The 144,179-nt window shown below is 42.1% G+C and overlaps 2 protein-coding genes, 2 long non-coding RNA genes and 1 pseudogene across 7 annotated transcripts in view; 2 read left to right on the plus strand and 3 right to left on the minus strand.

Moving 5' to 3' along the window:
• Window positions 1–2,539: 2,539 nt before the first annotated feature.
• LOC115289882 lies at window positions 2,540–8,034 on the minus strand. 2 transcript variants are annotated; one of them, XR_003907853.1, is made up of 4 exons: window positions 7,888–8,034; window positions 3,809–3,912; window positions 3,243–3,312; window positions 2,540–2,693 (listed from the first exon to the last, which is right to left on the minus strand). It is a non-coding gene; the product is annotated as an uncharacterized LOC115289882 (long non-coding RNA). The 2 variants fall into 2 exon arrangements; XR_003907854.1 differs by lacking the exon at window positions 7,888–8,034 and adding an exon at window positions 6,685–6,874.
• Window positions 8,035–41,333: 33,299 nt separating this feature from the next.
• On the minus strand, window positions 41,334–43,456 carry LOC115289884. Its single transcript, XR_003907855.1, has 2 exons — window positions 43,273–43,456; window positions 41,334–42,494 (listed from the first exon to the last, which is right to left on the minus strand). It is a non-coding gene; the product is annotated as an uncharacterized LOC115289884 (long non-coding RNA).
• Window positions 42,769–107,126, plus strand: AFTPH (aftiphilin). 3 transcript variants are annotated; one of them, XM_029937473.1, is made up of 10 exons: window positions 42,770–42,991; window positions 66,877–68,837; window positions 80,990–81,141; window positions 83,527–83,653; window positions 84,064–84,120; window positions 87,565–87,687; window positions 93,886–93,946; window positions 95,472–95,555; window positions 99,411–99,534; window positions 105,990–107,126. In XM_029937473.1, exons 2-10 carry the CDS (start codon window positions 66,909–66,911, stop codon window positions 106,132–106,134), a joined length of 2,802 nt encoding a protein of 933 aa, XP_029793333.1. In that variant the 5' UTR covers window positions 42,770–42,991; window positions 66,877–66,908; the 3' UTR covers window positions 106,135–107,126. The 3 variants fall into 3 exon arrangements, with proteins under 3 accessions (XP_029793335.1, XP_029793333.1, XP_029793334.1); XM_029937474.1 differs by lacking the exon at window positions 95,472–95,555 and having other exon boundaries at window positions 42,771–42,991; XM_029937475.1 differs by lacking the exons at window positions 93,886–93,946; window positions 95,472–95,555; window positions 105,990–107,126 and having other exon boundaries at window positions 42,769–42,991; window positions 99,411–99,528.
• LOC115291010 lies at window positions 72,741–72,855 on the plus strand (annotated as a pseudogene).
• Window positions 107,127–139,749: 32,623 nt separating the features above from the next.
• Window positions 139,750–144,179, minus strand: part of SERTAD2 (SERTA domain containing 2) — a 114,281-nt gene continuing 109,851 nt past the window's right edge. The window contains exon 3 of the mRNA XM_029938514.1: window positions 139,750–144,179. This exon is cut by the window's right edge and continues 195 nt beyond it. Coding sequence (XP_029794374.1) covers window positions 144,050–144,179 — 130 coding nt within the window. The 3' untranslated portion in view covers window positions 139,750–144,049.

Here is a 144,179-nt window from a genome sequence, read left to right on the forward strand (position 1 = left end):
TGAGACTGTGTCTAATCCCTCAGAACAAGCTTTTAATATTGTTTCATTGAAGTCTATTTTATTTAAAATCTATCCAAAGTTAGCTGTGTATTAGGCAATATTTAAGATGATGTTTGTAATATATAATGAGAGCTTTTTTATGCTGAATTATTACATTTGTTCCAATATTAGAAGCATGGGTTTCTCCTAATGCAGTGAAAATAATCTTTAGTTCAACATAAAATGATTTTTCATGTTACATTAAAAAGTGAATAAAAAAGACATGAACAAAAAGATAAAGAACTATGAAAACAGTTCTTTTAATGAGAATCTTCATGAAGTAGTGTGGTCTGTTTGTTACTCTAAGATGCTAATTCACCATTCATTTATCCTACGTTGTTTTTTTGACTTGAGAGAGAGAGCACACACACAAGTATGGGGGGCAGAATGGGGGAGTGAGAGAGAGAGAGAGAGAGAGAGAGAGAGAGAGAGAGAGAGAGAGAATTCCAAGCAGGCTCCACACTCAGCCTGGAGCCCCACATGGGGCTCAATCCCATGACCCTGGGATCATGACTGGAGCTGAAATCAAGAGTCAGACGCTCAACCAACTGAGCCACCCAGGCTCCCCTACCCTACATTTTTTAAATCTTTAAATAAACAAAAAACTCACACAGTATGGAGAAGTCCAATGTTTTTATTTGAGGAAGTTAGAAAGAGACCTGTTCCCATAAGACCCTGATTAAAATCAAATATTGAGGTTACCTCACAGTTTGGGGGTTAAGGCAGCTAACATTCATTCTCTTTGCTTTTCTAAGCAATGTAAATTCTTGACTTGGGACTCCCCTGGCAATCCTCAACAACTTTGAAATGACGTAAGTGCTTTTTGAAAATTCAGCTTGCTAAGTTGAAAGGACAAATGCTTTTATACAGTTTGTGCTCTTAAAGCATGTCTGTATAGTTATTCATGCCCATAGTTCCTCTCTTTTGTAAGAGAATCCCTCATAACTGGATGCTAATGAAGTGAAGCTGAGATTAAATGGAGCACTTTTATATGAAGGCTCCATGTTGGACACTGGGGGTTACAGAGAGAAAGGACAGACGTCATCTACCCTTGAAGAGCTTATGATCTAACTGGAAAGATGGTCATGTACATGTAAAATGTATGTAAAGAGAAATGTCAGCAAATAGAGCCAGTCTGAGTGGGCACACATTACATGTTCCAGGGGGCAGGGCTTGCCAGGGTGACCCAGGAGGGCGTCTGGTTCCAGAGGACTTCAACTGGGCTTCCAAGGGCCCGAATGCCCTTCACACCTCTGTGCTACACACACACACACACACACACACACACACACACACACACACACCCCGCCCCCGTACATCCCACCCGTGGGTGTGAGCTGAGGGCCAGTGTTATGTTTTCCAAAGTTCAGTGGTATAGTTGAACTTCTGGTCTCCCAAGGCAAGTTCAAGGAGAGTGAGTCTGGGTGAGTCAGTTGACGACACGTCCGACTTTGGCTTAAATCATGATCTCACAGTTCGTGGGTTCAAACCCACATCTGGCTCTGTGCTGTCAGCTCAGAGCCTGGAGTCTGCTTCAGATTATGTGTCTCCCTCTCTCTCTGCCCCATCCCCTCTCACTCTATCTCTGTCTCTCAGAAATGAATAAACGTTAAAAATTTTTTTCTTCCAAAGCAAGTTCAAGGAGGAATTTGGTATTTTTTAATTACAAAACACATGGGTCTCTGGTAGAGAGACGATCCTTCCATTCTATGAAGCCTCTAGCAAAGAAAGGGCTCCTTCATAGAGTATCTATGGAGAAATCATATAGATGTGTTTCATGTACTCGACTTCAGCCCCACATATTTGGACCAAAATACAAAACAAAGCAAAAATAAAGACACCTTGTATAGAAAAGAACCGTTAAATTCTATGGGCAACTCCACCTGTCATCCCACTGGAAGAGCAAAGAGCCTGAGAGTAGGGATGTGACCCAGAGGTGCCTTCTGTGATTGTGCTTCCTGGGACTCAGCAGAGCCCGCTAAGGTCCCTACAATGTTGGGCCCACGTCTAAAGATACCATTGATTTTTCCTGCCCATTGTTCCTAACTACAAACCAGATTCTCCTTCTGGTAATCCACCAAAGGACCAAAGATCTTCTCCAACACTGAACAAAGAACTGCAGTGTTGCATTTACCGAGAACTAGCCTCCAAAGTGACCCCTTCCTAAGGGATTTTTTCCAAGGGAAATTTTGTTGTTAAGCTTCCATCGCTGACACTCCATGTGTGACAGACTTCACCATTTAGCCCGACTAAACAGGTTTCTTGTATATGCATGATAGCCAGCTTCTTGATAGCAGAATCCATTTTATGAGCTCTGGCTCTAGCCAGGGCTGTCCAGTAAAACTTCCGGGGCATTGGAAAGAGTCTATAATCTGTATTGTCCAATATAATAGCCACTAGCCACGTGTGGCTGTTAAGCACTTAAAATGTGGCTAGTGGCAACAAGGAATTGAGTTTTTATTTTAATTAACTTTAAATAGCCACAAATGTGGTTAGTGTCTACCGTATTGGCCAGCGCAAGTCTAGAACATCAGACCGTGCTGGGCTTCTGTGTCATCTAGACGCTCAGGGAATGTTGCAGGTGGCAGAATTTCCTGTTGGAACCTCAGGCGCGTTCATCCTCAAATCCAGGGAAGGCTGGGCTTTCTGAAGGCCTATTCATGGAAGAGAGCAGAGTGTCCCCGCGGAAGAACACCCAGCAGGGGTGAGTGAATGAGTCCACAGGCAGTCTGTTCTAGGAAGGCAGGCAAGCTTCAGGAGAGGGTGATACCTTTCAGTCACTTCCGTGTTGTCACTCACACTGTCCCAGGCCCATCTCAGCGGAGCTATATCTGAACCCTAAAACAAGGGGCTGCAATAAACACCCCGCTTCTCTGTGAACCCCACACCGCAGAGCGCTGAGGAGGAAGGTAGCGGCAGCATAGGCAGCATGCCCGGGTGTATCCACTGGCATTTGCCACGAGCCTCGTTGTCCCAGGCATGGTGCTCAATGCTGGCAGCCGTGTGGGCAACCTGCCTGGGCCCTAGTCTTCAGCAGCCTCTGCCCAGCTGTCAACAGTCCCCCAGATGCCACAAAACAGTGTCAGGAGCATGGCTGTCCCTCTCAGAATTGCAGTGGTGGTCAGAAGCCTTTATTTTTATGACTAACACCATTGTGTTTATGTATTCATCTAACCCATAAGTGGCTGTCTCCCGTGACTGACCTGATGCCAATATTGAGGGAGTACCCAACACTTTCTCAGATCCTCAAAAAGCCAGCCTCTTCCAGAAAGCCTTAGGGAACCAGATAATTTATTGGTCATTGCGTGAAAAGAAGAGCCTTTTATCACACACGACTCAGAAAACAAAGGAATAAAAATGCTTCGCAGACTTTTTTTTCTCCCTCAGTCCTCTTTAACTTCTAGCCCTCTCCAGCCCTCTCTAGGTAGTTTCTGCATCTCCCCAATTCCCTTCCTTCCGCAGAGCTATTTGGTCTGTACCAGCTCTCCAAAGGGGCTTTTAAAAGGCAACTTTCCCAATAGGGGAGACTCAGGCTCCAAGAAAATTAAGAACTCTCTATCGTTTCCTGTGCTACTTTCTTTAACACTTTGCCTCATTTCCAAAGCAACTCAAGGCAGCAAAGAGTGAGGACATCAAAACCGGGAGGGCGGGGGAATCCCAGAATCTCCTGGTTCTCTGCTCTCTGTCCTCAAGACTCGGGTTTAATGTCTCTTCTTCAACTTCCCCAACAACTTAATTTGAAAGACGTTGCCCCCTTCTCAATGCTCACTTATCTGTTTGCCTGCTTAACATCCATCTTTCCTGCTAGATGATCATTTCCATCAGGGAAGGTGCCATGCTAATCTTGTTCACTGCTGCATTTCAAGCATTTAGCTGGAGAAATTAATAACAAAGAAATGTCTGTTGGATGAATCCATGGTAGCCAAGAGGTTGTATAAGTTTTCTATTGCTTTGCAACAAATTATCCCAAAATTTAGAGGCTTGAAACATCAGTAAACATGTATTGTCTCACACAGTTCCTATTGTTCAGGAATTTAGCAACAGCTTAACTGGGTAGTTCTGACTCAGGGTCTCTGGTGATGTTCCAATTAGGCCATCAGCCAGGGCTGCAGTCATCTGAAGTCTTGTCTGGGGCTCTGTAACTGAGGTGCCTGCCTTGTATTTGAAAAAATCTTGGAGAGAAATCACTTCCTCTCTACTCAGAAATCTTGTGCAAAGGACATCAATCAATGGAATAGTATAGAAAGCCCAGGAATAAACGCACATTTACATGATAAATCAATCTTTGATAAAGGAGGAAATAACATGCAATGGGGAAAAAGATAGGCTCTTCAACAAATAGTGCTGGGAGAACTGGATAGCTACATGCAAAAGAATGAAATTGGACCACTTTCTTACACCATACACAAAAATAAACTCCAAATGGATTCAGGACTTAAATGTGAGACCTAAAACTATACAAACCCTAGAAGAGAATATTGGCAGTAATTTATTTGACATTGGCCATAGCAACTGTTTTCTAGATATGTCTCCTGAGGCAAAGGAAACAAAAGCAAAAATAAACTATCAGGACTCCATTAAAATTAGTCTTCAGCACAGTGAAGGAAACAGTCAACAGAGCTAAAAGATAGCCAACTGGATTGGAGAAGATATTTGCAAAGGACACGTCTAACAAAAAATTAGTATCCAAAATATATAAAGAATTTACATAAATCAATACCCAAAAACAAATAATCCAATTTAAAAATGGGCAGAAGACATGAACAGACATTTCTCCAAAAGATATATAAAGATGGACACAAGAAAAGATGCTCAACATCACTCATCATCAGGGAAATGCAAATCAAAACTACAATGAGATATCACTTCACACAAGTCAGAATGGCTAAAAACAACACAAGAAACAGCAAGTGTTGGTGAGGATGTGGAGAAATAGGAATCCTTGTGCACTGTTGGTGGGAGTGCAAACTGGTGCAGCCACTGTGGAAAACAGTATGGAGTTGCCTCAAAAAGTTAAAAATGGGGGCACTTGCATGGCTCAGTCAGTTAAGCCTTCAACTTCAGCTCAGGTCACGATCTTGTGGTTTGCGAGTTCGAGCCCCACATCAGGCTCTGTGCTGACAGCTCAGAGCCTGGAGCCTGCTTCGGATTCTGTGTCTTCCGCTCTCTGTCCCTCCCCCACTCATGCTCTGTCTCTCTCTCAAAAATAAACAAATATTTTTTAAAAAGTTAAAAATGGAACTACCCTACCACTGCTGGGTATTTACTCCCAAAATACAAAAACACTAATTCAAAGGTATACATGTGTTCCTATGTTTATTACAGCATTATTTACAATAAGTCAAATTATGGATGCAGCCTAAGTGTCCATCAACACACACATACAAAAAACACACAATGAAATATAATTCAGCCATTAGAAAAAATGAAATTCTGCCATTTGCAACAACATGGATAGAGCTAGAGAGTATAATGCTCAGTGAAATGAACCAGTCAGAGAAAGACAAATAACCATATGATTTTATTCATATATAGAATTTAAGAAACAAAATGAATGCGCAAAGGAATGAGAAAGACAGAGAGAGAGAGGGAGGGAGAGGGAGGGAGAGAGAGAGAGAGAGAGAGAGAGAGAGAGAGAGAGGGAGAAACCAAGAAACAGACTCTTAACTATAGAGAACAAATAGTTGCTTACCAAAGGGGAGCTGGGTGGGGGATGGGGGAAACAGGTGAAGCAGATTAAGAGTACGCTTATGATGAGAACTGAGAAACATATAGAATCATTGAATCACTACATTGTACACCTGAAAATATTATAACACTGTATGTTAACTAAACTGGAATTGTTTTAAGTTAATAAAAAATTAAAAGAAGGGCACCTAAGTGGCTCAGTCAGTTGAGTACCTGACTCTTGGTTTTTACTCAAGTCATGATCTCACTGTTCGTGAGTTAGAGACCCACATCAGGCTCTGCCCTGACAGTGTGGAGCCTGCTTGGGATTCTCTGTCTCCTTCTCTCTTTGCGCCTCTCCTGCTCATGCTCTCTAAACAAACAAACAAACAAACTTTAAAAAAGAAAGATATACTGTGCAAAGGAAAAGGGCATTAGGACAAAGAGATTGGGGTTCTGTAATATAGGACTGCAAAAATCTTTGCAAGATTATTGTAAGGATTAAGCAAAAGACTGTCCATATGGCACTTAGCATTAGGGCCTGGAATGTAATGAGAGGTCAACAAACAGTCGTGTTCGAACTCTGTCAAAGGGTTGTGGGAGGGGGACGGGCTGAATGGCTAAGAGGCATCAAGGAATCTACTCTTGAAATCATTGTTGCACTATATGCTAACGGACTTGGATGGAAATTAAAAAACAAAAAAAAAAAGAAGAACTACATCAGACAGGCCCCTGGGTGGCTCAGTCAGTTAAGCATCTGGCTTCGGCTCAGGTCGTGATCTTGTGGTCTGTAAGTTCAAGCCCTATATTGGGCTCTATGCTGACAGCTCAGAGCCTGGATCCTGCTTCAGATTCTGTGTCTCCCTCTCTCTCTCTCTCTCTCTCTCCTTCTCTCTGCCCCTCCTCCACTCTGTGTCTCTCAAAAATAAACAAACATTAAAAAAAAGAAAGAACTACCCAGAAATCAGACTCCCTCACCTGATACTGTATAGTCTGGACCTCACTTTAGCAGTTCTGCGGCTACCTCAATAGCAGAGCTTGCTAGGTTCTCATTTGGCAGAGGAGAAAAACAAGTCCAGAGAGCTTAAGTGACTTGTCCATGGTGTGACTTTGTGCCTCACTGCTTTCTGGGATTCTGGGCAGGGCTTTCTGTGAAGTCACAGTGAAAACCAGCTGAGGAAAGGTGATGAGTGGCCTGAGACAGAATGGCTCTCTGGGGCCATTCTGAGGTGAGCTGGGGTCCCAGTCGCTGCCTTGGTGATTCTTCAGGGGAGGCTTATGCGCCTGACCCACCTCCCAGCGACAGTTTGAAGGGATTAATTAGTGTCTGGTAAAACAGCAGTGACAGGGCACCCTTACTCCAGGTAAGCCGCCCGAGCACATCCGGCCGCCACAGCCAGATGGAAAACAACCACTTAGGCCTTAATGAGCTTGCTCAGCTGTAATTCTGGGGAGTCCTAAGAGCCTTACTCATTATCCCATCTTTTTGTTGTTGTTTGGGGGTTTTGGGTCTTGTTTTGTTTTTTGTTATGGGGTTTTTTGGTTTTTGTTTAAAGTTTCCTCACTGGGAAGGCTCCTGCTTGGGATTAGTCATCTTTCTGGGCAAACTTTTAGTCATTTGCAATTGTGAGATCATGACACCGTGTTTGCATTTGCCTGGTCTCAAGCTCTCTTCTGGTCACCCGAATGGCTTCCATTTTCACTCCCCCAAAGAGCACACACTTTTTAAAAATCCATTCTAGAAAGCTACCACAATCTACACAGGGCTCCAGAAGAGAAAAGGATCAGATTTTCTCTTTTCCACAAAACGTAAATCCCTGGTTAAGCAATGAACACAGCACCCAGCCCTTTTTAGGTCAGGAGAGCAGGAGGTCACGTCCTGCACAGGCTTTTATTTAAAACAAAAAACAAAAAAACAAAAAAAACCCCTCTGTCTGTGAAGCACCACCATGAAAGTGAACCGTGAAGTCGATCTGTGTTCACAAAGCAATAGGTTAAAGGGAACACCCTCCCCCGCCCACAGCCTATGTGAGAGAAAACTCCTACTTATGCACAAAGTTTGCTGCAAGCGAAGTGTCTGGGCACAGCCAGGAGTGCCACTTAGACAGGCAAGTTCCGCACGGCTGACTGTTTGCAATGGGTAGTAGAAACCACAGAGTCATGCTTCAGAATTCCACTCACCCCCTGATGCAGGTGTGGCGTTTCCACCAGCAGGGTCACACTCCATGAGTGAGGCCCTGCCTCTAGAAGGTTCCTGGGAAGAGTTCAGAGAAAGTGCCTGGAAGGACAGATACTGGCCCTGCAGAACTGAGACTGGGAAGGCTAGGTCTAAACTGAGAGAGGGGAACATCTGGGGGGCTCAGCTGGTTAAGTTTCTGACCTCAGCTCAGGCCATGATCTCACAGTTGGTGAGTTCGAGCCCCATGTCAGGCTCTCTGATGTCAATGCAGAGCCTGGTTCAGATCCTCTGTCCCCATCCCTCTCTGTGTCTCCCCTGCTCATGCATTTTCTCTCTCTCTCTCTCAAAAATAAACATTAAATACATACATACATAATAAAGCGAGAGAGGGAACTGACAGAAGGCATAGAACTCATTCTTGAGATGATCCACTATTGCCATTTTACAGATGAGAAAACTTAGGTCTAGGGAGATGAAGTCAAATGCTTAAAATTACAGTTTGCCAAAGGTAGATGTGGAGGGGCGCCTAGGTGGCTCAGTTGATTAAACGTCTGATTTATAATCTCATGGTTCATGGGTTCAAGCACCTCATCAGGCGCTGTGCTAACAGCTCAGAGCCTAAACCCTGCTTTGGATTCTGTGTCTCCCTATCTCTCTGCTCTTCCACTGCTCACACTCTGTCTCTCTCTGTCTCTCAAAAATGAATAAACGTTAAAATTTTTTTCAAAGATAGATGTGGAGATGAAACGCAGATACCCTTCTGGCTAGGAGTCTTTGTAGGAGCAAAGTCAGGAGCAGGAAGAGGCAGTGTGACAAGCAGAGGAGAGGCAGTTCAAGGCTGCTGGAGGGGCTGTTGGGTACTCCAAATACTTCCCGTGCTTTCTGAGGATTATGCCGGCTTCGAGAGTAATGAAGGTGGCCCTCCAAGAAAATGAATTTTGCTCCAAGGGTAAGGAAAGCAGATACAGAAAGAGAGAAGGGCCTAGTCAGTTTAGTCAGATGCCCTACAAACGAGAAGCGTTGAGATGAAGCACTGCTCAGTGAACGTGGAAAGCTGTATGCAAATACAGCAGTCTCCTGGAGACATTGTAGATGGTTCAGCTCTATAGATGCTTCCAGCACAAAGTCTGTTGTAAGAGAACAGAGATAAATTTATCATCTGTGGTGCCTTAAAATAACATAGTTATCCAAAGACAGGTGGCAAGGGCCACCTTTGCCAGGCATGCCCACTGCCCACGCTCTTAACAGGCATTGGTTTATAGAGATGGCTCACTCATGGGTCCTGGGATTCTGTATCTTAGGGAGGACTACTCATCCCCATGAAGAGGGAGGACAAGGGTTCCTGAGAAGCCTTTCAACTGGGTCAGAAAGTGGGGGTATGAATGCTGAGAGGACATAAGGTTGGGACAATAGGAAGGATGGGTAGACCTTAGTAAGTGTATTGAGGCCCCCACTCATACCCTGAAACAGAGTCCTGAGTAGTCCATGTGGGTAAGGGACGGTGCATGGCCCCCTGGTGGTCAGGAGGCCAAATTGCAGAACCCACTGCCTGTGTCACTGAAGCTGAGACCAGAGAGGGCACTGAATTCTGTAGTTTCACACACCTTCCACTGGGCTGTCTGTGATTCTGGGAGGTGGATGTTTGTCCTCACAGCCAGACCCTCCAGTTTCTGGGCTTCTCCTCACTACCCATACTCTGCAAAAGATGAGCTTTTCACTTATCCTCCCAATAACTAACCCATAACTTAATGCGGAGTTGCAGGTGGTAGTAGACACCGAGGCCAAGTGTAAGGTGGGTCTTGAGAGAGAAGGTGCAAAGAATGGCTGGCTTGGCTGCTGGGTAACTTTCTCTCCCTCACACTCCACCAGCCTCCCCACCCCCTTTCCCTTTAGGGAGTGTGCTGCAGTCATAAACAGTCCTTGAATTTTAGTGACTGAAAACAACAAAGGTTTATTTCTTGCTTGGTGCTACATATCTATCTCAGGTCAGTGGATGGCTTTGGTTTCACTCTAGAGTTTTCGCTTTAGAGTCTGTTTTACCCCTCAGGATGGCTCTGTTGAAAATGATATAATCCAGGATGCACAGAATAAGAATATTCACCACAGGAGAGTGGAAAGGCCAAACCGTATGTGTGGGGGAAACTTCTTCTCAATTTTAAAACTGCCAGGTACTAGCTGTGTGACCTAGAGCAATCCGTATGTATTATGAAGAGTTTCTGCTGCCTTGATTTTGGTCACTGTGGTGAGTAAATTACCCTCATGTGAGCACGTTTTAAGATGTAGGTTTTACTGTCGCGGAGAATACATTTTGGTTCTCAAGTCACTGATGGTTCTCAGGTCATTGATAATGAACCTAGTCATCTAGAGCTTCAGTGCAAGCAGGACTCAGGCCCATGTCCATTACCAGATGCGAAGGAGCCAGGAGTAGCCTTGTGTGGTCCTCAGACTCACGCTGCACTTAGTAGATGTCACGTTCCTGCAGCCAACCTTTCCTGTGGCCCCTTGTCTCCAAAGGGCTCAGTTTCTGGTGAAAGCATTGTAAAGAGAAGTCTCTTTCCTTGTCATACAACACTGTCTTAGCTTCAGAGTGTGTGAACACTGAGACACCTTTTTCTGCTCCTTTTTTGAACTGCAAAGAGCAGCTTCTGGGTCAAGAGGCTGCTCCAGACCAAATCGCCGCTGCTGACAGCATCCCAGGTACATGCCGGCACACCCCCTCCCAAAAGTGCCCAAGCCAATTTTTCCCATCAGGTGACCCACATGGACAGGAAAAACCAACAGAAGGTCCAAAAACATTTGATGAAGCAAAAAAGGGAACATTTTGTAAAGATCAGACCTTTGAAAGTAGACATTCTGAAACCCACAAGGAGGTAGCCTTGTTGGCAGGCCACGCAGCAAAAACCACCCAAAGTGTATGTGCCCTTGGAGCCAGGAATTCCACATCTCGGAACCTACGCCAAGGAAACAGTCTAAGATATGCCTGAAGACTGAGATGCCAGGGGATTCGTTACAGCCTGTTTCATGTAGGGGGAAATCTGAAAACAACCTAAAGGGGAGAGCGTCTTCAATAAATAAATGTGATCCTAGGATGAAATCCTACACCGCCACTACAAACGATATCCCGAAATACTGTAACATGACAGGAAGAGAAAGGAAGGGAGGGAGGAAAAAGATAACAAGGTATGTAGAATAAAATCCTATTTTTATAAAAATGTATGAAGGGCAATTTCAAGAGGCAGTGGTGGGTTTCTTCCTTATGCTGCTCAGTACTTCCCAGTGTTTCTGCAGGAAACAAGTTCGTTCAGTCTTTCAGAAATATTTATTGAGCAACTAAGTATCAAGGGCAGTGATCTGTGAGTGAAACTCACATATAAGATTCCTGTGCACCAGAATTTTTTGGTTTAATGTTACTTGTGCAATTTGTAAAATAATAATTATTATTATTATCATTATCATTATTTTAGCGAGAAAAAGCACAAGCAGGGAGGGAGAGAGAATCTTAAGCAGGCTCGACGCTCAGCATGGGGCCCAATGTGGGGCCCGACACAGGGCTGGATCCCACGATCCTGGGATCATGATCTGAGCCGAAGTCAAGAGAAAGATGCTCAACCAACTGAGCCACCCAGGCGCCCCTTAAATTATTTGTTAATCAGACTATTCAGTACTACAGTACTAATGGTAGTAATCATACTATTTTGCTATTTTTCAGGCTAGAGTCTAGAAGGCTAGTTACGTCAGAGGCTCTCAAATAGTTCTAGTCTTCAGACTGGCTTCAGAGTGCAAAAAACCCACAGCCCTCTCCGCTCTTTGTTTCACACCCCACTTGCTTGCCATGGCAGAATCAGGCAAAATCTTCAGAAGGGTGGTAGAGAAAACCAGACCTGCTTTTAGAGAAGGCTCTCCTTTTGTTAAATATCCAAAGACAATTACTGACGAATGTGGGAAAGAGCCGGATGTCTGTGGTGGTAAGGAGCAGAGCAGCTGGCAGGAGAGCTAGGCTGGCCGGGTAGACGCCCTGCTCAGGCGTGGCTTTCAGAAATTCATTAACATCTCCGTGCCACACTTTCTTAGTGGGGAAAATGGGCACAGTAACGTCTGCCCGGCCTGTGTTGCCCCCTGCATGAAATGAGGGGGGAAACATCTGTGGGGAGTCAGCTCACACTGACGGTCTTAGGAGCTAACCTCACCCCAGGATGGGCCTCAGAAGGGTGTCTGGACCCTGTGGCCACGGCCGACTGGACCATGAGTGGCCACCAGCCTCACGCAGTGCCGATCAGTCTTCCCTTCCTGGGATCTTAGAATGGGTACCAGGAGCCTCAGGTTCATTCTGGGCTGATTTTTGTGAGAGGGAGAAATAAAAACCTCAGCTTCTGAGTTTGGCCATCTTGGATCAAGGAAGCTGGGTTACAGAACATGCAGGTTGCTGGGACGCAGAGCTGAGACATGGTCCTCATGGACTTCCAGTTCCGGAACCCTGACCCAACCCAAGGCTGGCCTGAGGCTGGTCTTCAAATCTGTGGAAGTACCCCTATAGTTTTACCATAAATTCCCCCAATGTTGCTTAACTTAGCTTAAATGGTCTCTGTTTCTAGTAACTCATGGGTTCTAACAAATACCTTGCTCACAAAGCTTCTGTGAGAATCAAATAGACTCATTTTATATGAAAGATTTGAAAACTCCTTTAGAGGGGCGCCTGAGTGGCTCAGTCCAGTAAGCATCCAACTTCGTTTGGCTCAAGTCATGATCTCACAGTTTGTGAGTTTCAGCCCGGCATCTGGCTCTGTGCTGACAGCGCAGAGCCTAGAACCTGCTTCAGATTCTGTGTCTCCCTCTCTCTCTGCCCCTCTCCTGCTTGCACTCTGTGTGTGTGTGTCTCTCAAAAATAAATAAACATTAAAAAATGTAAAAAGAAAAGAAAAGAAAAACAGAAAAAGGAAGAGAAAAGAAAAGGAAAGAAAACTCCTTTACAAAGGCCATCCCCTGACTTTGCAAAATTAAGGTGGGATCTCAGCATCTGACTGGTGTTTTAATCTGAAAGTTCGAACAACTATGCTGATTCCACCCCGACTCCCACCCCACATTCAAAAGTATATGTTGTATCCAATTCCTGGGCTCTGGGAGAGCAGGGCAGGGTCTGTGGCACAGAGTAACATGACCCTTAGTTTCTGTACTGGTTACAATAAGTAACCTGGCTGCTGTAACAGACAAACCCCCAGTTCTCAGCCAGTTAGCAAAACAAAAAGTTACTGGCTACTTCATGTCAAAGTCTGATGGCCTGATGGCGTTGGCAGGAAAGCTGTGCCCCTCCCCACTATCTGGGAACCCAACAAGTTCCTTCAGCCACCGGCCTGCAGTTTCCAGGGCCTCAGAGTCCTCCACCGGCTCCTGCAGCACCAGCCAGCAGATAGAGGAAGAGCCAGTAAGAACACAGATGCCAGGCCGGAAAGGGGCATAACTTATTTCTACCCATATTTTGCTATTCAGCGCTCAGTCCCACAGTCCCACCTGACTCTCAGGGGGGGCTGGAAAAACATAAGCTAACCCATGAGTGTACAAAAATGGGGCTTAATGACTGCATACCTGTCCTTGATTCCATTTTCCCGCCCTATTTCCCCCTCTTTTGTTTCTGGCTGTCTCTGGCCTGTCGTCATTTAACTAATAACGCAAGGACTGGCAAACAATGAATGTCCTGTGGACCGTATCCAATCCATGACTGTTTTTGTAAATAAAATGTTGTTGGAACACAGCCATACCTGTCTCTGGCTGCTTTCATGCTATAATGGCAGAGTTGTATCGTTCTGACACAGAACCATGTAGCCCACAAAGCCTACACTATTTGCTATCTGGACCTTTACAGAAATAAAATTTGATAACATGTGCAAAAATGCATCAGCTTTCCAAATTTCAAAAGTGTGTTGATCTCTCTGGACTGTGTCTTTTCTTCTGTTTCTTTCCCCTTGGGGACCAGCACAGCCCAGCAGGCAAACCACAGGAGAAGACCACCTCTAGGGAAGCGTTCCAATGTGCTGGAGAAGGACCTGGGACGCTAGTTTGCTTTCAGGCGCACCGGGGGGTTGTGGTCGTCTTGTAACACGGGTGATGTTTTTCGTGGTTTTTAGACTTAACGAAATTCTTCCTGAATTTAATTCCTTTTTCGTATGCACCCTCCAAAAGAAGTTCTCCTATCACCTGGAAGTTTTGTATATATTCTCAACTAATGGAACAGAAAGTAAACAATCTGAGTATGATCAACTAAAGGACAAAAAATGGGTTACAGGAAGGGGCGCCTGAGTGGCTCAGTCGGTTGAGTGTTGCCCCCTGTGAATTCAAGCCTCACATCAGGCACAGCTCAGAGCCTGGAGCCTGCTTCGGATTCTGTGTGTCCCTCTCTTTCTCTGCCCCTCCCCATTTCTGCTCTCTCTTCCCCCTCCCCTCCAAAATTAACATTAAAAAAATTTTTTAATAAAAAAAATAAAATATGTTACAGGAAAAGCAAAAAGTGGGAAGAGATCACAGACTGCAACGCTGGTCTCTAATACCTTCTAATTGTTGTTCCTTAAAAAGACCAAATGTAGAATACGATGCATTGTGTAAGTTGTGCTGTCTTTGTAAACTCAGAGATTATATGACGCTGCAGTCATTTTTAGTTAACACTGACTATACGTTGCTTCATTGTCCATTTTTATATATATAACGTTATTAAACTTGCTATATGATCAAGGCTTCCTGGATCCTTTATTTAATAAAGATTTGGAGACTTCAAAGGAAGCTGCATCCTGCTCCGATGGCCTCTTCTCGCCCGGGGTTCCTGTGATTCACAGCAGCACCATCCTACTCCCAGGGGCTCTGCCAAGCCCTTCTGTGGTGTTTCTAAGGACATAGGTTTGATTTCAAAAAGCACCGACACCTCCCTGCCTCTCCCAGCACTCAGAAAATAAGTTTCCAACCTCCTGGTTTGCTGGCTTTGGCCAGAGCCCACGCCCCATTCCCCTGTTTGCAGGAGTGCCAGAAGGAGCTGGGCCCTCTGGTGGAGGCACTGTCCTCTCATCCCCCAGAGGTTCTGGTGGGGAGGCAGTGTGGACGCTGCCCTCCCAAGGTGGGTGGGGTTGGAGCTGGAAGATTTAAAGGCCCTCTCTCTGGACCCCACCTGAAAGAGCTGCTACAGTCAATAAAGTATCTAAGGACCTTTGGCTTTCTGCTTTCTGGGGCTTTTTCACTAATCTCCCCGTTTGTAGATCATCAAGGCCAGCTCAATGGCCTGAAATCTGACCCACCTCCTGCTGAAATCTTCCCTTCCCTTGCCCCCTAAAGGGTCTTGCTAGAATGTAAACTCCATGAACACAGGACCCTTCATGGATGGATCCTAGAACAGCCCAGTACGTAATAGGTGTTCAATAAATATTTGTTGAATGAATGGCACTTCGATAGATGTTTACCTATATGTCACTTGGGAATGACTCTGCGTCTACTTACTGGTGTTCCTGTAGACCTGTGCCTTTTTATTTCTTATACAAAAAAGATTTTATTTAGGTCCACTTTACACAGTGAAATGTCAGGTCTTTGGTGCACAATTTGGTGAGGTTTGAAAATTATATTCCTATGCTACCAAAACCCCTGAAAAGAAATAATGTCCTTTTTTAGTCAACTTGGGGGGCCTTTTTCACTTTACCTATTCCCCTTTAGGGTTCTTATTTCACTCTACCCTTTCTATAGGGACTCCTGTCTGCCTTCACCTACCAAAGTACAAGCTCAGTGAGACAGGGGATATCATGACCTCTCCAGAGCCAGGCAAATGAATAAACGTGTTGAAGTGCCCTCCGGGTAATCAGAAGATGCAACCTACATCAGCGATGCACTGGAGTGTGCACGACCTGCTTCTGGGTGCAGTGCTGGGCGCAGATCCTGGCGGAGAAGGAGGAGAAACTTCCTAAGTTGAAGAAAGAACAGAACAGGGTACAGGAAGTGCCAGCCAATGGGACACAGAAACCTCACAATTTTGCCTAATGTTAGATCTGCTATTCTTATAAGCAAAAGGATTTTCTTCCCAGTCATTCAATGAAAGATGAGCATGGTTCATCTCCACACCGCAGGTTTGTGACTTAGTAGTGCTTTGCACCCAATACGTGATTTTTGAATAGAATTTATTGAACACCTGTCTTAGTCTCATGATATAGCTGCACCTGGTCTGCGGATAACTAGGACCCAAAGACTCAAAGGAAATGGGCTAAGATCTGGAACCAGCCAATAATGGCGTCATGGTGACGAACACAAGCTCTGGAGCCACGGTCACGGAGTTCAAATTCCGGGACTGCTACTAGGGTTGGGATTCTGTGCATGTTTTTCAGCCTCTCTGTCCATCAGCATCCTCATTTGTAAAGCAGGGGACAAGGAGAACAAGCTTCTTGTGAGGATTAATGAGAACAACACGCATAAAGAGCTTAGCACAAGCCTTGCATAAGTGCTCAGGAAGGGTGCTCCTTATTAACAATTCTCAGAGACATTGGAGCCTTCCAGAACAACCCAGCTGCAGGAACTAGTAAAAAAGTAGCTAATCAATTCCAGGGGGGCAGCTACGGTAAGGGGAGGATGTGAACTCAGCAGGTCAGAGTCTCAACAGAGAGAGAGAGAGCCTTGGAGAATCTGGTAGGAGGGAGCAGAATAGCCCAAGGAGCAAGAAGAAAAAAAGAAAAGCATGAATTCAGGGGCCATGGGGAGTGAGGACTAGGCAGAGAGAAATCCTTATGGGGAGATGGAAGTTAAAAATGAGTGAGTTGTCCCAGACAGAAGCGGAAAGTCAGCTCACCCTTCAAACCTCATGCATCCAATTCCTTCCCCCATTTTTAAAAAATTTGGCTACGAGTACACACCAGGTATGTGTTTAATATTGACATGTGCACAAATACACCACAGGTTCATTGAAAATACAAGTGGAGGAAAAAGAATTTGTGATGCATTTCTGCAGTAGCAGCCTCTACTCAACAGTGATTCCCAGCTCTGTGAACCGGATATGCAACACAATTGCAAGTCTGTGAGTGAGAGTACAGTCTGGAAACCCCAGCCTAGAGCTTCGCTGCATCCCTGGATCAGAGGGATGCAGGGAGGTGGGCGGCACAGCTCAGAGGAGGAGCTGATTTCACGTAATTTTTTCCTTTCCAGGCAACTCTCCCAACATTGCAATTATTAATTATCCGTCTCTGTGGTCCCTATTAGGAGCACCCCCTCCAGGGAAAAAGCAGTTGACCTTTAAAAAAATGTAGTTCTTTAAAGGTTTAGAACTATGACTGTCCCCTTCTGTGATGTTCTAAAAATGCTTCCCTCGGCAGTTCAGCCATGACTCATACAGCATAGAAAAGCATTGCAGGGAAATAATTTTCCTCAGTCTCTGAAACCAGGCTTATGGGCTAGTAGTTGCTGTTGTCAGTTTCTCTTGCTCAGTTCTGGGGGCGTCATGGTGCCGTCCGGTGATGGCATCAGTGTCTGCCAACAGGACCACTCCACTCTCTCACCTGTCTCCACAGGGTGTAGAAGGAGAAGGAAGGCTGAGGTGTCCCAGTTCGTGGTGTGGAGACCTGAGACATTCTCTCTGGGTCCTGACATTCCTGGTTCACCTTTCCTGCCTCAGTGGGCCACTGTCCTCAGTAAACAAGGGCTGTCGGAGGCACCCGTGGGAGCAGGTGGCACTGCACCCTCCCTGGCATGCGCAGTGTTTGATGTAATGCAGAAACAATTGGACTTGGAGAGGGACGAAGGGATTCCCTCCTGGGGGATGTGCTCATCTGGCAGCAAGGTTGGTTAGAAATGAAACTGTTGGCACAGACAGAAAAGGACAGGGTAGTTCTGTGGAAGGTGTCCAATCAGACTGGTCAGCCCTCTCAGAGTGAAGGCCAGACATCGGAATCAGCACTGTGCCCCATCAGCAGGAACAAGTGGACCCATTACTGGCTAGAACAATTACCTGCATACCAGGAGGCAGCAAGCCACAGTGGGGCGGACATGCTTTGCTTGCGTCCCAGCACACTCACATCCCTGACAAGTGATCTGGAGTAGGTCCTGTAGGGTCTCCAGTCTTCAAGTTTCTCGTCTTTAGAAGAGAATAAAAATAATAGGGTTTGGAGGGAAGGACTAAATTAGATCAATCATGGAATATGGCCTGCAAAGTGCTTGACACCCCTTGACCCTCATTACTGTTAATGTCTTTACATATTTCTCTTCTCTGTTCCTCTCTCTTTCCTGCTGGCTCTTATAAAAGCACGGAGAATGGGAAAATAGATAAATAAGAAGTCTGAAGAAAAAAATGGATAGTCCAGGCAGGGAGGAAGACAGACCTGGAAGGAAAAGTCTCAGTAGGCAAGCTTAGGACATTCAGAAGCTGAACAATGATGGTATTTTGTAGGTTCGCTTCCCTGTTAACTCTTGGTAAATAATACCTTAGCTATGGCTGGGTTCCTGAAGCCTAGATCAATGCCAAACACACAGTAGGAGCTCAACAAATCCAAATGGACTGCTAGACACAATAAGCCTCTGAAGAAGAGGAACAGACAGGCAGATTGGTACATGGCCACACCTTCTGGGTTCAGCGCCTCATCGGGCATGAAGGGTTTTTGTCAGGCGAAACTCTGATGCGTGTTTGTAAAAGTGCTTCTCAAATGAAACCACCAATTGCTCAAGTTAAAAGTAACAATTCCTTACAACTAAGAGGCCAGCCCATCAGTAACCAGTGTGGAGCCCAGTGTTAACGGGTGCGGTGCTGCTGGTTTGGAAGCTGACCAAAGAGACAGTGAGTAAACAGGACGGTTGCCTGGGTACATAAACACAGAACCAGCGTCTCATGGCCTCAGCCCTGAGACACTCCAGTCACCTCATCGGTGACACTCACAAGTAGTTACTTGTCGGCTCCTGTCAAGTGCAGCGGCAAAGGCTAACTACCCCCAAAATGCAGATATTAAGGCCAAACACAGAGTAATCATAGTTTTTCTCAAAAGTTAAATACTAAATAAGTCAGAGAAAGACAGATACCATATGTTTTCACTCATATGTGGATCTTGAGAAACTTAATAGAAGGCCATGGGGGAAGGGAAGGGGAAAAAACAAGTTACAAACAGAGAGAGAGGGAGGCAAACCATAAATGACTCTTAAATACTGAGAAAAACCTAAGGTTGATGGGGGTTGGGAGGGAGGGGAAAATGGGTGATGGGCATGGAGGAGGGCACTTGCTGGGATGAGTACTGGGTGTTGTATGGAAACCAATTTGACAATAATGTTTTTAAAGAAAGCTAAATACTGGGTGTGTACGTGTTCAGGAAAAGATACTTTTCTAAGGTGAGTATTAGACAAGGATCTGTGTTAGAAAAGGAAAGATTTCTCTATTTTTTTTAGAGTTTATTTATTTTCAGAGAGAGAGAGAGAAAGAGCGCACATGCATTCTTGCGCACATGGGAAAGGAGCAGAGAGATCGGGGAAACAGAGAATTCCAATAAGGCTCCACACTCAGTGCAGAGCCCAACACTGGGTTCCATCCCAGGAACCCAGGAGATCACGATCTGAGCCAGAATCAAGAGTCAGGCGCTCAGCTGACAGAGCCACGCAGGCACCCCCATTTCCCTGCTTATGAGACCACAGTCTTTCCTCCAACTAGAGGCTGGATAGGGCTAGGAGGGAAATTTTATTGGAAGCACCCACCCAACTGCATACAGAAAGGCCCTCTGGACGACAGTCTGCTATGCTACACGGGTTTGACCAGGTGGCACTTTATTTCTTATTAGTGCAGATCTTAGGCAAATAGTACAAAGTTCTTTCGGAATCTGTAAGGAGAGTAGGGGAGGAAATGAGAAGCATGTGTGGCTGGGGTGCCATAAATAATGGAGTAAAATATGTTTATTATAACTTTTATTCCTCTCTATTGACTGGAACTCAAATTTAGGGTGTGGTAGGGCTTACGGGATTGCAGCAGGTGGCTGGTCACCTGTGCCACGACAGGAGTACAGTACAAGTCTCTTACCCCCAATTCCTCTTCCCCATCTGTTTCTATTCATTCACTCATTCCTTTGTTCCTGCCCTGCTTGGTTCCTGAAAACGATGCCACCTCATCTTCTGTAGGCACTGGGGAGCAAGCAATGGCTTTGAAACAAGGGAATTCCATCATCAAATAGGACTTTTAGATCATCTGGAATCTGTATTAAGAATGGAGTTAGAGAAGACAGAGTAGCCATCTACATGAGCCACTTATTGGTGGCTGTAGAGGGAGAGGACAGAGATTATTTAAGAGATAGAATAATCCGGATTTCTTTGCTGGCTCAATGTGGATGGCAGAGAGAGAAAGAGTGAAAACTAATCAGAGTTTCTTGTTTAGATGACTTTGTGAATGATGACAGCATCAAAGCAGCTTGACCACACTGGCGGAGGACCAGCTTCAGGGAAGGGGTGATATAAAGCTCAAGGAACTGCTTTAGTGAAGAGTGCCACAAAATGATGTGCCTATTACCGGTGTAGAGGACAGATAATGTTGACGAGGGTCAGGCATTGCTCCAGTGGTCTGTGGTCCGGCTGTCTCACTTGGAGCTACTCTGTCCTACGTCCACAGGCTTGTCTTACATGCTGATCTTTCCCATGGTGTGATCACCATGGTCACTAGAGGAGCTCTGAGGGTGTGTGGGAATAAAACAGTCGTACAAGACTAGGGGCTGCCCTCACAGACCCAACCAGAAACCTCTCCTGAGAGTGGGCCACACGTGGGACCACCTTCGCAGGTAAATATCTGGAGACCAGACAGAAATCTGCCTGTAGTGCAAGAATGAGTACAAGAGGGTAGATAATATGACTGTTGTGGTTTTTCTCAGGCACTCCCTTGAGTCTGCACCCAAATCTGACCTCCTAGCCTGAGGGATGGCCATAGAGAAAAGTCCTTTCAAATTAGCCTAGTTTTCTCTCTTTTGCCGAAAGCACCTTCTTACCACCTCAGAACCTTGGCTGCTCCTTCCATGCCCCCAGAGCGCCTTCTGTTTCCACACTGGGCAAGTCTACTGGCCAGCAATTCCTGACTGGGAGGATTGTTATCTGCTGGAGCAGTCTACCTCTGGTTTTGTTAGGCTTGTCTGTTTCTGTTTGCGGTACAAATAGAATACTGTCATTCAGCTTGGGAATTTTTTGTGTATTGTTTGTTTATCCCACCTTCTTTTAAATAAAGGTTTGAAGTATCCTGCAGTATAATAGATTTTGTTTTTCCCAAGTAACAGAAGGAATGGGGTGGGGGGTGGGGGTGGGGGTGCCTTGCTTGGAGCTAAGAGCCTAGGGAGCAAATGTAGAGACTCCCCCTGCTGGCTGGTTTTGCTCAGGCAGCCTTCTGCCTGAACGCATTAGCCTTGAAGTCCAGTGTCCCTTCATAGGGGAGAAGGAATCACCCAGCAACACTTTCACAAACAGCAGTTGGTGTCCCTGGTAGACTCGCTTTCACAAACAGCAGTTGGTGTCCCTGGTAGACTGAGCATGTTTAAAACTCATTCCATTCCTTTCTGCCTTTCTCTTTCACTGGTTCTTGCACAAATATTCAGGGTCTTAATTTGCTGGTTTGTGAAACATTTATTAAGCCCTGACGCTGAGTCAGCACTTTGCTAGAGTCAGGAACACTACTAAAGCAGAGGAGACCCACTCATTCCCTCCCTCCCTGCCTTTGGGAGTCCCTCCTCCACCCCGCTTAGCAAAGCAGCCTTCTTTCTGTAGTAAAGCCCTAGCCTGCCCACTTTGAGAACACTGACTGAAGGGGCTCCCCAGGCAAAGGCTTGGGTAGATAGCATCTGTCTGGCACTTTTAGGAAATAGAAGTATTTTATCAGCGGTTAACTTGGAGGTTATCTGGGTCCTTCCTGTAGGCTGAGGCAGAACCAGGCTGCCCCCTACAGGTGGGAGGGAAAGGTAAGCGTCCTGAAGGCTGCAACCCTGGGAGAAGGGAGCAGCAGCGGTGAGTTGATCATCTCAGAGGGCTTCCTCTCCCTCACGCGGGAGGGGAGGGACATCTAGAGCAGTGCTTCTCAACTTGTGATCCCCAGCCTAGTGCCAGCAGCAGCACCTGGGAACTTGTTACAAATGTGAGTTCTGGTGGCTCAGTCTACTGAGCGGCCAGCTTTGGCTCAGGTCATGATCTCACAGTGTCTGAGTTTGAGCCCGGCTTCGGGCTCTGTGCTGGCAGATCAGAACCTGGAGCCTACTTTGGATTCTGTGTCTCCCTCTCTCTGCCCCTCCGCTGCTCATGCTCTGTCTCTCAAAAATAAATAAATGTAAAAAGAAAAAAGAAAAGAAAAGAAATGTAAGTTCTGAGGCCCCACTCCAGTCCTACTGAAGGCAACTCAGGGGCTGGAGGCAGCAGTTCCTCCAAGGGATTCTGATGAACTCTCAAGTTCAAGAAGAGGCATGTAGCTTGGCTTCAGGAGACTTGGCCTTTCCTGCCTCATATCAGCCTCAGAACCACATTTCAGGCATACTGACTACTATCCTTCCCTTAACAAATCGGAATAGTGAGGTTGCAAGGACATGTTGTTTGCCTGAGCCCATCCTGTCAGGGAATCTTCCCCCATGCCTCCCAAATTACAGGAGGGGAAAAGGGAGGCCAGTAAAAGTGACCATCTGGGGCTCCCCAGACCTCACCGCTCTGGTTTTCAGGGCTGCGCACAAGGCACAGCCTCTCACGGTGGTCTACCTCTCCCAGGCCTTGCAGGGTATCTGGGAGCTCTAGGCCCAGGCACAGGCTACGTGGCACCCCACTTTATCCACCCCTCCTGACCTCTGGGGTCATGTTGCAGCCAGATTTCTCCTCTCTGATCACACTGGTCCTAGCTGCCACTTGCTCCAAGATGAACACAGGAGCTCAGCTGCAGAAACAACGCGACAGGACTCGGTCTTGTTTTTATCAATCTCCAGCAGCTGAAACTACTTGTCAGTCATCATAGGAAGTTGCTAGAAAGACAGTGTGGGGAGATTGGTGGTGCTTGCATAGATGGGTTAGATAAAAGCTTCGGGCAGAACGTTGCGGCCACGGGGCGAAAGCACCTGAGGATTGGTAGGGAGATATGATTGTTTTCTCCAAGTTCACAGGTGTAAGATCTTGTTTTCTTCACGTTCACCACGTGGGTAATAGCTGGCGAACTCCATAAATACGGAGACGAAAGCGCCACTCAGGTCCCTTGTCTCCTCTCATACGTTAGTCTCTCTCATCTTAGCTTCTTCCTCTGCTCTCTTGCTGGCTAAGTGTAAAGCACCAGACTCCTAGTCTGCTACTAAGGCAGGAAATGTTTACTGGAAAAGTAGCCCCCCGCCCCCACCCTAGCCTGCTCCTATGGTAGAGATGTTTTTTCAGTTAAGTGCTAGGGTCTTTTTAGCAGTCTGACATGAAGAGAATGCTCTGGCCCTCTCTCCCAAAGATTCAAAAATGTTTTTCTAGAAGGGGGATGGGGGGAGGAAAAGAGGGGGGAAGAATAGCATCTTTACCTTAATGTTAGTATATTTGCTAGTATCCTCAGAATCATGGGTCACAGCATGTGCTTGTAAGATCCCGCTTTCTCTCGGGGTGGCTGGCTGAGTCCGCTGAGCATCTGACATCGGCTCAGGTCTTGATCTCAGGGTTTATTTGAGCCCTGCATGGGAGCCTGCTTCAGAGTCTATGTCTCCCTCTCTCTTCCCCTCCCGTGCTCATGCTCTGTCTCTCTCAAAATATTTTGTTTTTTTAAAAAGCTTTCTCTCAAAGCACAAAAAATGAGCCCCCCTTCTCTAAGCACTGCATGCTTGGTGCTACACTCGGCCACAAACGGCTTTTCTGTCCCTTTCCACCTGGTAGGGCCTTTGCAACAGGTCCAGCGTTCCTCTGTTGCAAAACACCACAGACTCACTGCTATCTCTTGCCCGGTGGGCAAGGTGGGGAGCGGACGGAACCTTATCCAAAGGAAAGGCTATTTTTCAGTAAGTGTGGAGGAGCCCTTTTCACAGGAGGCTCTAATCAAATGCTGTTAGCCTGACGTCTTGAGGAAGCGCTGGGGAACTCCATAGTGGGACAGTCCTTTTTCACACTTGTGGGAGCTCCACTCCCTCCAGCATCTGGGGAGGTGGGCTTTGCACAAAACTGTTCCATTCAGAGGGGTTTCAACAGGTATTAGTAGCCTGGCTGGACTTTGGGACTAGGAGAGGAAATTGTAGTTCATGTGGGAAGGGGAGCTCAGGATATAAAAGCCTTGCTCATCTCCTCTTTCATGCATGCATAGTTACAGCTGTTTTTTCTGGATATCCCACCTCATTTCAAGAAAGTGGCCAATCCTTCTGTTTTTAACCTCAGGAGCACTTGCTAAGTGGAAAGTTAATATTTCCAGAAAAATGATTCCTTCCCTGTCCTAAATGAAGGTTTAATGTCATTAAGGATACTATATTCTGGAAGTGGGCAGTGTTTGGGCGATGGATGGAGGTTTAGCTCTAGTAGGGGTTCATTAAGGATTGCAATCTGCTCTGTGCTGTGTCCCTCAGATAAGGCAGGGAAGCTAAAAGGTCTGGGGACTACCCAGTTCAGAGATAATTAGTGGCTAAAAGAAATCAGGTGGCCTGTATTTGAACCCAACCAGCCTCTCCACTTGCAGGTTATGTGACTTAGGATAGCTACTTTCCTTTGTGTATCTCCATCTTCTCACCTGTAAAACGAAAAATATGTATTCCATAAGCACTTACTGAACTGCATGCTAGGTGCTGTTCCAGGGGTTTGAGAGAAGTAAAATAAAGATGCTACCTTGTGGAGCTTACATTCTAGTAGGGGAGGCAGACAGCACTACTAGCATGGAAGTCACAAAGCACAGTATCTTAGAAGAAGGTTCTTTGGGAACAAAAGTACTGCAAGAAAAGGGTTGGGTAGTTGTGGGGGGTCAGGCACAGGTGCAGGTAGTCAGATTGAATCTCATTGGGAAGGAAATAATTGGGCAAAGACTTGAAAGAGGTACGGGAGAACTGAGTTGAGGAAAAGTACATCCTAGCCCTCTTCTGAAATCATTTATGTAAATCCCTGGCACTTTAGGAACATTCTATAAATGTTATTTTCGTGCCCAAGTGTAGCCCAGGAGCTACCAGACATAAGGGTACCATGGTGGGTGGGGAGAATAAGCATATCTGTGGTGACCTGCATGCCCTGAACTGGGGAACCCTTCCAAACGTTTTGCCCTAAGATTTCCAGGACCTTTGCCCAACTTCGGGCTGAGGGGAGGAATCTTTAATAATGACTAAGCCTGAATGGGGTGCCTGGGTGGCTCAGTCAGTTAAGTGGCTGGCTTTGGCTCAGGTCATGATCTCACAGTTGTGGGTTCGAGCCCCGCGTCAGGCTCTGTGCTGACAACTAGCTCAGAGCCTGGACTCTGCTTTGGATTCTGGGCCTCCCTCTCTCTCTGACTCTCCTCTGCTTACACTGTCATTCTGTCTCTCAAAAATAAAATTTTTTTAAATAACGGCTAAGCCTCAATTCCCCACCAGCCCTGCCCAAATGAGAACTTAGGGGGCAGACTTCATGATGACTGAAAGAAAATAAAGTAATAGCTTTCTAACCTGAGTTGATAAAGTAAGATTCCTGCCCCTCCTGAAGAAAAATGGAAGGAGGCAGGAAGGGAAGAGTCCTCTAGGTACACAATAGGATCCCGGGATGAAAGACCTGAAATTTAATTGTACTTGGAGTTTAGCAAATGAGTAGGACTTTAAGGAGGCATGGGACAAGAGTAAGAGGGAGGCAAGAGTGGGGTCGGAAGGAAGATGTGCCAACAAGGATTGTGTTGAAGGACCTATCTGGTGACGCCAGAAGTGGCGTACAAGTGACTCAGACAGCAGGGCGAGTCGATAGCCTACGTCAGAAGCAGCTGGCATGATAGGGCGGAGTGATGACGTGTGGCTCCCTGGAAGCCAGTTCACCCACAGTCAAAAACTGGGCTCTATAGATTGAGGGCCTTAGTCGTGTTGGAATGCTGAAATGCTGAAATCCTAGAAAAGGCTGTAGTGCTTATCTAACGTGATCCACTCCTTTTTATAAGAGAACCAAGACTCAAACACCAATTTGCCCCAAGTCACATTCAACTTGTTAGGACTTTGATTCACAGTGACAAACCCAACTCACACAAATAAGCAAAGGGGCATGGACTGACTTCATAGAACTGTGAAGACCAGGACTGGTCCAAACGCCAAGTTCTAGCCAGAAATTTAGGAATGAACAAACCCAGGATTTACAGCAGAGACGAGATGAAAAGTAGATTGCGGTTACAGTATTCTGTGAAGACAAAGCAGGCATGGGGCTCCCTGGAATTTACAGGACTTTTCTCCAGACTCCTTGTGGTCCATTTCCTGGAACAAATTCATTACTATTCTGAAGGAAGCAGAAAACTGTTAGCAACTTGAAATGGCACTTTTGTCCAGGACTGCTCAATGGGGCCCTAAAACCAAATCAAATCTCCAGGTGTGCTAGGTGTGACTCACACAGTGGGGTGTTTTTTAAAATCCTTTCCTTAAAAAATAAATGTTGAACACTGTTAGGCACTGTTCCAGGCACTTGGCTTACGAAATCTAACAATTTTTGCCCTCCTATACTTTGATTATCATGGTAGGAAAGGGGCAGGCCGATTAGGTTTTTAAAATTATTTAGACGGTGATAAATAGCATGGAGGAGGGGAAAAACCTGGAGGGGGGAGAGAGCACAGGTGGGAGGGCATTGTAACTTTAAAGAGGGTAGTCAAGAAAGGCTTCTCAGAGAGGACCAGGTATTGCAGGTGTCCAAGAGCATTCCAGAAGAATCAACAAGTGCAGATCTCTTGAGGCAGAGGCATACTTATGATGTTAGGAAAGAGCAAGGATGTCTGGTTTTTGGCTTTGACTTTGGTGTTTATTGTTTTTTTAATCCATATGAGCTGCCAACATTAAAAATTTGGAGATTTCACATTAACATCTAGATCTCCAGTTTTTCTTGGGCGATGGGGGAGGAACCTTAGTTAAGACCCAATAATGCTGTCCCCAAATTACTTCATAAGAGAACGAGCTTGAGCTGAGCCCTGCTTTTCTCCTCTAATGGGACAGAGTGCCTCTAATCCAACGTAGGTCTTCTCCCACTCCTAGTTCATTGATAGCTACTTTATTCATTTCAATTGCCTGATAGTCAAGCCCTTGTAGTCTGCATATTAGACCAGGCTAGGCTATAGTCCTAAGGAACCCCCGACAGCTCAGTGGTTTAATTTAACAGATTTATTTCTTGTTCACACAAATAGTGGGGTAATTCTTGGAGGCCTCTGTCCTTTATGCAGTGACTCCAGGATCCAGCTTTTTTCCATCTTATGGCTCCACCATTTCAACTTGTTGGCTTCAGTCACCATGGACAGGAAACGTGGAAAGACAAACTTGCCCTTAAATACTTCACATGGGAAATGATGCACCTCACTCCTCACATTTTATTGGCTAGAACTAATCATGTGGCATTGCCTAACTGAAGGAAAGCTGGGAAGTGTAATCTTTGAATCTAGGGAATGAGAAATAACTGGATAGAGATTTAAAAAAAAAAAAAAAGTATTGGTCTCTTCCCTACTCCTGTTTGAAACTGTGTTTAAAACTGCAGATAGTCTCAGCCAGAGCCACCTGGTTATGTCTGCATGATGTGAGGTCATTGAGAATTTTCTAGAGAGCTGAGCTAGTCAACCAGATGGCTTATTTAAGCATTTTCTAGTAAGTTATACACAACACCGAGGTTGAAGGGCATGAGCTCTGAAGTCACACAGCCTCTGTAAATTATGGCTTGATCATTTCTAACAGCATGACTTAGGTTGAGAGAGGTTAAAAACTTGGCCTATTTCTCATCTTTAAAACTTGCAAATAGTAAGAGTACCTGCCACATATGGTTAATGTGAAGATTAAAAGATACTATGCATATAACAATCTTGAAGGTGCTTTAAAGAATAGAAAGTATCCATCAGGTCTTCAATAAATGCTACTTATCAGATTTTTTAACTTTATATTAAGTAATTCAAGGCTGATATGCTGCAAAAGTAGTACAAAAAATTTCCACATACTTCTCTCAAGTCCCCCAAATGTTATCACATTTTATTTTTCAGTCTCCCTCTATACACATGCATTTTTTCCCTGAAATATCTGAGGGTAAATTACAAATATCCTGCTTTTACCTCTAAATATCTCTTTGTGTATTTTCTAAACAAGGATATTTTCTTACATAAACATAGTATAATTGCCAAAATCAAGAAATTGGCATTGAAACAATGTGTGATCTACACACCTTATTCAGTTGTCAATTGTCCCACTAATGTCCTTTTTCTGGCCCAGGATTAGATTCCAAACTGTATGTAGGGTTTCCTTGTCATGTTTCTTTAATCCTTTTTAATGTGAAACAGTTCTTTCATGACCTTGACATATGTTTAAAATACAGGCTATTAACTTTTGCACAATATTCCTCGGTTTGGGTTTGTCTTCTGTTTTTTCATGATTAGATTGAGGCTATGAGTTTTTGTCAGGAATATTGTGGAAGCCCCATAGTAGCTTCAGTGTTAAGCACATGATGTCTTTCCCGCTAATGATGGTGTCCCCTTTGATAACTTGGATAAAGTGGTATCTATCTGCCAGGTTTTTTCATTGTATAATTTACCTTTTCAGTAAGTATCTTATGGGGAGATACTTTGAAATTCTATAATCCTGTTTCTCATCCTCCTTTTTGCCCACTAATTTTAGCTTTTCTTGATGAATCTTGCCTGAAGCAATTATTACTCTGGTGGTTGCTAAATGGTAATTTTCTAATGCCATCATTCGTTCTACATTTCCTCATTAGTCATCATTACATATCCATGCATCTTGAGCCTCTCAAAGGAATGGGCCCTCTTGTATGAGACTAGGAGACCTGCCATTTAATTAAAGATGAATGATGAAAGAACGTGCAACATGGGACTTGTGGAATGAGTACTATTGCTTCTATAGGAACCATCACTACCCACAGTCTTCCAAACTGGTGAATCAGGGTGGGGGTGACCTGGTGCATGTTTACACATCTTTCAAATTCTCTAAAATAAACTGTGCTTCCTAGGTCCTAATACATACTCTTGGTCACATCAAGGCAGGAGGGAGTTTCACCAGGCTTTAAGAGCATGGGAATGAAAGAAATCAAGGTGGATATATGGAAAGAAGAAGAATCAGCCTGAAGGGGAACCTTGGGGTGTTTTGACTTTGACAGCTCATGCAACAAATGAGCCAGTGAGAAAGACCGGAGAGGGAGGAATAACGTGGTGTTATGGAAATCATGGTAAGAATCTGAAAAGAAAGCAAGCAAGGATATCTTCCACTCCTGAGTATACTCTTAGATTTGGAGTAACTTGGGTGCTTTAGATTAGAAAAACTTGGGCTGAACATTTTCAATATGCCTGGCTCCATAAATAAAGGGGGGAAAATGCCCTGTGGACCCCAGGGTATGTGTCCAACTCCTTTCTCGAAAACCAAAGTCACACAGCCATTCCTCTGCCAAGCACTGCGCTCAAGAACACAAGGCTGTCCTGGCTCTGAACAGAGCCGGGAGGCTGCTCTGCCTCTTCCAGCCTCCACAAGAAGGAAGCAAGCCCGAGGCCCTGATGGTTTGACTCGGCTTTACCTCCTTAACGGCTGCTTGCAAAAACTGCACCTCCCTTCTGGAATCTCATGTACCTCCTCCTTACTCTCCAACCTCCACTGCCCCCTTTTCTTAAGCCTAGCCCACAGTCAGGAGTATGCAGGCTTACAGAAAGCAGCATGAGGTCATTAGATATGGTATTTAAGCAGTGCATTGATAAGAGGCCAGTATTAATAAAAACTGATAGTTCCAGATAAATGGCCTATAGCCTACATTTTCCAGATAGACAGGGAAGCACAGTTGTAGTGTAGGTTTTTGCACTCAAAACATCAGAGCATGCTTTTGAGAAGCTAGAGGAGAACAAGAACTTGAAGATACCAGAAAGGAGATAATGAACAATGAGGATGGATAATGGAGGGTCATTGGTAAAAGAAGCCAAGGAAATGATGAGATATGGCTTCTCTAGAAATAGAAAAAATGAAGGGGGAAAAGCAAAGGATGGATGATGATGCAGACAAAATTGAGAATAGAAGAGCTAAGGCCTTGACCTTCTCAGTAAATCAGCTTTAGAGGTCCTCTGTGGGAATAGGGGGACCTCCAAAGTTCTTTAAGAAGAGTGAAATGAATTTGGAACAGCTGCCTTGAATTCAATAGAAGGTTAAGAGGAATGAAAAGGCTGCTCTGACAACAAAATGACTTCTGAATCTGAAAAATAAACATGCCTGGATATGGCATTGTGTACAGATTGATTTTTCTCCAGAAAAGTCTTTACAGGTCTCTGCTGATTGTAGTGCTTGTTGGATCATCTATCTGAATGTCTAAGTCTGATAGGAATCTTTGGCAGACTAACTAATGGCTGGAGTAACTATTAGCATGCATTTCTCAATACTTAGAGAAATGAAATTTTCCACTCACAGTAAGCTGTTAAAATCCTAATTATCCCCTTGGAGCCTGGCCCTCTCACTTTCAGAAACTAGCTTTTTACAAAAGAAGGAAATCAGATGCACACACAAGTAGCCATTCATACTCACCATGAATAAAATCGATCTTCATTTCCTCACCCAGTAAGATACTCTAAGTCACTCCTGACACATTGGCTTTCTGGTAATCTCCTCATTGATCATTTCAAACAGTAAGCTTTCTACTCACTCCAGTGACTGCAGCAGCTGGTTTTTGTTGGAAGATGCATTTATGTCAACTATGGAGAACACTGACTCCTACTACTCCCTGCACCCCATACCACACAGTGGCCAATTATGAACGAAAGGCTAGTTTCTTTCCTCCTGCGCTTTTATGGAGAGACTGAGAAAATCATTTCCTGGGGAAATGAAGGCTGAAAGCCCCAGCAGGGAAAGGAGACACTTCTCCAGAGAGGGGTAGGAAAAGGTTGGCAGAACGATGTTAAGGGACGAATGCCAGAAACAAGGTACCAAGTGTTGACAGCCCTTTCCTCCAAACTCTAAAGGGGTTCTTTGTGGGCTCTAGCTGTGAGCAAAAGGCAGCTTGCACCAAGCAGTGAGGAGATTTGTCCTCATTTGGTCCTGAGAAGAAAAAACTGAGTGATGCAGCCTTGGAAGCCCCAGATCAAACAGAAGCAGGTTGCTCAAGGCAGAGCCCAAGAACAGTGTGGAGGTCAGAGAAGGTTTAGGAAGTAGAGCCATGCTTCAACCAGAAGGTGATGAACAATAGAAGGAAAGAGTAAGAGTCTCCTGTGAAGTTATGCCTACATAGAAAAATTAAGACTTAAAAAAAATAAGTAGCATTAAAACTCAAATATAGTCACAAAACTGAAAATTGGCAGCATTTTGTTTGGGGGGCTTGTGTGAGATTGCAGCTAGATATGCAGTTGAGCATATACAGATCATATTACATAATAGCATATACAGATATCCTATTACATATTGCTATAATTATTAGTTACCTTGATTTTTTGCTAAATATGCCTTATAGGCAATGACCATCTCCCTAAATAAGGGATGACTGATAAACGTGGTTCAGGGGGTGGAGGGTGCAGGGGAGGGACTGTACAGTCAAATGCTTTCGAAAAATCAGGCTTTGGGGCCAAGTTATAATTTACCTCTAGAAGTTATGCTAGAAAATGCTGCAAATGTGCATTATAAATCTACCAGTAGTCAAAAAGAAAAGCAACCAACAGGGCTATAAGAATGGGGGACACCATGGGAACATAGTTATGGACAGTAAAAGTACACATAATATGAAGTTAGATGGATAGAATGGGGCTACCCCTATAGATAAACGTAAACAACTGAGCTGAAACACAACCAGACAGTTAATATTTTGTGTTCTTTCCCAAAGTTGGCTGTTCTTTAATTGTGCTATTATCTCCTAAGAACGCTTGAGTGGTTGCAAGGCAAACTTCTGAGTTAAGATCTGAAGTTTCAACTCAAGCACAATCCCTTAACAGCTTCCAATTGCTGTAACTAACTCCTTGGTGCAAAATTTAAAACCCTCCACAAATTGTTCTCAGCCCTCTTTCCCAAACTAAGGCATAGAACAGCCAGTCAGTAGAGCATTAGGTTGAGGAAAGATGAGTTAACATTGGGCTAATGTTGGTAATTGATGGGATTCACTGATCACCTAAAAAGGAATGGGATGCTGAGAAGAACATGACCTGGCCATCGGTCCAGGCATTGATCCCTCTCCTCTGCTACCCTTTCTACTTCCTCCTTCCTTCACACCACCCCCCTCCTATTTCCAAGGCATCCAGTTGCATTCTGGAGGTGACTTTGGACTTGCTGTAGTTACTATCATACCCAAAACCAGTTTTGCAGCCCTTTGACATGCTCCAAACTTACTACTCCCTTTTCCTTCCACTTGGTACCCCACTCCCCCAGATTAAGAAATCATGTCATTATTTGTCACTGCAAAACATAGTAGAGAATTAGGTTTTGGGGGAATTAGTTTTTGCTTTTAATATATATTTGGCCACATTATGGAGTACCATGCAGCTATAAAGTGCTGTATGAAATAATGGGGAAATGTCCATAATGTTGAGTTAAGTAATTGGCCTCAAATGACATCTAGAATCAGATAATTCCATCTTTGTAAAATAAATGAAACAAAACTACATAGATGTCTTGAGATCCCAAGGGTTATGATTGAGAAAGAACCGGTGATTTGCTTGGCTAAGGCCTGTGACTCCTGCCTTGCTGGGTTGGGTTGAATGTACACACCCTGAGTACATCTAGAGGTGAAGGTGGTAGAGAACCAGAGCCAGGTCTGGTGCGAGGAGGCAGGTTTGGGAGAAGGATGGGCAGAAGAAAAGGGCAAGAGAGATCCCACGGACAGAAGAACTACTTTGGGGATATTCTGCCTGATACGACTCTATATAAGTCATGTGGGGTTGGGGTGTGATAGCCACTTTCCGGAGCCAATTGCTCAGATCCGAACATTTTTTAAAGCACACTACGGAAGAAACAAAACTCCTCGCATTTTGGGTTTATAAATTTTCAGGAGAACTTTTATTTTTAAACCACTGCAGAGGGAAGATAATGGAACTGGTATTTGCTGCCCCAAACACCAGCAATCCCACTGTATGTTCTTAAAGAAGTGATTAGTGATCATTTTGAAAGTATAATGAAATAGTGGTGCCTGGGTGGCTAAGTCGGTTAAGCGTCTGACTTCGGCTCAGGTCATGATCTCACAGTTCATAGGTTCAAGCCCCATGTCAGGTTCTGTGCTGACAACTCAGAGCCTGGATATTCCTTCAGATATTTTCTCCCCTTTGCCCCTCCCCTGCTCTCACTCTTTCATTCTCTCTCTTCCCCCCCCCCCAGAAGTAAATATTTAAAAACCTAGTTTTCAATGTAAACATGTTGTCTATAGGGAGTCTTGAGAAATACCCCTCCAGAAAGTTGCCCTACATGCCGAAAGATTTAGAATCTGTGTAACTGCAGATCTAGATTGTTGATCTGTGATGAAGCTGGTGAGAGTGAATATTTCCTCGTGCTGGGTGTTACAAAAGATGGATAACTTCTATCAGCAGGGGCAGCTCGGTGCTCCAGTATTCAGGATGGGCACATTTATGTAGAAGGTAACACAAACTTAACATGCTGATGCATTCAAGACCTATGTGCTCATTCAGTAAACATTTGAGCATCATATGTGCATAATACTGATGGAAGGGTAAGAGATCATAAAAGCTCCCAGGGCTTGGGAACCACCAACACCGTTTCCTTAGTGTATGTTACTTTACAGCTTCTCTCTTATGCCTCAGTACAACCCAAGATTGAACCCTGTTTCATCCCAGTCCAGGAATCGCGTTGAGAACAAGGAAGGAAGGGTCTTGGGACACCCGGAACACTGCTCCACTTGAATCTGTGCTCAGGAGTCCATCTTAAACTTCATATAGCTGATACAGTAGGAAGAGATCAGTTCTATCTCCCAGTCAATAGGGATACAATACTCAGGAAATAACCACATCAGTGGCAACTAACATTTGCTGGAATTTATTATGTCCCAAGCCCTGTGCTCAGTACCTTATTTTTAGTATCTTATTTAGACCTCCTACGGGTCCATAAGATAGAAACTATTATATTTAACAATTGTTCTTTTCAAGTATAAAGCACAAGTATAAAGTGCACAAAACATGTAAATTCTTTGCATGTACCAGATACCAGGTTGCAAACTCCTGAGGAACAAGGAGTGTCTTGTTCATGTTTATGTCTTCACAAAACCTGGGATGGAGCATTAACATACTAGTTAATATCGTTATGATGTTAAATTATAAGCCAATAGCCAAAAGTAAATAAATGCTTCCCTGTCTTAATCATTCTCAACTTCAGGTGAATGTCACTGTCTGAACTTTCTTTTTTTATTTTTTTTAATGTGTTTTTTTTTTTTTTAATTTTTGAGAGACAGAGACAGCACAAGCAGGGGAGGGTCAGAGAGGGAGACACAGAATCTGAAGCAGGCTCCAGGCTCTGAGCTAGCCGTCAGCACAGAGCCTGATGTGGGGCTCGAACCCATGAACTGTGAGATCATGACCTGAGCCGAAGCTGGACGCTTAACCGACTGAGCCACCCAGGCACCCCCGTCTGAACTTTCAAGGGCACAGGTGCCCATGCCCCAAGCCTTGTGATCTTGATGCAGTGAGAAAATCCTGATTCTGTATCTGGATTCTGGGCCATACAAATATTTTCATTAACGTCTAACCCTATGCTGTTCTCAAATGAGAACTTTGTCATGACTTTCCTAAATCATTTGGCTAGAAGTTTCATGATGTGTACCTGTCATTTCTTCTAAGATTTTTTTTTTTTTTACACAGGTCTTCCCTCAAATGCTTAAGGTACTCTAGGGAATATCACTAAAAGGATTTTTTAAACTACTCTCTCAACATTTTTATATCAAAAATGAATAAAAGTAATCATTGGAATAACAACGGAAATATCTCTGGCAGTGCACAAAAGGGAAATAGTTACTAGGTTAAGAAGGAATCCATTAATATTATGGATATCAGTAGTATTCAAAGAACTTACAGTGGTATTTTATAAAAGCAATACTCTAAAATTTGCTCTATTTGTCTTGTCAGGAGAACCTTATCAATGTTCTATTATGACAAGAATGTAAATCCTAAAAAAAAACTTAGAAATAACTATTGATGTACAGAGTTATAAACATACTAAACTTCAAACCATCAATTTCATTCAATTACTAATTCATCCAACAAATGTTAAACACCATATTAGGCACTAGAGATAGGTTTTTTTTTCCTTTATAGTTACAAATTTAGTGAGGGAGATTGTTTAGGAAATTGGAAGTTTCAGGGTACCTGGGTGCCTCTGTTGGTTGGCTCGGATCACAATCTCATGGTTCCTGGGTTTGAGCCCTACCTCGTTGGCTTCTGTGCTGACAGCTGAGAGCCTGAAGCCTGCTTCTGATTCTGCGTCTCCCAGGCTCTCTGCCCCTCCCCCACTCACATGGTCTCTGAAAAACAAACATTTAAAACAATAAAGGAATTTGCAGTTACCACGGATGTGATAAGAGCAATATTACAGATACACACAAGCCACTGCAGGGACTTAGAAAAAACAAATTCGATGAGGGCAGGGAGTATAGAGAAGATAGTATCAGGGAAGGTTTCCAGAAGGAGTAATTTTTATGGTTTGAATTTCATCTTAAGGAACAAATAGGGGCACCTGGGTGGCTCAGTTGGTTGGGGAGCTGACTTCGGCTCAGGTCATGATCTCAGAGCTCATGAGTTTGAGCCCCACATCAGGCTTTGTGCTGACAGCACGGAGCCTGGAGCCTGCTTTGGATTCTGTCTCCTCTCTCTGCCCCTCCCCTGCTCACACTCTGTCTCAAAAATAAACATTTAAAAAATTAAAAACAAATAGAAGCCAAATAGTTTAAGGGAGTATCAGAGTTCTCAGGCACCAACAACAGAAATCAATATTGGCTGATGAAGTGAAATTTTATTAAGATGTTAGGTAGCTCACAGAATTTTCTCTATGACTCAAGAATCAGGCTTAGAGTCCAGTCAGAAGCATCTCCCAAAATCATGCCAGAGATGCGGTCCAGTGAGGATGCTGCTGAAACTGGTATTGCCAGTGCCACTGGCCCTGGACATGAAACAACCAGCCCCTGCAGAGCTCAGTCTTGCTGAGACATCACCATCAGAAAAAGTTCTCTGGGGTTTTTTGCTTCTATTAATTACCTCCTCATTCAAAGTCTGGGAAGTGGACTCTGTTCAGAAAAGCCTGGGTCACATGTTGTACCGAGCAGCAAAGGACCTGCCCGTTTTCATTGCCCACTCCAGAACCCAGTGGCTTAACCATCAATGACTGTTATCATACCTCAAGATTCTGCGGAATGACTGGGATTGGTTGGTTGGTTCTTCTGCTCTAAGTGGTGCCTTCTGGGCCTAAAAATCATGTGCAGGCTCTTCTGTCTGGAATGTCCAAGATGGCTCACAGCTATGGCTGGCTGTTGGCTGAGAGCACAGTCAGAGCCAGTCCCTTCTCTCTCCATGTAGGCTGGGCTTCCCTCTGCATGCCTCACCCAGGAAAGTTGTACATTTTCATGGTGTCTCTCTTCCAGGACGAGCACACCAAGAAGCAAAGTCAGAAAAGCTTCAAAGCTTCAGATCTCTTAATGCTCGGCCTGAAAAGTTCCACAGCACCACTTCCACCCATGCTGATGCTGTTGGTCAACTTAAGCCACAGGATAGCAGACACTCAAGAAGAGAGAGAAACTCTATCTCAAAACTGCAGCATGGCAAAAATCTGCAGCTGTCTTTAATTCCCTACACTAGCCCTTTCAGCCTTTATACTAAAAGCGTTTGTCTCCCACCTAGACTCGTAAGTTAGTGATTTTCCCCAAACATAGGAAAGGGTTCTGATAGTGAGCTCTTTAAAAGAACAAAAAACAAGGCAAACAAAAAAAAAAGCAATTATCTGCTGTAAGAAGCCGCAGAGAAGCAGGGAGCAGGGCATTTCAAGCAGAAGGAACAGTATTAGAAAGTCACAGAGGGCTTCAGCTACTACGGCCACTTAAATAGTGCACTACTCTTGATAATATAATTCTTGTTGTTCTCTTGCTAACACTGTATTAGAGCTGCTTCTTGCTGAGCAGAGCTGTAATTCTACTGAATTTGTACATATTAGAGGATTTAAACTAATTACAATTGATTTGGAAGTTGCAGTCTTTGGTTGTTTTTTTTTTTTTCCTCCTTTCCACATCTTTAAAACCCTTTGTAAGATCACTGTTTGTGAGATCTCTAGAATCAGAACTGTGTATTTGACAATGATTGCCTAGAGAATGCAGTAATTTAAAAAGGAAAATAAAAGTAAGGAAAATCCAGATCTCCTCTGTATACTTGGGTGTTTTGGGTTTTTTTTAAAGTTAATTTTGAGAGAGCACGTGGGCACACAGGAGACAGGTAGAGATGAATCCCAAGCAGGCTCAGAGCTGTCAGTACAGAGCCTGATGTAGGGCTCAAACTCCTGAACTGTGAGATCATTACCTGAGCTGAAATCAAGAGTTGGACAGTTAATTGAGCCACTCTGGTGCCCTGCCTAGCATATTTTAATAGCCCTTTCTTTTGCTTCTCATTATGAAATAATAGCAGAAAAGTTAAAAAAAAAAAAAACCACACACACACACACACACACACACACACACACACAAAACTGAAACATCCATCTAGTTTCAACTTAATAATTTCTAGCATTTCGTCATACTTTTACTATGTATGTGGGGTTTTTTTTCTGAACCATTTTTTAAAAAAATTATATCATTACAGTTTAGGCATCTCCAAAAAGTAAGGATGTTCTCATATCCATAATTGCATTGCTACATCTAAAAAACACTAACAGTAGTACCTCAAGAACACTTAATGCCAAGACAGATTTGTTTCAAGTATCCCCAGAATGTCTTTTATAAATGGGTTATTCAAATAATGATTCTATTGAGAACCACAAAGTGCATTTGGTTGTTCTCTTATGTCCCTTTTAACCTAGATTATCCCTTTTGAAAAGAATAAGTTATTTGTTTGTAGAATAATACACATAAAGGATTGGTGCAATTGTTTCTTTGTAGCCCTGCTTAACTCGTTGCTCCGGTATTTCCTGTAAACTGGAAGGTAGTTTTAAAGGCTTAATAAGATTCAGATTAAATATATTTGGCAGGAATTCTGTGTACTTCTGCCATCTCCATACTTCTGTGATCTGTGTATTTCACACTGCGTCATATGAGGGGGCTCATTGTGTTCAACTGCCTTTGTCTTTCAGTTTGGGGAGGGAGGAACAAAAATAATGTACACAGTTTGGTGAGACAAAGCCAGTCCCCTGGGGATGCTGTCTGCTTCTTAGCCCTTAGCTTTGGGCTGACTCAGTTACCTGCGAGGAGAGATGCTCATCCTGATGGCACTAATGAAGGGCAGCAAACTTCCTGGGTGGAGTCCGAGAAGCCCTCCTCTACCTCAGAGAAGGGCAAGGTCCTAGCATAGCCCCTGCTCAAGTCTCTCTTGTTCTGTTCTAGGAGATGCCTGGCCTGATTTGCTCTCAGCAAAAACACCACAGCATTTACTTTATGTGGTCTACAGAGCTATAGGAATATAGGATCCAGGGGCACCGGGGTGGCTCTGTTAAGTGTCTGACTCTGGATTTCTGCTCAGGTCATGATCTCATGGTTTGTGGGTTCAAGCCCCATGTTAGGCTCTGAGCTGACCACCCCAAGCCTACTTGGGATTCTCTTTCTCTCTCTGCCCCTTTCCCATGCATGCACATGAGCCTGTGCTTTGTCTCTCTTGCACGTGTGGGCGCTCAAAATAAATGAATAAAACTTTAAAAAGTAGGATCTGGTGTACTTAATATAGACCCAGAGGCTAGTACACTTGATTTATTGTTCCCGTCAGCTCTGACATACCAGTAGAGGCCCAAAATGCCAGTAGAAAGCTCTCCAGAAAACCAGTGTGGCTCCTGGAGTGATTTTAAGTTTGGGGGGAACAGTGGCTGACAACTGAGGGACCCTATAGGCTCTACAAGGACTGTGTGAGAATCAGGAGCAATAACCTACTTAAAAATATTCTGGAAAGTTGTACAAATCTAAAACATTAGGATTAGCACAATATGTCATGGAACTCTCCTTAGGATGCTGTTCACAATTCATGGTTTTAAACTAACTGGTTCTGGAAAAGCTGCTTTTTAACCATGAGAAAATGAATACAAAACATGTCAGAATTATATAACAAATACCCATATACCCTCTATTTAGAACTAAATGTAAATGGATTGATCTAAATATCTAATTGTACATCCTAAATAAACATAATTTTTGTCATTTATATATAAACAAAGCTGGAAAAAATGTAAATGGTTTGTCACATTTGCTTCAGATTTTCTTAAAGATATAAAGCATTGCAATTAAGATAAGTCCTATTTTCTGACCCATTCCATACTAGCCTCTAATAGAAATTTGCATATGTCATCCCAGGCCATATATTTTTGTTTTTTTTTAATTTATTTTTGATACAGAGAGAGACAGAGTATGAGAGGGGGAGGGTCAGAGAGAGAGAGAGAGGGAGACACAGAACCGGAAGCAGGCTCCAGGCTCTGAGCTAGCTGTCAGCCCAGAGCCTGACGCGGGGCTCGAACCCACGAACGTGAGATCTGACCTGAGCCGAGGTCGGACACTCAACCGACTGAGCCCCCCAGGCGCCCCCCAGGCCATATTTTTATGCTTTATAATAAATTTATATCCCAAGGTATTGGTTTATCTTAACTCATAAAATTCATATCATTTTTCCCATTCTTAAACTTCATTCACTTTTGTTTTTATAATCTAATTCTATTGATACCTATAGCTCTAGTTTAAGTGCTGAAAAGTAATCCATATGTGAACATCACTATTTGTCCACTAAAAAGTATTACTTAGCCATAAAGTGTTTAGTGAGTTATAAAATGAAATCCTAGGAAAACATGTGGATAAAAAGGACCCAGGGTTTCGTAAACTGAGGTTCATAGACCCTTTTCCATGAATGAGCTCTAGGAAGTTTAAGAAATTTGAAATGAAATTTGTGATGAGCAGTTTCTGCAGAAAGCCCCAAAGCTTTGACCATATTCTCAAAAAGATACATGTGCTACTTACTTGTCCTAAGAGTTGAGAACCTATAGTCTAGTTTCACTTTCTCATTTGACATATAAGAAGACTGAAGTCCATGGAGATTAAGTAATTTATATAAAATCATAATAGACCCTGTTCATAGACCGAGGTCTATGTTATTGCTTTTCCAGAAGGCTTTTCACATTTGGGGTTTTGTTTGTTGATTTCTTATACAATATTAAGGTCATTCAACTTTTAACCTACAAACTATAATTAAATCTTTTTTTCTAATTATCTGCTGTTGGCAAGGAGGTGGCAAAATTGATATATTTCTATATTACTGGTGGCATTGTGAATTGGTAAAGTCTTTTGGAAAATGAGATGACAAAGTGCCAAAAAACATTAATAGCCTTTTGGCCCATTTTACATTGAGAAAAAATATCCTAAAATTGCATACAATGTTCATCAGATTATTATTTGTAATGGTGGAAAATAAGTACTAATAGAATGGATAATTCAGCATATCCACTCCATTGAATACTATGCAGGCAATTAAAATTTAGGTTTTATAAAATGTTAAGCGATAGAAGGAAATCCTTACAACATAATTGGAAAAGGGGATATAAAATTGACTTATGATGACAACTTTGTAAAAAAAAAAAAAAAATCACAGGAAGAAAAACTAGAAGTAAAGACAATACATGATAGATGGTCATTTACTTTTTCTTGATGCAGAGTCTTAGGTAATGAAGTTATGGTCATAGTATTTGTCCACTTTTTAAAAATTATCACTAGATCTAAATGCACTGAATTTTCTTCCAAATGCAATGAATTTTAATAATGGTTTCCTACAGATTCATCAACTTAAAAAATATTCAAAATAAGGCTGTACTTTTGTACATTCTCATAGACCTTGGAATGCTGTCTTCAGAATCCTGTGTGAGACTACCAATTACAAGTTGGTTGATTACAAGTCAGCTGACCAAGGAGCTACTCAATTTCCATATTCAAAGTTGGACACTGATTTCTAAATTTTGTACTTACATGAACAGAATTTGCTTCTGCATTTACCTGACAAAAATCACCACTTTGTAGTCATATGTATGGATCAGGGAGATATTTTTCCAAAAGCAGGGTTTTCTTTTTAACGTTTTGATATTTAAATTTATCATTCCAACTTAAACATTCTGTTGGTGTAGGGTCTGCTTTAGGATTTTATCATATGCTCTTCTTATTCCAATATTTAGTAGAACTATCAAACTAAAACATGTTCATATAAAATCAATTTCCAGTCTCTACACACATGCCCACAAATATTTTTCTTTTTCTTGGCCAATAAACATTTATGGGGACGTACATAAATTGTTTTCAAGCTTGCACGCGAACTACACCAGCAGGGGGCGAAATACAATAGGAATTTGACAAGCCATAAAGATTTTTTTTTTCAGTGAGTGAGCAATAACAAAAAATCCAGTACCACCACAAAGCAATTGGTACTCCAACCTAAAGTGATGCGGTCTCCGTATTTCTTACAGCTACTGAGTTGTAAAAAGACAAATGCAGGTCTATTTAGCGCTCCAAGTTAATTTGTCTAGAATATTGCAGAGGCAGGATAAACCGTGATGGACTGCTTTTGTCCTTCTCTTCCCCCCGATTTGTATAATTCCTCCACTCAAGGGGGTGGACATTTCTCTGTGGCTGAGGGGGTGTTTTCCATCCTGTTTCTTTGCGGAGCTGCTGAGCTTAGCTGTTTTGGAACTATTTTAAATTACTCGTTACCGTTGCAGGTTTGGCAAAAGTGAGTAGAATGGGCACTCAGCAGGGCTCATGATTTGCAGGGTAGGTACTCCAGGCTCACCATCCCGGACGATAACAATAATCCTTGTAAGCCACTGCTATTTACAGTGGCCGGTGTTCTAACATTTATGAGAGGGAAAGGTTATAAAAACGCAAATAATCAACTGCTCAACACTAATGACAGAAAAAGAATCCATTATGATCCCTGCTAGAGAAATGCGTTAAGTTGATTTGATTTCTTTAGCTTCGCAGCAGGTATGAAAAATCACCATCATCTCCATCTGTGAGCAAAATTCCCAATTTTTTGTTGGTGGTCTTAAAGCCGCTCTGTCAGTCTTCACCGGGTGCTTTCCCTCTTTGTTGATTTATAACCATCTCTTCTTTGTTACTACCAGCTTCCTCTTCTGTCAGTTTAAATTAAAAAGAGGAAGGGACTTGGACGGGATGAAAAAGTCGTTTTCCGGGGCGAAAAGGGCAAGCTGATAAGGGGTCTCCAAGTAGGTTTTTGGTAAAGATATGGTTCTATATTGCAGTTTTACTTAGCAAGAGACTTAGTCCTGATTGAACGTTATCGTTAACCGGCTGAGGAGCACCTGTCTCTCGCCGGAGCGCTGCTTCAGAGGAAGGCTGCAGTAAGACGTCTTTCCCTGCAACATCTCGATGACTGCAAGGAAGTTAAAGGAAAGGGCAGCTTGCCCGCACCCAAAATGGCGGCCGGCGCTTTGCGCGGCCGCGCCTGCGCAGGGGTAAGCGTTCTGTGACACTAATTTCCCTGGAGTGTCCTCCCCCACCCGCCAACCTCCCTGCACCCACCAAGCGCCCGGCCCCGACCTAGCCACCTGCGCCCGGAAGTGACGTGTCGGCGGCAGCGGTTCCCCCGCTGCATGATGGGAGAGTGTGTGGAGTGGGCGGGGGGTCTCGGCGGAGGAGGAGGTGGAGGCGGCGGCGGCGGAAGAGGGCGGAGGGTAATGGGATGGGGGTCCCGCGACAGCGCTGAAACTCCGGGTGGGCGTCCATGGCGATACTTCGCTGACAGGGCTGTGAGCAGTCTGTCTTCCGCTCTCACCAGCTCCGCGTCGGACTAGCCGGTCCTTCCCCGGGGAGCCAGTTCCTCCCCGGGCCCCTGAGCCATGCCCATCGCGGCCGCCCCGAACGAGCCAGGTAAGCGCCACCGCTCCGCTCCTCCAGCGGTGCAGCGGGTACAAGGTGCGGGGACCCAGCCTAGCCCACCGGCCCGACCCTTGCCCGGGTTGGGAGCACCTGCCTGCCTCGGGGCCGGGGACTGCGGGTACGGGGACAGTGCCGGCTCTGCGGGCCTGCGGGCTCCGGACTTGGGCTCTGCCCTCTTCCGCGGCGGGTGCGGGGACGCCGGCGGCGCCCAAAGCTCACAGATCCCTCCCCGCTAACCCGGGCACCGTCTGGGGAAGTGTGAGCTTTCCCACCTCTCCGGCCACTGTCGGATCGCTCCGCGCCTCCGCTTCCACCTGCCCATAGCTCCGGCCGGCCGCTCCCTCTCTGGAGCTGTAGAGAAGTTTGGGGCTTTGCTCGGGCTTCCTCTTTTTCCCTCCCCCTTCCTCGTGACAGGTGTAAACACTGCCTGCTTCTCCCAGGCCCGAGGCCGGCTGCGACCGGAGTGTGGCTGCTCCCGAAGGTCTCTGAAGCAAGCGGATTTTGAATCCTCCAACTGGCAGAGGAGAGCCCCAAAGCCCATGCATACCTTCCTGAAAGGATCTCTTTTTGCTCCTCTCTTGTATTCCTCAAGAAATAATCTGCGTCTCCTCCCCAGGTTGCGTTCGCAAAGTTAAACCATTATTCTTTAAACTCCCAGTTTGGCAGGTGCAATGTCTTGCTTAGGCAGAGGGCAAGACTATAGGGTGAACGGTGGCAGGGTCTTTTCTCAGTACTTTTCAGGAAAGTAGTGAGAATGGCTAGATTTTTCTTACTGGTTAATGCAAGGTATAGCTTTGTTTCTCACTGAATCTTGTTTTGGGGTTGAAGAAAGGACTAACTCATACTTGTAAATATTTTAGTGAGGACATGGGAAGGGAGGGCAAATGAAACAAAAGCAGTGGCTCCGTTTCAAAGTTCTCACTTTAGGAGAAAAGTAAAACTTACATTTGAACTTTAATCTTTCCTCTTCACTGGCTTTCACGGAGTTCTCCAAGTTGGGGTTTTTTATTCGGGGTTTTTTTTTTCTTGGGGATTAGAGGGGGAGACAGTTTCATCATTGATGTTTACATTTGTTACACCTAGTAAACCTTTGAACACCGAAATATATGCCAAACTAGGGGAAACAAATGTCAACACTATTCATTCCGTTGATATAATTTGCACAGTTTATCTACATTTTATATGCTTTGCCAGCGTAATTGTTGGCTTTTGTAGTAGTCATTTTTAACTTCGCAGAAGTGTGTGTGTGTTCATGCAGGGTATTTATGGTAGTCCTGTAAATTTTGTTGAAGATGTTGCACGTGGATTAAAAGATCTTGTGTAAAATCTTTAGCCCAGTAAATAATACCTAGTAAATGCTCATTAGATCGAATTCTGCTATATACTAATTAGATATATTGATCTTCACGTGTTAGATATATTTCAGAACCTTTAGAAAATTCTTGTAAGAAATTAACTAGAATTCACATAAGATGCAGGGCATTTGTTTTCTGATTTTCCTGATTTTTGACCTAGAGATTATTATAAAAACCTATATCGAATGTGTCCATAATTGGATACTGTGTCCTTAATCATAGTGATAAAGACAACTGGATTCTGCAAATTTTATGAAAATTTTGTAATCTAGATGACTCCTACCATAAAGCATCATTTAAAATTTTAATTCATAATACTTAGAATTAGTTAAAAATTCAGAAAACAAGTGAAATTTGAGTATCAAATGTTTTATTTTCATGTGAAATCTAAAGTGCTTCCCTTAAGAGTCTAAAGTCTTGGAGTAGTGTTTCATTGAGGAATTACCCCTTCTCTCCTAACCCTATCCCCCCAAACTTCTAATAGGCCGTTGAGTATTTAGATATTTTTAAACTCATAAATTATTTTAATCAAATGTTTAGCCTGTTATTTAATGTTATCTACAATTTGTAAGTTAAATAAGGACTTTTTTTTAAGCATTTTCAGTTCCTCTTACTTAGGCTACTGAACCATTTCCAGCCTGAGCTTCATAAGTATTGATAGTTTTTACACAATTTGAAAAAATATCTGGCATTATGTGAGTTATATGTATATAAATTCAATAATTATTTTCACAGTGTATAATACATTCACAGGTCATTTTGCAACTTATGATAATTACTAACTCATATACACTATTTGCTATGAGTGAGATACTTTATGTATTTTATATAGAGTGTATTAACTCATTTGATCCTCATAACCCTGTAAACTCATAGGTGGCATTATCCCCGTTTTTTCAGAGAAGAAACAAGCACAAATGTTAAGCAGGTTACCTAAGTTCAAACAGCTGGTAACAGAGCCAAGATATTGATAGTTTTGCTTATCATGCTTATAAAGCTTTAATATAGTGTTTAAAATATGCAAAAGTATACAATATATTTTTGGGGAATCATGGGCTATATCACAAAAGCATAAAAACATTCATTGAAATGATAATTACCAAATGAGAATAAAAGTTACTGCTGAAGAACTGACTAGGGATAAAGGGTCTAGGAAGGGCCTATGGTTTTTCAACCGTAGCTTTACTGTCTTTAAATCTGAAGCCGATTTGATAAAAGTTAAGATTTAACACAGCTAGGTAGTGGGTACTTGATCATTCATTATATTTTTTCCTAAATTTTCTTGTGTGCTTGAAATCATAATAAAAGGTCAGGTTTTCATTTTAAAAGTTACTCTTTCAGCATTGTATATTTAAAAAGAGGGTAAGGCATTAAGTGTTATTTTGCTTTGACTTCCTTTTAAAATATAAGGAAGGTTCTAACTTGAAAATGTGTAAGTCAAGAAATCATTCCCCTCCCCAGTGTCTCTGAAGTAACCTCTCTTGCCTGAGCTCTCCTCTTATTGCTGCCATTCAGCTGCACAGCCCTGTGTCACACTCCTGGTTTTTTTGCCAGCCTTACCCTGGCTGGGGTAGGGGCTCATTGGTCTGGATTAAACCTCTTCCTTAGGAAAAGGAGAAAGTCAAACTGTACACTGGGGAGGAAGCAGAGAGGTGGGGAGTCCTTGCTCATTAGTTTGGGAGAAATGAAAAAAGGAAAATAGGTTTAATACTCTCTCCTTTCTTCCTCAACCACCACCATCCCTTTTTAGATAACTTAAGTAAACCTTGCAGAAATAAATTGCTAATGAATTAAAAGTTGTCTGTATGCTCAACTTAGAAGTACTGTTTTGGTGAATAGTTCCCAGAGGAAAATAAACTGGTAAAATAGAATAAATTTAGTGTAGTTTCTATTTATGTAAATACTTAAAATATGCCATAAACCATTTCAACTAAATAACACCATGGTATTTTCTTCATTTCATTCTTGAAGAATGAAGCCCTATTGTAAGTGCTAAGGACACCAAAATGAACAACTAAGAAAAACAGCCCTCACTGAACTTCATTTTCTTTGTGTGCACGTGTATGCACACATTTGTGTAGATGCATAGGAGTAAAAAAAAACAAACAAAAAAAAAGATGGCAGGTGATAAATATCATAGAGAAAAACATCTATTTGGAGGGATATGGGAGTTCAGACTTCTTGATGAAGAGCCAGGAGGGGCAGGTTTTTGGAGCTTGCTGTTTTATATAGGATGGGGTCAGAGAAAGCTGGAAGACCTGAAGGAGGTGAAGGGAATAAGGGGAAGAGTGGTAGAAGCAGAAGTATGCCTGGAATATTCAAAGAATTGCAAGGGGAAGAGCAGTATATGTGATCAGAGTTAGAGGGTGAGAGAGCTGTGTTGCAGGGCTTTGTAGAAATTCTAATGACTTTGGCTTTTACCGTGTGAGATGGGAAGCCATTGCTGGGCTTTTGAGTAGAGATGTGACATAATCTATGGTTTAAAAGGGTCAAGCTGGAGGGAAAAAAGGATCTGGCTGGCGGCTATACAGAAAATAAACTATAGGAGTTCAGGAGTGGAAGCGGGATCCCATTAGGAGGGGGTTATAGTAATACAGTCTTTGGAATCAGAACCTGTAGTAACTTGACCATTGCTAAATTCAAAAATAGTTTTTCCTCCCTCCTGAAAATTCAAGGCCCTCACAGCCTACTTTTCCAGCATACTGCCTACTTCCTTCACATATCCTACATTCTAACCAAACTCTATTATGTGACTTCCTGCTCTTTGATATTTGCCCCATACTGTATTTTTAGTGCCCACTGTTACCTCAATCAGTTAAAATCCTTCTCAGATTCTGTCTCCGTGAAGCTTTTTCTGGCTTTCACCGTTCTTCCTCTTCCCAGTCAGGTAAGATCTTTTCTCAGAATCCTTGTAACTACATGTTACTTTGTTTGCTGTTCATATTCTGGCTTGCATTAATTTTATTTGTCTTCTGTTGTTCCCTCTAATTAACCGTAATTTTCTTTAAGCTTGTGACTTTTTTTTTTTTTTTACTCATTTCTACCCCTTAAAGAACCCAACACAGTTTTGTATGTTGTAGATGTTCATAAATCCCAACTGTTAACAATTTAATGCAAATTTTTCCACACATTTTTACATATATAAATGTGCACTTTATACCAAAATGGAGTCTTACTGCACAGACTGTTTTGTAACTTGTTTTGCGTTAGTCAATTAAACTTCCCTTACCATTTCAGAAGATTTTCGTCAAAGCTAATGTACGAGACTGTAGTCAAATTCTTCTCCAGGTGACTCCGTGTCCCTTTACAGCTGATTTGCCCAAATCAGCAGCCACTCCATATTTTCCTGGTTATTAAAATTATGAAAGAAAAATGTTTATTATAGGATATTTGGAAAGTGTAGAAAAGTGTAAAGAAAACTCATCTGCCCCTTGATGGCAGGGACCCATCTGTTTTAATGCCTGCCACAGAGCAGCACTCAATAAATGTATGTTGAAAGGAAGACTATGTATCAAAATATTAGTCATCACACTACAAAGAGATAACTGAACATTTTGGATTACATTCGCCTTTGAGATTTTTTTTTTTAACATTTATTTTTTTGAGAGACAGATCATGAGCAGGGGAGGGGCAGAGAGAGAGGGACACACACAATCAGAAGCAGGCTCCAGGCTCTGAGCTGTCAGCACAGAGCCCAACATAGGGTTCGAACCCACGAACTGTGAGATCATGACCTGAGCCGAAGTTGGATGCTCAAATGACTGAGCCACCCAGGCGCTCCTCGCCTTTGAGTTTTGAGTGTCATAGACACATGTATGTATGAACCCTATTATATCTTGGTAAACAAGTTTGTAATATTTGACTTTGTTTTGGGTTATTTCCATAGGATTGAGTCCTAGAACTGGAGTTACTAAATCAAAGGGAAAACCAGTTGCTTTCCAAGAAGTTGTAATAAAATCATGCCTACAAGTAATGGCTGAAGGCGCCCCTCTTCCTTTAATCTCAGGTGATCAGTTTAATACACAGTTCTTAAAGTGGTTACCTGGGTTTTTAGTTTTGGACTTAGGCTTTTCAACAGTATGAAATAGTTGCCTAATTTAAACATTTTTGGAAAGGTTTAAATGGGAGATGTGTTTTTGTTTGATAGATTAAAATTGCTTAATATCATACTCTTTTTAAAATAACTGAATCTGTTAGCAAGCTATTTAAATGAAAGAAATACAATATTATCTTCTGGAACTATGTTCAGTGTGATAACCACTAGCCACATGTGTCACTTTTAATAAAACTAGTCCAAAGTAGACATGCTCTAAGTGTGAAAAGCACACAAGATCTCAAAATTAATGTTAAGATATAGATTTTAGATTGCTTACAGGTTAAAATAATACTTTGGATGCTTTGGGTTAAGCAAAGTATATTATTAATTTCATGTGCTTTTTAAATTGGCTACTGGGAAAATAATGGTATGTGTGGCTCATTGTATTTCAGTTGGGCCGTGCTGCCCAGGAGCAGGACATGGGCTTATTTTTATCTATGGGAAAAAAAACCCATAAGATTAACTTCAGTATTCTGGAAAGCAGTAAATGAGTTTTTAAAAATCAATTCTTACATTTCCATCTGTCAGTATGTTTTTCATGGGATACACAGTTTGCATAGTCATCTTTCAAATTATGTGATGATATACTTTACAAGTAGCAAGAGCTTTCAATATTATAAATAGTATTCAACAATTAGAAAATAGAAGTGGAGACCCCCATTTTACATGTGCAGCAAAAACATAAGAAATAAATACCTAGCAAGTTTAACAACAAATGTGAAAATCTTACATTGCTAACATTGAATTTTTATGTTAAGTAAAATTTAACAATTGTGTGTTTAGGTAATAGAGGACACCATTCCCAATTCACCTCTTATTCTTTAAATGTTACTTTAGGTGATACTTTTCTTTTTACGTTTGTTTTTGAGAGAACACAAGTGGGAGAGAAGCAGAGAGAGGGGGACAGAGGATCTGAAGCAGGCTCTGGGCTAACAGGTGAGCCCAATGTGAGAGACTCAAACTCATGAACCTTGAGGTAGGTCATGACCTGAGCTGAAGTCAGTTGCTCCCAGGACTGAGCCACCCAGGTGCCCCTACATGATAATTTTCAAAGAAGCAAGACTTCTAGGAGTAGTATCTTTAATATTTGCATGTATCTTAATGAGATCACAGTTGTTCAAAGAAGTGAAGTGAAGAATGTTTCTGCCTCACCCACCCTCCCAGGTAGATGTTTTTGTTGTTTTCTTAGTCATTGCTTATGTTTTATACTCTTTTCTATTTTGCTGTGGTTAATCATCTCCCATTTAATTGTTTATTGTTTGGATGCAGAAATGTTGACCTCAAGAATTTGTAAGTAAAACAAACACTTCTGCTACAGTGACACTCAAATTCTGAAGCGTTGATTTATTTTATTTTCTTAATGCTTTTGTTTTTAGTAGCTACTTACAAAGTAAAAAAACTTATATTAAGAGGTAAAGTATCTCGTTTTGCACCAAATATTTTTATTAGCATATTTGTTTCTTAAAAAAATCATACCAAGAGTTTCAGGTATCAAATTCAGATCTTACTGGAAGCCCGAATGAATACATATTCACTTCTTTTTACCTGTGTTTTAAGTCATCATTTCTTACTTCTTTGATATTTCAGACTCCTTTTTCTATCATAATGCACTAGCAAGTGATAGGTTTCTACTCCTTAGGGTTCAGAAGTTTACTTAAAACAAGTGCCAACTATACACCTAAATAAAAATTGATTTTAATCAAATTGCCAGGGACCTTGGTTTCTGGAAGTAGAGAAAAGTTTGTTATTGTTGCCATTTACATATTCATTTCTTAATCAACTGAAACTGATTGTTTAAACATGATTTTATTTTTTCCAAGAATTCTATAACATTGATATTATGTAATTATATCTATTTCAACTATTGCAGTAATTTGATCCTTTAAGGAAGTTTTCTGAGTGTCATTTTTAATAAAAGTATTGAAAATTTAGGTTGGGAACATTTTTTTTTAATCTTGAGTGTGACTTTTTTCTTTGTGATACTCTCAGTAAATATGCATGGCAGAACTTTAAAAAATGTTAACAATCAAACCATTATAAGTTAACGAAGACTTTGAGAAAAAGTACAATTTCATTGATTTACTTGTATCAGTGAGTTCAGCAATGAAGTTTACAGACGTTTATATTACCTTGAAAGTTATAAAGTCCAACGACATTCTGATTCTTTGGTATTTAATTCAGTGGTTCTCAATCTTTGCTAATAATCAGCATCATTTTTGAAACTTTTAAAAATGTAGATCTTTAGGTCCACCGGTTCTAAAAAAAAAAAAAAAAAAAAAAATTACAGAACTAAGACTGAGAAACATTGGTTTATAGGTTTCTAGAGGAGAAAAACATGGAAACAAATTTGACTTCGGTGAATGTAATAAAAAAATAGATATATAAAGAGGGATTAATTGATTCAGAAAGGTAACCTAACCTAATGAAAAGAACACTGGCTTTAATGTTAGAGCCGTACTTTCCATACTTACCCTTTATGAGACCTTGAGCAGATTATTTGACTTCTCTGAGCCTCTGTTTTCTCCTCTATAAAATGGATGGTTGAGGTTGAATTGAATAGTGTATGAATAGCACCTTGCATTGTACCTATGACATAATTTGATAAATATTGGTGATCTCGCTTCACAGAAAACTTAATGCCTGAATAGGTTTTGGAGGTGTAGTAGTAAATAGGCTCTTCAAACAGGTAAGAATAGGAAATTAGAAGAAATGACTGGTGACAGTGGAGGACCAGGGAGTAGTTTGTCTGGATGCAGGAAAGCGAGAGTATCTTAGCCATGGAAAAGATCAGAATTTCAAGTAGACTCTAGTAATCCTGGCGAAAAATCATGAGACCCTATTGGTCATGGGATTTTTAAAACAAATATAATAAATAACAAAGATTTAATTTGTGGGAGGGAGGTGGCAGAGTGGGGAGCAGTCAGGGCTATCACTCTCATTTCGAGACTTAGAATTCAGAACATTTATAGGAACAAGTAGCTGCTGTTCTTTGAGTACAGGTTGACTTCAGTTTGGGAATTGGAGAATACCAGGTATCTTTGGGACAATCAAAGATCTACAGAAAGACATTTGGGTAGACCGATCTGGAGGTTGGGCAGCCTGTAGATAGAGAGAGAGGTTTCAGTGCTATGAACATATAAAAACAAAAGGTGGGTGAGATCTTTCTGGGATAAGAATATGGGGTGGCCGAGGCCTGGGAAACACAGAAATTTAAGAGGAAAGCAGAAAAAAAAGCAGATCTATTGAAGGAGGAGAAAGTATATCCTAGGCAAGAGGACAATCCAGAGAAAATGCCTTTCTGAAACTTTTTTTCACTTAAATGTGTTTAAGACACCTTTTCCTATTAGTAATGTAGCTTTATCTTTTTTTTAATGGCTGTACTTTTAATTTACCCTACTCTTCATTGATAAATATTTATTTTCAGTTGCTTCTTAAAGCAATGCAAGAATTAACATTTGTGTGGAACGATCTTTGTGTACTTGAATGCTTCTTTGGGATACGTTCTTGTAGATGAAATTTAGTCCAAAAATATACATTAAAATTTGTAGTGTATTGCAGAGTTGCCTGGAGTATGAACCAACAGGTACTCCTACCAACAGTATCTTTAATTTTATCCTTAGAGTGGCTTGCTTCCTAGATTGAGGGTATTATGAATTTGAAAAATACTTTTTAATACTTTAATGCAAACTTCTGTGAAGAGAAAAGGAACACTTTCATTTTATCAAATTACTTGGTTCATTCCAACAATGTAATTTAAGAATGCATTTTGTCCTTGTACGTACCAGATCAAGGAGAAGTTCTTGGTTTTAAAAGAAGTTCTGTTCCCTGCTTTTATATGCTGGAAGCAGTAATGGGATTTAGAGAAAGTGGATCAGAAGGAAGGAGAATGATCGTATTTTTGTGAGGGGGGGGGATCAAACCTTGAACAAAATTGATGCGTGCAAACAGTTCTTATGGTAAATGTACGTTACTAATACAAATTCTGTGCTAAGATTTTGCAAAGAGGGATTTTGAAATGTTTTTCTTGTATCAAACTTTAAGCAATGGCTATAAGACTGTAAAAGGAGTTATTTCTATCAAACTGATTAGAGGAGAATTGATGTCTTAGAAAATACCCAGAATAGAAATACTGCAGAAGTTTTAAGTCACCTTAAATTGTACTGCTTATGTGTTCTCATGATAAATATGTACAGATTTCAAATTTTATTAATTACTGGACATTGTTCATAATGTCTATATGGAAGGACTTAACCTTTTCCTTACCCCAGTGTACTAATTATAGTATTTAGGGGAAATTGTTGGTTTTGGTCACTTTCTCTAAATTCTTCAGTGTCCTTTTTGGGTTTTTTTTGTTTTTACTTAGGCTTATGACCTATTTGTGGTTTGTAAATTTAAGTTTGTAAAATCAAGTTAGGGAATTATGACCAGCTTTTATGATAAAATGAAATAGAACTAAATATATCAAGAGTACCCAGAAAGTAAGGGTAAGTACTGTTTGGTGAAGTTTTTTTTTCTTAATGTGTATGTGCACTTGTTGGGTCATCCTGCAAAATATATTTCTTCTGTGGGTGATGGGAGGAAAAGTTTAAAATTCTGCTTTATATGACAGACTTATTCTCAAGTCATTTCAAACCAAAAGTATAATAGTATATTGCAAATAATAAATGTTATCTTTTTTTTTTTTAATTGTTCCCCTTTAGCCTTTCTACCTCTCAGGAGAAAGTAAAACTTTAAACCAAGAAACAACACCATTAAAAGGTCAACCACCTAGAATTTGTTTGCTATGGGAATTCCTTCCATAGTTTCCATGAAGGTTATCAGTCCAGGTAGACCTACTTGTGGCATTACCTGTATATACTACACACATGTATACTCTTGAGCACTCTTTTGGAATGTGTTTATATGTGACTTTTCACATTTCATGTAAAGTTTCTATTTTAAAATAATTCACCCCAAGAATGTCATTGTTATTATCTGTGGATGATTTATGAGTTTTTAAGCCTGGTTCATTGTCTTGTTCTTCTGTTGCCTCACATGTTTCTAGGTTATCTTTTCTCCAATTGATAGGTGGTCAGAGAACAAATTAAAGGAATAAATAGCACCTAGCAAAGACAATTTGTAAGGTAAATGTTCTGTTACATAGGTCATATTTTAAGGCCAAATTTGTGTTCTAGATTATCTAGTACCCTGTCTGCATCCTTTCTCATTAGCTCAGATAATTGAATTCTAACTGCATTTGGTTGCAGTTTTATACCTTTTTACTAGATGCTTTTTCTCTATAAAAGGTGAGTTGCTCTCATGGTAGGCAGTTATATAGACAGTAACACTGTCAGAGGAAGGGTAGCTGCCAAACTACACATGTTTTAGTTACAGACTAGAGTGGGGTCTTTTGTTTTGGAAATCCACAAAGTAGGTTTCGTGGGGCTTTCTTGTTTTGTTTTCAGAATACCATGGGATCTTGGTTTAACTCTTTAGTCTTGACCAGAATTTTAATCTAAAGCTTTATAGCAAGAAATTTCTGTCAAAACATGTGAGCTATTCATGTCAGCTGATTGCACATCTGCGAGAGATTTTACATGAAGTACTAAAAAGTTGCTGGGAGTGGAGAACAAGAGCAGGGGAAGTTAGTCGGGCCATCCAGAGTCACGTCATGCTCCGGAGATACCGGCTGACACCTCCACCTCATGGTGAGAAACTCCAGTCAAAGCAGGTAGTCCAACTAGCTGGTCTGTTAAAAACTGAACAAATTTTTGTGCTTGAGCTGTTTTGTTTTGCTTAGCTTAGCTTGCATTTAAGTATGCCCCCTCTCAACTTTTTTTTCAGAGAGGTGTTGCACAAATGGTTGGTTTTGTTTTCTTTTACATGTGCTGTATTTCAGGCCGGCCTCTCTCAGATCATATTTGACTGAATTTAGGTGTTTGCTTACTGACTTGGTGGAGCATCACAGCTAGGCTTATAGAAATCTAGTGGGAGGCGGAGGAGTAGACAGTTCGAGCGCGGTCAGTGGAATACATGCCCCAGCCAGAACAATAACTGTGTATTTGGTTCCTCCCGTGCAGCAGGCCCTGCGGATGCAGTGGTCAACAACAGAGGCCTATGCCTACACAACATTTCCAGTCTTGAGCTCAAGTAAAAGTACCTCTTGCAAGAGCAGTTTCAGTGGAGTGGTAGGATGGAAGCCAGATTGTACTGGCTCGAGGAGTGAGTGGGAGGTTAGGAAGCAGAGATAGCAAATAGACCAGGTCCTTTGAAGAAGTTTGGTGGTGAGGAGGAGGAAAGCTAGGAGGATGCAGAAGGGAAGAGTTTTGTTTTGCTCTGATTAGAGGTTGGAAGACTCTTGAACACTTACTTACAGGCTGATGAGAAAGCATCAGTAGTAATGGAGAAATTCAAAGGGTCCTCTGAGCAGGCAATTCAGAAAGAGAACAGAAGGTCCAGGGGTTATCTCTAGACACTGTTGTAAATGTAAGCAAGATTTTAGTGAAAGGAAATGAAACTGAAGTAGTTCCTGCTTTTAGATTGTTTTCATTGTAAAGTTTCTGGGATATTAGGGTGGGAAATTAGAGTGGCTCATTTGTGTTCTGCAACTCTGTAATAAGAGCAGAGAGTACTAGAGAAGAAACTTGTTTCCAAGGGCTAATGCATCTATCCTCATTGCTGCTTCTGTTTTTTGTCTTTGTTATCAGCAGTTATCCAATATCATTTATTTTGTTTCAAGTTGAGGTACCTTTTTGGGAATAATAGTAATCTCTCAAATATGAAGAGTTACAGGTAAAACAACTTCAGATGTTCTTACTTATCTTGTTTATTTTTTACTATACAGCTATGTAAACACAAGCAAACTGCCTTTAGGGGTTTACATAGACATTTAAAATACACAGTGAAAGGAAAACTCTTCCTATGAACTTTTGAAAATGATCTTCTATAAAATAACTCATATTGCTATTTAGCAACGAGTTCATTGAAGAGTGAATGTGCCTTGCTGCTCATGTTGTCATTTACATCATGTACTCTTGTGAATCATCCTTATTGACGTCAAAATCCGGAAGATAGAAAATTTGGTTATCACTTCTGGCAGTCTGGCCTTTTGAGGATGATCAACTTTAGTTATAAAGATATTTTGCTGCTCGTTTTGTTCTTTACCACATTTTTACCACTGTATACATTAATATTAAAAGAAGACTTTCACCTCTTGGCATTTTTATTAGTTTGTAAGCATCTTATTTTCTCCTTCCAAATTGTAGAGGTTTCAAAAACCTTTTTCTGAACAACTCAGAAACCTTTACGGAGGATTCTTGTAATTCTAATATTTGTTGTCAATTATTTCTGCAGTAAGGCATCTTCCAAGTGTTAGCTTGTGACTGGTTCACTGCTTATGAGGTACACTACCATGAGAGATCATTTAACCTCTAAACTTTTATTTACTCATCTGTAAAATGAAGATAGTAATTCCCACCTCATAGCATAGTATAAGGACTAAATGAGGTAATTCTTGAATGCTTTTTACATAGTATCAACACATAGTAAGCACTGAATAAATGTTAACTTTATTGGTGTAAGAAAATGAAAGCACATGGAATATACTATATTTTTCAACTAGTGTTTTAAATAATACTGCAGGTTATGCAGCTGATGACATTGATGTATTGATACAGTTGACATCTATGATGTCCTGGAGTTTTGTTTTTAAATTAGAGAACACATGGGAGGGGTGGAGAGAGAATCCCAGGTAGCCTCCGCAGTATCATTGTGGAGCACAATATGGGGCTCGAACCCACAAACTATAAGATCATGACCTGAACTGAAATCAAGAGTTGGGTGCCCCATGGGTTTTTGTTTTTAAATCACCAAGTTTGAAGGAAATTAAGATCTCTTAAAAATATTCTGCTTTGGAATTATGGAAGTTGGAGTAAATAGTCTTGAAGTTTGTAGCCTGTGTTAAAGGGAGTCCTAAAAACAATTCTCAATTTTTTACTAAAAAGCATCTATTTTTAGGGACTCTTTGGTAGCTACCATTGAGCAATATAATATGCTGGGGACAAACCACTCAAAAAGAAAATGAAAATTACCAATTTTGTTGACTTTAAATTTTAGAAGCATGAAAACTTTTGTGACATCATGCGTGGTCCAATCGTCTCTAAATGTATCAAAAACCAGAAAGTTAAATCCCTGTCTTCCTATGGCTCAGATGAAGGGCTCCTGGTTTCTTTAAGACAAGATGACTCTTAAGCAGAAGTGCCGCTGGACAGATTCTTTGACAGTACATTTTGATAGTATCTTAAACCCCAACAAGGATATTACAGTAAAGATTTGAATAATTTGAACTGCAATGGCAGGCAACATTGGTAATGCAAATAGATGTTAATTGCTCATATAACATTTTCATTCATTTTTTTAAAGAAAATACACGTTTTTCCCCCATCACTTACCCAAATGATTTAACAAGTGACTCATCAAAAGTCTCAGGCTTCATGGTAAAAAAAGGGAGCAATTTTTTTGTGTTATTCCTTACTAAGCCTTGCTAGTATAGTTTGTACTATGTAAAGTCCATAGCACAACTTCAGATACAGTGTTTGTATTTTTTCTTACCACCATCCTTCCTGCCTATGTTCTTCTTCACCCTCACCCACTTCCAGTCCTTATAAAAATAAATTTGGAGTGAAAGGTCCTCAGTAAAGCTGAGGATTCTATAATCTAGATGTGCTTATCTGGCCTTGAAAGTTGATGTACACACTGATGCACTTTGGTGCCCTATGAAATGTGGCAGTTTCTCTTTCTGGTGAGTTTTTAGCTTGTCTAGAAAGTTCTCTGTGTTTGAATCTGGGAAATTCCTAAAGGGTCTCAAATTCTAGTTGGCTAACTTAAAATTCGTTTCAGGTGTCGAATTTAGTGATTCATCACAACAAGTCCCTCCCTAATACCCATCACCCCAGGTACCTGGGAGGTTCAATCAATTAAGCTTCAAACTCTTGATTTCCACTGCGGTCAGGATCTCACAGTTCATGAGTTCGAGCCCCTCCTTGGGCTCTGTGCTGACAGTGCAGCGCCTCCTTTGGATTTTCTCTCCCTCTGCCCCTCCCCTGCTCACTTTCTCTCTCAAAATAAATAAAATTAAAAAAAAAAATACGCATCACCCATTTAGCCCGTCCTCCACCCACCTCCCTCCATCAACCTTCAGTTTATTCTCGGTAGTTAAGAGTCTTATGGTTTGCATCCCTCTTTTTTTCCTTCCTTCCCCTTGTATTCATCTGGTTGTTTTCTTAAATTCCACATATGAGTGAAATCATACAGCATTTGTCTTTTTCTGACTGACTTATAAAACCTCCATCTTTTAACTGAGTCCCTTGAGGGGCTATGTTCTATGTCCTTCAACCTTGGGTATTGTTTTGTATTTTCCAGGGATGGATTATAGAAATTGGCAATAAAGTCAATGTTGTGTATCTTTAGCGTGGTTAGTGATATTTTTCTTACATGACCTATTCTTTCGGTGACCTTGTATATGCAGAGTCATGTGAATGTTTGTGCCACCTACACAAACATTGACTTAGATTTTTGTTAAGAGTAGGTTATGATTTGAATTACAGACTTGGTGAAGTTAAAATGTGATGATAGTTGATAACTTGCTGAGACACAGAATGTACTAGGTACTGAAGGCCTGTTACCTGTAATCCTCACAATAGCATTAAAAGGGAGGAAATGCTACCCCTTTTTCTGGATAGGAAACTGAAGCTCAGAGAGGGCAAACTATATAATTAGTAAATTAGCAAACTAGAATTTGAACCTAGAATCTGTCTGATTCCAAGTCCAAGATCTTCTACCTATACCATACTACCTCTTGAGACATACATATATTACCTTAAATCCCAGAAATAGGCAAATTATAAATAAGCAAAACTTTTTTTTAATAAAATGGCATGTTTATTATTATGGTCACACAAATTTGTGACTCCATTACAAATGGATCTTCTTCTAAGTATATTGATCTTCTGAGAAGCATTTTTTTGCTTTCTGATGGATATAACAAAGTACACAAGTCTTAAAGTGTACAAGATGAATTTTTACATATACCTGTGTAATTAGTACTTAATCAATAGATAATTGTATTATTTGCATTCACCTGGCTCTTTTATGTCCTCTTCCCGTCAATACTATACCTGCTGTAGTAACCCCTATTCTGAATTATCACCGTAGATCAGTTTTGCCTGTTTTGAATTTCCCAGAAATGGAATCACATAATACGTATTGTGTGTGTGTGTGGTTTCTTTCACACATCTTTGATAGTGATCCATGGTGTTGCATGTAGTAATAATTCATTTCATTGCCATTTACCCCAACATACATATATACCATGTTTTGTTTTAAGCATTCTGTTATTTGGATTCTTTTCAGTTAAGAATAAAGTTGTCCTGAACAGTCTTGTATGTGTCTTTCAGCACATGTATGTACTCAATTTTGTGGAGTATATGCCACGTACAGTTTTAGTAAATACTGCCAGCTCTTCAAATGTGTATACCAATTACACTCCAGCCACTGAAGTATGAGAATACCAATTTTTGCGTAGTGTTGCCATCGATAGCTATGGTTAATGTTATTTTGTTTTAATTTTAGCTGTTCTAGTGGATGTGTAATAGCGTTGAAACTGGTTTTAATGTGCATTTCCCTGAGGACGTTTCATATGTGAATTCGCCATTTGGATATCCTTTTTTGTGATCTACCTGTTCATATATTTTGGCCATTTTTCTCTTGGGTTGTCTCAGATTGATTTGTGGGAATTTCTTATATATTTTGGATGAGTTCTTTGATAGTTACGTGTGACCACAAGTATCTTTTCCTGGGCAGTGGCTTGCGTTTCCACTCTCTTAATGCTCTTCTTTAGGTGGACACAGGTTTTAAATCTTAATGAAGTCCAACTTATTTTCTCTTTTATGATTACTGCTTTCTATTATTTAAAACACCTTACCTTCCCTAAGGCCATGAAAATCTCTTAAATTATCTTTTAGAAGGTTGATTGTTTTTTTACCTTTTACATTTAGGCCTGCAATCTGTCTAGAGCTGATTTTTGTGTGAGATATTAGGTAGAATCAAAGATTGATTCCTCTCGTGTAGATATTCACTTGATCTAAGCACCACTTGTTGAAAAACACACTGTTCTTTTCCCCACCACACTGCAGTGGTGTCTTTATTATCACATGACAAGGTAGCTTTAAGCTGAGTCTTTATCTGTGGTTGAAGTCCTCCAGCCTTGTTCCTCTTAGGAAACTGTTTTTAAATTGCTGGATAATCTTTGGGGATAGTTAGCCCCATTCTTCCTTGGAGCCCTCTGCCCTCCCAGGCCCACCTTTCCACTTACAGACTCACCATTTCAGGTTTGAGGCTAGAACTCCCCGAGCAGCTGTGGCAGCTTTTCTTGCAAGAGATCAATATTAGTCACTTTTATTGTATTCCTTGCTATCCTGGCTGCTAATCTGGCGCAGGACTCCTTGTTCCACTGCTGATTGCTACTAAACTTCTGGATTGTTCCCCTGACTCCTCTCTATTGGACCTCTTATATTAGAATTCCTGAAGTTAAGATCCTTTGAGTTGCATGGTGTGTAGCCCTGAAGGTCTTTTTTGGCTTGCACTTATATTTACTATTTTTCACTTTACATAGTCCCCTAGTCTCTGTATAAGGATGTGATTTCCCATGGACAGATCTCCACAAAGTGCAGGAAGTCTGTCCAAATTCTCTTATCTCCTGCTCTAACCAACCATAGGATACCCCATTTACTACCCAGACATGAAAACCTCATGTCTTTTTGTATAAACAATGGCTTGAATCTCTCCTAGATATTCCTGTTACTTGTTTCCTAGTACCCTCTAAGAGATCTTGAAATAAGCAGGCATAAAAATGAGAGTTGAACACATCCTTCTCCACACACGCATATGTGTGCACATGCTTGTTTGGATAATGAAGAAATTAGACAGCTGTTTAGAATTCCTTGTGTGGAGTAAGTTGCCCATTAAGAAAGATGAAGAAACACACTTTAAGGTTGCTATGTGCCAGGCACAGTATTAAAGTAGCTCACCTATCTTTCCGTTAGGTAGGAATAGCTAAAGTCCATATTTTTTGTGTTTAAAAAAAAAAAAAAGGAGGGGGGGACTGGGTGGCTCAGTCGGTTACACATCTGACTCTTGATTTCATCTCAGGTTATATTCTCACGGTTATGGGAATGAGTCCTTCTGTCAGATTCTGCGCTTGATAGCATGGAGCTTGCTTGAGATTCTTTCTCTCCTCTCTCTCTGCCCCTTCTGCTTGTGTGTACGCACACACACTCTCAAAATTTAAGTTAATTCATATGTTCACCATACAAAGAATACTTCATTTAACAACAAATAATACTTCAGCTAACAAATTTTACTGAGTTGGCCTGAACATGGAAGAATTTTTTTGGAAAATTTCACACCTCCTCCACACTGGCTGGTTGGCATTCTTGACTGAAACTTGAGAGTGGCATTCTCTTAGATTTTTAAAGGATAGGTTGGGCCACAGTCAAGACTTCCTGAAGGGGAATATGCAGCCCAAGTTCTTCCCATCAGTAGGTGACACAATTTTGAGAAATATGGAAATGTTCATAGTGTAGGAGACTGATGGAGCCTGTTACATGTAGGAAAGAGAGAATTTTATGAGGGGAAAAAAACTTTTCTATGTTGTTTGGTTTGTTTGATTACAAGGTTTCTTACTCAGATCTTGGTATTTTCTTAACATCTGAGTTTGAAATAGGCCTGAACCAATAAAATGTTTCATTTTTCAAATAATGAAAAGCTTTAGGAAAAACAGGTTGACCATGAACAGGTTCTACTAATAAGAAACATCACAGGTGGTTCTTTAAAAGTATTGTGGGAAGGTCAAGTGATACAGCACTCTGAAAAATAGTTTGGCAGCCTTTTCCAAAACAAACATGCACTTACCATAGAACCCAGTAATCACACTCTTGGGCATGTATTCCAGAAAATAAGAACTTCTGTTTACAACAAAGCCTGTACATAAATGTCATTAGCATCTTTATTATATATACTATTCAAAGATGCTGTTGATACATATATCATTATATATGCTACTTATAATAATAAAATGCAGGAAATAACTCATGTCATTCAGTTAATGAGTGGTTGAACAAAGTGGTATATCTGTACCATAGAATACTACTTCGTAAAAAACGATTGACCTATTGATACATGCAGTAACCAGGATGGGCATTAAGGGCATTATACTTCGTGAAAAAAAGTCAACTTCAAAAGGTCATGTACTGAATAATTTCATTTCCATAACTTTTGAAATGACAAAACTATGGAGACAGACAGCAGATCGTGGTTGCCCAGGGACGGGGTAGGGGAGAGGGAGTAGTTCTGTTTCCTGATTGTTGTGGTAGTTACGCAAACCCTATACATGGGATAAAATTGAACAGAATCACACACACAAGTGGATGCAAGTTTTGGGGGGTTTTTTTCATGGTCAAGACTGAAAAAACATCTATAGTCTAGTTACTAGTAATGTACCAGCAGGGTCAATTTTCAGTTTCCTCTTGTACTGGAGCTACGTAAGATTCACCGTTAGCTGGAGCTAGGTGAAGGATGTCCAAGTGTCTACGATGTTTGCAACTGTGTTAGTCTCTTGTTTCAAAATTAAACATTAATAAAGTATGTTGTACACCTGTGTTCCTAGCAGCATTATTCACAGTGGCCAGAAGGTGGAAGCAACCCAAGTGCCTACAACAGACAATTGTAGATGCGTACAGTGGAATAATATTTTCAGCCTTTAAAAGGATGAACTGCTGACACAGGCCGCACAACACGTACCTTGAGGACATTATGCTAAGAGAAGTAAGCCAGTCATAAGAGGACAAATACTGTGTAATTCCACTTATATGGGGTACCTGGACTGGTCCAATTTACGAAGACAAAATAGAACGGTAGTAGCAGGAGCTGGGAGGAGGGAGAATGGGGAGTTGTCATTTAGTGAGTGCAGGAAACATTTTAATACTTGGGAAGGTAGAGTTGTAAACGACAAGTGGTGGTGGTGGTTGCACAACAGTGTGAACGTACTTGATGCCACTGAAATGTACATTTAAAAGTTGTTGAAATAGTCTATTTTTAAACTTTTTAATAGCAAATTTTATGTATATTTTGTCACAGTTTTTAAAATATATCAGTAACACAGGTTTATTATACAGTGTGCATATTTAAAGGCAAATATAAATATTTTCATTTTGAGGTGACTGGTGATCACAATCCTGTAAAAGTTGCCAGTGCGGTACAAATAAGCCTTTATCTGGAGTAATCCGGGGCTGTTCACAGCTTGATGTGCCCCTTCTCCCAAGTATTTTAGTGCGCGTTTCCTCCAGCCAGGGACGTTCTCTCACATGACCACAATTCCAGCCTCAAAAACAAAAAATTAGCATCAATACACTTCTGCAATCTAACCCATGGACTCTGTTCAGGTTTCACAGTCGTCCCAATAATGACTGGTGTAGAAAGGGAAGCCAGTTGAAAATCAAGTGTTAAATTTACTTGTCAGGTCTCTTTAGTTGTCTTCAATCTGAACAATTCTTAAGTTCTTCCTTAATTTTCATGACAGCAATACTTTTGAAGATTACAGGCCAGTTGTTTTGTAGACTGCCTCTCAATTTGAATTTGTCTGAAGTTACCACATGAATTGATTCAGGTTGTGTATTCTGGGCAGAAATATTCCAGAAGTGATCCTGTGTTCTTGTTGCATCTTGTCAGGTGATACAGGATTTCGATATTCCCATTGCTAATGATGTTCACTTTGATCATTTGATGAAGTGTCAGCTTTCACCACTGTAAAGTTACACTGTTTTTCCTTTATAATTGAATATGTTGTGGAGAGGTATTTTGAAACTGCAGAATTTTAACATGTTTCTATCTGAGAACTGATAGTTGATTATTTTATTCAGTGGATTATAATCCATTGCTATCTTGATTTTGATGCTTAAATTATCACTGATTTTACCAATAGGAATCACTTCAAACTACCTTTTGTGTCCTTTTGACATGCTGCCATCATTGTGAATGCATTTAAATTCAAAAAGTATCGTCGTATGAATGGCTACACAGTATGCTATTGGAAGGATAAAGCATAATTTGCTTAAATGATCTCTGGAGCATTTTGTTTTATTTTTAAGAAAAAAGTTTGTATGGTATAGCCAGATTGCCTTCTGAAAGGCTTCTAACAATTTACACACCCACCAGCAGCATGTGTGTGCAAATGTTCTTTTCTCCACACTCTCATAAACAATCAGTGTTTTTAAATAGTAGGAACTTCCTAATCACAGAGATACTGTTAGAGGTCAAAGAACCCTGAGTACTTAGCATTGGAATGGTTTATCATGTTATCAGGACTTTAGACTAGGAGAAAACTAAGGGTTATATGTATCTTGTGTTTTTCCTTTTCTCATTTAAAGAGCAGAAAACAAAAAAGAAGGTATCTTGGAAGTAAAGCCATCATTCCCTTCTTTATGATGATTTTGTAAGAAAGACGACGGTTTAAAATAGATCTATTACAATGGAGTCTTCTGGTTTTCTTATGATTTGCTCAATTTCTTTCAAATGACTCTCAATGACTGACCAGTCACTGACCTCAAAGATCCTTTTCAAATTTCTGAAGCTATTCTCTGCTAACCAGCTGTATGACCTTTGAGAAAGTTGTTCACCAATAGGCCTCATTTTCCTCATATTTAATTAAATTACGTGGTTTGTAAGGTGCTTCTCCCTAAAGTTGGAAGGTTTTATGAAACTTTATTCGGAGAGTTGGAAAGGAGTGGTTTTGTTTTGTTCTTTGAGCATACAAAACTGATTGAGTTTTGTGTTGAAGTATTCATGTATCTAACTTGGCCACTGTGAGTGGCAGAAAATACCAGGTCTTTGGGCTTCAGTTTAGTTCATTGGAAGTATCAATATATAGGCTGGTTTTATTCTAGGACTTTTGTTGTTAATTCTCCCTTTGCTTTTAATGTAAATCTGTCTTATGGCATTTTTGACTATTTAGTACAGAGGAACAGGGTAACTCAGACATAGATTCCATTTAAGAGTTAAATATATAGAGAGGGGCACCTGGCTGGCTCAGTCCATAAAGCATGTGACTCTTAGTCTCGGATCCATGAGTTTGAGCCCCATGTTGGGTGCAGAGATTAAATTAAAAAATTAAATTTTAAAAGAGAAAAGATGTCATAAAAGGTCTGGGAAGGATTATTCAATAAATGGGATTAGGATAGTTACTTGGCTATTTAGAAAAAATAATTACTTAGACCTTTGCTTTTTAGATCATATACCAAAATACATTCTAGATGTATTATTAAAAAATGCAGAGGAAACCACCTAAAAGTAGAAAAAAAATGAATATTTATTAAATCTCAAGCTTTTATATGAAAGCAAAATAATGAAAATTATTTGTGAAAAGTTGAATTGTTTTGACCCCATAAAAATTAACTTTGGGGAACAGTTTGATGGTTTCTTACAAAGTTAAACTTAATGTGACCAAGCATTTGCACTCCTGGGAATTTATCTTAGAGAAATAAAAACTTGTGGTCAGATAACAATCTGTACACAAATATAGCACTTTATTTGTAATTGTAAAATACAAGACAACCCAAAGGCCTTAAAGCGAGTCAACCGAGAAACAAGTCTGTGCTGCAGTGATATAATGGAATACAACTTGGCCGTAAAAAAGAATGAACTCTTGACTTGCAACAACATGGATGGATTTCGAGGGCATTAAGCTGAGTGGTGGGGGAAAAAACTCCAAAGAATTACATACTGTATAATTCCATTTACATAATAAGTGCTTGTAAAGTAGCGAAATTATGGAGAATAGATCAGTGGCTGACAAGAGTTAGGGTTTGGGGAGGGTATGAATATTGAGAGGTAACACAAAGGAGTTTTGTTGTGGTTTTTTTTTTTTCTTTTAAATTTATTTTGAGAGAGAGAGAGATTCAGAGCATGGGAGAAGGGCAGAGAGACAGGGACAGAGAGAATCCCAAGCAGGCTCTGCAGTGTCCAATCTGAGCCCCATAAAAGGCTCAAACCCATAAACTGAAATCAGGACTGAGCTGAAATCAAGAGTCAGATGCTTAACTGACTGAGCCATCCTGGCACCTCGAGGGAGTTTCTTTATATTGATGAATATTATTGAACTATTTTTGCAGCAGTTCTTATCTCACTTGTAGTGGTGGTTACTTGAATCTAATTTGCATATGTGATAAAATTTCATAGAATTACATACACAAACAGAAATAAACTGGTCAAATCTAAATAAAGTGTGTGTAACTGAGTTAATAGTGCGCTGATGTCACTTTTCTGGTTTGATCATGTGCTACAGTTATTTACCACATTATCAGTGTAGGAAACTGGTTGGAATATACGTGAGAGCTCTGTATGTACAATGGAATATTACTCAGTGCTAAAAAGAAATGAACTATCAACCATGAAAAGGCATGGAGGAAGCTTAGATGCATGTTACTGAGTGAAAGAAGCTAATCATACAGTATGTACAGGCTGCATATTGTGTGACTTCTATGCATGTCTATGTACTGTATGATTCTAACTATATGATATCCTGAAAAAGACAAAACTGTGGAGACAGTAAAAGATCAGTGGTGGCCAAGGGCAGGGGAGAGAGAGGGATGAATAGATGGAACTGAGGGTCTTTAGAGCATTGACATTACTCTGTGTGATACTGTAATTAATGCATTTGTCCTAACCCATGGAGTGTACAACACAGAGCAAACCCTAATATAGGACTTTGAACTTACACTGGCATTCGTCATTATTACCCAATCAGTTGTTAACGAATACCCCATCACTCTGGTGGAGGATGTTTGTAATAGATGAGGCTGTGGACGAATGGGGGTGGAGAATATATAGGAATTCACTTACCTTCTCAGTTTTGCAGTGAACCTAAAATTGTTCTAAAAAAAAAGTCTGTTAAAAAAAAAAAAAAACTTGGGTCAGAAGTAAACATTAAATTGAATAGCAGTTATTAAAGAAAATTTTCATGTCTTATTTATAAAGAACTCACAAACCCGTAAGGCAGGCCCTGAATCTCTAGTGGACTAGAAAGAAAGCTTGAGAAAATAAGCAAGTGCTCTAAGAATTTTGTAGATCTTTTGTGTTTATTCAAAATTTTCCAGAATCCTCAAATTCAGTAATATAATACCAGTTCTTAGAAACCTACAGGAGAAGAGAGAAATTTTTCTTTGCCATTATAGCTGTGTAAAGTAATCTTACCTAAGAGAGAAATAATTTAAAAGATAAACAGAGCACTGTAAATTTGCATTGGTTTGAAATAGCTTTGAGAGAATTTTGAAAGCCGTTGTATATGTAATCTGTCCCCTCCAAGAAAGAAAAACCACTGTGTTTTTTTTTTTCAGGTGTAAATTAATTATTTGAAAGCAATTGAACAATGGAGCCAGACATCATTCGAATGTACTCTTCATCCCCACCACCACTAGACAACGGAGCCGAGGATGATGATGATGATGAATTTGGGGAATTTGGTGGGTTTTCAGAAGTTAGCCCTTCTGGTGTAGGATTTGTTGATTTTGATACACCAGATTATACTCGTCCCAAGGAAGAGTTTGTACCTTCAAACCATTTTATGCCAATTCATGACTTCTCAGAAAACGTAGATAGCCTTACTAGCTTTAAGTCCATTAAAAATGGTAATGATAAAGACCTCACTGCTGAACTTTCTTCTCCTGTGAAAGGACAGTCTGATGTTTTACTTTCCACCACCAGCAAAGAAATAATTTCATCTAAAACTTTAGATCCTTCCATTGATGGCATAGAAAGTCCAGGAGATGTAAATACTATAGTGAAGCAGAGACAGAATGTTGGAACACCTGAAAGTTTCTCTCCAGGAGATTTTAGAACTGATATGAATGTTCATCAAAACAAGCAGTTAGAGAGCTGCAATGGTGAAAAGCCTCCTTGTCTGGAGATTCTAACAAACGGGTTTGCAGTATTGGAAACTGTAAATCCTCAGGGAACAGATGATCTGGACACTGTATCCGATTCAAAAGGACGAAAGCCTCTTAGCACTCATAGTACTGAGTATAACTTAGACTGTGCACCTAGTCCTGCTGAGGAATTTGCAGATTTTGCCACATTTTCCAAAAAGGAAAGGATACAACTAGAAGAAATAGGATGTGCAGTTTTAAATGATAGAGAAGCATTAACCATTCAGGAAAATAATAAAATTAATAGAGTCAGTGAACTGAGTTCTGTAAAAGCACTGTCTTTAGGTAGAAGCTTTGACGATAAAGGAGACATTGATGGAGAGGATCAGGTTTGTGTTTCCGAAATAAGCATAATTAGTACCAGAGGTTTCAGTACTGAAAACCAAGGCCTTCCAACATTGCAACAGGATGAATTTTTAAAATCAAGTGTTCAATCAAAGCCTTGGAGTTTGGCAGACTCAGCTGATAATTCAGAAGCTGGTATGAGAGAACGGTATAAAATTGAGGAAAACCTTAATTTCCTTACTTCTAAGTGTGCTGACCTATGCATGGATTCTGTTAAAACTTCTGACACTGATGATGAAGTTGGTTCTTCCAAAGAAGAAAATAAAAAGTTTACCGATTCCCAAAGCCCCAGCATTGATCCTACAGAAGAAAATGTCCTGGATGATTCTATAAGCGCAAAAAACGGTGATAGTAGTAATGACTTTGTGTCTTGCAATGATACTAATGAGGATGATTTTGGTGACTTTGGCACAGCCAGTGGCACAACTCCACCTTTTGTTACTGGTACTCAAGATTCAATGAGCGATATCACTTTTGAAGAGTCCTCAGAGCACTTTCCACATCTTAGTGAACCAGGTGATGACTTTGGAGAATTTGGGGATACAAATGCCGTTTCTTGCCAAGATGAAATTATATTTACTGAGTCCGACCTAAAACAGACTTCTGATAATTTATCAGAGGAATGTAAGTTGGCCGGAAAGTATACTGGGACAGGCACTGATCCTGTTTCAAAACTGGAAGTTGGGCAAGAAGGTGAATTTGGAGATTTTGATTCTGTGCCAAATATCCGAGAGGAGTGCAGTGCTTTTCAAGACTCTGATGATTTTGCGGACTTCAGTTCAGCTGGGCCTAGCCAAGTTGTAGATTGGAATGCTTTTGAGGATGGACAGAAAGATAGTTGCTCTTGGGCTACTTTTGGAGACCAACAGGCTACTGAATCTCACCATCGAAAGGAAGCCTGGCAGTCACATAGGACAGATGAAAAGATTGATACTCCAGGAACCCCCAAAATGCACAGTGTCACTATAGCAACTTCCAAAGGAGCAGTTGCTGATGGCCATTTACGGGAAACAGCCACATCAGTTCAGGTATTTACTGGTTCTATTTTGAATGATATGCTAATTGCTAGGGAGGCTTTTAATTCAGCTTTTCAACAAGTATTTTTAAATTGGGTACCTGTTGAAGGAGTCTCTTATATATAATGCTTGCTTGATTTGTAGTTCAGTTACATTTTTCACAACCCTTTGGTAAACTTTAAGTGAACAGTCCTACAGTAAGTAATGCTTGGTGAGGTTTTTCTTTATCTCAAAGAGTTTAATATTTACAGAAATTCATCAACTTGGTTTTTTATTACCATAACTATGACTTATATAAAAATTCATTAACTAGCTAACTAGTCCAATGAATCCTTCAGTTTTTACCTTTACAGTGATTTTAGAAAAAGTTAAACTAAGATTTAGAAGACTTTTTTTGAGTTTCAGAAAACTTCTCTTAATTTTGCCCATCAAAAACCTAGGAAATTGAAGTACAGTTTTGAGTGCAGGAGAGAGCAAGCAGAATTTGAAACCTCAACCTGTGCTGAAGGCTGTAGGGAATTGAAGGATAGAAAAAGAATGTGAGCAAAACAGATTAAGACTTCATAATTTGATAGCTACTAAAGACTTGGGATGAGGGTATGAGAAGACTTGAACAAGAAATAGCCATAGGTTGACTTACTGTGGCTATACTTATTTGCTTATAATTTCTTGCAAACATACATTTATGTTTACACTTCTTGGGGAGTAAGTGTGTCAGTAAGAATATTTTTACCCCCAAGCACCTGTACTTTATCCTTTCCTGTTCTAGACTCTTTCAGAGAAGATTCACTAAGATTTATTTTGACCTAAAGTAGCTCCTAGAGACGCAGCTTGATATCCAGGTTATTCCCCAGTCCTGAGTTGGACCCTGTGCTAAACCTAGCCTTTCCTCAACCTTGTTCAGGTATTGAAAAGAAAACACCCCAGAAAGTCACTGCTTTTATATTGACAATTGTTTTAGGGAACACTTTTCCCACCAGCTTCTTGTAAAGATACTGAGAATAAAATCAGAATCTCCAAACTTCCAGTTATCCTTTGCTAAGCAAACCATTTTCAATTGGAGACATTTCCGAACTGAGTGTCAGTTGAAATGGTTATACATCATTGCTTTGATACTTTTTGATACATGAAAATACTATTATTGAATTAGCAGGTGGTATGCACAGCTAATCACTTTTCATTTGACTTTGAGTGTCTGAATAGCTTAGTTTGCTAATTCAGTTATTGTATGGTTTGGCTAATGTATATTTTTCCTGTTGATTCATTTATTATGGAAGTAGAAGCTTGCAAGGAGTGAAATAATTATATAATACAATGCTAAGACTGTTGATTTTGACCTAATCCTTTCCCTGTTGAGTTTCCTCTTATTGGAAGGTGACATTGATAATGAATGATCTTTAATTTATAGCCTTAGAACTTTTTAACATCATCAGATAATGAATTTTAAAGTATGACCGATTGAAAAAGGACTTATTTGTTACACAAGTTGAAGTTGATAACTGGATATCAGAGACAATAAAGTATACAGGCTTTATATAATCTTACAAATCTGAGTTTGAATCTTGACTCAGCCTCTTATAAGCTTTATGATTTTGGACAAGTTACTTCTGAGTTCAGTTGTTTATAAAAAAGGATATAACATCTACCTCATCGGACTTTCGTGAAGATAAAATGACAGTAAATTTTAAAGTGGAAAAAAATCCACTGAAAAATCAAAATTTCATAGTATGATTCTGTTTTGTGAAGATAGAGCAAAAAGCATGTGGATATGGCATGATACATTAAGACTTCCTGGGATTTGTTTGGCTCAGTCCTCAGAATTTTATTTTTGCTGAATGGGTTTGGAAAATGAGCAGAACTTGGACATGGATTTTGGAAAAGAGAAATTGTTGGAAGCGACTGAAAGATAAGTTTAGAAGGAAGTTGAGGTAAGGAGATGGGTAAACCCTCCTTAGTAAGTGACTGAGTTGGAAATTATTTTCATTCTTATCCTGCTGTTGTAATCGAGGCTTGTGGCCCTCAGTTTCTTCCTTTCCAGAATCTGCTGGAAAAGTACAGCATCTAAGCCCCTTAAGAGAAGATTAGATTTACTGATATTTTTCTTAAAATGTTTCTCCTACTTGTTACAGTGTTAGAGACAGCACAGAAATCCTCATATATTAATGACTGTGAACATTAGGGTTTTAGTGGTAAATCTTACAATCCTGTTCAGTCTTAACGTAGATGCAACAATTCTGTCTCCACAGAATGTCTTCAAGTGGTTTTGTCCAAATTCTACTTTGACAGAACGTTGTGAGTCTTTCAGAATTGATGGTTAATTCAGTTAAACAAACATGGAGAACAATTCTTTATTTTGAGAAATGAGACAAATGGTGTAGTTGTCGTTTCAGATTTCTTCTACGTTTCACTATGACATTGTCTGAGTCCCTATTTTTTTAATACTTTTCTTTTTTTCAGGCTACCAAAAGGATATCTTAATATTTTAATAAAATCTATCTTCCTTGAGTCAAGAGACCATCAATTGTCATAGCTTTATTATAGTAATTTGCTACTTAGGGAAAAGTCAACCAAAAAGAAATCTTTCATGCTTGTAAAATGTTCTTAGTCAAGCTAAATCTCAAATGTGGATCTAGTAGACTCAGAGGATTGAAGCATTGATGTAAAAGCCATGCATGACCATTTTTTGAGAAATATTCTTCCCTTTCAGTGAATATTTTTTCCTGAGAACCCAGAGCTCAATATATTATTTCATTTTCTTGTTAACATTCTTATACATTGTAGAGGAAAACAAGTAGTGGTATCTGTGTTGTACAAATTGGAAAGAGGTCCAAACTGTTCTTTGCTTTTTGGGCTAAAATTCAAAACAAAACAAAATAATGATTAAAAAAATCCTCCTTATTTTCCAAGTAGTCCTTTTTCCCAAAAGATCATTTTGTATATTGTTTTAACAGTTCTTTTTCTTTTTTCTTTTTCTTCTCTTTTTTCTTTTTTTTTTTTCTCTTTCCTTTCTTTTTTCCCTTCCTTTGTTTCAACCTGTAATGTTCCAGAAAGGAAAGTTGATTGAAATAGCCAAGATTACTTTCTCTTAGATGTATGGTAAAAGAGGAAATATTATAAGTACTGCATTTAACACTGAGGTTTGGGTAAAATTTTTTAAATATTGCTGTGGATGTTTTTTGAGAATTTAGGTAATAAGTAAGGTCTATATTAATTAGCTATAGAAAAGAAAACTACGGGGGCGCCTGGGTGGCTCAGTTGGTTAAGCAACCGACTTCAGCTCAGGTCATGATCTCATGGTTTGTGGGTTTGAGCCCCACGTTGGGCTCCGTGCTGACAGCTTAGAGCCTAGAACCTGCTTTGGATTCTGTGTCTCCCTCTCTCTCTGACCTTCCCCCTCTCACACTCTCTCTCTCTCAGCTCTCAAAAATAAACATTAAAAAAAAAATTTTTTTAAAGGGAACTATGAGTAATTGTTTCTTTATTAGCCATCTACTTGATAATGCTGTGGGGAAAAATGTTACTAGATGAAGATTTCTTTTGAGAAGCTTAAAAATTAAGTGTTACAAAAAGAAGGAAGAGCATTATGAATACTTTGGCTTATTTTACTTTAAAATTAAATTGTTAATGGGGTGCCTGGGTGGCACAATTGGTTGAACATCTGACTCTTGGTTTTGGTTCAGGTCATGATCCTAGTAGGGTCATGAGATTGAGCCCCACGTCAGGTTCCACACTGAGCATGGAGCTTGCCTGGGATTCTCTCTCCTCTCTGTGTCCATGTCACCTGCTCACTTGCTCACTCTTTAAAATTAAAAAAAAAAAAAAAAGTCTTGCTAAATAATAGTTTGTTTGCTGGAAAGTCAGCATTCTCAACCTGACTCTAATGCTACATTTTCACCTTTGTTTAATCATCTGCCTATTGCTTCTCGGCCTTTTGGCTAAGATCAAGTGTAGTATCTGTTCTTATCAGTTTAATCATCTGCCTAAGATTTGTGCAGGTTTTCCTTTCTGTTGGATGAACACCTGAACTTATTACTGAAAACAGAAGTAAGCAACCAAATAAATTAAGTGGTCAAAAGGCACACACTACCAATTATAAAATAAGTTCTGGGGATATAATGTATAGCATGGTGACTATAGTTAATGATACTATGTTGTATATTTGAAAATCTCTAAGAAAATAGATTGTAAAAGTTCTCCTGACAAGAAAAGAAAAATTTGTAACTATGTGTGGGATGGCTATTGACTAGACTTGTGATCATTTTGCAATATAGACATTTCAAATCATGGTGTACACCTGAAACTAATGTACGTCAACTATATCTTGAGGTTTGGTTTTGTTTTTTACTTTTTCTCATAAGTTTGTTTATTTATTTTTGAGAGAGAACGAGAGCACCCAAGCAGGGGAAAAGCAGAGAGGAGGGAGACAGAATCTGAAGCAGGCCCCAGGCTCTGAGTTGACAGCAGAGTCCGATTACGTAGCTCAAACACACAAACTGTGAGATCATGTCCTGAGCTGAAGTCAGACATTTAACCAACTGAACCACCCAGGTGGCCCATCTCAGTGTTATAAAAATGAAATGAAGATTTTGTCTATATAATAACTATTTACTTGAAATATTTGGATATCAATTTCTTTGGTTATTTTTCTCTCAGAAAAATTGAAATTCTGGTCTTTAGTTCCAAAATAGGTAGAAATACTTTGTTAGATTTGTGCACAAATAGTGCAGAAGCACCAAGCCATCTTTTTAGAGCATGAATATTACAATTGTTCACTCTTCTTCTGTTGGGGGTTGGTAAAGTGTACAAGTGTAGATTGTACTTGATATCTTACTTAATATTTAATGATGGCAAGGCATAAGGTAACCTCTTAAATGGAAGATTAAATTACCCAGTGGCTTTTATGTTTCTTCTAAACTTCCACTTCAGAGCAAGATCTAATGCTTATCAATGTTAAATCGACTTTTGTTCCTAAGGAAGGAGAGAAAACTAACTAGAAATATGTTGAAGGAACTTTAGGAATTAACCTTAAATACAAGATACTTTTAAGAAGATATGCATGTGAGTAGCATAGGACCCACAGTCTAGGATCCTCGGTGCTAGTCTTCCACATCCCTTTGGAAAACTGAATGATATTGTCAATACACTCCAGTACAGTCATTTATAAAATAGAGGTATATTTAGGGTTCTCCAGAGAAACAGCCAGGAGGATGGATGGACAGATGGGCAGCTGGACAGACTTAGGGGGGAGAGAGAGAGAGAGAGAGAGAGAGAGAGAGAGAGAGAGAGAGACTGACTGACTTACAAGGGATTGGCTCATGTTTAAGGAGGCAGAGAAGTGCCAGATACAGTCCTAAAGCTGTCTGCAGTTGATTGCATGAGGCCCATTCATATTAGAGAAGACAATCTGCAATCAATTCAGATGTTAATCTCATCCAGAAACACCTACACACACATACCCAGAACAGTGTTTGACCAGTTGTCTGGGGCACATCATGGCCCAGTCAAGTTGACATGTAAAATTAACCTTAATAAGAGGGAGTACCGTTTTACCCTGTGTAGTATTCAGGACTTGGGGACCTACCAGGTGGGAAGCTCTGCATTTATGATGTGACTTGTTTGCATCAGTGAATAAAACGAAACGGCTGCTCATGTACCTCCGACTCTAAACATGGAGAGACGAGAGACCTGAGAATGGGTATAAGTGAATTCATACATGATGCCTTGCCCCCATTGATGAATAAAAACATTGGATAGTTGAGCATTTGTGCTTTTCCAGAAATCATATCTGCTTTGAAAAAGTAATAATTGTTGTTATAGAGACACTCAAGGTAATAAAGGGCCCTGATAGGGAAACAAATACATGAGAAATGAGAAATTTGGGAAAGATAGAAGCCAGTATACCTTGTGAGAGCAATATAGCCAGGGCCACATATGACTTTTGTATGACTTCCCATAAAAGATATCTAAAATTCTGTTTTATAACTTGGTATAAAGGTGAATTTGTTAATATTAGCTATTAAAACATTTTCATGAATCCCTAAAGTGATTGTGGACCTGAGGCCTGGCCCTGAGTATGGAGAGTGAGTGCTTAAAAGTGATGCTCTGGAGTCACACTGCCAGATTCAGATCCACGTTTTAGCACTAACTCGTATTAGTCACTTTCTTGAGCCTTAGATTTAGAGAATAATAGTACTTATTTAAATTCCCTCACTCTAAAAGTAAAATGAAATTTTGCATGTCAGTGTGCTTACCACAGTCTCTTGCAAATAATAAGTTTTCAATAAATGTTAGTTGTTACTGGAAAACCTCAGAAATGAACTTCTTGGAAAATGGTGTTTAAAAAGGTGCAAGAAATCGTGTTGCCAACTGCATTTTTTGGTGAATGGCAAAAAGTAGTAAGGGAGGCAAATGAGAATTTGGGTGAGAGTATCTCTAGTTTTGGCTATACGCTCACCTGTCAAATGATTTTGAGAGAAAAGCTACTGCTTTGAGGTAGTTTCTGTTTTCAGAATAGTTTTGATAGGTTAGGAACTCTTCTGAGCACCATGCTCTTCTCCTTTGTCCTAGCACTGAGCATGAATAGAGAAAATAAGAAATGGACTCTGGCACCTGCCTTGAATCGCATTTGACTTTAAACCCTACATTTATCAGAGGCCCCAGTTCTTAAAAATGTATAATGGACAGATGTGAGGCTATTCACCAGGCTGAGAATTTGCTACATGTATGAATTGAAGGGCATGACAGAGTTACAGAACTGGTATTCAGCTAACCCGCCACCAGTTTTCTAATCCCACATTCAAGGGAGAACTGATGGCCGTTTTTTCCTCTTTGACTCTGAAGTTAAAGGCATTTAACAGGCAAGTAATTGAGGGGTACTTGTATGGCTCAGTCTGTTAAGTGTACCTCTCTTGATTTCAGCTCTAGGTCATGATCTCACAGTTCTAAGTTCGAGCCCCACATGGGGCTCCATCCACATTGAGTGTGGAGCTTGCTTAGGATTCTCTCTCCCCTTTTTCTGTTGGCCCCTCCTCCACTCACTCAATCTCTCAAATAAACATTGAAAAAAATGCTTATTTTTGAGAGAGAGAAAAAGAAAGGGAAAGAGGAGCGGAGGAGGGGCAGAGAGAAGAGACACAGAATCTGAAGCAGGTACCAGATTATGAGCTGTCAGCACAGAGCCTGACGCAGGACTCAAACTCACAAACTGCCACAGTTGGGCACTTAACCAACCGAGCCACCCAGGTGCCCCAATAAACATTTTTTTTAAATCCCTCCTTCTTAAAAAGATAGAAGTCCAGGTAATTGTGAATATTCTTTAGTTTGCTGTACAGTTACTATTGTAACCTCAGCTAGTCTAAGTGTGTGGGCACTTGCTACCTTCTCGTTAATTTACAGTGCAGTTCTCTTTAGTAAAAAATTACAATTTGCTTTGTTAAAAACTATGAATTATATTGTTAGATAAAATAAATGCTTTCTTAAGTGTGGTCATCACCTCAGCAGTTAACAGTTGAATCCCTCATCTATTGGCTACAAATGTTTGAAAGATCACAAAAAGTGGGTAAAATCATGGTTTGGAGAAAAGAGTAGACTTTGGAGTTAGACTAGGGGTCAGACCCTTGGTGTGTACCCTACCAACATGAGACTGTGGTTGATTAAATCTCCGTGAGCTTTGGTTTCTTCATCTATAGTATGGAGACAGCATTACTTATCTTTCAGGGTTGGTTCGTTTGTTTAAAGAAAATTAGTAAAGAAATATATGTAAGTATCAAACATAGCACCTAAAACATAAAGGCATTCAGTTATTATATATACTTTTACAATTATGTAAATATATCCAATCTATGTACAAAAATTATTTAGATGGCTTCTAATAGGATCTACTTTCATAAGTAGAACAAACATGCCCCCTACAGTCTTAAATAAAGACTTAAAGTCTTTTTGTTTTTGTTCTTTAATTGAGTGTACACAGACTTTGCTAACATTTCTGTATCAGCTGTAAGAAGGAACCTAAGTACTGGAGATGCAAGCTGAGACATAGTCCTCACCCTCAAAACTCCTATAATTTTTAGAAATTGAACTTAGAACTGCTTTGATGGCAAAATAATCTAGTGTTTAAGAGCACAGACTCTGAAACTGGACCTCTTAGATTAGGATTCAGCATGTAATATTCATCGGACTATGGGCAAATTAACCTCTTAGAGCTCTGTTTTTCTCATCTAGACAATGAGGATAAGATTACTGTTACCTCCCTCCGATGATTCGTCTGTGTTCTTCTGTGAGCTAATATTCATAAAGTATTTAGAATAATGCCTGGCATGTGGTGAGCACTGCATAAGCATTAAATAAAAAACAACACACTATATCAAGCTTTTGCTGTTTGTGACTGTTTCAGAGAACATCTTTTGATCTTTTACTGAATTTAGCCCCTCACTTTGAACTGGGCTTTACGGATATGGTTTGCTTTCCATATGCTGTCTTATCTGCCAGGGGAAACCAGCGTTTAGCCAGTGTGACTTTACCACCAGCTCCAAATAATAAAATGCAATCTTTTAGAATTTTACATCTAATACAAGCCCACATGAACTGGAACATGTTAATAAACATTAACTATTAAATTCACATCTTTTTTCCAGTTATCTGCTATAAGGAGTTTAAAACTGTGTAGTGTCCCACATTTAATCAAAACCAGGAGTAGATTTGCCTCTTATGGCTAGATAAAATCTATATAGAAAAAAAAGAATTTTTTACTCTTATAGAGTAGAATAAATCCAAGTTTAAATAATATTTCACTTTATTGACTCTAGTGTTGATGTGATATTAATTTTATTACTGATTTGGTTTATGCTATTGTATGTATTAAACTATCCATGGCTGATAGTATTGGGGAAAAAATTAAATGTGTGTGAATATATATATTTTACAACAGTTAAAATTATTTAATAATTAAAACAAAAATTTTCTGATATCAGTTTTTATATGTAACTTTTATCTGATGGTCAAATTTTATGCTCAAAATAACTGATTTTTTTTTTAATTTACGGTGTGATTACAATCGGTTTTAGAAAATCTGTTTCTTGAAAGAAACCTTTCTGCTTGGTCACAAGAGAAGCTGTTCTTGTGGTGGGTTTAATTTGTCTTTTAAGCATTATGTTAAACCTATTCTACTTACCAAGTTACTTGGACTATGTTCCATTACAGTTTGAACTTGTAACTTTATTGTGCTTCTTGGGAAATAAAACATTCAAACACACCCAGTGTGTGACTTGCACACTTTGAATTTATAATATGATCAATATTTGGGTCACAAATTCCAAAATGTGAAGCAAAATGTTTACTAATTTCCAAAGTTTAAAATCCACAAGGAGTAGCAGTAACATGTTCTATTTATAAAAGTGGCTCTTAATGATAGACATTTTTAAATTGGTACTTATTTTTCCAATTCAGTATGAAGATCTTGGGGAAGGTGGAAAAATTTGGATTATTTATTTTCTTGTTATAATGTAGAAATTGATAGATTGAGACAAATATTTTCATAATGACTTAGAATGCCAAATGGTGGTAGAGAAACCTCCTTAATGAGCTTTGAACGTAGTTTTGACATTTATTCCTTGGTAGGCCACTCTGCTTTGGTGTATCATCTGTACAATAATCATAGTAGTGAAAAGAGTTACAACTTCTTGAGCACACACTGAGTGCCAAGTATTTAATCCTGTAACTCCTCAACCGCCCTGCGAGGTTGCCCCTGATATCTCCAGTTTATAAATCCAGAGGCAGAGTCTCAGCCCCTCGAGTCCACAGTCCTCCATTGAAGTGCTACAGTTCACGTCAGCAATTTACCGAGTTAAATACTGGAGTTAACTAGGAGCAAAGGAAATTTGACATTTATTGCCATGAACAAGATATTAGTATGGAACTCTTTCTAGAGGATTCCTTTTACCATCAGACTAGTCTCGTGGATAGTTGGAAATTGATGTACAAAATGTCTGAGGAAATGCAATTTTCATCAAAATCTTTAATTCTTTTAGCCTCTTTCTTGTTAAATTGTTAGAGCTCATCCTTGTGGTGGGTGGTGCTGTTCAATTAGTGGGTTCTGATTATTTGAATCTCTATTATTTACTGCCATATCAGAGATGTCCGCAAACTGGCCTATGAGACAAATCTATCTTGCTGGTACATAAAGTTTCATTGGAACATCCCACACTTACTTGTTTATGGATGGTGCACAGCTGAAAATATTTACTATCTGGCCCCCCTAGAAAAAAAGTGCTGACCCTTGCTCTACCTCATTCAATAAAATATTTGAAGCAATTGAATATAATATCTAGCCCTAAAGACAGATGGAACTTTCTTTTAAATTTTCCATGTAATTTATACTCTATTAAAAAGGTTAGGTAAGAAGTAAAAACTTGAGGTGAATGTAATGTTCACATACATTCCACTAATTTAAGAATTTGCTCACTGCTGTACCTAAGACCTGGCAGTTAGATGTAATATTGCCCAAAAGACTGAATGTATTTTGGGGTCCTTTCTTTCTTCCTTTCATAAAATTTTTTTTTCTTTCCCATTAAAAGGGTAACAAAGAGGATACAAGAGAGATTCAGTTTTAATTTACAAAGAAGTAAAATATGGTCATATGTGAGTTTTTGTTTACCTACTCTGCCCAGAAGGAGCCTGTGCTCATCATGTTTCCAATTAGATGGTTATCTGATCCCTTTAAAAGTAGTGTCTGTCCATTCCCCCTGTTGAAGCAAGTAAGTGCCGGTCCCCTTGACGCACTCAAGTTTCACAAGCCTTGGGATCTTGAGTCTACTCTTTACTGTAGGTTTCATAATTGATCCTGAGAACCTTTTCCCATATCACACACATGAATATAATGAAGGTGTTAGAGTAACTTTTGTAGAGATAGCAGAAGAGTACCCTGAGACTAATTATGCATGTTAAGTTTTTGCTCTGATACTGCTTTCAAAAGAGATTTTTGGTTTGGAAAATCTGGAAGATTTTTCCTTTTGTTTTTCATTTTCCTGTTTGCTGACTATGCTAAACAACAGAAATTAAGCATTAACTTGTCTTTGATACTTGGCAGGAAATACCAGCATGATGTGGCATTTTCTTGTACACTTGGTAGCATTTCAGTAGTATACTTCCAACAGTCTTAACTGTTTGTATTTCTATTTGATGTTTAAGCAGTAAATTGAGTTAAGTTGGAAATATTTTACATGTATCAGAGGTACACTTAAGAAAGTGGGGATTAATGTTGTTGTGGGTTATACATGTAGAATAACCTAGTAGCACCCCCCAAAAAATATAAGTTAATCTAAATTCAACAAATTTTAATTAACGAAAATATTCCAGAATGCCAGTGTTCTTAGTAAAAGTACTCTAGGGAATATCCAATCTTTGCTTGGAAGAAAGGCAATGTTCAAAAATACACCTGTATACACCATAGAAGAGTAGAGAAGTGGAATTTTTAAAAGATAACACAGATCATCAAAATGAAAAATGAGCTATTGCTTTTCTTAGTAAAAATAAGACCTTCTTTCCTACTTTGTTCTATTAGCAAAAGAGATATTTCTAAAAGACTTTTAACGTTCAAATGTTTTATGTTCAAGAAAAAAGTTCTCTTCAACTATAATAGCATACTTTCCACAAATCTTCAATTTAATTATTCCTAAATCTATAGTACTTAAGTGGTGGTAGGGAACATCTCAGTGATGGAAAGAACATGGATGCTGCCTGGTTTTATGAACATTTCTGGTTTTGCTTTTGCTTTGGGTAGATCATTCACACTTCGAGATTCCTTTCTCACTGTACAATTGACTAGTAATTTCTTCTTTGTGAATTTTGTAATAGACTAAATATGGTGATGTTTGTAAAGTACCAGATATGTTGCTTGGCATATAACTACGTTTACTTGTCACCATTGTATCACCAAGAGTATTTAATGTAATCATCTAGAGCAGTTGTCCTGCGAGTAGTTATGCTTATTTCATTTAGTGCTTTCTGTACCTGACTGGTATTTAATAACCTCCCTCTCCTGAAATAGTCGACCAGGCGTGGGGTTGGAGGTGTGTGTGTGTGTGTGTGTGTGTCGATGATGATAAAACTGAAATCATTAAAATTAGAAAAATGAAAATAAACTTTTGGTGGGGGGTGTTTTGATGCAGACAGCTTTACTAAACCGCCTGGAGCGAATTTTCGAAGCATGTTTTCCATCAATATTTATCCCTGATACTGAAGAAGAAGTTCCTTCCCTGAAGCACTTGCTGGAAACAAGCACCTTCCCAATAAAAACAAGAGAGGCCTTAGCTGAAAGTGGGTGAGTAGTAGACAGTTTTTAGAGAGCATGTATGTTTTTTTAGTTTTAACTGCTGTTCTGATTTATAAAGTTACCTTAAAACATCAAGGTTCTAAAATGATCTTGTAACATTATTGTGTTGACGTTTTAAAAAATCCTATTTTGCTAAAAAAAAAAAAAGTCGGTTCCATTTTGAACTCTTTCAAATACTTCTAAATCATTATTCTTATCAGTCAATTTTATATATTATCTTTTGACTTCCAAATACAATAAGTAGGAATTTGGACTCTACGTATGCTGTTCTTCTCCCTTCATCTTCCCTGTGTGACTTACATCCTAGTTTTTCGATAAGTTGATATTTGGTATTTTCATTATTTTAATCATGTAAATAGTGTTCACTGCCAAGCCACGATTTCCGTTAGAGTAAGCTGCTTCTTGGACTTAATAGTTGCCTCTTTTTTTATTTATCAGTCTTTTCCTACCCTCCAGTGGGCTATTAATACAAGTTTACTTGTGATCAGACCTGTCAGGTTAGTCATGCCATTTCTTCCTGAGCCTTCCATCATTCTATCCCAGCCTGGGATGGATTCAATGTAGGCTTCTTAAACACATGTTTGGGACTTCTGTTCACTTAGAGCTCATGCTGGTGGAGCACATCTCTGATAGCCTCCTGAGAAATAAAGGTGCATGCATAGTAAAAGTTTAATTCTACTCTTAATTTAGAATAATTTGTTGTGGATATTCTGCAATTTCACACTGAAGTGTCTTGATAGGAGTCTTTTCATTAATTGGACAGAATACTAACTATATGACCTTTCGATCTGGAGGCTTCCATTCTTCAGTGTTGGGCAGTCCTTGTATTGACGACTACCAATAGAGTAGCAATACAGTTACCTTCCCTCCATTGTCTGTTTTCTTTCTGGAATTCCTATTAATTATTAGATGTTAGAGGACCTAGATTTATTTTCTAATTTTAATTTGAAAGTTATTCCTGGACTCTTCTCTTGCATTTCATTACTCTCCATGTCTGAACATATTATCTCTCTCTGCAAGGCCCTCCTTCATCCCTCAAAGTTTGTGGTGCAAAGTTTTAAGTATCTCTTAACATTTTAAATATGGAGATTATGATTTGCTTCTTGGTATTTTGGGGGTGATTTCTGAGAAGGGAAGGGGACAAAAAGGTTTATGCTTTACCATCTTAAAAGTGTTTAGATGTGTTATATAAAAATATGCTAGTTGTACAGATGGCTCATACTCTTAGACCCAGAAATCTCTTCAGGAGATTCATTTTTGGGAAATAACACAACTCTACAACAAAATACACCGTAAAATACAGGAGCATAATTTGCCTTACAATAGGAGATGAACAGTGAAAATAACTTAAACTATAAGGTTATGGTCAAATAAATACTGATGCATCTGTCTAACAGAACATTACATGGCCATTGGAAAAGGTATAGGTGTAGATGAGGACATGCTTAAAATCTGAAAAAGAGTATAAAATTATGTATTTGCTGTAATTGCATCTATGTGTTTGTGGATCAAGACTCAAAGAGAAAGCATGTTAAATGGCTGTAGTAATACGGTGGAATGCTGAATGATTTCTTTCCCCCTTTTAAATATTTTTGTTTTAAGGGTTGCCTGGTGGCTCAGTTGGTTAAGTGTCCAACTTTCAGGTCATGATCTCACAGTTCATGAGTTCAAGCCCTGTGTCGGGCTTGTGCTGATCTCTCAGAGCCTGGAGACTGCTTCGGATTCTGTGCCCCCCTCTTCCTCTGCCCCTCTCCTACTCGTGCTCTGTCTCTCAAAAATAAGTAAATGTTACTCATGCTCTGTCTCTCAAAAATAAGTAAATGTTACTCGTGCTCTGTCTCTCAAAAATAAGTAAATGTTAAAAGAAAAAAAGTTTGGAGCCCATGGGTGGCTCAGCCAATTAAGCATCAGACTTCAGCTCAGGTCGTGATCTCCTAGTTTGACTTCAACCCCCGCATCGGGCTCAGTTTTGACAGCTTGGGCCTGGAGCCTCCTTTGGATTCTGTGTCTCCCTCTCTCTTTCTACTCCTCCCCCACTCATGCTCTGTCTCTTTCAAAAATGAATAAATGTTTTTTAAAAAATTGTTTTTAAGTTTAAAAAAAAAGTATTTTTGTTTTGCAATTGAAAAAAACATACAGGCTAAAGTTTGGTTGGTTACTGACCTATTGTTTCAAATGAGTTTAACTTAGCTACTAGCTACTTGAATAACTGTAAGTGGGGGCAGTTTGTTTTATTCAGATAATAGCTGTGTACTCATGTTAAAGACAAGATTAATTGGAATGTATGATATTTCACAGTCACATTAAGACTAGAATTCATGGTGAAAACTATTGAGTAACCCATTGTCGATGGCTCCATCATGACCTTTGCAGGGAACTGCTGGATGTGTGGACCGAGCTACAGGACATCCATGATGCACATGGCTTGAGATATCAGTGGGGCGGCTCCCATAGCAACAAGAAGCTTTTGTGCTCCTTGGGAATAGACACTCGAAACATTGTGAGTTTTGTTAGTACTTTGGAAAATCCTTTAGTGGTGATGTGGGTGTTTTTAAATTCTGTTACACTTTTGTTCAAGCTGTGATAAGCTAGTTCTTCAGAAAAATAAATATTAATTGGCTTAAATGCTCACGTATTTTGAATATGCCAGCTTTTAAACATAAATGGATCTGAATTTTTCTCCAGTCAATATTTCTTATTTTTAGAAAAAATTGTTCTTAATGTTTTTCATTAACTATCAAATAAAGGAATTGTACTAAGAGATCCAAAAAATAAGCCCATATGGGCAACTTAACAATTTCTTCTATGTATACTTCACAATGTATGTGATAACATGTTTTGTTAACTGTTTCAGTGTATGCCGTATCATTCTCTGAGTATACGTTCTTTTTCTCTAACACACATGTGTAGCTCTTCACGGGTAACAAGAAGCAGCCTGTTATCGTGCCCATGTATGCAGCAGGACTGGTGAGTATAAAATGTCTCTGTGCATATTTATTGCTGCATTCATTCTGGAAAATTATCTTACATGGCATGATACGGAAAGTATATTTGAAGGGGCATTTAGTGTGGGAACATCAAGGGAATAAATATTAATATCCTTTTTGATCTCTTCCCTTCAAGTCTCGATTTAAGGCCTTTTTTCTGAATTAAAGACACTTCTGTTTTAGATTGAAGATTATCTTTATCCTAGTAATAGTGCTCATGACTCTTTGTAAAAGGTACCTTTGGAGGTCTTGATTTTCCTTCTTTCCTTTTTGTTTTCTTCCTATATTTGCTTTTTAAAGGTGGAGGCTGAAGTATTTGAAGGCTTAGACATCATTTGTTTTAATCCAGTCATGATCAATTTTAAATCATACACTATTGAAGCTATGGATAGATGTATCTAAAAGTTTGGGAATACCAAATGATAATAATTGAAAATGGACCAGGACCCATAATTGGTCCTCAGTTTTTCTATTAAGTTTTTAAATGTGTTGAATTTTGTTTTTTCAGATATGCCAGGTAGTCCAGGAAAACTGAGGAATTTTCTTTCTGTACCTTACCAGGACTCAGTCACACTTCAAAGTTTGATGTGTTTGTGTTTTTGGTGTGTCTTTGAGTTATTGGTGAATTAAGTTCTTTCACCAATAACTTGAAAATCAGGGAAAAGTATGTTTAAGGAAAAAAATATAGCTTGGTATGGAATTTAAATTAAACAACCTTCTTATGTGCATGCAGAAATGAATTTGCTGTGAAATTTGACCTTTTTTAATCTACAAAACTTTTCCATGAATAAGGTCTAATTATTGATATTGAAGTGGAATATTTTACTTTGTTTTGTTTTTGTAGTTTTGTTTGTTTTGTGGGATTAGACAAAAACTTGTGCTTGAATCTTTTTATCACTCTGGTCCTGTATAAATGTAACTTATCTTGTATTTTCAAAACACCTTGATTATCCATATACTGTCTTCTGTTATGGGTAAATATAATCCAGGACATACTCTAACCTTTGGTTATTTGTATTTCTTTTTTCCACAAGGAGTAGCATTCTAGAGGTAGTTGGTGTCAGTGTCTTTTACGAGGTAGAAAGTATGAATTTAATTTGTAGGAGTTTTCATGCAGCACATTGGGGGCAATAACCTACTTAATCCTATGTGTAGGCTCAGGACACAAGCCAGTTCTTTAAATTATGTGAGGAATTAGAGACTAATATTCTTGCTTTATTTTTCTGCCTTAATTACAATCTTTATTAGTAATAATTCTATTATTTTTATAAACTTCTAATACCAAAGTTAATTTAGTGAGTACATCTCCTCCTCCTCCATCTTTATGATGCCTTATGTTTAGAAACTTATTCTTTTTCATAGCTGGTTTCAGATTTTAATTACACCTGAATTTTTCCCATGGTGCTTTACATAGGTGAGGTGTTCAGTATCTTTTGGTCTCATCGGGAGCAGTAGTACCTGAAATGGTCAGTTAAGTCACTGGTTCTCAGACCTTAATCAGAATTAGGGCACCTGGGTGGCTCTGTTGGTTGAGCATCCAACTTCAGGTATAATCTCACTTTATGAGTTTGAGCCCCACATCAGGCTCACTACTGTCCATGCAGAGCCCGACCCTGCTTCAGATCCTCTGTCCCTCCTCTCTCTCTGCCCTGGACTGCTTTCACTCTCTCTCTCCTTCTCAAAAATAAATATTAAAGAATAATTTATAAAAAAATAGGCATCAAAATTGGTTGGAAGATGTGTTAAAACACACAGTGCTGGGCACCACTGAGTTTCTTTTTCCATAGGAGTGATTACACATCTGACAAGTTCCCAGGTGATTGGAGGAAAAAAAAAAAAAACTAGTATTAGGGACCACTTTGGGGACCACTGATTTAAGTGGATAGTTCACATTAGAAAAGTTGGCTAAGGTTGGTACTTATTTGCTGAATGCATTGTCTCTTTACATAAGAGGGCACTAGAAAGCCTGCATAATGTATATGCTGTGGAGTCAGACCATGAATTTATTTTCATTTAAGCTTTGGAGGGAAGCTTTTCACAAAATATCATTAAGAATTGAATTTGTGTGGGGTGCCTAGGTGGTTAGTGTCCGACTCTTGATTTCAGCTCAGGTCATGAATTCTTGGCTCTCAGGATCGAACCCTGCGTGGGGCTCTGCTCTGACAGCAGATTCCCTGAGGGGGCGGGGAGAAGGGGAAGCAGAAGGAAAGGGAGGGAGCGAGGGCGAGGGGAGAGAAGGGAGAAGGGAGGGAGAGAGGGAATGTTCTGGAGAATGGGCAGAGGGAGGGGAGGAGTGAGAATCCCAAGCAGCCTCTACACTGTCAGCTTGGAGCCTAGTGCAGGGCTCAAACTCAGGAACCGTGAGATCATGATCTGAGCCAAAACCAAGAGTCAAATGCTTAACTGGCTAAGCCACCCAGCATGTACTCTATTATATGAGAAGAGGAGGGATTGTCCTGAAAATTTGTTTTTAGAAAATTACAGATTCTTTAAAAAAAACTTTTTTTACAAGTTAGTTAAGTATTATTTTTAAATGTGTTAAGGCTTTTTTTGTCAGGCTATTAACCTCGATGATTATCCATTAGTGTTAGTGTTTGGTAGAGTATTAATGGCAAAATGCTGAATTTCTTTTTTCCTTCTTTATTTATACCTCGATCCTCAGTACCTTCCTTTCATACTCAAAAAGTATGTTAGATTTTTAACACACATAGTGGAACATGTAAGATGTTGTCCCCTCTGATATGGCTTTTCTCTACTGTGCCAATCCAAGGAACTAAGTATTAAAGCTCCCATCCCCTAGTGGAAATAGGCTCAAATATACATTGAAGCATATAGACACCATCACATTAGATGGTGTGTTTTAGGTGAGCAAAATGGTTTGATGCTGATCAAGCTGCATTTCAGGGGATGAGAGAACTTCCGTGCTGCTGAGCCATGGTGGTCCCTCCAAGAGTGCCACTCTCTAGCCGGTGTGTTTTACTATTCTCACTTCTCCAAGCACCACCATGATGTAGTGGGTACAAAGGGCGTCCTTTCCTGCAGTTTCGGTGTCTGAAACCTCTCAAAAGTATTGGATTCTTAGGGCCTGGATACTATATACTGTTGTACCTGCCTCTTCCCCACCCCTGGCATCCCACATTACTTACGCTTTTGTATAAAGTGCTAAACTAGGCACTTTAAAACAAATCTGATGTCAAATACAAGGTCTTGCTTCAAAAGTTTGGGTTCCAAAGGTACTATTGTAAAACATTTTCCAATGTAGTGCTATAAAATTTTCTCTAAACAAAAATTAATAATAGTTCCTCTTTGTCTTCAGCATTTTCCAAATGACTTGATTTTTTACTTTGTGCTACATTGATTTTCCTCATAAAGTTTGAGTCGGTTTCTCCCCCTCACCCAATAATGGCTAATACACCTTTTTCAGGGTATGTTAGAACCCACCAAGGAACCATTGAAACCACTATCTGCTGCAGAAAAAATCGCTTCCATCGCTCAGACAAACACCATGTCACCAGAAATGAACACATGTACATCTGACCAATTCCAGGTAAAAATATCCATGTATTGATACATTTATCCATGTGTACACACACATGTCCACAGTGTTTTCCTTAATGTATAACTTTTAGTTTAAAATATTTAAAAAAATTTGATTCCATGATGAACATGATTTTGATTACTTATTATTATCCCTTGGAATACAATTAACAAACTATCTTTAATTTTCAAAAAAGGCACAGCTTGAGCACTAGCTGGTTATGCATAAGTCCTTTAACCCTTTCTGGGCCCTAGTTTCTTTACCTACAAAATGAAGACTTTGAAGCAGGCATCTTTAAAACCCCCTTTCAGGTTGAACATTGTATGCTCATAATTACTGACATACAAATCTGGTAAGTCCTGATTTTCTTTTTAAAAAAAATGGGGAAATGCTACATTTACACCAGCTCTTTTGCCATTGTGTATTTTTTCTGAAACCTGCAAATTTTCTAGAGTAATAAAATTAAGTGTGGTTATTACATTAAAAACTACTGTTTTGAGAGTTTGAATAAAAGTTACTTAAGTTGAAAATAATGTGGCCTCTATAAAACATTCTGTGGATTAAGAAGAAAAGAAAGCAGTCTTACCTTTATTATCCTTTACTTCCTTGGCAACATTAAGCACACTTTTTTTCAGTCTCACTTTTTTATCTATGAAAAAATTTGCTTACTCTTCCCACACTTTTTTATCTATGAAAAAATTTGCTTACTCTTCCCACATCAAGTTAGAAACTGACTCAGTGCTGGTTAAACATTCTTTCTTAAAAGATTAATATTTTTAAGTGAACATTACTATAGGTAAAACATATTCTTGCCATGTTTGTCATTTTTTTTACCTTAAATATCTTCAGTTATATCTAACATAAAAATATGTATCTGGACAGCTTGTCCCAAAGTGTGTGTTCCATTGAACACTAATCACCAGAGATGCTCCACTAAAGAAGGGTTCCAAGGGAAAGTAAGTTTGGAAAATTTCTCATACCATACCCTATAACCACCCTTGGAAATTCTCAACACACACATTAAGGTCTCTGGAGAATCCTGTAGTGAATTTGATTTTAATTATTTACTTGGCCAAAGGGCCCTTCTCTGCAGGGACCAAGAGGAAAGAGTTGTAACGCCCATTCAACTAGTATTTTGAAGAAGATACTTTAGGAAACAATGACATAAAGCAAAGTCCTCCCCTTGCAGCCGTGTTTCAAGGAAGATGTGATATTACTGCTGTGTACCACTGTGATTTATAGTTAGCCTAGCTTCAACATCCCTTTAAAGCCACTTTATTACTAATACTGAAATAGTAGGCAAGGAGGCCTGAAATGTGAAATGCCTGGCCTTATTGATGATTGAGCAACAGGGAAAGTGGTTTGGGCAAAGTTGTCTCTGTAAGTAGAAATCTGTCCTTAGTTCTCTTCCTTTAATTGTCCTTACATTGTCTCCGGCTCTCAGCTTCCTTCCCAGGCCTGCCCTACATAACCAGATTCCAAAATTACTTCTCCCCCAGCACATTCCCACTTCTGCCTAAGGCAACATTTTTATTCGTACAGTGAGAGGTATTAGGAAAGTAACTTGAACTACCTGGTTCAGACTACCTGATGCATTTACTGAAAATGAAGCCATTCTCACTTGAGACCTCTTATTGCTAGTTTTGCTTGCTGCCACCTCCTCCTCTTCTCCATGCAACCACTTCTCTGTGTTGCAGCCCCATAAACTATTGCTTATTTTATCAGAGTTAGAGGTCACTTGTCATTTTTGCCTCTAGTTGGTTTAATTAATCTTACATATTTTATTCTAGTCTCCCCTCATATTTATCATCTTTCTTACAGATTTTAATTATAAATGACTAAAAGTCTGGATGACCTAATGAAAAACATGTGTGTTAATGGAACTTTTAATGGAAATTAAATTGTATTAATTTAATGGAGATTAGTCAAGGCTCCATGATATGTTTGGCTGCTGCTATGTCTATACATATGCATACACTCGTCCATATTTATATGTCTAGTCAAGTATAGAAGTCCTCAGCAGCATTTAAGTACATCTAAGTCTTTTTTGCTAGCAGATGGAACTTGGTCTCTTGCTAATTATATTTTTTTTTAAACCATTTTTATCACATGCTTTTATTCTGTTTAGTATACACATCTTTGTCTTTAAAAAAATACACATAAATATTAACAAATTCTGTACCTTTTGGGGGGTTTGTGATCCTCATTAGCTTAAGTTTTAAAGCTTTTGAAGAGCCAATGAAAATAATATCTCCCAAGCAAAGTTGTTCAAAAAAAATTTTTTAATGTTATTTTTGAGAGAGTGAACAGGCAAGAGACAGCGAGAGATGTAAACAATCTGAAGCAGGCTCCAGGCTCTGAGCTGTCAGCACAGAAACCATTGTGGGGCTCAAACCCACGAACCGTAAGTTCATGACCTGAGCCAAAGTCAGAAGCTTAATGGACTGAGCCATCCAGGCACCCCTCAAATTTATTTCTGAATCAACTTGAGCCTCTGTAAGTCTTCATTCTAGCATACACAAACTGTAGACTTCATCTACATATCAGAATTCTGTGCCGAGGTGCCTGACCTTCACTAAATTATATGATCTTTGCTTGGCTCCATACTCCTGAATCAGGTTAAAATATTCTAAAAACATGTAAAGTACATTGTAAAATTCTCTGTATGTAAAGCAATATTTCTTACCACTATTCTTTGGCAGGCAGTGTGTGTATTATTTTTACTTTACATATTGGCCATGCAGTAATACTATTACATCTCTCCACTAGTCATGATGTTCAGAGGAAATGGCCATACCCTTTAGTGCTAGAAGTTCAACAAAATGTGTCAGGAAAGATCTGTTTAATACCTGATTTCTTTCCTTTTCTTTTTTGGTCAGCCACCATACCTTCCTTTAATGTTTTTATATTGACATCACTAACAGTGGCTTCCATACTTAGTATCATCGTATAATTCTCATTATGTGACTGCCTGCTTTCTGATCTGTCTCAATTTAGGTACCCATTGGATTTTTATCATTTCTTCCAAATTAGTTTATACATTGCCTCTCTTGTTTAGGAGTTTAATGACTTAACAACTGTTCCTAGTATTTTTTTCTAGGACACTTTTACCTGAAAACACAGCTTATGGGCAAAAAGCAGTAATGATACTTTTGCTTTTTTTTTTTTTTTTAAATCTTTATTCACTGAATTTCAAGGTCACATCATTCATGGTGCCATTACTGATTTCCCTGTGACTTAACAAGATCAGTATGTTAACCGCACTTAACGCACTGCTGAATAGAGTCAGCTCTTTGGTTAACAGTTATCTAGTTAGTCACTACTGGAAAATCTCCTCTTAGGCTTCATGATGTGGCTATTTATGAATCAAAATTTTATTTTTTTTAAAGGGTGGTTTTTTGTTTTTGTTTTTTTGAGAGAGAGAGAGCAAGAGAGCACAAACAGGGAAGGGGCAGAGAGAGAGGGAAAGAGAGAATCCCAAGCAGGCTCTGCATGCACCATCAAAACAGAGCCCAATATGGGGCTTGAACTCACAGACTGTGAGATCATGACCTGAGCCAAAACCAAGAGCTTAGACGCTTAACAGACTGAGCCACCAGTTTCTGAAAAAAATTATGTAGGACTGTGCTCTCTTTTTACATTAAGAGAAAGTATTTGGATAAGCTAAATGATACAAAAGCATACATCAGTGGCACAGCTAGGACTAGAACCCAAGTCTCTGGTTTCTAGTCCCCATTGGTTTTTTGGGAAGGGAGAGAGGTGGTTCTTTTTATTCTTAATCAGTATTCTTTGTCTTTATTAACCAATGACATGATCATCTACACAGAAAATCCCAATGAATTTACAAAAATATAATAATACCAGTAAGTGAATTTAGCAAAATCAATACATAAAAATGAACTATATTTCTATAGGTACTGAAAACAGTGATTAGAAATTGAAATTTAAGACACATGCTATTCACCAAAACAACAAAACCATGAAATACTTAGGGATGAATCTAAACGTACTTAATTTTTCTCCTTTCCTTTTTTAACTTCAAGTTTTTACTTAAATTTCATTTAGTTAATATATAATGGTTTTGCTCTTTTGATTATGACCTTTTCTTCCTTAGTGCTTTAGTCTCTATAGTAATCATTCATGCCTCATTGCTTAAGGTTGTTTTAAATGCTTCATTCAGTGCTTTCTCTTTAAGAAGGCTTCCTTGGCAATGCCATTAGTCAGCTTATAATTGCTGGCGTTTCCTGTTTTACTTCTGTCTTATTTTCACTAAATGTTGAATCGTGTTTCAGCACCTCATTGTTATAATATTGGCTGTGTCTTCAAAATGACATATACCTGGATGAGAATCTAAAATTCCTAGCAAATCACTGAAATATTTCTGAACAACCAGCTACTTGACATCATCTAGATAAACCATGTTAATGAAAGAGCTTTGCTCCATTTAAACAGAAATTTTGTTATTGCAAAACCTGAGTGTTATACATCCAATCACCATTCAATAGGCCGAAAGGTTTCATTGTAAATAATATGAGTTCAATCTGTTGGAATACTTAGAGCTTTTTGCTTGTTTGTTTTTGAGATCAGCTAAAGGTTTTTTCTAAATGTTTATCAGTCTTGCAGGTAGGTTATAAACTAGATTTTCACCAGTGTTATTGTTAATTTTATTTGAAAGAATTATAGATTCACAAAAAGTTGCAAAGGTAGTATAGAGGAGATGCTTTGTACCCTTTCCCAGTTTCTCCCCCTAATTACATCTTACTACTTACAATACAGTATCAAACCCGGGAATATGACTTGATTTCAATGTTTGTCTATAGTTCTATCCCTTTTTATCACATGGACAGACTTGTGTAACCACCACTGCAATCAAGATACAGAACTCTTCTATCACCATAAAGAATTCTTTTAATAGCCCTTCCCACCCCCAACTATCCCTACCCCTGGTAACCACTAATGTTAGCATTTTGATTTGTTTATACCTCCCTCCTCAACCTCCAGGCCTGACCTGATTTAGGGAAGACTAAATGCTTATAGTAACATGCTTATCCTTGATATCCCAGTTATCAAGGCAGTTGTATTATAATGTCATGGAATTAGACTCAGCAGTAACCAATTTGTGCTCCTTTCCTACAGGGAACAAGTCTTTACACAGGAAAAAAAAAATGAGTATAAAGTAATAATACCTACCTTACAATAAAGCATAGTGTGAGCGCCACCAAAGAAAAAAAGAAGAAAAAAAAAAAAAAGACCACAACATGTTGGTATTAAGAATCTACTTGAACACAGGTTATGTCAGTGCTGTCAACACTACCCCAAAAACAAAAGAAAACCAAGAATCCCAATGTTTTATTAAGACTGTTCCTAAAGCAATGATGATTTTTAAAATATTTTGTACCACTTTCTATCTCACATGTACCATTTGCTCAATTTATCTTTATGTGTTCGGCAATTAACAAAATTTTAAAACCTAGACTACGCAAATGAGCTCTGAGTATACTCTTAAGTACATTGTTTTTAAAATTAAATCCTGATACTGATTATAAGTAATAAATTAGAGAAGTTGATTTAATTTTTTTTTATTTTAAATGTAGTTCCTGTTTACTGGCCCATGATTTTCTTTGTATTTTTGGAAATTGTAAAGAATCAGAGATCTTGGACTTTATCTCATTTTATGCATAGAGAGACCAATTAAATTAAACCACATGTGGTCATACAACTAGTTATTTAGTAGTTACTTGGTCTCAAATAACGCAAATCTCCTCCTTTTGAATATGGTACCTTCTCTATTGCATTAGACACCTACTAAGGAATTTTAAGTGGCCAATCGTGTAATACACAGTAGATCACTCCAGTGAAAAGAGTCAGTGATTTTTAAAAAAATATTTGTTATAATCTAGCCAGTAGTTTCAATCTTGAGAATAGATTGAAATCTTGACATAGAATCAATCTATAAGTATCTGTTTGGAAATGTAAAAAGACAGTTTTTCTTAATATCAATAAGCTGTACTATTGTCAGGTTTTCAATTTCAGTTTGTGTTTATATTTTTAGGTAATCTTCTGAAACTGTCAGTTATCCCAGTTTTGTCTATAGGTACTTCATTGCCTAATGATCTTGCTATAGTAGTTTTTTATTTTATTTTAAGGATTCTTTATGTTGCTGCAGCCTGTTCTGATTAATTTTGGTGTTTTGGTTTTCAACTCTAGGAGTCTCTACCGCCCGTCCAGTTTGACTGGAGTAGCAGTGGCCTTACTAACCCTTTAGATGGTACGTCTCTCCGTAGAGCCTCTAGCCCCAGAGCTAGAGTTAAGAAAGCTACAAAGTTCAGACAGACTTCTCTCTGCTGATCTCCTCTTTGGTTTGAACATGACTTCTTATCTTTGGAAATTCAGGCTTTCTTTCTGAATAGTAATTGCTCAAAAAAAAAAAAAAAGCTGTTACTATCATTAAAGTATTAATGTCCAAATACAGGTAGCAGTAACTAGGTAAAATTTTAATTTCTTTATCTTAAGTAATAAAAAACTTCTTTATTTTTTACAAGTATCTAAGTAGTTTAAATGATATTTTAGGTAGGACCAGTTCACTTGAAATTTGTTTCTGTAGTTTTAATTTGTGGAATTTTCTTGGATGCAAAGTCTTGTGGCTAGAGGCTGCTTTAAAAAAGCACAAAGCACAATAATATAACCAAAAATAATGTGCAAATAGATCCATATTTATTGACTCAAAGTAATTTTCAGATTTAATATTTTATAGAGCACTTATTATGCAAATGGAAAATGAATGATTTTCATGATCTTTTTCTAAAACTTATCGCAAAATACTGGTAGGTAGTTGCAGAAATAATTGGTTTCTCTCATGGCTTTAAGAGAAAATCCTGAAAAAGAAGTAACTTATTCTAGTACTGTGGGTCTTTAAAATGCTAGTTTTCCAGTGTGTTGACATAACAAATTTTAATTTTAATTGGATCTTAAGCTACAATTACTCTTAACTCCTTATACTTCATCAGTCATTTGAGCCATTGTCTAATACACCTGTCCTTCTATCAGCTTTGCCTGAGACTGGGGGTCCTGGGATGTGGAAAGCATCCAATTGAATAACAGTGCTGAAGGAAAGCCTGGATGCACCTTTTGCTGTTGTCTGGTGTCTTATTCAGTCAAATCATCATGCTTTTTATTAACAACTTATTTAAAAAATGTATACTATTTCTGATTACTGTTTCAGAGTTAAAGGGGAACAGTACAGCTTGAGGGTGCACATCAGGGTAGGGCAGTTATGACATTCCTTCTCAATGTGATTTTAATTTAAACCAAGTTAATGTATTGGTGCGTGTCCTGAAACTGACAACTTTGTCACTTTTTAAAAATTATTAATTAGAAACCAACATTACTAACACGGAAGACTGATTTGGGGCATGTACAGTGATCTAATGTTGGGTTGAGATAAAAGTATTGTTTCCCTTTAACGGGTACACTTCCCCCTTGGTCTTTCTGGTATGGTTTCGAGTTTTGATTGAAAGAACTGAACTCCTAACTACAACCTTACTAAGTGTTAAATTATTTACTTTGTACATGAGAAAATGTACATGGGATTAAATTGTTACTTTAGAAATGTCCTTAGTAATGAAAAACTAATACTGTACACATTGTTTTAATGTTGATTTTAAAATGTGTAATGACTACTAATTATAACCTGCATGTTCAAGTGTGTGTCTTACCCCTTTTTACACATAACCCCTCCTCCCTTGGCTTACCTTCTGTGTGGCTGCCCACCAACACGGTCACTGAATTTCAAGCTAGTGGAGGTTCCACTCTTCTGAACCTTGATTTCTTTGGGCCCGTGGATGACAGTAGCTCTAGCAGCAGCACCACAATCCCAGGTCAGCAGAGTGTTCAAACCACACTTCTAGTTGAATTACTAAGAGCATGACCACACCACGTGACTTTCCTATAAACAAGGAAACAAGTAGATTGTATTCTAATATCTTTCTGATACTTTTCTTTTGTCTGTCTATTGTTATTTTCTAGTATCTGATTATAACAGATGACTTCTGTGAAATGTGTCTTAAGGAAAGCTTTCTAAGTGTAATATTCAGAACTGAAAGTAATTTCTAGAAATAAAATAGCCCTACCGTCCTTAGACAGTTAAAAGTGGGATTTGTTTGTGGGAGTTTTTTTTCCTGTAAATGGAAAATGTGATATTTTATATGCTTATTTTTACAAGCATATTCTATAGAGCCATTTGAGAAAATACCGGTTTACAGATATGAGAATATTTTAGTATACAAAGATGACTTTACATTGTAGTGCCTGTGATAATAGAATCTTTACAAATTCTAGCATTCAGTTAGTTGTTTATTAATGCTAAGTGTATAATTAGGTTCCAAAATGTTAGAGTCTAGCACTTAGTTATATATGGGTCCCGTATAGAACTACTACATAGTTTTCACATAGCTCTTAAATGGAAAGTATTGTTAGTTTTCCATGGAGGAAAAAAAAATGTTACAGAAGTTAATAGGAAATAATTGCTATGAGATATTAAAAGCTAGATATTAAAACTTACTGGAGTGCCTGTTAAATTAATGTTCAGCCCTGCAAAGTTCAGTTTATTGACCAAAGGACTAATGTACTTTGTCATTTTCTAACTGAATAAAAGATTAAAATATATGGCATTTTTATGTTTACATTTTATTCAATACCATTTTAATGAGTGCCTGTCATCCCACCTTGCGATCTGGTAATCATGCCCATTGATCACCAGACAGATGTCGGGGTGCTACATAGATGCTGATGCCCAGAATGCATAGCGAGCATCCCTCCCCCTCCCCACTAGCAGCAGCCAGTTACATGGCCAGCCTGGTTCCTGAGATTTGCTGGTTTTGTTCTCTTCCCCTTGATGCCCTGCCACCCACTCCTAGCAGTTTAGGAGCCATGATGGGAAATGGGGGAGACCACAAAAGTCAGATAAGGGTGAGCCTGGAAGCCAGAACATCCTTCTCCAGAATCTGGTTATGGAAATGTGATCCTGCTCTAAGGAAGTTCCGAAGCCATTTGATAGAATGACTGGATTTCTCAAACCTAAGCCCCTGCTCATCCTTTTCATTATTCCTGAGATTTTGCAAGGATATGAAAAACCAATCTGTGTCTGTTTTTGACTTCCAAATGATATTTTACTCTTTATTCAAGTTACTTCTAAATATATTTGAGCTCTTGAATGACCTGGGTGAGCCTAATTAGCTGTTTTTAATACTTAATTGGGGGAAGAAAAAGCCACCAAAAACTTGTGTATCAGTTTCCTTATTACCGTTTTCCTAAGAATGAATTACCAAGCTCCCATTTTTAATTTGCTCTCAGATTTGTTTTGTCATGAGCCATACTGTAACTTACATGACATCACTCTTTTTGGACACCTAAAACCTGGTTTAAACTTAATTCTTCATTACATTTCAAACTCCGTTAAAAACCATCCATAAGAACACAAATAATCTGACCATATAGAGAAGTACAGAAATTACCTGGTACCCAGGCTTAGTATACACAGCTTGGAGAAGAGCAGGTGGTTTCAGAAGCTTAAAGCTGTATTGGAAGAGAAATTAGCATGCTCAAACATGGTCCTCATTACTTTGGAACCTTTTAAATATTTTTGTTCCATACTTTCATTAGTATGCTCTAGCTGCTGTATAAACTTGATTACTATAAATTTGCTTTGGCTTCTTTTTATTGCTATTGGGTTTTCTTAAAACTTACCATCAAGCTACAGGTATCAACACCTTTCTCAGTATTCCATTTCACCACTTGCTTGCACTTTTTCTGACTTGTTTCTGGGAAAGTCATTTTGTCTTACTTAGCTTGCGGTTATTTTGTGTGTGAGAATTAGGAGGTTGGCATAGAACTTGGTTGGCTAGCTTTAGTTATGTAACTATACTATGCCTCATTAAGGTTCTATTAAAAAAAAAAAGTAAAAGGGGAAAAAACAAGCAAACTCTTCCATTAAAAAATTTCTTCAATTAGTAGTGTAGAGTATGTAGTCCTCTTGTTTTTGAAAAATATATAGTCATGGTACTTCCCTTTTTTTTGTGATGGTGGTTTTGGGCTGGGGGCAGTGAGTGTTGTCTCTCTATATAGTTTTTATTTCCCACTTTGTTCTTTGACAGCCAAGTGGCCAGTATTTTATAAACCCAACCAAATTTTTACTACCACTTTCCTGTTGCTAGTCAAAATGCAGATGTTTATTCTGCATTATATATTAGACACCAGCTGAAATTTTGTGGTTACTTGGAATCTAACCTTTCCCAATGGAGGAAGGAGGTACTTTGGGTTCATTTGGTCCCATACAGGCATCACCAATTGTTTAGGTTTTAACTGAAACCTATATACTTACAGAAATACAAAGAAAAGGCCTTGTAAAGTATATTTTGAAACTGTACCTTAATGAAATATTAAGAACTTGGGAGAGTCAACAGACATTTTCTATAGCCTTCCTCCCTTGCTGGACGTGATAACTGTGGAAGCTGCTTTTGCTTGTTTGGTTTCTGTAAACATCTGAGCTCTCCTTTTACGTCTGCCAGTCTCTTCTGCAAAGGTGGTTAGTAAGGCAGTTCGAATTGTTTTTCTTAACCTTAAAAGGAGTAAACTTGTTAATAACATCAGTGTTTACATTTATATATAACTTTGCTGATCTTCAGAACTTTTTTAGAAATAATAAGTAAAAATTGATGGAGCTGGAAGCCATTCTTCCTTAACAATCTGCTGTTCTGTCATTCGCAAACTACTCAACTTTGAACTCCAGTAACTTGCTGGTACCAAAGAGAGTATAGAATTAATAGGGTTATTTTTTTTTTTTGAGTCTGTATTATCCAACATTTAGCTTGAATCAAAAATATTCTTTTCAGTGTTTTTGTAGTCATTGTTATTTAATATAAATCTGTATTTGAGGAAGATATAAAAATATATGCATATTTTAGTGAAGTCAGATGGGAGAATTTTTATAGACTTTTAGAATCTCTCTGACCTCGGCTTCCTTTTGAATTCCTTAAATAAGATTAGATATGAGACCATAGAAATATAATTAACCCTTGAGACAATCTTCATTTTGTTTGTGCTTTTATTGAATTTTCTGGGAATATTTAACCCTCTCTACTTCTTACCTGAAGAAAAAAACAATGTGGTATGTAATTTATCATTAGTAATAAATCGATGCTTTCAGTAATATTTCATGTCCTCATATGGTCAGAATATATTTAACTATGTCATTTACCATATTTGACACTTCCTCTTAGCTTCCAAATCTTGTGGCAAGGAATAAAGTAATGGAGAAAAGATGGTGAGGGAGGGAGAGGGAGAGGAAAGTTCAAACATGAGGTTAATCAGTCCATTTGAACATTGAAATATCCTATAACAGATCATGTGCACTCTAGAAAACACTGATAACTTATCACTGATCCAAAATTGAGGGAATTTTCTATAGCAGATAGAAAGTTTATAAATGTTTGCATGATATCCACTACATAAATGTTAGATTGATTAAGGCTAAAGTATTTTTCTACTTTATAAAAACTCTGAAAGGTGGAATCTACAATGTAAAAAATAAATGCAATACTACAGTAGTCTAAAGATGTGCTGTGCTTGGAAAAGACTCAGATGTTTACAGAATATTTGCCTTTTGCATCTTGGACTGTAGCTATTTGAGTACCTATTGCAGCTGGCCATCACTGACTTTCATTTTATACTATAAGGTGTGGATCCAGAGTTGTATGAGTTAACAACTTCTAAGCTGGAAATCTCCACCTCAAGCCTCAAAGTGACTGATGCATTTGCAAGACTCATGTCCACAGTAGAGAAGACAAGCACATCTACCAGGTAAACAGCTAGTGTTCATTACACCCTATTTTGAAATCTGTGTTAAACAAAACCACCTAAGTGGGAAAGCAAAGTAGTCTGCAGTACTTCAGTATTCATGGGTATTAAAAGTCATATTGTATTTATGAAAATCAGTAGATGCCTAATTCCAGAAAACAGGTACCAAATTATGTTTAATTATGAACTTTATTAGAGCAGAGCTATTTCATAAGAGACAGGAAAGGGCTGACAGATATGGTTTTCTCTTTTTGACTCTACCCGCCCCCAAACTTAGTGAGGAATTCCGATTAAGTACTGAGATAGCAAGCCTTTCATAACCAGTGAGATGATCATCTGTGGGAACCCCCTTGACTCTCGACAGAGGCGTTTAGGCTAATCCTTTTACTCGTGACCTGAGATGAAGTATGGGATGCTACGATTTTATTTTCTTCATTTTTGCTGATACGCAGCACCTCTGGTTGGGGTTGTGCAGGCTTGCTTTGCCAGTCTTTCTGGGAGGCCAGCGGCATGGCCGTTAGAAAAGCAGTTCACTCTCAGTGTCAGAACCAGATAGAAGGAATGTCACTTGGGCCTTGTGTTTAGGATTCAGGAAGCTTTTAGTTTTACACAATTTAGCGCTGGAATAGTAAGCCATGGCTTTGATGTGTTAGCCATAAGAATAGGCCAGTTCCTAGTAAGAAGGAGTCATTGTGAACCAGGAAGTCACTACTGCTAGAGCAAATTCTGGTTAATAGGCCTACTGACTCTGCTGTCCCAAATCCGTTCTTCATCAGCATTTTCAAGTGGAAATATTTACCTGTCAGCTGCCTGCCGTGGCAGAAGTATTATAGCCCTTAGGCCTAAATAAATACATTCCACTTACTTGTCAGATTCAGATTCATCTTTCGAATCATTGATTTAAAAATAAGCCTTTTTGGGGGCTTCCTGGGTGGCTCAGTCAGTTAAGCATCTGACTCTTGATTTCAGCTCAGGCCATGATCTCAAGGTGGAGATTGAGCCCCGCATCAGGCTCCACACCCAGCGTGGGTATTCTCATCCTCCCTCCCTCTATTGCTTATTCTCCAAAAAAAACCAAAACAAACAAACAAAAACATATAGCCTTTTTTTCTTATGAATAATAAATGCTTACCAGTCTTAAAACTTTGGCTTGAATTAATCAAATTGCCTTTCAAACTGTATTTTGTGCCTAAATATCCATTCATTCAATTCTTTTACTATGAACATTTATAACTATGAAAACATTATTATAATTGTGGATACCCTTAGCTTTTCCTTAGAATAAATTGATAACATGCACGCACGCTCCCTTTCATTCACAGATTTTCTCTTTTCTCATTGTTCCTGTTTCTTTGTAGTAATGCCTCCTGGCACTGTTAAAGCCTGCTATTAAGTGAACCTACTAGTAAATGAAGCCTCGGTGGGGTAGGGGTTTTTTATTTTTATTTTTTGCTTGCTTTCTAATTTTTTCTCTTTTCAACGCATATTTTCAAGTCAAAATTCTTCTCATACAAATTCTCATCCATTATTTCTTCTATATATGTTAGTCAAACACTACATTTGACTTAAAAATAAATACTGTTGCTTGTATTGTTTGGGCTTTCCCCTGCTTATTTTCAGGACAGGCTTTTCTAAGCAAAGTCCTACTGTTCGCTTGTTTCTCTGCAGTCTCACAAGTCCCAGTGAGGAGAATTCAGGCCTTGTGCCATTAGGAGGAGCTCTAAACCACATTTTTAACTTGCTCTTCTAACTTTTTAACTCCTCCTTAAAACCTCCCTTGTACCCCAGGGAACTTTTATTACTTTAAGAAGTTAGGTTCGTTATTTCCCTTATTCTGTACCATTATGGAACGAACTAAAACTAAGGTTAGTGTTGTAACATTGAGAGCATTGACTTGCTCTCTAGTGTCTCTCAAGCTTCATGTTTAAAACACAACAAATTGAGGGGCGCCTGAGGGGCTCAGTCAGTTAAGCATCCAGTTTCAGCTCAGGGCATGATCTCACGGTTTGTAGGTTCAAGGTCCCCCCCTCCCGCCCCCACCATCTGCTCGCATCTCAGAGCCTGGAGCCTGTTTCAAATTCTGTGTCTCCCTCTCTTTCTGCTCCTTCCCAGTTTGTTCCCTGTCTCTCAAAAATAAATAACATTTAAAAAATGTAAAACAACAATTGAAAAAAAAATGAGTTGCCAACTTTGTAGTTTGTTTTGAGGAATTAGTTATTTGAAAATGGTAAGAAATGCAAATATTCACAAGTCTTAGAGTTAGAAGGTAATCCTGAAAAATGTCCCCATGAATGATTCCAGTTGTACAGGGAAGAGAAAGGGGGATGGCATGTATCATTTCAGAAAATTTCAGCCTTTGTTGTTTTACGTTTTCTTTTTGTTTTTTAAATAAAAGAAACTACAGGAAGTAAAGCTCAGCAAAATCTTCTTGGATATTGACAATACACAGAAGAGAGAGTGACTATAGGGAATGACAGGGTTAAGAAACTGTGGTACATGTAGAGGAATTTGATGTGTAACAGCACACACACTCTTCTACGTGGCTTTGCATATGTCAGAGAAAGTAAAGTATATGTGCTCCTCTCCGTATACAGATTAAAAGTGACTTCTCACTTTCTAAAGAAATGTGAGTTCGTAGTTTTAAAACCGGTCCAGTATAGAGAAAAGTCCTTCCTTATCTGAATCCGTGGGTGGTCATCTAGTTAGTAGCCACAGACCTCTCATTCAGGTTTGTAGAAGGCAAACAACTAGATGCCAAAAGGGGTACATGCGTCTTTTTTTTTCTTTTTTTGATCTTTTAATTGAGATAGAATCCACATACCATAAAATCCATTGTTTTTTTAGTATGTTCACAGCATTGCACAGCCGTTACCACTATCTAATTCCAGAACATTTTTTTTTTACCCCAGAGAGAAACTCCATACTCCTTAGCAGTTACGCCCTATCTGCCACTTTTCCTGGCCCCTGACATCCACTAATCTGCCTTCTGTCTCTAGGAACTTGCCTGTTCTGATTCTTTCATATAAACGGACTCCTTTAGTATCACAAAATGACCTTTTGTCTCTGGTTTCTTTCATTTAATATGTTTTCAAGTTCAGTCATGCTGTTGTGTGTATCAGTACTTTTCATTCCTTTTTATGACCATGTATTCTTTTGTGTGGTCACAAAGAATAATTGATCCATTTAATTAATTGATAGATATTGTGAGTGTTTTCACTTTTTGACTATTATGAGTAATGCTCCTGTGAGCATTCATGTCCAAATTCTTGTGTGGACAGATGTTTTCAATTTTCTTGGGGGGAAACTGCCAGGTCATATGTTTTAACTTTTTGAGGAACTGCCGAACTGTTTTCCAAAGTAGTGGCACCATCTTACATTCCTTCCAATAAAATATAAGGATTCTAGTTTCTCAGCATTCTCACTGACATTTGTTATTGTCTGACTTTTTGTTATAGCCATGCCAGAAACCATTGCCTATTTGAAGGTCAGAAAGATTTACACCTAGGGTTTTGTTTTTTTTTTTTTTTCCTGAGTTTTATACCTTCAACTCTTACATTTAGGTCTTTGATTCATTTTGATTTAATATTTCAATGTGGTGTGAGATAGGGGTCCAACTTCATTCTTTTACATGTAGATATTCCATACTGATGAAAAGCCTTTTTTTTTTTAACCTATTGATGGTCTTGGCCCCCTGGTTTAAAATGAATTTTTATAAACATAGGAGTTTGTGTAGGACTCTCCACTGTATTCCACTGACAAAATGATACATCTTCGCTAAAGAGAATATAAATCAAAATTAGGTCACTGCTTTAGCCTTGAGAAAAGTTCATGATACAACTTTTCAAATTCTCCAGCATTTTCTTCTTATATTCTAAGAAAATTAGATGACAGCAATGCACGTTGAGTACAGATGAATACACAAACTATCAACCCTGTAAACTCCGTTCAGTTTCCTGTGCCTCTGAGGAGTGCGTCTGAAGTAAGGCCTTTGGTAGAAAGTCTGCAGTCCTCCTTCCTAAGCAGTTCTTGGGTGGAAGCTTCTACTCTGCTCTCCGTTCCCACACCCCAGCTGCGCTCCACAAATGAGAGTGTCGTTTAGGTATAATTTGATTTGTTACCTCTTTTAATAACCTTTTATCATTACAGAAGCAGTAAGGTATATTATAGAAAGTCAGAAAATGCCCACAAAAAATTAAAACTTAGTTTCACATTCTTACCACTCAGAACAATGTAACTCCTTCATGTGTATTCTTTCAGATCATCTTCTATGTCTGTCCACTTCAGTACATTTTTATTCCTTTAATACCAAGGCTATATTCAAATGTGCCCTCAATTGAATATTGGTTTTAACAAAGCGGAGAATTGTTGTACCTGGCCATTATGGCTCCTGAATCTCCTTTAATCTAGCTTATTTACCCCCATCCCTTTTGTTTTCAGTTTTACGCTAGCTTACTAGAAAGACCCGTCTAGGTGTCCTGTAGAATGTCTCAACTTCTGGATTTATCTGTTGGCTCCTTCAAGTAGTATTTAATATCTTTCTCTGTTCCCCTTATTTCCTAAGTTTGCTGAACTCAGGTGAAACATTTTGCCTGAAATATGGCACAGGTGTTGAACCACATGAGAAGATGCATAATATCTGGTTGACTCCATCATTAGTGATGCTAAGATTGAGCGTTGTGAGAGGCTGATGTTTTCCATTATGCACTTCCAGTCTTTCATTTGGAGACTGAAAATGAACTATCTGGGTGGTGCCTGGGTGCTCAGTCTGTTGAGCATCCAACTCTTGATTTCCATTCAGGTCATGATCTCGCAGTTGTGGGATCGAGCCCCATGTGCAGAGCCTGCTTGGGATTTTCTCTCTCCCTCTCTGCCCCTCCCAGCTCACACACATTCTGTCTCTCAAATTAACCTTTAAAAAAATGAACTCTCTAGTTTGTGTTCACCACATATCCACCTGTTAATTTTGCTGTCATTTAAGTGCAGTTAGAAATGTAGATTGGAGGCACCTGGTGCAGTTAAGCGTCTGACTTCAGCTCAGGTCATGATCTCACCATCGTGAGTTCGAGCCCCACATTGGGCTTGTGCCGACAGCTCAGAGCCTGGAACCCACTTCAGATTCTGTGTCTCCCTCTTTCTCTGCCCCTCCTTGCTCATTCTCATTCTCTCTCTCTCTTTTTCTCTTTCTGTCCTTCAAAAATAAATAAACATTTTTAATGTAGATTTAAATCAGAAAAGACTGGATTGCTATTCCATTCTTCACTCACCCTAGAACTGAGTATTGGTTGATCTGATGTTTTCAGTGTGCCTGAAACTCAACCCCCTACTGAAGAACTCTGGTCCCAAAATTCTGTTTGATTTCTCAGTTGTTCTATTAAATCTTTTAATTTCAGCCTGATTTCAAAAGTGATAGCAGAAAAGTCTAGGTATGAAATGAAAGTCTACATCCATCTTTCTCTTTTTGCTTCATCTCCTGACTTCTGTTCCCCATCCCAAGGACAAAGAACATATTTAGGTAGAAGAAATAACTTGTGTCACACCTAATCTAGTACCAACTATCCTTTACCATAAAAGAAAATCGAGCTTTTTAGAGTCAACAGTTGAAAAATGACTTCGGTCTAAAATTAATATCTGTATGACTACAACTATTCTTTCAATATATTTTACATCCTGGAAAAAGTAAAGATTGGCTTACAATCATGTGTGCAGTTTGAGCCACATTTGAGGCTCACTTGATATTTCTGCAGCTCACCAGCCGGGAGGCCCTGGGTCGAAAGGAATTCTTCCTTTCTGTCTTAGGCACCAACCCGCTCACTCTAATAGCAGGGGCCAGTGTAATAAAATGTCCTCCATCTACAAAACCCACCAGATTTGGAGATGTCCCCCTTCCCCCAAGTGTGTCCTGTGTCCATTCTCCATGTCCACAACCGGCTTCCATGCCACTTTTGGGCCTGTTGGCCTTTTCCCAGTGGGGCTGAAACTGGGTGTTTGTGAGCTGTAGACTTTCTCTCCTGGAATTCCCCATGGGGGATGAAGAAAGCCTGAGGTTAAAATGACTTACCAGGTCTTGTGCCAGACATACTTTTTTTATGTCGAAGTAATTCTGGTAGTTTCACAGGGGGTCGGGGGAAATCCAGTTGGGTGAAGTTTTATTCAGGGTCTGGCGTTATACTTCAGCTTAGTAACATTTTTCAAGTGTGCCCGGGTAGTAGATGCTTCTGGCCTCAAGCAAACCTGAGCCGTGGCAGGTCCTGTGACCGCCTGCAGGAGCACGGCCGGCTGTAAGGAGCATCCGCCGGGCGGGCCTGCGTCTTTGTGAGAGCGGCCCAGGGAGCACGCAGCGCCGCACTGAGGAGGGGAGGGACCCGGTAGATCGCTGCCTGCCATGGGAGTGGATTGTCTCCCGTTTGACCTACAGCCAAGTCACATTACCACACTTCTCTTTTTTCACTTGTCACTAGGAAACCGAAAAGAGAAGAGCACCTCAGCGAAGAAGCCATCAAGGTGATCGCCAGCCTTCCTGACTTAACGTTCATGCATGCCAAGGTGTTGATGTTCCCAGCCACATTGACACCTTCCACAAGGTCCCAAGAGAAAGCAGACTGATAACTGATGTGAATTGGACACTTTCAATTGCTTTTCCTTCCCTCCAGCCCTTCCCTACCATCGAAAGCATACCTGCTCTAATTAAAAAAAAAAAAAAAGTTCAGCTGATTTGTTGGTAAGCCGCACTAGAAAGGTATACATAGTAATGTATATTTATTTACATACTGAAGTCCTAAATTTATATTAGAAAAAATGTAAATAATCGGGGATGAACATTTTTGAAGATTTATTCTTTTTGTGTTGCTGGGGTGTATACATTTATGTCTTTGTGAAATACACTGGTGGTGTCCTTCTTACAAAACTTTTGAAATAAAAAAAAGAAAATTAAAAACTCAAATCTCCACTGTCTGAAATCCCCTTCAGTCTTTTCAGATTGCATTGAATGTTCTATTAATTTTTCATATCTTATGTTGAATTACTTTTGCTATCATAAATAAGCTCCAAAGTCCCTGTTTAATTTTTTTTTTTTTTTCAATTTTATGTGTGGTGGGTTTGTTTCAGATCTGGCTTTTGTTAACATTTTTGCGCTCTTTTTTTTTTTTTAATCTTTTCAATCTGGCATATTGCTGTTGGACTTTTTGCGAGGTACTTAATTGATGGCTCTTTTGTTGTAGGGTGTGGATCATTGTCAGAACTTGGAGGGGTTTAAAGAGATTGTGTCTGTTTTCAATCAGTTTGGTTTGGAGAAGGACCAAATTATATGAATGTCTTACAATGAAATTTCCTTGTTTAATGATTTTTTTGTTTTATCATACCACTATTTTTTGAGGATTTTGCACAGTGTAAAATGACATAATCATAGATTGCTATGGTTTAGGCTGTATATACAGTAAAAACTATGGGTTTTAAATGTTTGGGGAAATTCCTATGGAAAAAAGAAAGACATGTAGAGGAACCTCTAACAAGGTTAATGTGCATGCCCAAGGTCTTTTGAGATTTCAGTGTGTAAATTTCCTTTTAGCTTACACAAAAATAAAATAATTTAAAAGAAATTTAGCCTGGTGTTTTTGTACTTTGGTTTCTGAGGGAAAATATAATGACTTTGGATGTGAAGTTTTATTCCATCTTAATGTGTTTCAATCCAGAGGAAATCATTTGGTAGGGCTTCCGTTTTTTTGCAACCAGAAGGAATTAGAATCTGGCCCACAGGAACTGGATCAGTACTGAACTGAGCTGTTTTTATGTAGAACATGAGATCATAAAAGAAATTCCCATGATTCACTAGAATCTGTCTTCAACAGAATTGGCAAGGTTAAATAAGGATTTATAGGGAATTTTTTCTCTTCCAGGAAATATATGCATGATATTAAGGTGAGCAGAAAATTTCTGAAATGTGATTTTTAAACACTGTTATTAGATACTGCTCCCGCAGAGTCCTGTGACATGTTTCATTAGAAACAGGCAGGTGGCCCGGCACAGTCCGCCTCGTGTGCTGTGGAATGTTCCGTGGGACCCTGTGCCCCTCCCTCCACGACAGACTTCTGTGCCGCTAGCTTACCACACAGGCTGTCGGAGCCGTTGGTGAGTGTGGTGGACATGTGGCCTGGGTGGCCGTGCCTGTCCAGTCGTCTCCCACCATGCATCCAACCTTGGCGTGGGTTTGTGTTTGTTTTGTGGAGGGTTTTTTTCTCTTCAGAGAAGGCTTTGTTTCAGAATAGGCACAGTTTTGCCCAGTAGCCCTTCTGAATGGAAGGGGTAAAAATACTCCCTAGCAGAACTGCCCATGTTTCAGTGACTGAAACCTAAAGGGCCGCTTCTACAGTACATCACAACTACCCTACACTGGCCACCTTCACCAACATTACGTTCACAGCCCATTTATTAGCTGTGCTACTATGAGAAAGCCAATCAACTTCTCTGAGCCTTCATTTAAAAATGGGAATGATAGGGGTGCCTGGTTGCCTCAGTCGGTTGAGTGTCCAACTTTGGCTCAGGTCATGATCTCCCAGTACATGGTTCAAGCCCTGTGTCAGGCTCTGTGCTGACAACATGGAGCCTGCTTGGGATTCTCTGTCTCCCTCTCTTTCTACCCTTCTCATGCTCTCTCAAAAATGAATAAACAGGGTACCTGGGTGGCTCATTCGGTTAAGCGTCCGATTTCGGCTCAGGTCATCATCTCACAGTTCATGGGTTTGAGCCCCGCATTGGGCTCTGTGCTGACAGCTAGCTCAGAGCCTGGAGCCTTGCTTCCGATTCTGTGTGTCCCTCTCTTTCTGCCCCTCCCCTGCTCATGATCTGTCTCTCTCTGTCTCTCAAAAATAAATAAATGTTAAAAAAAATTTTTTTTTTATTTTTTAAATGAATAAACATTTTCTTAAATGTGTTTTTTCAATAAGAATGGTACTACATTCCTATGGGGTTGATGTATTAAATAGTAAGCATAAAACACTTGTCACATGAGGATAGAGTGAGTTAGTAAATAATAGCCAGAATGTAGAGTCAGCAAAACCTGTGATGGCCTCTAGAGTCCCAGTAGATTCAAGTAGCCATCACGGGAGAAAGAATCCTGTAAAATGACAAGTTAATTGCATTATTTAGGAAGAGTCAAGGGGCACCTGGGTGGCTCAGGCAGTTAGGAATCCGATTTCAACTCAGGTCATGATCTCACGGTTTGTGAGTTTGAGCCCTGCTTTGAGCTGTCTGCTGTCAGCAAGAAGCCCGCTTCAGATCTTCTATTGCCCTCTCTCTATCCCTCTCCTGCTTGCACGCATGTGTACTCTCTCTCAAAAATAAGCATTTAAAATGAAAATAGAAATGGTCAGAGTGCCTGGGTGGCTCAGTCAGTTAAGCATCCAACTTCAGGTCATGATTTCACAGTTGGTGGGTTCAAGCCCCACATCGGGCTCTGTGCTGACAGCTAGCTCAGAGCCTGGAGCCTGCTTCAGATTCTGTATCTCCCTCTCTGAACCTCCCCTGCTCACACTGTCTTTCTGTCTCTCAAAATAAATAAATAAAAAACATTAAAAAAATTTTTTTAATAAAAGAAACTAGAAATGGTCGATTGGACCTTCCTCATGAAAGTGACTCTGCTTTAATGACACACAGATTGGGTATTTCATCTTAGAACCCCTTGTCCATGGGCCAGATTTCCCTTTTGTTTGTCCTGTTGGCCTTCAATGCTTTCATCACAACAAGGACATTAGTATTGGATTATTAAAGGTTAACGTCTTGCCAGAAGAGCTTGGACCAAGCCAGGGCTTAAGTTGGACCAGAAAGCAGGAGCAGTGGCCGGTGTGGGAAGAGCCTGACACGTCTTTATGGGTCCTGGCTAAGGGAGGGCTTGTTGGCTACAAAGAGCAGCTGACCGTTTGTCTTTCTCAGAGTCAACCAGGAGAACCCTGCAGAGTTGGGGAGAAGAAACCAAGGAGGCAGAGACCCTAAAAGCCAAATCACACAGTGAAGACTGGTTAAACAATCAACTTTGCATTCTTGACACCTTAGAGCCAGATCAATCCCTCCCCGAGCATCTCCTTTCTCTCGATGGCCAGATCCAAGTAACCATACGGAAGTTCCCATTTAATCCAAGCCAGACTGGGAAGTATAGGAGAAATGTCCCTAAACTGAGTCATGTCACTACTATTTTTGTGAGTCATTCTCTTATATAGAAACTTGTTCTTCCCTCTACATGATTATCATGTTCTTTATTTAGAACTTGTCATCTTTTCATTCCCTCATGTTTCTTGAATCGGGATTAGGCTTGGCTGTGAGTAACAAAAACCCAAAATACTGCATTTCATGTAATAAGATTCATACTTCTGTCACATCTGAACTCATCTGAAATTGGAATGCTTCATACAGTTGGAAGAGGTATCCATTTCATGGAGAGTGGTTTCTTTCTTTTCGTGATCTGCAAAATAACGCTGTCTTACAATCAATGACACCATGAAAAATGGTAGTGGTGGCTTAAACAATAGAAGTCTATTTCTCTTGCCTGTAAAATGCAAGGAAAGCTGTCTGGGGCCGTAAGGGCACTATGCCTGTGTTCCGGCCATCAATACAGGAAGAGTGAAGAAGGGCATCTCCTCCCCCCCCCACCCCGTCCCTCCCCGCCCATTAAGCGCACTTTCCGTAATGTATACAAAATATTTCTAATTACAGTACTATGTTTTGGGCAGAATTTAGTTGCTGTGCCATATCTAGCTACAAAAGAGAATGGGAAATACCTTTAACCTGGGCAGCCATCTAAATGGAGTTCTAGAAGTAAGGAGAGAACAGATACTGTGGGACAAGTGGAAGTCTGGGCCTTATTTTTCTCTTCACATTTCATACACACGGTATTTCGTTGAGCTACAGTAATACCTAGAGAAACGAGTTCCTGGATCATGGTCTCGGGCTGCCATGACATGTCGGACTGGATCTGTTTTTCTAAGAGGCAAAGAGATCTATGGAGGGCAGCACAGGTTTACTGGGACCTTGGGAGGAGCAAATGCTAAGACAAATCACGGATGACAGTAGGGAGCAGCGCGCAGAGGTAGAAGGGATTGGGCTAGGAGTTGTGTGTTCTAAATACAGTTCTCCACTAATCAGCTGTAAGATCTTAGATCAATCCCTTTCCTAAAACTCAGGTATTTCTTGCATAAAATGAGGGACTGGGGTCTACAGAGTTGAAAACTGAGGTAGGAAGAAACCTTAGAGACTGATAGGATATTAGGGCTGGAAGGTCAGTCAGTCCAGTGCCTGTGAACCACTCCCAGGAGCCCCAGGGCGCCCCGGGAGGGCTCGCCCCTGTGGTGACAGGGTGTCCATTAGTAGCTCATTGAATCTATGTACTGAAAACCAGGGGGAGGTGTTGCAGAAGATTTCAAAAGTTGAAAAAGCCGAGGATGATTCAGTTTTCTGAGCTGAGGAAATGGGCAGTCCACACAAGGAAACTGACTTGCACAACATTTTACATCTATAACTAGAGGCAGGACCTGGATGAATCCAGTTTTCCTGACTCCGGGCCTTTCCATTTATACCCTCCGCAGCTCCCCCTCTGAAGGGGTGGCCAGTCCAACCTTTGCCTGAACACGTGCAGGACCTCAAGTGAGCTCAGAATCTCACAAGACAGCCCTCAACCACCTTGCTTTTATGGCCGGCACTGACTGTTAGGACTTCTGCCAAGTGGAAACCTAAGTCCCCATAGGCTCCCAGGGCTGTGGTCCTGACCATAAGTCAGAGTCAACCTGACCTGCAGGGCGTTATGTTCAGTCTCCATTGTTTCCATTTATCCTTCGGGCCTGGGCTGCCGCTGAGGAGAGCATTGTGAATCACTTCACATAATATGTGTGAATGTCGCACAGCACCTGGGTCCCAGGAACCTTTTTTCTCACCCCTTCCTCTGGGAGCTCTTCTGGACACCCCTCGGCTCTCCAGCCTCCCAGGGTGTTCAACAAGCTTCTCTGATAATGCAACACTAGTAACAAACGTAGTTTACATTGATGAAGGGCTTTCCTGAGTGCCAGACACAGGGCTTCACACACATTCCCTCCCTGAATCCTCCCGGCAACCCTAAGAAGTACCTCAATTTGCTCCACTTTACTGGTGAGGAAACCAAGACTTGGAATGTGATGTGACTTCCTCAAGGTCACTCAGCCAGGAAGCAGAAGAGTCTAGAACCCAAGTCCACCTGATCCGAGAGGCTGAATGCTTATCCCAAGTGTATCAGCCTCTTGGCATGATGAGAGCTGTTACAGCACCTGTCACCTTGCTTTAGGAGAACAGATTTGTTCCTTTCCGCCTCAGGCTGCAAGCATCTTGAGGGCAGGGACAGGGTCTGGCCCACATTTGTGCCCCTGTTCCCTGTCACGGTGCCTGACACATAGGCAAACTCTCACCTTGTTTGCTTTTAAACCAGTTTATGCATAAGCCTCTCACTGAAATGGATAGGGATCCTTCCAGAATCTGTGTTTTGCCTTTGCCTGCAAATATTGTGAACCCTACCTCAAGCCCCATCTGAATTTTTCCAAAATAAACCCTATTCTGTTGATCACTAACTCAATCCCCCAAGCTCTGAAGCAGCCCCCAAACACCAACACCAGCCCTGTGGGGCATCCATTTTGCCAAAAGCTATTGGTTTTGGTTTTTTTTGCCTCAGTCCCTGCCTTAAGCAAACAGCAAGTAGGGGCTGGACGTACAGGGATCTCGGCCAGTCCTGGGGTACAACTCTGTAGTCTACACCACCAGTAGCTCCTGGCTGAAAACTATGCAGCTCTCTAGAGACTCCCAAGCCTAGACTCACCCTGACCATGTCCCAGAGAGTGCCCTGCGCAGATGGTTATGGGAAATCAGTAAAATGCTTTGAAGTCTCTGAGCAAGACCTGATGTGGCTCAGTGATGCTCAGACGACCACACTGTTGGGTCCTCAGATAAAGCTGGATATCCGGAAAGGGCATGTCACCCTTATAGTCATTGCACTGCAGTGACAGGGTGAGGATACCTGAAGGCATGCTCCTCCGTGTTGAAACCGGCCCAGCACCCATCAGCTTTCCACACCCCCTCTGCCCCGCCCCTTCTCCTTTCCTGTTACCCGTGGCAGGACTTCCACGCCTGAGCTGGAGGCGGGGCGGCACGGTGGGGCGGTTTGCTCCTGGCTCTGTGGCTCTGGGCCCGGGCTCCCGTCCTGGCCCCAGCACCCCAAGCCCCGCAGGGCTGTCTCCAGAGCGAGCTATCCCTGGGGCTCCCCTTTTCATTGCAAATCCAAGCCTCCACCGAATGCAGACATTTTCCCGAAATCAGTATTTTTACTCTGTGGGAGGAGAGCAGTGTGGCCCAAGACCGTCTAACTCCTCCCTTCGTGCTCTGGTCAAGGGAAGCATCCTTTTGATGGGGTCATAATTTGTTTCACTTTATTTTTGCCGAGGTGCCTTGGGAGTCTGAGCTCTGATCTGGGTGGGAGTCACGAAGCCGGTGGCTCCAGAGAACGACACAGAGCAGCGTTCCATTTCCTGTCAGAAGAAACTTCTCTCCCTTGGCCCGGAGAAGAGGACAGAGCTCCTTGGGCAGCCACCTCTTCTGTGTCACGGGCCCTCCTGCGCTCAGACCCCCTCCCGGCCCTGTTTAATCACCTTTCTGCCGGGGGCCCAGCTCCAGCTCCGCAGCGACAGCTACAACCCAGAAAACAGGGAGGCGTTGTTTCCCTTCAGCTACTATCTTGTAACTCCCTCTTAATTTACAATCTGTTTGCTGTTTCAGATGTTTGGAAAGAGAAGTCCTTAGTCAGCAGCTCTGGAAAGCTTCATTTTCAGTGAAATCTGGACTCTTCTTTCCCACCCCAGATTTTTTTTGGTTTTGTGGCTGGAACCTAACATCTGGGAGGCAGGCAGGACCTCATGGGCCCTGTGTCACCAAACACCTATTGAAAGGATGCATTCAGGGGTAGAAAATCTGGGCAGAGCCCACTGGTGACAACCGGTATTTATCTAATATCAGCCGCAGCCAACCGAGAGATGGACGGGCCATAGGCCTGGGAGAGGCGCGAGGCTGAAAAACGGTGGTTGGTCCCAGCTAGTGGGGACCCGCCAGGGATGCCTGTCCCTAATGACTGACAAGAAAGCCAAAAGTGCTTGAAAACATGGTTGTTTTCCCAGCTGAAGGGGAGTGCCTGTCACCGGGTGGTACCTATCTCTGCAGGCGGACCTCTGGGGACAGGACCCTCCCTAGCACTTCCATAAAAGGTGACACTTGTCCATCTGCCTGACTTTTTGACTTTAGTTGTCCTGCGGTGTGCTGGTGTGCTACTGCAGGGCTGTGAAAGAAGGGGCACGAGCTATTGTTTTAGATGTTGTTTCAACACAGAGCTCAGTAGGGGACGAAGAATGTAACTAGAGTCGGGAGCCCTGATGGCTCAGGGCTTTCTTAGGAAGCTTCCTCAAGCACTCAGCAGCCCCACGACAAAGGAATCCTGAGTCTTCCGGGGGCCACATCTTCTGTGGCCTGAATATCCCTCTTGGGGGGAGCGGGGGGGGGGGGGAAGGAGGACTGAGACAACTGGAGTCTGAATCCTGGCATTGCCTAGCTGTGAGACCATGAATCAGTCTGCAAAATGGGGATAAGAATTAGCATAAAAAGGACCCAAACAGGCTTCTGAGGAGAACTAAAGGCATAATTCATGTTAGACACTTAGCATGACACTTGGAAATACTAAGTGCTCAGTACATGTTATGTATTATCATTGTTGTTATTTAGGGTGCCAAGTTCTATTGGGTGCCCACAATGTGCCCTGCCTGACTTGGAAGTCTTTTGAGACGCAGGCTGTTAGGATTCAGTCCCTGATTCAATGAAATCATTAGGGCTCGGCAGGCCAGCTGTTCATGACCTGGTGGTTATGAGCAGCCTACTCTCCACCTGAACGGCAGGGCTACAGAAATAACTGGGTGCCCCGACCAGGCCACCCACCGGGAGATGCTGGAGGGACTCTGGGTGTGGGGAGAAGGGCAGGCAGACGGCTGTGATCCGGAGAGACCTCACAGGGCATTTCCACAAATCGTGACCCGTGACAGTCTGCCCGTGCTGTTAATTCTCCTGTGGTGAGCTTCCAGGCTAGGCGGGGTGTAAATGTTAATGGGGGTGCGCATCCCACAGAGACTATCCACTCATTCGCCTCCGATTAAGCAGCTGAACGCCAGGTGCTGTGCACATTCCCTTTCTGGACACAGAAAGTGCACACGGTGGGCTCTGTCGAGCGTTTAGGGCCCAGCCAACGCCAGGAAGTGAGTCATGTCCCTTGGGGCATCTCATGCTCTTCCCTCGAGCCATCCTAGACCTTAGGTATCTTAGATTTTACTTATTTTCTTGGCTGAACAATTTTAGAATATATTGTGGATATCATCACATGTCCCTCCCACAGACATGAACATCGTATCAGACAGGAGATGTGCTCATCTAACCTTAATACTATTATCACACTTAAGAAAATGAACAATAGTATATAAATACCATTTGAAAACCAGTCCATTTGAATTCCCCAAAGTGTTCCTAAAGTGTCTTTTAGAGCTTGCCTGCCCAAACCAGGGTCCGCCCCAGGAGCGCGCACCCATTTGACTCCACGTTCCCCTTAATCTAGAACAGTCCTCCCATCCTTTTATTATTTATTACAGTGTTGTTGGTTTTTAAGCGGCCAGGCCAGTTGTGATACGGGATGTCCCACATTCTGGACGTACCTGATTGTTTCCTGCTGGTGTCATGTGGCTTATTTGGTTCTCTGTCCCCTCTAGTTCCTCTAACAGGGTCGTAGTCCCTTCAGGCTGCTTAAACAAAAATACCGTAGACTGGATGGAATTTATTTCTCACAGTCCTGGAGGCTGGGAAGTCCAAGGTCAGGACACCAGCCTGCCGAGGTTCTGGTGAGAGCCTGTGTCCTGATTCATGGACAGCTCTCTTCCTCTGCATCCTCGCCTGGCAGAAGGGCAAGGGACTATCTAGGGTTGTCTGATAGGGACACTCATCTTATCCCAAAGGCCTAATCACTTCCCAAAGGCCCCACCTCCAACTACCATTGCACTGGGGGTGAGGATTTCAACATACGAATTCCGAGAGGACACAAACCACGCACATTCAGTCTATAGCGAATAGCGTAGCTGTTCTTAAGGTCAACATCTTGAAATATTGCCAATCCCCTCCAGCTTCAGCAGAAGTCCCGGGCTCTGCAAAATGTAGGTGCAACAGGAAGGGGTGAGGCTGAGGAAGAAGCAGCCTTCGGGGTGCTCTGAGCAGGACGGAGAGGTCCAAGCACACCGCCAGGAAGGACCTATGTACCCCTGGAAAAGGTTCCAGCAGAGGACTGGGGACATCCCAGCCTTGCCATCCAGAAACCCCCAGCTGCGGGAACTGGCTCTCTGGTCCTCAGTCATGCCGGGCTGTCCCAACCCAACCTGGTGGATGGCCTTCCTTCCTCCCTGGGCCGCCCCTCCCCCACCACCCAGACTCCAGTATGGCTCTGTCCCTCCCTCCTTTAGGTCTCTGCTCAAAGAAGCCTTTCGTGAGCACTAGCTAAAATAGCGCCTTGCCACCCTGTCTAGCCGCTGCCCGCTTACCATCCAACATATATCTATTGTTTATTTTGTGTTATCTGTCTTTCCTGCGAAAACTGTAAACTTGATTAGGACAGGGACCTTTGCTGCTGTGCTCACTGCTATATCTCTAGTGCCTAGAAGAGCTTCTCGTGTGTAAGGAAGGCACCTAATAAATCTTGAAGGAATGAATGAATGTACCCCACAGCGAAGAGCCCAATTCCAAGCACATAATTGACCTTAAGGGAGCCAATACTGTTTGAGGTCATTCACCTTCCCAGAAACATGTACTAAAATTCTGAAACTGCACTTAAGTTGATAGAGAATCACACCAGTCGTGAACCATAAAATCTCCCCTTCTAAGTTGTCTGATCGCCACAGCCCCGTTTCTCTTCCCTGCTGCCAGAGTTTGGGAAACTGAATGAATCGCTCAACTCAGGGTGAGTCCAGGCCCTCTTGGTCAGAAATACCATTTAGTCCCACTCAGCGATTAAGAGCCCTGTGAATTATGGCATTTGGCTTGGAGGATGATTCCTTCTGTCTGATTTTTTTTAAGTTACGTCTGCTTCTTCTGTTTCTTTTCTTCCCCCCCCCCACCCCAGTTTTCAACCCTCAAATGCTGAACAGGTGCTGTTTTTAACTCCTAGCCAAGGGTTGTGGCTTGACATAGGCTCTGAACAAGGGGGCCTGGGAGCCAGCAGGGAAGCTGAGGTGCCGTCCACTGATGAGTGAAGGAGGAGAAATAGCTTTTGTTTTGTAACAAACAAGACATGGAGGGTGTATCATCTGAAGAGGGGCTTCTCACCTTCACCCTTGGGGGGTCTAGGAGTCCCCTGAAACTCCGTGCAACACATTGTGAATATTTGCTTCTGAGCACCTGTCTGGGGGATGCATGACTTCCATCGGTTTCCCAGCAGAGGTGGTGACAGCGCCCAACCCCCCGCCCCACCACCGACGTAAAGGGGAAAAATGGATAAGAAAAACAGACACAACATCTATCTGGTAGCTTTTTCGACAGTGAATCAACAAAGTTGTGTCAGACTCCCGCAGCAGGCCCATCCCACTCAGGAGCCCTAGCTAACTGGGGAGATAAGGCCCAATGGGAGGAGGCGCGTTGGGTGTTTGGGTTTGTTTTCGAGTTATTTCATGGGGGTTTTCTCCCTGCACAGCCCAGCGCTCCGCTCGATGGCAGCAACAGCTGGCACGTGCAGAGCGCCAGGCACAGCTCAAAGCTGGGCTCTCATGTATTCTCCCGACAGCCCTAGGTACTAGGTGTCTTCTCATCTCGCCTTACAGATAATAAAACTGAGACCCAGAAAGCTTAAGTAACCTGCCCAAATCCCAGAGCCGACAGACTGGATTTAAAGCTGGAGTTTAAAGTGCAGGCGCCACTGTACTCTCAAGCTCTGTAATCTCGTTTGAGCCTCACGCCCACCCCCTGAAGCGTCTACAGTGATTATCTCCATTCCACAGGTAATAACACTGAGGTTGGGCAACAGGCCCCACGTCACCAGGCCTTTACAGACCTCCTGCTGTGAGGGCTGAGAGCCAAAACAAAAGTCAGAGGAATTCAGAGGGGTGGGAGGTCACTCAGGGCAGGGGTGACCAGGGGAATAGCTGAGCGCGGAGCAGTGGGAAACTGGAAGGCCATCAAGCCCAGATGTGTGTGCCTCAAGGACAGCTCCTGGGGGCCACCAAGCAGGGGTCCTGGTCCAGAGCCCCCAGCCTGGAAGAGATGGCTTACAGAGGGGGGGCCCCAGTCTCAAGGTTAGCAACCCCCTCGCTCCCTCTTCTGCATCAAAGTCATGGGGTCTCCAAGGAGTGCCTTCTATGGGTAGAGAGAGCTTAATGAGACAACCTCCCAGCCTATCCCCTCTCAACCCTCCTCAGCCCTCCACCCAAGAGCCTGCCGTCCCGCCTGCACCCACCAGGTACCCATTTACACTTCTTCAGAAGAGGACTGGGTGAAGCAGCCCATCCTCAAATGCTCCGTGTGGTTTGCTAAGGACTCCCTTGCTCTAGCTGCTTGGAGAAGAGCTGCTGTGGTCCTTGAAGTCCCTGAGCGTGGGACAGCCAGCAGAGTCCGCCTGCACCCAAGCCCCGTCATGCCCCTGCCCTTCCTGCTAGCTAGCGTTCAACCTTTATGGAGGTCTATGAGGCAATGGTACACGTATTTACGTATTCTGTAGGTGCACTGATCTCTAAACCACTTGCAATGGCATTTTTGCCACTTGCAACCAGACAGTCTTCTGTCTTTCTCTGAGCCACCTGGACGTTCTGTGAGAGTCTCCCTTCTTGCAGAGGTGGGGAGGGGAGGGCTGAGGAGGACCGGAAGGCCTCTGGGTTAATGTATCGGAAGCTGCTGCCAAACTCATAAATTAAGAACAAGTGGCTTTAAACTCATTGGGCAAATCTAGAGGAAAACGGATTTAAGTTGAAGATAACGTCATTTCCACAGGATCTTGGGAGCATGTGTGAAGCCTCAAAGCTAAAAGCTACTAGACACTGTGTTCAAGGGCTCCCATCCGGGGGTGGGGGGACAGCTTCGGCCCTGGATGGGGCGCCTGGACAGCAGGGCATGTGATGAAGGGCCAGGGCCAAGCCTGGGCTCCAGCCTCAGTGAGAGGCGCAGCCAGGACCTGTCTCCTGTCCAGCTGGACTTTCCAGTCAAGTCTGCACGTTCCTTTCTGTTCCTTCCCTCAGCCTCCAGCAAACACGTGACCATAAAGCAGGGCCCCAGATAGTGAGGGGATTCCCACAGGGATCTTCCCTTTTGGAGGCCAGGCTGCCTGCCTCCTGCCTCATCCTTCCTCCTCCTCCAGGGCATACATAGCCCCCTGCCTATCTTTGATCCCTGTGCTCCCTCCCTGGGACCCCATCCCACCATCTCCCACTCCCACAGTCAAGGTGGACAATCCCAACCCTCCAGGGCTGGAAGGGACCTCAGAAACCGTGCCTCTCCAAGCCAGCTGCTGTACACTAGGAGAAACTGAGGCCAGAGAGGTGAAGTGAGCTGTTGAAGGCTGCATGGCCTCAAGATGGGATCCAGGTCGCTAGACAGGTGGTCTGAGGGCAGGAGTCCCCTAGAAGCCTCCCGTCTCGTCCCGTGGGCAAGGGGGTGAGTCCTGTGCCCCAGTCACAGACAGCTGGGGAGGAGGGAGGGCTCGAGAGACCCGGGCGAGCTGTGACGCTGAGCAGGGAAGCCTCAGCCAACCTCCCTCCCCCGCAACCCGCGCGCGCCTCCGTCCGGGGGCGCGTGGGGCTCCGGCTCTCCCCCAGCGGCGGCGCCCTTGCACGGGGCAGCCAACCGGGAGTCCCGGAGCCTCCCGCCCGCCGCCGCCCCTCCGCCCGCTCGCCCAGGGGCGCCCTTGCCATCCCCACCCCACCCCACCCCCCAGCTCTGCCGTCCCGGGCGGTCCCTTCCGGGGCTTGTGAGACCCGAAGACTCTCGGGCCAGCCCAGATCCTCGGCATCCAAGACTCTGCACCCCCAAGCTGCGGCCCGCAGGCCTTCTGAGACCGCCGCGTCCGCGGAAGTCAGGCCCGCGGCTCCGGGGCGCCCGGCTCGGTGGGCAGGCCCGCCGGGCTCCGGGGGACTCGGGTCCCTTCTTTGTTCGCGCGGTCACCGCGGCTCCGCGCAGCCATTCCCGCCCGCGGCAGAGCGCCCGGGGACACACGGAGAAGCGTTTCACAGGCAGCCCTGGCGCTCGTTCATAAAAACGGTCTTTCCTGGAGGATGACCAGGAGTGACTTGGAAACTGACACCAGTTTCCTCTAAGAACTGATCCACTTCGCATCGCTTTAGATTGACCCCCAAAGTGTTTACAGCGGAGCTGGAAAAGCACTCGGACTCCCTCGTCCGTGGCCTCTGAGGCGCTCACAGCACCTCCGGCTAGAGAACCGGAGGCCACTGCTTTATGGAGGTCATTTATAGGCACAATGAAAATCCATTCAAGCAGGGTTTGGGGATACAGTCCAAGATTCTCATCTAAAAGCTCCATAGGGGAGCCTGGGTGGCTCAGTCGGTTGAACGTCCAACCTGGCTCAGGCCCTGATCTCAGGGCTCGTGGCTCAGGCCCTGATCTCAGGGCTCGTGGTTCGAGCCCTGACTAGGGCTCTGTGCTGACACTTTGGAGCTTGCAGCCTGCTTCAGATTCTGTATCTCCCTCTCTCTCTGCCCCTCCCCTGCTCGCACGCTGTCTCTCTCAAAAATAAATAGATATTATTTTTTAATTAAAAAATAAATAATTAAGTGAATAAAAGCTCACTGAAGGTTATTCCCATTTCACAAAAAGAGACTACTTCTCTAATCTAGAACAATGTGGAAAAAAAAAAGATATGGCCATATTTTATCCTTTTACCCCCAGAATAATCTTTGATATTTTATATAATGTTTTCAATAAAACATTTTATAAAACATGCATAGCTCTATAATGTGTCCCAATCCCTGAGGCCCAAGTCATGGCTGTTAACCTAGTGACAAAGGGTGGCCTAGTAGCCGTGGTTTAGTGGCAATGTCTCTGACTGGAGACATTTTACAAGCCGCTGAGCCACACTGCCCTTAACCCAAGAAGTCATTTTGATGATGGCGTCCAAGTCAGAGAGGGGGAGATTTGGGCACAGATTGGCCAGGTCCCTCTGGTCTCACATCCCAGGTGACTCTGCCACCTGTTTCTGAGCAGGTGGGTTAGGAATGAGGGGGGCCTCTAGAGAGTTGGGGCCTCTGGCTGGTCAATGGGTGCACCTGAGTAGGGGAGACGAGAGAGGGTTTAAGAGAACAGGGTTTGTTCAGAGCCAACTGTGATATGTCAGGAGCCTTGCAAATATCCCTTCTCTTTGTCACAACAATTCCTTTTCAGATACTTCTCTTATGGGAGTAATCAGAGAAACTGTAAACAAACCACAATACTGCGGAGCGGTTTAGCCAGGAGGGGCGACCAGTCACATAAGGAAGACCATCCACAGCCATCAAAAACCCCATTTTCAGAGAATTTCTAATGATCTGGGACTTGCTTATGATAAAAGGTTGAAAAGCAGTATGAAAATAATATTGTAGGGGTGCGTGGTTGCCTTAGTCAGTGGCGTTTATGACTCGATCTCAGGGTTGTGGGTTCAAGCCTCATATTGGGTATAGAGGTTACTTGGGAATAAAATTTTTCTTTAAAAAGGTCTTGGGGGTACGTGGGTGGCTCAGTCAGTTAAGTGTTCAACTTTAGCTCAGGTCATGATCTTCTGGTTCATGGGTTCAAGCCCCATGTCAGGCTCTGTGCTGACAGCCCTCTCTCTCTGTTCCTCCCCTCGCTCATGCTCTGTCTCTCAAAAATAAAAATGTTAATAAAAAAGGGGGGGTTCTTGTATGTTCCACTCTTTGAAAAATACGTTATTATTTGTCTAAATTATAAGATTAGAAGGAAATTCAACAAAATATTAGCAAAGATTTTCTCTGAGTGGTGGACTCACACGTGATATTTGTTTTCTATTTCATTTTTTCTGTATTTTCCTTTTTTTCCCTAGAATGAGCACTTTTTACTTTGAAACTAGAAAAATAATTTAAGAACCCTCAATGTTCTAAGCATTGCACCGGACTCAAAAATGAATAGGATAACAAAAGCATAGTTTCCTCCCTGGGAAAACTCATGGTCCAAGGAGATAAGGGGTACCACCAAAATAGCAATTCAAAGCAAGGTATGCTAAATCCCAAAGAGATGAGCACGGTGCAAGGAGGGCAGGGTGGAGTGGGGCAGGGGAGAGAACACCTACTGGAATTTAAGCTCCTTGGGGCCAGGCACACAGGAGTATATATGATACAGAGCTCAGAGCATGGTGGTGTGAGTATTCCCTCTGCCCCCTAATGCCCTGCGGTTTTAGGCAAGCCATGCAGAACTAGTCTAGCTCTCCTCCTCTGTAACATGGGATTATAAAATGTTCCTGTGAATATTTAATGAGGTAATGGAGATGAAGCACGGGCCTGGGCACAAAATAAACTCAGCAAGATTAGATTTACTGTAAATGCTTTAGTCAAGTCTGGGTGGGAAAGCATCAGGGCTGTGGGGAAGTGACAGGTAGTGTGGGGTGCCCAGGGAGAGCAGGGAAGATGAGGCAGGTGCTCAGTGCAGGTGCAGGGGTACAGCTTCTGGCGTGGGAGGGGCTCAGTGCTGGGGACGGGGCTTTGGGGGAGCTGCCTCCTTTGCCTCCAAGCAAAGGAATCAGTGGGGAACACGGGATGAGAAAAACAGTGGAGATTCAAGCTGAAGCGTTCAGATTTGACTGGTGAAGGTGGGGACGGTGTGGAGGGGTGCACATGGAGCACCCCTGGCATTTGCTTGGGACCCACAGTGTGCTATATACTGCTTTTTGGGTCCTCTTGGCAATTCTACTTCCGTTTTACAGATGAAGAAACTGAGGCTCATGGTTGCATACCAACACAAGGTGGGCTAGGATTCATGCATGGCTCCCACCTGCCTCTGGGGCAGTAGCACCTGGAAGACCCAAGGTCACTGTCCCCTGTGAAGCTTCAGCGACACGACCTGGAGTGGCACCCAGCCAGCCTGGGGGTTTCCAGGGAACTTCCTGAGTGAATCACCAGAAAGACCCTTTCATCCATCCCATCCTGTGCACCAGGTGGGACCCATACAGCCTGCTCCAGGCTGGAGCGGTGGGCGTGAGGCAGATCCTCCGGTTTTAACAGAATTCAAATAAGTTTGCTTGGATGATGTCATAAACCCCTTGAAAGGACACAGCGATGGCAGCCCGCGAACCCCCTGCCCAGGGTTATGAGCCAGGGGAATGGTTCCTTGGACCTGGAGTCCTTTCTCATGCTGACAACTGAAAGGGGAGCCAAAGCCTCAGAGAAGACTTTAATTTTAAACCTCAAAGCCCCAGAGAGAGCAAGATTGCTGTGCATCTGAAGGTGGATGCAATAGAGAAGCAAACACATTGCACAGAAACTCAATTTTATCCCCCTCTACTCAGAGCTGAGGCCGTCTTCAGGGAAAGCCTTAGTGCCTGAGTGAGCATTTTTAATTTTTTCCAATCCACCTGGCACGGAGCCTGACCACAGCATCTGCCTCACCCTTTTTCCTGAAGCTGTGGCCTCGTTGATGGGATTTATAGAATTTAGGAGGGCGTGCTGTGTTGCTGCCCGGTTCTGCTGCCCATTTTTCACAAGAGAAAACTGGTGTCAAAGAAAGGAGAACAGATTCTGCAGTAAAAGCATTTGGAGCCAGAACAGGGAGAAATGTAATTTATAACGAGGGTTCTCAGCCATAGCTGCAAATTAGAAGCACGAGGACACTTTAAAAAATACTGATAGCCGGGCTTCACGAAATATTTACTCTGGGATGAGACTTTGTCCCTTCCTTCCTCTGTCTCTTTATCCCTCCCTTCCTTCCTCTCTTCCTTTCTTTCTTTATTTAAAAAGTCTTCCAAGTGATTCTAATATGCCAGGGTTGAGACCTACTCACCTAAATAGAACAACTGTGTTAAAAAGATTACGCAATAGAAAAATGGATACAGGATGTGAATGGGTAATTCAGAGAAGAAATTAAAATGGCTAATAGACACATGAAAAACTGTTGACCTCAATTAATAATTAAAGAAACGCTAAATAAAACAATAATGAGATAGCATTTCATGTATCAAATGGTCATCCTTTTTTTTTTTTAATGAAAGAATATTCCTAGGAATGGGAACAGAGCATTGGGGGTGTGGTTGGGGGTGGGAGGGCCCTCAAATACTGTTTTATGAGAACAAGTGGCTACAGTCTGCCCTGAGCGCCCTTGGGCACACCTTTTGCCCCATCAATTTCACTTTGAGATTCTAGATAAGGATGTACTGAGATTTTTAACTAGAGTTGTTAATCATAGCAAGAACAAAAAATGGGAAATTCCTAAATATTTAACATTAGGAAATTAGTTCAATGAATTATGGTGTAGTCATAGAACAGAAATGCCACACAGCCAATGAATATGATAGAGTAGATGAATAAATATGTCCCTCCTTGGGAAAATGTTCAGATAAATTATTGAGTGAAAAAAAGATTCCAAATAATAATGGTAACATTTTGCTTTGTTAGATAAATAGTCTAAGAACACGTGTGTGTGTACGTGTCTGCACTTCAAAAGGAACTTACAAAAATATACGTAAGGTTTTAAAAGTCATCACCTTTAATACAAAAGTGGCATTTTTATTCTTCCTGCTCTGTATTTTCTAGCTTTGCCCTACAAAGGACATACTTGTATCTGTCTGAAGGAAAAATTCATTTTTAATTTTAAAATTTACTTTCTAGAGCAAAATTTGCTACTCTGTTTTCTTCTGTGAGGGGTGGGGTCAACATCCTGAAGTACTGAACTCTCCCAAGCACCTCTGACTACTCATCTCCCTCTCTGCATCTCATCTTTGACCAAGAAGCCAAAAGAGAGGTTCAAATTAGATTTTTCCCTCTCCTTTCAGGCCTTTCCCACATTGTTGAACCATGAAATGGCTGAGGGAGATCCAGTTGGGGAAGAAGAGGATCCAGAGACCTGAAGAACCCGAGAGAAGAACCCGGGATCTGAAGTCCGGGAGCCACCTCTATTTAGCTATGTGACCTTGGGTCAAGCCCTTAACCTCTCTGAGCCTCCGTGTGCACAGCTATAAAATGGGAATAATAGTAGTGCTGACCACATGCCTGGCACAAAGCACCCAATCAATGGCACTTCAGATCATTTCTGACTTGGGAAGCCAGACCCTTCCCTGCCCAAGAGGTGGAAGAGCCATGCAGGGAGCCTCTGAGGGTCCTGACACTCGCTGAGGCCCTTCTGACCATCTCTGGAAGGAAACTGGAGAGAGAAGCCAAACCCCGACCCACCCGCTCCAGAAGGGCCTTTGATCTCTGTGCTGGACCTAGGAGGCCACCTATGTAAGGGGCTCTTAACGCAGTCCCTTCTCCACATGCCCTGTCCCTTCTTTCTATAAATGTCGCCAGAGCTAGTGCCTCGTCTTGACCATTCCTCCACAGTAGCTCCATTCCTCACAGCCTGCTCAGGGATGTCTCAGGGCCACCCAAGGCCTGTGACCTTACCTTGCCAACCGTTCGCTGCCTCCCCACCCTGGGAACGTGGGACTAAGAGGTTAGTCCCACGGTCACCTCCTCTCACCCATCCTCTCAACCCCCATGACCATGTCCCTGCTGCCAAGCCCCTCACTAGCAACCCAGAAGGGGGCCCTCACCAAGGTGACCCAGCTATTGAGTACAGAGCGACATGTCCACCGGTACAGAGTTCTCCAGTTAGGGCAGCAGCGGGGACCTTTACCCAGGCTCAGGGAGTTTCCCCAGCAACAGTGCAGATGCCCTCTGACAGAACTGGGAACAGAGTGGTTCTACGGTCTTCTGGAAGGCTCCGTCTGGGAGCTAGAGAAGCTGCGCCGGCTCCCTGACCCAGAGGAGGCTGTAGTCCCTGGAGGCAGCAACCGACACACCCCCCTCCAGAGCAGGCCTGCCTGAAACCAGGTCCTCAGACCCAGTGTGGAGGGGCAGAGCCCTTCCAGCAGCGCAGTGAGTGCCCGTGAGGCCCTCCTCCCGGAAGGCCAGGAAGAGCTGGGGGAACGGCGAGGTTTTTGGTACCAAGGACCTGGCAGGCCAGCCTGACTTCACCCGGGCCGAATGAATGAGGGGATGAATAAATGAATGATTTGAGCTTGTTTTTTAAAATTTTTATTTCCAGAGTTAATTAAGATAGAAGAAAACATTCATGTAAAGAAGATGTCTCTCACACACACACACATACACAGAGAGGAATATAATTCAGCCATAAAAAAGCATGAGAACTTGCCATTTAGAACAACATGGATGGACCTGAAGAGTATGATGTTAAATGAAATAACTCAGACTGAGAAAGACAAATACCATATGTGGAATCTGAAAAACAATGCAAATTCATAAACAAAAAGCAAAATCAGACCTATAAATACGGAGAACAAACTGACAGTTGTCAGAGAGGTAGGGGCTGGAGATGAACAAAACTGGGGAAGGGGAGTAGGACATATAGGCTTCCGGTTATGACAGAAGTAAGTCATGGGAATGAAAGATACAACATCGGGACAATAGTCAATGGTAGTGTAAAAGCCTTGTGTGGCGACAGAGGGCAGCTACATAAGTATAGAGAGGCCGAATCACTTTGTTGTACACCTGAAACTAATGTCACACTGTGTGTCAAATAATAATGCTTGTTTTTTTTCATGTTTGTTTATTTTTGAGAGAGAGGCAGAGCATGAGCGGGGGAGGGGCAGAGAGCGAGGGAGACACAGAATCTGAAGCAGGCTCCAGGCTCTAAGCTGTCAGCACAGAGCCAGAAGCCGGGTTCAAACTCACAAACAGCGAGAACATGACCTGAGCTGAAGTCGGACACCGACTGAGCCACTCAGGTGCTCCAAAATGCTTGAGGGTTATTTTTGTTTGTTTTTTGTTTTATTTTGAGAGAGAGAAGGGGAGGGTGAGCAGGGATGGGCAGAGAGAAAAGGAGAGAGAGAGAATCCCAAGCAGACTCATTGCTGTCAGTGTGGAGCCCAACACAGGGCTCCATCTCACCAACTGTGAGATCATGACCTGAGGCGAAACCATGAGTTGGACGCTTAACCAACTGAGCCTCCCAGGTGCCCCAAAAATGTTTTTAAAAATATGTAAGTATGCATGACCATTAGAAAATGGTTAAATAAACCCAGACACTTAGTTGGGCACACATTTTGCATTTGCTGCTCAGCAGCTAAACCTGAACTTGGCCCGCGGAGCAACAGTTCAGTCAGCTACTGAGTGGATGACTTTAGCAGACCTCTTAGGTAAGGTCGGGGAAAGAGGAGAAAGCTCTAGGTGTGTCTCCACACCACATAGAGTTAAGACCCCCTGTACTTCTTGGTTGTGATCTGAAAACTCAGTGAACATTTGGAGTCAAGCCCCCACAGATGGGAAGCTCATTTCAAAAAGTGAAATGAACAAAGCAGGGGGGACAGGGGCAGATGGGGGGGGGGGCGTCTCCAGTCACACTCCGGGCTGCTCTGCTGGCAAAGTAGTCACTCTGACCAGAGCTTTGGCTGAGTGAAGGAATCACATGTCACCTGCCCAGGTTGTAGGTCTTCCCCGTCAGAACTGCCTGACTCTGAGACATCCCCCGCCCCCACCCCCTCCTCACACACACTCCCTGCCCCTGCCCTGGGCTATTCTGAGTGTTTGATGCTTGAGCCAGAGTTAGGGTTTGTGTGGACTGGATTCTCTGGAGGTGGAGATTCTGGCTGGGACCAGGTCCTGGAGAACTTCTAGGGAGAACCCAACCCAGACCACTAGGCAATCTATTGCCTCAAGCAAGGCCCCTGGCCTTACTGCTGTGTTGTTGACTCCCTAGGGTGGCTTTGCGGCTCTCTGTGATCTGGACTACCCCCACCCATCCCGGGGCTCCAGCCTTCTGCCTGGTCCCTAGCTCAAGTCTCCCAACCGCCCCCCCCACTCCTCTAGCGGATGGGCTGCCCCAGTCTGAAAGGGGATGTGCCCAGGCCCTGTCAAGCTGGGGCCTCAGCCCCAGGCAGCATCTGGAGTGCAAGGCAGACCCACGAAGCTGGTGTTTTTCTCTTGGGGAGTGGCCCCTTTCTGTGACTCAGACCCTGGGAATTTGGGAGCTTTGCTAGGCTCTCGATGAAGCTGGGCTCCCAGGAGCCCCCACCAGGCTCAGAGTGAATGCACTTGGGTTTCTTGGTTCCCCTGGCCCCTCCCATTCCCCTCAGTGGGTTCCTTTTGTTGTCACTAAATCCCCTCCAATCTCCCTTTCCAAAAGCCGGCAGATCCAAGTGGAATTCAACACCCAAACACTCACACAAAAGCTAGGATTAATAGCTGGCTTTGTCTGGGCACAGATGTGCAGCAGCTTGGAAGGGGGGGTCGTTTTTCCTGCCACTTGAGTCAGCCTGGCTCCACACTGGGCGAAGGAGGGGCTGCTTCGTGGCCTCTCTGGGGAGGGGGGGAGACCATACTCCACTTCTCGGAGCTGGTGTGTTCTTGGGGGTCTGGCCCCACCAAGGAAAACACAAAGGTTCCCCCCTCGATTGGAGGCCCTTCAATCTCTCCTCCTTCCCCTTCCAGCAAGTCACACTCAGAGGCGCCGGCTGGTGCTCAGTCTCTGGACTGGGTCCCTATTCTTCTGGAGCCTGAGCTCTGAAACAGGCCCCAACAATCCTCAAAGAAACCCTGTGAGCTGAGCAAGATAACAGGTCACTGACGGGAGACCTGCAGGGTCTGGCAGACGGGAAAGCCTGGAAGAGGCGGGGCTTACTCTGAGCTCCCAAGGACCGGCAGGATCTGGTTAGGTACCAGGGGAGGAAGGATTCCAGAGAGTGCACGGGGCAGTAGAGAGCAGGGGCTGGCAATAAGAACCACCAAGTTATAGACCTGGAGGAACACTGGCTGGAGGTGGGGGGTGGGGCTGGGGGGGCGGTTAGGTGGGTGAGGGAGGGCAGTGGTGTAAGGAAAGCTCTTCTGTTGTTGAGTGGAGGGATAGGCTGGTAGAGGTGGTGGCCAAGGAAACAAATGGGTGCCACTGGGACAGAGGTGGTTCTTACCTGGTGCTCTCTGCCTCCAGTAGAATTCCTTTTCTGAACAATCCATGCTACTGTTCAACCACACGATTTTGAATTTGGTCCTCAACACTTATAGGGAAAATATCATGTTTCTCTATTGTTCTATGTCAGGTAAATCAGGCTCCAGTCCCAACAAGAAAGCTGGTTGGAAATATGACATCAGTCAAGTTTTGGAGTGGGGGAGGCTTTATCTTCCCTAGAATGGAACACATATCTAGGGTCCTCAGCCCATCTGGTCTCTGATGAATTTATTGGCTAGAAGGTCCCTACTGTTAGGAGGTTTATATACTACAGGAAATGAATGGATAATAAACAAGGAAACAAATAAATGAATGAGATGACCTCACATGGTGATAAACACATGAAGAAAATAAAACAGAGTGACGTATCTGGCTGGGGGTGGGGTTGGGTGGACAGGAATGGCTGTTCTCTGGGGAGGTACCATTTGAGCTGAGTCTTAGAGGACGAGAAACAGTGGGATATATTAGGTAGAACCCCATGTAATCACAGATATTTACTTTTTTTTTGTGGTCTACAAAAATACTGATTTCATAGGGCTCAACAAAATACAAAGACAGAGGGGAAAGGAACAGCAAATGCAAAGGTCCTGAGGCAAACCCAAGGTTAGAGTGGTGGTCCAACTTCAGAAAGTCTAATGGAGTGGCAGGGCACCAAGCAAGGGTTAACACTCAGGAAAAATAAGGTTGGAGGGGAGGACTGGTCAGGGAAGGAGTTGGGAATTTAAGTTCAGTGGGAAGTTATTGGAAGGCAAGGATGCAGCCTGATTCTTGCTTGGAATGTTGAGATATTGAATGTTTTAGAATTTGAAGTCAAAAACAACACCAGGGCACCTGGGTGGCTCAGTCAGTTAAGTGTGTAACTCTTGGTTTCAGCTCAGGTCATAATCTCATGGTTTTGTGAGTTCAAGCCCCACATTGGGCTCTGCATTGACAGTGCGGAACCTGCTTGGGATTCTGTGTCTCCCTCTTTCTCTGTCCCTTCTTAACTCAAACTGTCTCTCTCTCAAAATAAATAAACTTAAAAAAACATAACACCATTTATATTAACACTTTATACTTAGGTAAAAATCTAACAAAACGTGCAAAATAGATATAGATAAGGAAGGAATAAAAAATGCTGATGAAAGAAATCAAAGAAGACCGAAAACAATGGAAAGGTATTCCATGTTCATGGAGAGGAAGACTTAATATTGTTCAGATGCCTATTCTTCCAAACTTAACCTGTAGATCCAACACAATCCCAGTCAGGTCTGGTTAGGTACCCTGACCCATATACCCTATTCTAAAGTTATATGGAAAGGCCAAAGACCCAGAACAGCCAACACAATATTGAAGGAGAAAAACAAAGTTTAAGGTCTGACCACCTGGCCTCATGACTCACAATAAAGCTTTCCAGCATAGTATAGGAAGAAGAATAAATACAGATGAATAGAAGAGAACAGAGTACCTGGAAACAGACCCACACAAATATAGTAACTAATCTTTGATAAAAAAAAAAAGCAAAGGCAATTCAATGGAAAAATGATAGTCCTCTCAACAAAAGGTGCTAGAACAACGGAGCATTCACAGCACACCAAACGAATCTAAACACAGCGTTGTACTCATTACAAAAATTAACTCAAAACAAATCTCGTGGTCTTAAATGTAAAATGAAAAACTAAACATCTAGAAGAGAACATTGGAAAATATCTAGGTGGCCTTGGATTTGGTAATTAGTTTTTAGATAAAGCACCAAAAGTATGATGAGCCAAGAAAGTAAAACTGCGGGACGCCTGGGGGCTCAGTTGGTTGAATGTCCGACTTTGGCTCAGGTCATGATCTCACAGCTCATGGGCTCCAGCCCTGCGTAGGGGTTTGTGCTGACAGCTCAGAGCCTGGAACCTGCTTCGGATTCTGTGTCTCCCTCTCTCTCTCTGCCCCTCTCCTGCCCACACTCTCTCTCTGTCTCTCAAAAATAAATAAACATTAAAAAATAAAAATAAAAAATAAATTAATAAGTTGGACTTCATTGAAATTTAGCATTTCTGCTCTACAAAAGGCACTATCAAGAGAATGAAAGGAAGCCACAGACTGGGAGAAAAATCTTAGCAAAACACAAAAGTGATAAAAAGAACTGGCATCCCAAATACACAAAGAACTTTTCAACAATAGGAAAAGAAACAACCCAATTAAAAATGGGCAAAAGATCTGAACAGACATGAACTACATCCATGAAGATATATAGATGACAGATAAGCATATGAAAAGGTCATCAATGTCATATGTCTTTAGGGAACTGAAAATTAAAACAACAGTGAGGTAACACTACACACCTATTAGAATGGCTAAAGTCCAAAGCACTGACAACCCCAAACGCTGATGGGCTTGTGGAGCAACAAGGACTCTCATTTATTGCTGGTGGTACAGCCACTTTGGAAGACAAGTTTGGCAATTTCTTACAAAGAATACTCTTACCAAATGATCCAGCAATCGTGTGCATAGCTCTTTATCCAAAGAAATTGAAATCATATGTCCACACAAAAGCCTGCACACAAATGTTTATAGCAGCTTTATTCATAACTGCCCAAACTTGGCAGCAGTCATTAATAGGTGAATGGATAAACAAATTGTGGTACATCCAGACAGTAGAATATTATTCAACAACAAAAAGAAATGAGCTATCAAGCCATGAAAGGACATGGAGGAAGCTGAAATGTGTATTGCTGAGTGAAAGAATTCAGTCTGGCTACGTATTCTAACATTCCAATTATATGACATTCTGGAATAGGCCAAACTATGGAGACAGAAAAAAAGAATAGGGTTTGCCAGGGGCCCAGGGGGGAGGGGTGGGATGAAGAGGTGGGCACGGAGGACTTTAGGTAGAGACACTACTCTATGATTCTGTGCTTGTGGACACACGGCATTACACGTGTGTCAAAATCTATAGACTGTCCAAGAGAGAAGTGAACCCTAATGTCAACTGTGGACTTTACGTAATAATAATGCATCCGATACATACAGGCTCATCAACTGTAACAAATGTAACACTCTAATACAAAATGTTATAATGGAGGAAACTTTAGGGGGGCAGGGAGAAGGGATATACGGGAATTCTGTACTTTTTCACTGGTTTTCTATAAACTTAAAAATGCTCTAAAATACCTATTAATAAAAAAATCTCCAAAAATAGTTTTAAAAAGGTTTCTGCTACCCACTCTCTCTCCTTCAGGGCAGAGCTGGGCAAGCCATCTCCCTTAGCAGCACATGCTAGCAGATGCTCTCCCTTCCCCAGCTAATGCCCTTGGCAGGGCAGAGGGGTGGGGGTTGGGGGTGGAAGGCTGAGGCCAAATGTATAAAACTTCTTCGGTTGGGAAAGGGAACTCTCTCTCACCTGGCAGCAAGACCAGCACACACATTATCCTCCCAATCAGTTATCTGGCCTAGGGTGATGTCCCTTGAACACAGCTCTTCTTTCTAGGCTGGAGTCGGTGTGATTCCACCATCCAACCCTCACCAATGCTGGTGGGGGTGGGGGCGGGGGTGGGGGGAGATTGTACACGAGCCTCGGCCCAGGGTGTGGTCCCCCAGCCTAAGAGCACGAGGGAGTGGAGGCGGTGCAGGGCTAGCCTCTTCTCCTCTCTGCAGGTTGCCCTCAGCTTTGCCCCTGAGGGAGGACAGGGTGAGGAAGTCAGGTCACTAGCCCAGGGGAGAGAAAGTGGATCCCTAAAGGGCAAGCGGAAGGCTGCCCTGAAATGGGAAGTAGGTGGCACGTGTCATTAGACAGTGCCTACGTTACTGGGCTGTCGTGGGGTTAAAAGAGATACTTCATGAAGAACATTTAGCCCAGGGGAAGGCACAGGAAGAGAGATTGGGAAGGATTCATGTCACCGTTGAGTAACTCAACTCCATGCCTGTCCTCCGGCCGGGGAACAAGGCTGCGGATGGCGCAAGGGCGGGCGCCTTTGCTCAGTCCTGGAGCCGTGGCCTAACGGGATCTAGTCCGTCCATTCCAGCTGCAGCAGCTAGTTACTGAGGGTCCGTCCCCTCTGCCAGGCACTGGAGTTACAGCCACAGCGACACAGACGCTGGCCTCCGTGCACTGTACAGTTCAGGGAGGGAGACGCGAGGTTTTCTATCAGGGGCTGTGCGTGCTGGAAGAATGAATGAGAGGCTGGGGGGGGGGGTAGATCAGCATGAGGGGGGAGAGGGGAGACGTGGAGCCAGAGAAGTAGCGGGGGCCACAAAGGCCATGGGAGAACTTTGGATTCCATTCTGGGAAGGCCGGTGGAGCATTTGGAGCCCAGGAGTAACACAGTCCAACACGTGGCTACTTGAGGCGTGGTCCATGGACCCAGGTCTCCCGGAAGCCGGTGAGAAATGCAGGTGCTCAGCCCCATTCCAGACCTGCTGAGTGAGATCCCCAGGTGATTCATGTGTATGTTTTGGGGCACACAGCAATGATTCTTATTTCTAAAGGATCGTTCTGTTGCTCTGTTGAAGACAGACAATCCACATGAGGCTGGGAGCGGGGAGAGGAGCTGGGAGGCTGAGTGATGATCCTGGTGAAAGGTGACAGAACCAGTGAGGGGGGCCCGCTGCTATCTGGAGGGTTAATGGTGGGGGTGGAGGGGGGTCAAGAAGGACCCTGAGGATTTGGGCCTCACCGGTTAGCCGAGTGGTGGTGCACCTGCTATACTGGGGACACTGGAGGTGAGCCAACAAAGGCTGATTGAATGAAAGAACAAATGAGACACCACGAGGGCTCCCTGACCTGGTTGCCCCCTTCTGTCTTCCTGCTGCTGCCGACCATCAGACAAGCTCACAGGTCATTTCCAGATGGAAAGGGGTCTGTCCCCTGGTTTGTTATGATCCACAGGGATCAGTCTCATTGGGTGGGAGCACTTCTGGCCTCCAAAGGGTCTTTCTGGCCTATTCTTCCTTGTAGCCCAGCTGAGGAGGTTGGCAGGCCAGGGCTGCAGACTGCTAAGATTTGGGGACCAGAACCTACTCTCGTGCGCCTCAGTCCCTGAGCCAGCCCTGCGGCAGCCAGAGGCCATGTCCAAGCATTGCATGAAACCATCTCCACAGTGACCCGCCGTGTGGCCCGGGCCCCTTCACAGCAGTGTGACATGGTCCCCCTGTGCAGAACAGAGTCCTCCAGGCGCACACAGACCCCTGCCCCAAGACTTCAGTTACCAGCTAGGCCACCTTGGACAACTTGCCCAACTTTTCTGGGCCTCAGTTTCCCTGTATGGATTAGTGAGAGGGTGGCCAGAGAGGCCCACTCCAGTGTCCACCAGAATGAAGTTGCTTTAAAGAAGGTAGTGTCCCCTCCCTTATCTCCCTGAGGGCACAGGCCCTCAGCCTCACCCACTGGCCCTCCCTCGGGTCCCACACAGCCCCGGCCCACACTTAGAACAGAACCACCCAGGAGGCTTCCAATGTCCATTCCTCGCCAGCACCGCTGGCTCTAGTCTAGGCAGATGCCCTGCCTCTTCACAGAGCCCACCTTGCCCAGCACTGACCCCCAGCACTGACCCCCACCAGCTCAGCCAGCCTTCTCCTCTGCTTAGAACCCCCTCCTTGCCTGCAGGCCGACTGTGCCTCGTCCAGTCAGATCTGTGTCAGGCCGACCTGGAAAACAGAGTTCAAAACCCCTTACCCCACTGACCCCACAGCCAGCTGGCTGCGTGGCCCCGGACAGGAAGCCGGGGATGGAAGGGGCAGAACCCAAGCCCCTGAGGAGCAGGTGATCTCCCCTCAGGAGCCACCCCAGTCCCACCAGGACTGTTCATGGGCTGAAGGCCAGCTCCCCAGATGCAAGGGCAGGGAGACCTGTGCCATCAGCAGGCTCTGTGGTAGCAAAGCTTGCTTTCAAGCCCTGAGGTTGGAGATGGAAGGATAGAGGCAGAGAGACTGCGAGTCAGAGATTGAAGGAGGGAGTGAGACAGAGAGACAGAGAGACCAAGGGCTAGCCCTTAGGCAGATGGAAGAAGTTCAGCACTGGCAAGGCTTAGAGGCAGCAGATTTGGCTCGGAATTTGTCTCCAAGCTGTGACAAATTAGCAAGTGACTGACTTTCCTCATGGTTACATGTTTGGGGTGGCACTGTGGGTCACGATCAGGCCTGGCCTGACACCTTGAACTGGGAAAGGCTGCTGGCTGCCCCCTCAGTGGAGCTGCTGCTGCCCCCCTCAACTCCAGGACGGAAAGAAGAGGGAGGTCTCAGAGAGAGACCGATGGAGCTCTCAGTGACTTCAGTACCCCCGGAATCTGTCACAAGTTCCAAGATAACGTGGGGCTTCTAGCTCCAAGTCTTGCTGTTAACCATTATTCCTTTTATAACTCGGTTTCTGGCCAGTTTCTTTAAGCTCTGAAATACCATAGGATAATAAAGGTCCACTGCCTCTCCCCGCCTCACCCTCTAGCCCCCATGGGTCCTTCTGTGTACTTCAGTTTCCCCCGGCCTGCTCAGCCTCCCACATCGCCACCCCCTTCAGAATAGTTATGAGAATCGAATACAGTGAATGTACCACAGCTCTGAGCTGTACACAAACGTCGATGATCAAACGTCGATGATCAAACGTCGATGATTATCACGTTATCACGGTCGCTGGAACCTCTTGGGCCTGAGGACACGACCCCACGCTGCCCGTGGGGACTGGATTGACTTCGAGCAACACCACTTCAAAAGCACTTAGCCACCTGGCACTGTTTTCGGGAACTCAGCTGGGAGAGAAGTGACCAAAATTCCTTTTCTAGAGGCTGCCTGACTGTACACGAACGCCCCCAAAGCAGGGCCGCACACTTCCACGGGGGACACATCCTGAGAAGACAAGTGAAGGGAACAGGGGGTCAGGTGTGCTGGCTCCGGAGGCACAGGCCAAGCCTGGCCAAGGCGCAGTGGGGAGACATTCCCCCCTCCACTCGCCCCACCCCTCCCCCCTTCCTCTCCAGCCTCCCAGGCCTGTGCTCCTGCAGCCATTGCCTGTCACTGCTGAACAATGGGCCCTGCGAGCAGCTGGCAGCTCGGCAGCCCTGCCTGGGGAGGGGGGCAAAGGGGGATGGCGGGCGGGAGGCCTCCGGCAGGCTGTGGGGCTGGGGTTCCCAGCTCAGGGACAATGCCAGCGTGTGCGCCTCCTCAGTCACGCACACATGGCGCCTTCTCAGAAGCCCTGAAGGCTGGCACCGGTGCCCTGAGAACTGTGGGCTCCTCTTACCAAGTGCTTCTGCAAAATCCCTGAGGCCTGGCCCCGGCATCCAGAGACGCTGGCGGAGTCCCCAGGATTCTAACTTGCAGCCAGGGAGAGCCACGGGCCCCAGCATGTGGCGTGTGTGTGTGTGTGTGTGTGTGTGTGTGTGTGTGTGTGTAGCCCTGCCCCCTTCCTTTGCCACTGAGCCAACTGTGCTCCCGAGACTGGAGTGGCTGGTCCAAGGTCACTGAGAGCCAAGATGACAACGAAGGTGGCATTCAGCCCTGTAGGGCAGTCCTAACTCCTGGTTCACTGCCGGCCTCACTGGGACATCTTCCCTTTGTGCCTCGGGGCAATGCCTCAGTGCGGGAGGCATCCACACCCCTATGAAGAAGAGGAGAGGCGGAGGGGCTTATTGGAGGTCAGGCAAGTGGAAGAGGTAAAGCTCAGGTTGGAATGAGGTCTCCTGATTCCCTCACCTGGCCAGCCTCTGGGCATTAGCCTGCCCCCCACCCCCTACGACCTCAGAAGCGGTGATGGGCCATAGAGGAGGTGCTAAAGGGATTATAAGAGTCTGGAAGGTCCAACCCACAGTCCCAGCTCTGCCACTTGCCAGCTGTGTGGCCTCCGGGAAATTTCTTAGCCTCTCTGAGCCTGGACTCCCTCCTCTGTAAAACCACGGTGGTAAGATAAACCTCTAAGGCCTGGAGCGAAGCGTCCATGAGATCACACACCCGCACTCACGGGTGTCTGGTACATGTGAACGCTCAGTAAGTGGTAACCCTGGAGACTGTTACTCGAGATTCAGTCAAAGATTCCTTTCCGAGAGGAGCAAGAAGGAAATTAAAAGCAAAGATGAAAGAGGCAGTAGGCACTCTGGAACCCCAGATCGCCACACGCGCTCAGAGCACAGTCCCCAGTAAACAAATAGCTGACCACCATGACAAGAGTGGTGTCAGGAAGGTGGTGTTCCCACAGAACATGCCTTCAGCATTAAGATGCCCCAGCCCTGCCCCCGGTTTAACCTGAAACGCCACCCTGAGTGGACACGTGGATTTTAGCCTTGCCCACGGTTGTGCTAAGCTACAGCTAGTGTTTGTGGACTTCTTTTATTAATGTCCTCAGTGCTTTATGTGTACGGACTCATTTAGTCACTGCCATGGCGTGAAATAAGCTCAATCTTTGCCCTCATCTTCTAGAAGAGAAAGCTGAGGCACAGAGCCATTTGGGAGCTTGTCCAAGGTCACAGGCTACCGATGGTGGCACCAGGATTCAAACCCGGGCAGTCTGGTAGCTGAGCCAAACTCTGAACCCCAGTGCTGTGAACTGTGTCATGCATTAGACAATGATCACCTTCTGTGTCTGCATCTCAGCTTTCATATCTGTAACACGGGGCCTTTTCACCACAAGAGCCAGTCGCCTCCCACGTCTTAAGCTCTGTGAAGATGTCCACTCTTGTGTGACTTTGCTGACCGTTCTGCCTTCTCTGGCCGTTGCAGCCCCACCCCCAGCACTCGGTACCCTTGAGACTCTTGCCCTGCCAAACCTGTACTGTATCTGGTCTCCGTAAGCCTTGGAGCACGGGAGTAGTGCCCTGCCCCACTATGGGGCCCCAGCTGTGATCAGACACGGTCCTAAGCATTACACGGTTTGCATAGACCAGGGTTTGGCAAACTTTTTCTGTTAAGGGCCAAATATTTTAGATTTTGAGAGCCATATGGTATGGTCTCTGTGCCCTTGTATTGGACAGCAGCCACAGACATAAATAAATGTGGTTGATTTCCAACAAAACTTTACCTGAACAAACGGGCAGTGGGCAGGATTTGGCCCAAGGGCCATGGGTGGCAGACCTCTGACAAAGATGAACATCACAAGGTCACAGAACAGCAGAATGTAGTGGAGGGAACAGATGGTGCAGAGCTAACCTAAGACAGGGCAAGACTTGCTAAGAGCATTTACAGAGGTTTGCCAAGCCCTCTAGCAGAGGAAGAGGTTCGCTCTGACTCAGGGGATGCAGAGAAAGCTTCCTGGACAGGCACCTGAGCTTGGCCTTGGAATGATGGAGAGAATGTCTACGAGCAGAATAGGGACACAAGCAAGGGCACACAGTGTGCTGTGAATGGGGGCATCCAGAGGGTTGGGATGGGAATGGGCCCGGGACTCAGACAAAGGAGACAGAGTTCTGGGCTTCTCCCATATGGGAGAGAAGAGAAGAACGGGGCTTTTCTCTTCTTTTAATTCAACAGATATTTTGAGTGCCTACTGTGTGTTGGGCATGGCTGTGGGCATGAGGATAGACAATGTTCCTAATTTGCATTTTCATTGCACTGTGAACATTTTCAAAGATTTAGAAACTACGACTTCATCTTGCCCTCACAAGCACAGAGAGAGTGAATGATTTGCTGAAGTTCTATGTCTAATTAATAGCAGATGCTCATATTCCAGAGACTACTCCACGGAGCAACAGATTCTTATTTCTAGCTGCCTAATGAGTATCTACCCCGGAATGTCTGGAAAGCGCTCACCCTGCCTGTTCCTCTCCCCTGCATGCGTTTGCTAGGACTGCCCTGACAAAGGACCACAAACGAGAGGCTTAAACAAGAGATGTATTGTTGCACGGGCTGGAAGTCCGAGATCCAGGTGTGGGCCACACTGGTTCCTCCTGAGGGCTGGGGGGGCAGGGGGGAGAGGACGTGCTCCATGCCGGTCCTAGGTTCTCGTGCTTTGCTGGCAGGCTTTGGTGTTCCTTGTAGGCCGATCTCTGCCTTCATCTTCACATGGTGTTCTCCTTGTGTGCCGTCTGTGTCAAGGTCTCCCCTTTTTATAAGGCCACTAGTCAAATTGGATTAGAGCCCACCCTAATAGCCTCATTTTAATTTGATTGTCTCTGTAAAGACCCTATTTCCAAATTAAGGTCATGCTCTAAAGTACTGGGGGGTTAGGACTTCAATATATTTTTTTTGGAGCACACAGTTCAACCCATATCACCTCACCAACACCAAGCCCCCGAATATTCCACTGCTGGTTGGATGGAACCCCATTACACAGGCCCTTCGTATCTAGCTCGGGTCCCTCACCAGCTGGCATGGGCGGCCAGAACTGGCTGGACCAGGCAAGGCTGGACCCCAGACTCCCATCAGAGAGCCCAAGGAGCTTGCACAGGATCTCCTCCACGAGCCTCTGGAAGATGAGGGAAGGCCAGACTGTGCAAGTGGGGAGGGGAGGAAGGGGCACCGCTGGAGGATGTGGGGCACATTCACGAACCACTGGTGCTTTGTAAGGTCAACTGTAACATCAAGGGTGTTAGAGAAACCACTGTGACAGTTACAGTCGATAGGAAACTAGATAGGAGTCGGCTGCAGGCAAGGAGGGAAGAGGGCCAGGGTTTGGGGAAACTGTTGCAGGGATGGAGAGGAGGTGGCAAGGGAGCGGGGGACACTGGGGAGCAGGGTGGCTGGGACTGGGGAGAGGCCCAGAAGGGGAAGGTCAGCACCCCCGCAGGAAAACATGGTGAGTGTGAGATGGCAAACCTTGGCAGATACTTAACTTCAGAGCTCGGGAGAGAGGCAGGAGCTGGAAACAAGTTTTCAGAGTCCTGAGTGGATTAGGGTCCCCCTGGGAGAGAGAGCGAGCTGGAGAGGGGGGGAAGAGAGGGGAGGATAAGGAGGTCAAGAAGAGCCCAAGAGGCAGGGAGAGAGCCAGGAGGGAACTGGTGTGAGAAGGTCAACAGCACCAACTGCCGCACAGGGCACAGGCAAGGGGGGCTGTTCCTTAATACAAATTGTGAGCAATGGGCTGGTTGTGCTCCGGTCAGAAGGAAACTGCAAACACGTCTCTCTCATCTTTTAACTGTTTATTGTATAATATAAAACTACAAAAGTAAGACTGCTTATTTCCATGTCCATTGAATCTGTCCAATCGTTTAGATTACAGCCCAAACCTACGTGTGAGTACAGCTATCTGGGTTCCGATGTGACGTCTGTAATATTGCATAGAAAAGGCACAGCTCTCAGGTCTGTGGGGGAAAGGTTACACCTCCTTTTTGACAAAAGCCTTCCTCAAAAACCATGCACCAAACATGTCACTATGTACAGCTTTTCCAAAATCTTGTTTGTTTGCTTGTATGGACTGTACTTCTCTCCCAAACCTGTTATCCCCAAAAGACATCCAAAATCCTTATCGGCTCTGTCTGCAATAGCATTTGATCCTGGCTAATTTTCAGGAACCACCGAGACTCGTTCTTAGAAGCACTGAGAACAATTGCACACAAGCAGGACGCACACACCTTGCTGCCTTCGGCAGTTACAGGAAGTTAACCATTCGCTGCCAGAACAGGTTACATATGCTCTTTTTAGTATTCTCAGAAAATGTAGTAGAAAGGTCCAATTTGTAAGAGCAAGGCTTTGAAATTAAGACAATTCATATAGAGGGTAACAATCGCTGCACAAATTAGAGTCTTTTTTTTTACGTCTGTCATTTAAGAAGGCTGCCCTGCAGTATTCATAATTCATTGTTTACCACAAAGGTGGTTAATAAATTTAAGCTTTAAAAACGATCTGTAAGATGATACTTTGGCTCTCTGGAGCTTATTTATTCAAGAAATTTTCCTTGATTGACCTCAGGGCAGTTGGGATACTCCACGGGGATATGGCAATAAAAGCTCAATTGATAAAGACACTCGAGGTGTAGCGGGGGTTCTGGCCAGTTCTCCCCCTCTGGTGTGAGAGAGGGTGTTGGTGTGATTGCCCCTTCTGTCAGAAAGAGAAAGTGTCACTAAAAAAAGTTAAAAATATCAACCCTTTGCTGCTTGATTTTCTGAAAAAATTTGGAGGTATTGAAACATTCCTCATCCATACCTTTTGCATATTTCACATAGACCTAGATTAGAGAAGAGGTGAAAACTGAATGTGGACTGAGCATAAGCTGAGAAGTCCCAGGGGTCTGGCTCAGACCCCCTCTGAATACAGACTGACATTCCTACAAGAGAATCCATTCCTACCATACATTCCGCACGGGTTATGATCCAGATGTTGTTAGAGCTCCACAGTAAAATAAATATATTTACACAGAAGACAAAAGGAATAAATAACTTATGAAAAAAAATCACTTCAAATTCAAAGCTCTTATTATTCTGCTCTCATCTTGTCACTTCATTGCACATCACTGTCAATAGTTTTCCTCTCCCAGCCCCACCCAGCACGCCCTTCCCGGGAAGGCACCTCAACACCTGCCTGACTCGGAATGCCGCGCGAGGTCCGTTAGCAAGGGGGAAGGCACAGCCGCCAGGTGGCACCTAGAAGCACATCCCCCACTTGAGATGGGGACCCGGAGGTTGCACCCGGGCCGGCGTGCTTCCCCGCTGGGACATCGCTCTGCAAAAATAAGACAAAGTTCACTTGAACACTTGACAGTTTTGTTCTTTTACAAACGGGCCACTGATCTCCCGTGTCCTCCTCAGTGGACCTTGAACGTCAAGCATTTGTGGCAAAGGTGTCCAGAGTTAAAAAGCATTTGCTTGCTGTTGTGGGGGGTTTTCTGTTTTGATTTTGAAGCCCAGCCTTGCATACATGAGAGAGTCAGAGAACCATGTTTGGGCAACACTTTGCTGTGCTTATTTGAACTGTTGCCCAACATATGGGATTTGTTTAAACACACGATTTGCTAATCCAACCAAAGTACAGTTGTTCTAAGTTACTGTAAATCAGTTTTTAACAATGGCAAATCAACCGCCTTCCCCTGTTATTGTTCAGAATAATCAACACTATTGTGTCTGTGTATGTATGTGTATGTGTGCGGCATGTGGCGAGCTGGCCGGGTCCTCTGGTTATCAAAAGCATGGCGTCTGGGCGGTCTTGTTCTCCACAGGAAAAGGAAGCTCTTCAAATGGACAGGCACAGTGACACCGGAAGCATCTACAACAACCCTCCCCTGACCGCTACGGTCCCCGGTCCTATCAAAGGAGATGACACGTCTCAGCAGTAAGGGTGTCCAGGTAGAGGTTGCTCATAGGAGAGCGAGTGCAATTTGATCTGTTTTTCGCTGCTCTACTGAGTCGACAATTAGCCTTTAAAAACACATTCAAGTGGGGGAAAAGCAAATTCGAATACAGGAAAATTTAATCCTATCATACACAAATTGCTTGCTTAGATGAGCAGCTCCTTCATCACAAATGTATTTGCTTTGCCATGTGCATTATAAAAATAAAACTATCTATGGCTTGTTTAAAGTGCCATTTTATAAAGCTGTCTTTTTTAATTGGCCAGAAGGACTCAATTTTATCCATGGCAAGACGTGAGCAGAATTGGTGGCTGAATATTGACAAATGACCAACAACAAAGACAACAACAACAATACAAATCCCATAATTTAAAAATTCTTAAATAAATATAAAAGTTATTCCTAAAGAAGCCATCTGAAGTTCAACAATATAGTTTGTATCCAGCTAAAGTACCATTGGAAGAAAGAAAAACTGAAACGAAAAGGCCATCAACAGTTTCGGCAAAGAGCATGATACACTGCAAATGTTTTAAAATTAAATGTACACCACTAGGAATAAAGAGCGACTTCTCAAGTGTCCTGGGCGGGGGGGGTGGAAGGGAGGCAAGGGGAAGGAGGAGAAACATGCATAGAAAGTCCTGTCTGTGTTATTTGGGTAAAACAGCCTCGCAAAGTGTAGTTAAAGCAGTTGATTGAAGGAAGCAACCAGATCGGAAGCTGTGACATAATGGTACCAACTCCAGGTTCAAGAGCCACGGATGTTACAGGACAGCATCCCAGGCTGGCCCGAGGTGAGCTGAGCTCGCTGTGGTGATCTCGAAGATGACATTTTCAGCACTTAGCAACAGAAGGAACGAAGGCTCTAGGGAGGGGAAGCTGGAAAAGACAACTGAGCAACACAGTGGATGCCTTCTGGGGGTAGTTCCTTTCTTAAGAGCCCTAAGCATTTGCAATAGGGTTTTAGTTCCACAAAGAGGTTGGTTACTTTTCAGAAAATTTTGTTCTCGTGAAAAATTTCGGGTCATCATAAAAATTATGCCAAAAGGGAAAGGTTTGGGGGTTTGTTTAAAAAAATAAAATAAAAACAATTAAAAGCACAAACTTGGCATAAATACAGCGAGTATTCGGTAGGCTTCCCCTCAAGAGGGGGAGCTAAAGAGAACCATCACATCACCCCCCTGAGCTCCACAGCCATCTCCCGCCAACTGCATAATGCAAGTTTGAGGAGCAGACGCGGCTCTGGCTCTGGAAGTCGCGGTGCTGGCGGGTGTTCATCCCAGGGGGGTTGGTGCCTGTGGAATTTGGGTGTGATATTGCCTGGCCCTTTCTTAAAGCAGAGTGTGTGTGCACGCATGCACGCGCGTGCATTTTCATTTGGGGATATCAACTGCGGATTAATTTGACCCAATTTTCTCTTTGCACCAAACACATATAAAACATTACAACTCTATAAAAGTACAAGTGTAACTTGTACATCTGAAGTTTGCAGGAACTATGTGAGCAAATCCTATCAAAATAGCTATCTCATATGTATAAACAGCATTTGTTTTTAGAAAAACAATATCATAAACTGCAGAATCTGTACAAAAATAGAAAATAAATTTGGGCAGCAGTTTCTAAACAGCCATGTAAATGCAACACTTAGGAGGAGTAGTTAATGCCTCTAAAAAGGCTGAATTGCCAAGTCAACCTATACAGGGCGAAAATGCCAGAAAAGGTACTGAGATTATCTAAATAATATATATATATATATATTTTCTCTCTTTACCTCTTGCAATAAAACTTATAGAAAAAATAGACAAATATGCACATGCAATTTACAGCTTTTCCGACGTATTCCTTGTGCTTCACTTAAACTGTTTATTTTTGTCATTCGGCACGGCAACATTGTCTTCAAAAGCGTTCTTTCCTGTTCCAGGGCAGTAGGTCTGGGAGAACCACTCAGGAAAGCGTATTAAAAGTGGTCAGACGTGGATGAAGGCACTCCAACTCTGCTCAAAGCAAAAACTAGTGTGATCCTCTTGTAAAACGATCTTTTCCTCGGAAAAAGGCAAGCAAGGGTGCATGCACAGTGCGGAGAGCTGTGGGGTGCAGGGACACTCGCAGGGTCTGGGCGGCGCGGGCGCCGGGCCGGGGCTCTTAGGACCCGACCAGCACCTCCATGATGTGGTCCAGCTCCGTGAGGTCCATTTTGAAAGGCTGACTCGGGGCGACCGGCTGACTGCTGTAGGGGGCCAGAGTCTTGAGGAGGTCGTCGGCCGACACCGGG

The sequence above is a fragment of the Suricata suricatta genome, chromosome 4, assembly GCF_006229205.1.
Source record: "Suricata suricatta isolate VVHF042 chromosome 4, meerkat_22Aug2017_6uvM2_HiC, whole genome shotgun sequence".
In the NCBI taxonomy this organism is placed as follows: domain Eukaryota; kingdom Metazoa; phylum Chordata; class Mammalia; order Carnivora; family Herpestidae; genus Suricata; species Suricata suricatta.

Excerpts from the sequence above, each read along its gene's own strand:
- AFTPH (XM_029937473.1), top strand. The coding sequence starts at position 66,909 with ATGGAGCCAGACATCATTCGAATGTACTCTTCATCCCCACCACCACTA. Across the intron at positions 87,688-93,885 it reads GTACATCTGACCAATTCCAG|GAGTCTCTACCGCCCGTCCA; the intron begins GTAAAAATATCC and ends TTTCAACTCTAG. Across the intron at positions 99,535-105,989 it reads AAGACAAGCACATCTACCAG|GAAACCGAAAAGAGAAGAGC; the intron begins GTAAACAGCTAG and ends ACTTGTCACTAG.